Source organism: Ambystoma mexicanum, chromosome 8, assembly GCF_040938575.1.
Source record: "Ambystoma mexicanum isolate Mex_15411 chromosome 8, UKY_AmexF1_1, whole genome shotgun sequence".
Lineage (NCBI taxonomy): Eukaryota > Metazoa > Chordata > Amphibia > Caudata > Ambystomatidae > Ambystoma > Ambystoma mexicanum.
The window spans coordinates 1,687,126,717-1,687,270,895 of record NC_090929.1 but is presented as its reverse complement, the minus strand read 5'-3'; the positions used below and the strand labels follow the sequence as shown (position 1 = coordinate 1,687,270,895).

At 47.1% G+C, this 144,179-nt stretch overlaps 1 protein-coding gene across 1 annotated transcript; it reads right to left on the bottom strand.

Annotated features, from left to right (window-relative positions):
* Window positions 1-48,727: 48,727 nt before the first annotated feature.
* LOC138473454 (deleted in malignant brain tumors 1 protein-like) lies at window positions 48,728-130,795 on the bottom strand. The gene is made up of 4 exons (XM_069612105.1): window positions 130,792-130,795; window positions 127,704-127,835; window positions 115,210-115,527; window positions 48,728-49,089 (listed from the first exon to the last, which is right to left on the bottom strand). The coding sequence occupies exons 1-4, from the start codon at window positions 130,793-130,795 to the stop codon at window positions 48,728-48,730; spliced, it is 816 nt and encodes a 271-aa protein (XP_069468206.1).
* Between the last annotated feature and the right edge of the window lie 13,384 nt (window positions 130,796-144,179).

Here is a 144,179-nt window from a genome sequence, read left to right as displayed (position 1 = left end):
TACCCCTCCCTGAAAGTCTTTGAAGGATGGCAACAATCTCCATATTGCCACTCTAAATTGATGCTCAGCTGTCAAGCACTCCTCTGACATCTGCCACCTCCTGGAGGAACTTGACCTTGATGTCCTCGGTCTCACCGAGACATGGTTCACGGCCAGCTCTGTCACAAGCTTTGACACTCTCCTCCCTGATGACTACAAGATCCTCTCTGTGCCCATATCCAACCGTTCTGGAGGGGGTGTAGCCCTGATCTTCCCCAAGTGGATTCCTGTCTCTCATTCCGACACAGGCCTACTCATCTTTCGAATGCCTCCTCTGCAGTCTCTCTCCCTCTCTATTCTCCCCTATGGCCTGACTCTGGATGTTCTAATCTCTTCAGACCTTCCCCTTTAGATCCCTCTCACCACTCCTCTCCTCTGTAGTGATCACTTTCTCCTTTCCTCCCAGCTCACCCTCTTTAAGCATCATGCCAAGCCAATTGCAGCACTGCCACCTAACTTCTCGGTTATCTGACCCATGAAGTGTGTGTCAGTTGAGGCTTTCACTGCCACTTTCTCCCCCTTGGCTGACTCACACCCTGACAAAGCCCTTTCCATGCTCCACTCTGCTATATCTGATACTCTCGATGTTCTTGCCCCTGTCATGAGGATCCGCCTGAAGCCCAAAGCCAAGTGCAACTCATGGTATGACTCAGACCTCGTTACCCTTAAACACAAGTGCGGTGGCTGAGAGGAAATGGCGTGCTTCAAGGAACATCGTCTGACAAATTGGCCTACCGCCTACACCAAAGGCAATACCGGCTCTCTGTCCGCACCAAGAAGAGAGCCCACATCCAAGCCTGCGTCTCTGCGGCATCTAACAACTCGGCCAAACTCTTTAAAATCTGCAAGGAGCTGGCCAATCCTGCTGCAGTCTCTACATCTCCTGTCCCATCCCATGCCCTCTGCACGGCCCTGGATTCCCCTGGCCCTTCTTTGGCCACCTCTCCTCCCTCCTTCTCTGTCTTTCCCCTGTTCTGCCCAGACGAGGTTTCTAGACAAGTCTGATGTATGAAAGTCTTGATCAAAACAGGTTTACCCCTGTTCCTCTAAAACCATCAATGACCGCATTGATCGCCTGGCTCTTGCTGTGGCTGACTTCTGCAACCACTCCTTCGCCACTGAAGTCTTCCCTTCCCCCCCTGAAGCACTCCCAAGTGCACCCTCTTCTTAAGATACCCACTGCCGACCCTTCCTGCCCAGCTAACTAACACCCAATCTCCATCACTCCTTCCCTGGGTAAACTTCTGGAAAAGCTGGCCACCTCCCAGCTGAATCTTCAAACTGAATCTGTTGGATGTCTCCATGACCATCAGTCTGGCTTCAGAGATGCCAGAAGAATGGACACTGCACTCCTGAACAACCATGAAGACCTGCTCTCCAAACTTGATTAAAACACCCCCTGTGTCCTCATCTTACTTGATCTCTCTTCTGCCTTTGACACGGTCAACCATGCCATCCTACTCAACCGTCTCTGTGATAACCTGGGTATCACCAATCAGGCCCTGGCTTGGATGACTTCTTTCCTCTCTGTTCGACCCTCCCAGGTCCGAATTGGGTCCTTCCTCTCCTCTATCTCTATCTCAACCTGTGGTGTTCCCCAGGGGTCTATCCCTTGCTTTTCAACCAATACGTGGCACTTCTTGCCCACTGCATTGCTGCTCTCTGCCCCAACTTTCAGTGCTATGCGGATGACACTGAACTCATTTTCAGGCTCCCCTCAGCCGCCTCTTCGCCTTCTCTCATCTCTGACTGTCTGTCTGCTATCCAGGAGTGGTGTGCCGCCAATGATCTCTGCCTTAATGCCAGTAAGACCGAGATTCTTCTCATCAGCACACCTGCTCCCTTCTTTCTGTCACTCTCTGGCCGGCCGCTCTTGGCCCCCTTCCTGCTCCCACCTGTGAGGCTAAAAACCTTGTGGTCCTCTTCGACTCCACACTTTCCTTCTCTCCTCACATTTCTGACGTCTCTAAGAAGTCACACTACCAGCTGCACCTCCTCAGAAGTATTCTTCCTTTCCACTCCTTCCCCCAGAAGCTCACTGTCTGCAGAGCTCTGGTTCTCTCTAGGCTGGAGTACTGCAACAGCCTCTTTCTAAACCTGCCTGCCTCTACTCTCCGCCTTCTGCAAGTCATCCAAAACAGGACTGCGAGACTTGTCCTTGGCCTCAACCTCAGGGACCGCATCTCTCCAGGACTGAAATTGCTGCACTGGCTCCCAGTGGTGGCGAGGATTAAGTTCAAAATCCTCTTCATTGTCCACAAGGCCTTCTGGGGCATGGGGCCTCAAAACCTTCAACCCTCTCTTCCTAAATATCTTCCTTCAAAAGCTCTTTACTCATCCGCCTCCAACTCCCTCAGGGTCACTCGCTTCTCCAAGCAACAAGTTGGTGGTAGATTGCTTTGTACTGCTGGGGCCTCCCTCTGGAACAGCCTCCCTGCCTCTCTGAAAGTTGAGGAGAACCATCTCTGGTTGTGGAAGCACCTCAAGACCTTCCTCTTTGCTTCTGCTTTCTCTCCTCATCTCCCCTGCTGATCTCCTGCCTGAAAATGAAACTGCACTGGTTACCCTCTGATCTCGGGCCCAGGTCCCCTCCCCACCAGTTACCCACCTGCACTGCCCACCTGGCAACCCTTGCACTCGGGGACTGTTTCTGTATCCCTACAGCCCCCTAAAAGCACTTGACATCTGATGTCTGCACTTACCCTTGCACTTGTCACCAGCTGGACGCTCTTTTATTTATTGTCTTTATTTATTTGACTATTATCCTATGTACTGCACTGCCCCCTCCCCTTTCCTCCCGTACTTTTCCCTTCCCCTCTCCCCTCTCCCCTGCACTTGCGCAATCTCAATGTCACCTGGTTTAGTAGGATTGCTGTCTCTGTCTTCCCTCTGTCCCCCCTCCCTTGCCTCATCGCGCCTTGAAATACTTGTGTATAGGCGTGTTATAAATGCCAAATCATATCATATCGTTTCACCACACTTGATATTTATCGGGCTAGGCCTATTGCATTGTGTGTGTATGGGGTCGGGCTGTGGGTTCCCGGGATGATTTAGTCCTGGTTCGACGCAAATGTTTGGTCCGTGGATGCCGTCCGTACATGCAAGTCTAGAGTCCAAGAAACAGTCCGTCATTAAGTACAATGATTATGGCTGTAAGGGGCTTAATGCAGCCTCTCTACATTGGTTCATCGGAAAACCTGAGGAGTGTTTTGTTCCTCTTAAGGGCAGGTCGTTTATTGTCACTAATCATTACGCACGATGTCAGGAATTTTGCTGACCCGAAATCAAGCTTCAGGTGCCCGTGCAATCTTATTCCAACAGGCGATCTAATGCATATTTTGTCCATTATTTTATTACTCAAGGTTGAGGTTTTTAATACCAATTCTAAGAAAGTCTAACTGTAGAGGTTGCTGGGGCTGGATGTTTTTAGAAGCAATAATGCGGCTAATTTAGAGAAACTGTCTACGATCATAAGGCACTCATTGTTGGTTATTTATGTAGGGTGTTAGTACATGAATTCTACAAATGTTTTTACATAGTTTTAATACCGTATTTTGTATATACCTTGTGTTGCATGTTTTTCATATGCCTTTTATGTCTTTTAAGAAGTTTTAACATGGTTTAAAATAATGATTAAAACATGAATATAGACAAATGGCGCACATAATGGACAATCCCAAACAAAATGTCCTGCAACTGATCCAAAAGGTGTCAGATACTTCTGCAGAAGAATTACAAAACTGGATCAGAAAGACTCTGGATACATGTCCCTGCAACTGTTCATCCCGTCACAGGAAAGAAGCCGCAACATGTTTCCGCTCACAACTCTGAGCACTCAAGAATAACAACCGGAAATTAGTGCAAGCCTTGAGAAAATACTGTAACCATGACAACAAAGCAAATAGCAGCAGCAAATGTGCCTGTACAAAGCGGATGCAATACCCCAAAAGAATCAGGACACGTTAAACGCATGAATCGAAAAGTTTAAAATCCAAAATATCGTGGCCATAATATCGTGGGACATATTGAACTCTGTAAGAATGGTATAGTCCTCTGTGTTTTATATGGACTTGATTCCCTTCCACATAATATGGTGTTATGGTGTCTTGGCTGGACAGAATTCAGGGTAGATTGTTGATGTCTATCTTGGGCGTCCCCTCTGCTGTCCCTGAAGAAGCATTACGCTGCACATTAGGCTTGCTATCGTTGTATGCTAGCTGGACGATGCGCAGATCTAAGTTGTATGTCAAGCTTTCTGGGACGGCAACTTTTAAACATATTCACTGGTCCTTCCAATCAGCAAACTCTTACCACTCTATATAAGGTCTTGGAGAACTCGGTTACAACGTTTTTGGATTCTATCCACTTCGCCCTCCGTAACGACAGTACCTACCCGCTATTTAGCAGCGAAATGAGAGAGAAAACGTTAGTATGGGATTAGGCCTGTATTTTGAGAATATTCGAATCCAAGGGGAGATACAGAGAATATTCCACACTGGGATACTTGCCCGGAGCACCTTGTGCCTATTTAGCCAAGCCCTGCACTGATAAGGAAAGATGGTTTATTAGCTGTATACACTTCAATATTCTTCCAACTTTGGATTACTCTGGTAGCTGGAAGGGCATGAAAAAAGAAGAGAGACTCTGGCGGATCTGTGGAAACGCCATAGAAACCAGCCGACACATCCTCACTCAATGTAGCCACCTATTGGAGAATTATAGACAAAGTTAAAGCAGATTTATACACAACCCCAGGGACATTGACTCAAACCAGTTTTTAACCACTGTCCCGGGACCAGAGTCGATAGCCTTGCATATTTGGAGTGAGTCCACGAAAATCATAGCGACACTGGAGGCTGGGAAATAGATACGTTCTGAATAGGCATCGTAGGATTGCATTGTAACATATTGAATTAACATTTTTGATGGAAAATAAATATTTCATTTTAAAATATTAATGTTATGGTTTTGCACCATGGTAAGGTATGCATGTTTTTATCTTTTGAAATGTATTGTGTGATTAGTTTATCAATTATGAATTCTTCTTTTATGTAATATAGTGGTAAAGGTTGGAACATTTGCTAACCAATAAAACACTTTAGTAAAAAAAATAAAAAAATACAAATCATCAACGAGATGAGAAGACCTGTCTCATGCAACACCTTCACAGAAGCTGTGCAATGACATCTCGGCCCGTTCCACGAACAAAGTCAACAACATTGAGCACGTTATCGACGAAGCTACCTCGGATACAATCAACAATCCCCCAAACTGAAAACCTGACAACACCAACAGAGCTCAACCATTTCAGACTCATCATTACAGAAGCCTTCTCCAAAGTTATTATAAGACCCCTGTTCGGCAGACATCTTCAGAAGCGTACTCAGCTAAGACATCCCAGCTAGTACTGAAAATTGTTGAACGATCACTGTAACCTGGAATTGTACCAAAGGTTTTTAAAGTCTCCTTAAACCTCTTCTGAAGAATACTGCAGGTACAGCGGATGGACCAAAAGCAACAGGCCCATATCCGACTTACCCCACCTAGTCAACATTCTCGAAAAATACATTTACAAAGACATTCTTGGAAACCTGAAATCAAATGGAGTAATGGACGAATTTCAGGGAGGATTTAGAGGATGAGACAAACTCTCTCCATCTGAGAGGACGTAAAAATGATCTCTTTCTACTGGACATATCAACAGCTTTTGATGCCATTAACCACACAACCTTACACAAGTGACTTCAAGAGTCTGGGATTCACAGAGGTGCACTGTGGTGGATAAAATCCTTCCTCATGGACAGAACCAAAACAACGTGTCCACAACCTTTCACCTTTAGCATCCAAAACATCAAATGCAACGTCCTACAGGGATCAATTCTCTCACTGCTTCTTTTCAATATACACATGGCCCTTCTCATGAAACTAATTTGCAAAAACTAAAACAGGCCCACATGTTATAACAACGTGGATGTCAGCCATTTAATGTTTTAGATTACCAGGGATATAGACTCAAAAATCTCCCTCTCTAACTGCCTCAGAGAGATAAACATCTGAATGACCAATAACAACGTGAAACCAAAACCAAAGAAAATGGAAATCATGGTGTCGCCACCCAACAACAGTGGACTGCAGACAATGCTTCCCTGTGCTTCAGAAATGGGAATGAGACCGGAAATCTCAATTTCCTTGGAGAGTGAAGTTAGAGTAGAAGCACAAGTCAATGCTGTAGAAAGATAATGCTTCTACCAACTACAGTTAACCAGACGTATCATGTAGTACCTCTGCATCCAACACAGGACACGCAAGACCATCACACTGAAACGTTCAAATCTACCACACGAGCAGCCTATACTTAGGCATGCAAGATGACCTCACTAAGAAATTACAACATATCCCAAACACTGTGGCAAGACTGCCGCTGAGATTAGACAGGGGGAATCTAGCACTGAGAAGCCTCCAATAGATAGCTTTCAAGAAAAGGATCCATTTGAGGTAACTTTGCATCAATTCAAAATCTCTTTCTGGCAACCCTGAAGGACCGACCATTAGCTCTAGCAGTGAGATGCTAAGCGAAACCAAGGACTACGAGAAGAGCTGAGTGAAAGAAACAAGACCCCAAAGTGGGGTGAGAAAAATAAGACCACAAGCTGGGTGAGAGAAACCGGACTCCAAGGCGGGGTCAGAGAAACAAGATCCTAAGTCAGGGTGAGAGAAACAAGAACCCGAGGCAGCGAGAGAGACAAGAGACCCCTGGTGAGGTGTGAGCAACTAGTCCCTAAGGTGGGGGGAGAAGAAAGAACCCCCATGGGGGTAAACACCAGAAAATGCCCAGGTGGGATGGTGCCAGGAGTTTTCTTGGATAGGAACACGAGGAGAACACAACCTGAATGAGGGGTCCGCAAGTGAGAAAGAGGACAAGAGACATGTAGTATACTTGCTGGAAATGTGGCAAGGAGAGAAAGATTGAAGATACATTTAGTATACTTGCTGGAACTGTGGCAAGGAGAGAAAGATTGAAAAGACATTTAGTGTATACTTGCGGGAAATGTGGCAAGGAGAGAAAGATTGAAGATACATTTAGTATACTTGCTGGAAATGTGGCAAGGAGAGAAAGATTGAAGAGATATGTAGTATACTTGCTGGAAATGTGGCAAGGAGAGAAATATTGAAGATACATTTAGTATACTTGCTGGAACTGTGGCAAGGAGAGAAAGATTGAAGAGACATGTAGTGTATACTTGCTGGAAATGTGGCAAGGAGAGAAAGATTGAAGATACATTTAGTATACTTGCTGGAAATGTGGCAAGGAGAGAAAGATTGAAGATACAGTTAGTATACTTTCTGGAAATGTGGGAAGGAGAGAAAGATTGAAGATACATTTAGTATACTTTCTGGAAATGTGGCAAGGAGAGAAAGATTGAAGATACATTTAGTATACTTGCTGGAACTGTGGCAAGGAGAGAAAGATTGAAGAGACATGTAGTGTGTACTTGCTGGAAATGTGGCAAGGAGAGAAAGATTGAAGAGATATGTAGTATACTTGCTGGAAATGTGGCAAGGAGAGAAAGATTGAAGATACATTTAGTATACTTTCTGGAAATGTGGAAAGGAGAGAAAGATTGAAGATAGATTTAGTATACTTGCTGGAACTGTGGCAAGGAGAGAAAGATTGAAGAGACATATAGTGTATACTTGCTGGAAATGTGGCAAGGAGAGAAAGATTGAAGATACATTTAGTATACTTGCTGGAAATGTGGCAAGGAGAGAAAGATTGAAGATACATTTAGTATACTTGCTGGAAATGTGGCAAGGAGAGAAAGATTAAAGATACTTTTAGTATACTTGCTGGAAATGTGGCAAGGAGAGAAAGATTGAAGATACATTTAGTATACTTTCTGGAAATGTGGCACAGAGAGAAAGATTGAAGATACAGTTAGTATACTTTCTGGAAATGTGGCAAGGAGAGAAAGATTGAAGAGACATTTAGTATACTTTCTGGAAATGTGGCAAGGAGAGAAATATTGAAGATACATTTAGTATACTTGCTGGAAATGTGGCAAGGAGAGAAAGATTGAAGATACAGTTAGTATACTTTTAATAAAGAATCAGACAAAATGGACCCCTGTCCGCCTCCTGATTCTGATCTACCGCACAGGTCACCCATGAACATGGGTCTTACTGTCGTGTTGGCCTGAGGAGCCCCTGGGAATCCATGGTTGGCACATGGCCACAACTGGATCACACTCACTTCATACAGTGAGTACACAAACTGAGCAAGGTCTAGGCCACACTGTGACCTTATGCAGGGTTACTCTCATTGGGGAAACAGGATAAATAGTTTACATCTGTGTCTGAAGAACTTACGCGCCTTCACATTACACATTGGTGGTCACATCCTGGATGGCCTGTAGAATTAATCATTGCCAATGAAAAAGTGAACCTAACAGCGACACTGTCTCAGATCTGCAGCATAGAACTTTCAGTCCCACACTGACACCTTATATTGGAATGGACAGGTATATTCTTAGCATATCTTATTCTAAGGAATGCACGGGTCATTCTATTCATGAGTGTGACCTGCACATTTCCCAGGGTCTCAGGCCAGCACTAAACATTCCTGTGTCACCCGCTTGCATGCATTGGTGTCAGTCCTAGGCTCCTAGAACCCAGGGACGTGCTGGGGGTGCTTTTCGCCAGGGCATGCCCTTCATTTTCATCAGAGTAGCCTTTGGGAATGTGACTCATTGCATTACCAGTGGGCACATTTTCTCACCCTGGGCACATACATGATAAGAAGGCATTCATCCAGGGGCCTGGCAATGGCAGGTCAGTGCTGCGACATCAGCAATAAAAAAGGAACTGGAGAAGCATAAAGGGAAAAGACAGAACATTGTGCTGTTACTCTTAAAATAAAAGGAGTATGTTAGTTACTTGTCGCTGGAGTCGGGGTTGTGACTGGAGTCGATGTTGTGACTGCGGTTGTTGCTGTGACTGGATTTGATGTTGTGACTGGAGTCGATGGTGCGGCTGGTGTTGTCGTAGGGGCTGAAACATTAACACAGTTAAGAAAGTAAGGACTTGGTTTACAAGATTTAATTGCCCACAATCACATTTTTGCACTGAGTAAATAGTATTTTTTTTATTAATAATTGTATATCTGTTCACTACCCATTCTGACTCCATTATCATTATAATTGTATTAACTATGATGGGTGTGCTTAACCCGCTGTATCACCAGCCTCTCTGGCAACAGGCTTCATAGGATCATTAGCACCCTGGAAGGGAGTTCAGCCAATCAGGTGGCTGGAACAGCGGGCGAGAATACACACTCCCCACCCACTGTCCCAGCCACCCGGTGGCGCCATCTTTTTTTTCATGTAGGGAAGCAACAGGCTGCCTCCCCACCACACCCACCCCACCAGCACAAAACATACTCCTCCCCACTCATGTGCTCCGGTACCAGCATTCCTCCCGCTTCCATCCGCCCTAGAAGGTACTTAGTCCCTTTTCCCTATGGCGACCGCCATCTTCTTCTTTTTCTCAGGAGATTGGTGTTGCGCAATAAGTCCAGCCAATCTCCTGAAAAAAAAAATAAACCACTTGCACCCCAGGTAAACTCTGGGGTGCGAATGGCTTTTACAGCCACGTCGGTGGGCGGACATCACCCCCATACCTCGCTGAGGCAGAGCGAACTACGCACCATTACCGGCCATGTCTGCCCGCCGACGCAGGGGTGAAATCCATAATCTATCTCCCCGCTGACCTACGCAACAGACGATTAGTGATTTAAGTTGTTCCTTGTCGTTCAGTAAAGACTACATTTGCACCAAGATTTGCTTGGACATTACTTTGATTTCCCTTCTTACCATATTCGTGCTGTGTACAAGCTGGCACTGTTGGCCTTGCTCTCTGGAGAGGGCACAGAAGCCTGCCCTGGGGCCACGTCACCAAACCCAGGCAAAGGAGGTACACTTTATGCCAACTACTGTCTGCTTAGCCTGTATGAATGAGCCATCTCTGAGCCACATTGTGGTATGTTAGGACACAGTGCATAATATACTTTGTTCCCTAATGTTTACTGAACCATGTATTATCATGTTTGGTCCTTTGATAATCATAGAGGCTAGAACTCCCATGGTTCCAATTCATTGTAAATAAGGACTGCTAACACAGTGGTGTTGAACTGATAAGGGGTACCACTGGGCCCACACATGTGCCTGAGAAGTCTTCCTGGATGATACATTGCTGGATTCTGAAGGACACTTCGGACCAGTCGCTCGGGTTATGATCTGTCGCGGAATTCCAGGCGATTCTAATGGACAGAAGCCTGTGGTTATGGTGCAAGTGTTGAGTTGGCACTGGAGTTTCCAGCTTGATGTATTTTTTGTGTATTTATTTGAGATACCATAGTACTTCAAACAGAAATATTTAGTAATGGTCACAGCAGAACGTAGTACAGTCCTAATGTTGTCCCAGTTCCCTAGTTGGGGAGGGTGGATAGCTCAGGAGCAACGTGTTTGTCTTGGAAGCAAGACAACGCAGTGCAACACAGGTTTGAATTCCGATCCCGTGCTTAGAAACCACCTGCAGGTATTAAGCGTGTTATAAACGAACAATAAAAGAAAGAAATAACATATTCTGGGTTTGTTACAAGAAGGTTGTATTGATGGTGTGCAGTGGGAGAAGCAGGCTGCTGTTATGGAGCAACCCGACGATGCAGTGATTCTGGAAACAGCTCAACGGTCAATCCAATTACTGGTTGACGACTGTAAACCCTATATATCTGCTAGCGGCCTACTTGTAAACCGCAGCAAATGCTTTGTGATGTGCATGTCTGCTAGGATATAAGGATTCACTCCAGTGGGTATGGGAGATCACAAGCTTTCAATATGCAATACAGTTCCATGTCATTTCATCGCTGGATGTTTTTTCGCTGGGTTTTTTACTGCAAATATTTAAAGGAAAAATCCATCAAAATGTTTAACAATTATTTTTGTGGGTGTTTACCCCTCAAACAGCCCATTCCCTTTAATTTTGTTTCTATTCCCAAACACCCACAACCCATATATATAATTTTCTAACACCTCTTAAAAAATTCAATGGGGTTTTTCGTGACAAAATTTGCGGTAAAAAAACATGCGAAAAAACACCCTCGATGAAAGGATGTTGTACAATGCAATAGGGGTCACATTCTGGGTTTTAGATTCATCTCGAGGCTAATGTGGGGTGACCACATATGAAAGCCATCCACTAAAAGGAGGCAGGTGGCAGGTGCGGGGGCGGGCGGAGGGATCTTTAGGTCTGTGAAAACTATTCAATTCATCAATCAATTAATAAAATTAGCTTTATTTCAGCACTAGACCATTACACAATACAGTTTCAAAAACATCATAAAATTGTTAAAACACATAATAATTATAATTGATTTTCAGTCAATAGACATTTAAACATGATTGGCAGTATGTGGCCGCTGCATTTTAAAGTGCAATTGTTACCATGTAGTTCAACCCATTGCATAATTTTTCCCTGCGGGCCTGTTATTACCCATAAATATATGTGAAATTATGTTTAAAAAGTAATAATTTACCAGAATACATGGGCACGTAACCACATTTCATGGGCAAACAGATCTTAGATGGGCGTGCAAGAGGAATTATGCTTTTTTTGGATTTCAAGGGCCCCCCCTTTCTTGCCTCCCCCGGCCTTCATAGCCCTTGACCTTGTACACCATGCTTGGAACAGACAGGTTGCCACGAAGTATAGTGTTAATATCTTGGCAACAAGAAATACCAGCAAAGCATCCCTTGTGCAACGTATGTCATAATTATTACACAGTGGGCCTCATTAGGAGTGTGGCAGCCACGGAATGAACGGTGCCGGTGAGGGACCAGCACCGTTCATTCTGGGCCGCCACATTACGAGTTCTGCAGTGGGTCCTGCTTTTCACGCCTGGTCAGATCAGACGTGCAGAGCGGGACCCGCGAGCAGGCCAGGATGCTAACAACGGCCCCGTCATTAACAGGCCCGTTGTTAGCATCCTCCCAATTCCCATTGAGCCCTATGAGGGCTCAAATGGGAATGGGGATGTACTGGGTCCGGGTCCCGCGAAAGGAATTTACCAGGCCCTCCACGGTCGGAATGGCCCGGTAAGTCCCCTTTTGCGGCACCGGACCCGGACCCAAGTTTGGGGGTAGCCATGCTGCTAAAAACGGCATGGCTACCTCCAAACTCGTAATGAGGCCCAGTATCTTTTGGTACTTGCTTCTCTGGGTGGCAAACCTCTGGCAGAAGAACAAGAAATGGGACTGGTCTCCTTGGCCAAGCCACAAACTTGACAATTGCCATTTCGCGCTATATCCCATTTGTATGTGTGATAATCCAGGTTTAATTGGCCTATCCTAAATTTCGTTTACAGATAGCGTGCATATGGGGGGATAACCACATCTAAATAGCTCTCAAACCCAGGCAGCAATTTACCTTCCAGGTAGAAATACCCCATGGCCAACCTGCTACTTGCATTGATCATATTTTGTTCCGTTTCGTAGTGCACCAGGCTTTTCTGTCTAGCAGCTACGCCTGATGGGATATCTGCAGGGTTATCCAAGCAGAACTCTAGGGGGTATTCCGTCAAGAAGGTTTTGATATGGGCAAACCAAGGCAAGGATTTGCCGCCCTCATGCTCTAACATATATCCTGAGCTCTGGGGTTGTCCATACCATGACCCAATGAGGCAACCCCGCCTGAGTAGATTATCTGGGCTGGGGATTTCAACACAGTGATGGATCCCGACCAGGACAGATCCAGTGAGATCCACCGACCAGTATCTAAGCTGATGAACAAGCTGCAAGACATGTGTTGGGATTGGGAGTTGGAAAATATTTGGAGACTAAGACACCCCGAGGGAGGAGGTTACACATTACCGTCATCGGTGTACAATTCGGCCTCCAGGCTGGACTATTTCCTGATCTCCCAAACACTTATAGGTGGGGCAGCTGGCATGACTACATTGGCATGCACACTATCAGATCACAAACCAGTACTTCTAAGCCTCACACTACCCAACAGACCAGTGGGAAAACAAACTGGGTGTTTGAGAGCGAAAACTTGAAATCCGGGAAGGGTTGTCCACTGCCATTGATAATTACTTCAGGGGAGGAAAGTATCTCTAGAGAAGCAGGACTACTAAAACAAATTAGGAGACAGCTAGTGGAGACCGAGATTCAAATACAACGGCTACAATCAGAAACAGCACGGACAAGCATAGCTGAACCCGCTGAGATTAAGAAACAACTCCAAGTGTTCAATGAGCTGGCTCAGAGAGAGGTGAAGTACCTCTGGGGTAAGACAGCAGGGCGCCAATATGGGGAAGGACAACGCCTGAGTAGGATACTGGTGAGGATGGTGAGATTGGAAACTCAGTGGGGGCGGGTCCTGTCCTTCAGGGACACTCAAGGGGAGGAGAAATACGGAGACGCAGACATTATCAAAGCATTTTGTGATTTCTACAGCCAACTATACTTCTCGCAGGTCAGAATATCGCAAGAGGAAATGTGGGATAATCCCGACCAGGTGGCATTATACTGGTGTACAGACCAGGAGAGAGAGTGCCTGCGCCATCCCCTGTCACTGGAGGAGGTCCAATCGGCAATAAGGTTGCTACCATCTGGGAAGGCCCCGGGCCCAGATGGCTACACAGCCAAATTCTACAAATGCTTTACCGCTCAGATAACTCCACGCCTCCTGGAGATTTATCGAGGACACAGAAGGGAGAGCCCAGAACAGGAGCAGGACAGTGGGCTAGCTAAGGCTGTAAACAAGAAAGGGTCCTGCCTGTGGGGATACTATTTGGTTGCACACTTATTCACAATGCAAATTTATTTACATGAACGGCACACTGGCAGCATATTATTTACTGACAAGTTGTGCAAGGCTGTGTCAAAAATGCAGTACAGGCACTCAGAGTGAGTTACAATTTGTTTTACTAGTAGTGGGCACATACATTATTGAGGACATACATCAAAATTAAATAAGGTTCTATGAGCAACCGTACATCAGAACCCAAGAGGGTTCCTATAGCAAGAAACAGGTTGTCTCATGATAAACAGAGAGGTACAAGTATCAATACGATTCCAACAAACTAAATTCTTTGCACATGTAAAGGTAAATCATCTAAGTACAAGAGTACCCAAACCAAGCATGTACCAGCATTGCTTCATGCTCAGTGTACATGTGGAAATGAAATCTCAACAGTGTTCATTATTTTCACACATAGTGGAAGAAAAAGAACAAACAAATGTCCAACTACAAATGCATTTCTTCATGCAGGGTTGTCATTTCATGCGGTACTTATTCTCTGAAAGCCAGACAAAGAGCCAGACGACTGCTCATCATACCGCTCAATATCCTTAATAAACATGATAATAAAATAAAAGATGGGCAAAAATCTTGGCGTCTAGGCTGGCCCGACTGATGAACAAATGTGTCAAAGCAGAACAGTCTGGGTTCATCCCCAGCAGATCCACCTCCTATGGCCTTTGCAGGATGTTTGGGCTACTCTCAGCTGTACAGCAGGACGATTCCATAGTAGCGGCACTGTTGGATGCAACAAAAGCATTCCACTCAGGGGAATAGCCCTTGCTGTTTTCGGACCACCGGAGTATGCGACTCGGTGAGGGATTTATTGCCATGGTTCAATTACTTTACACTTTGCCTAGGGCTGAAATTTCAGTAAATGGCCTACTAACTCCAGATATACGTTTGAGAAGAGGCATACGACAAGGGTGCCCACTCTCCCTGTTACTGTTTGCACTGGCAATCGAAATGCTGGCGGAGGGGATCAGGCACTGACACATCCACAGAGGCATACAACTATATCAACAAAAAGTGGTAATTTCTCTCTACGCAGACAGCATGGTGCTATATATCAAGGATCCGGAGCAGAATTTGGGCCGTCTTGTCAGACGTGGAGGCCTTTGGGGACCACTCTGGGTTAAAAATCAACACCACAAAGTCGGTACTGTCCCCACTCAGGATGGTTACCACACAGTGTGCTGATACGTCAGGATTCCAATGGCATGACACTCACACACGTACCTGGGAGTATATATAGCTAGATCCGAAGAAGAACTATATGAGCGGAACTATCGCAGGATACTGGAGCAAGCCATAACCTCAATGAACAGATGGATGGAAATGCCACTTAATCTATATGGGAGAATATCATTGGTTAAAATGGTATTGCTTCCACATTTCCTCAATGTGCTGATAGCACCCCCCCGGGGGTACTTCCGGGAGATACCATCCGAGATTACACAGTTTATTTGGGCAGGAAAACATGCACGTGTGTCCTGGGAGAAAGTGACAGCCCCCTTCAAGAAAGGGGGACTGGCACTGCCCAATTTTGAGGTATACTACGATGCAGCATAAGTGGGATTCCTGATGTGCTGGTTCGGGGGTCAGAAGGATAGAAGGTACATCGAGGTGGAAAGGGCGCTAGTTGCCCCATATTTACTAAGGGCGATTATACTGACATCCACTGATAGATCTCTGAGGTCACCGAATATGATAGAATTGACCTGCAGATCCTGGGCTCGCATAGAACACAAAGCAAAGGGGGAAGTCATCTACTCCCTACATCACCCGGCCATACACATACCAGGAGTGCCCCTGTCCTGCATGAGACGCCTCATGAGAATATATTTATATTCGGAGACCTGTTGATGTCATCGCCCTATGCGTTTGAGCAACCTGAGGTAGAGACGATTTAGTTGAAGGAGGGCCAGATGAAAGCATGAAAGCATCCAAGTGTCTAACGGGCCCTGCTACAGAGCCTGTCTGGTAGTTCCATCACATAAGTCATTGGAAAGGAGGTTTTGCCTAGATGACGTAATTGTCCTTTTATTGGCATTTTCATTTTTAGAAGCTCCAGTTGAAGAAGATTTCTTAAATTCTATTTGTTTGCTAGGAGGACTCGGTGAAGCAACTGGGAGGGATTTATTTCATCTCTTTATTGGTGCAGGAGCTTGGCTAGCAAGGAGCGATTGCTCAATGTTAATAGCTTCTAGGGCAGCGGTAACTTGTAGCAGATCACGCAGCACCGCCACCTGTTCTGGAGTAGAGGAGGGGAAGGAATCTATATTGCACAAGCCACCAGGAGCCGTCAAAGTGATCATGTTATTAAAAGGACATGAGAGATCACTTGGAGCATTGTGCATATGTGGAGAAGAAGCTGCAGATGACCCTAGAATAAATTCAGAATTAGTAGTGGTAGTGGAGCTGGAGACGATGATAATGTGAACAACTAGGGCCATAATGCGTTTCAACTCACACTGCTCCCTTGGCACTTTAGTACATAACAAGAGCAAAACGTCAAGTTTAGATGTTATCACATTGGACGTGGGAGAAGAACAGGAGGATTTACTGCACTGGGTCCAGTAAGAAACCTTGCTTGATGATACCACATTCACTTGTATGGAAGGATAGCCCTGGAGCGGAAACAAGCCCCTCTAAATCAGGACTTGCTGAAAGATTGGAACCAATGAATTTGTTGCAGATAGGACTGTTGGGAGCCAAAGAGTTGTGTTGCAAGCCTAGGCGCAGGTTATGGAGTGAGCCCTTATTGTCAATCGTCAGAGAGCAGAAAGAAGTGCTCCTTGTTTATTTATTGTTACCACTGTTATTAGTGTTTTACTCTAGGATCAAATGATCTGGCAGGTTTACCGCTTCAATAATTATCAGCTTTGTTGTTTTACAGGTATCCAGTAATTTTCGTTTGTGAGGTGAACGTTAAGTCTTTTTTGTCCTTCTTATCTTTTTTCATTTTGGGAAGCGCATCAGTGCCAGGCCGGGCTGTTGCCTCGCAGGCCATATCTTGACTGTTCGCTGCCTTTCATGTGCACAGTGCACCAAGTAGCAAAGTGAGTGCAGGCCAAGAGTGACAATGTTCAAGAAAGAAAACTAGAGGGAGGAGATCACAACTGCAGGCCCTAGACAACAAGCTCTGCAGCTGTAAATTCTGTGGAGACTCCCCCAATATAATGACAATATAATGGCAGTCACACTCACCTCACTATTGTTTAGCGTACAAAGATGGTGTCCCTCTTACAGCTTCCTGCGTTTCTGCAAGTCTGCACTCACTGAATGTGTGCAATGTCATTTTTCTAGCTCTTCCGGTAAAAGAGGTGGGACTTCAGATGACTCCCCAATCACAATGCAGAGGATTGCAGTGGACGTTGTTTGAAATTGAAAACCACAGCAGACCACAAAGAAAAAAGTTCTGTGGCTGTGAGTCTGCACTCGCTAAATGGCTCACCCTCAAATGCATTATTTACTAAATAACATCCAGTCATATATTAAATAAACTGTGGATAATCAAACAACCCACCAGATGAACCAGAACAACTTAGTTTGGAAAACAGACACAGAGTCAAAAAAGAAAACGACACCCAGCCAGCAAGCCGCCGCTACAAAATGTCTTGTACCTGTATTTACCTTGTACTGTACATGAAAACTGCATTATCTTGCTGTGCCCAGATACCCTGGGACGAGGAGCGCCTTACAATTAAATAAACAAACAAACTAACAGATGCACAAGAAGGGACTAAACAGGAACAAACCAGATGCAAGAAGACAAGTCACCTCAAATCACCCTGCCAGAGAACCAACTAACACCAAGAAACAACACACAAAACTTCTTCCAGAAGAAAGCCCCTTTTCTCAGAACAAGACCAAGAACACTATACATATCCCACTACCAATCAACCTACCACCCACTTCTACAACCAACCACGCACAAACACCTTAATATTCCAGGAAGGGTTGCTGAAACTAGAATGGCCAGACACAAAATGCACAGAACCTTAAAGAAACTGAGGTCCATACCCGGCTGATCACTAAAAACCTGTGAAACCTGGAGAATCATCAAGACGATCAGAAAGACAACCCTGAAGAAAACATGAATCCAAAATGCAAACGCCTAGACTTTCTCAAAGAAGAATCTGAAACAAACTCTGTTAGGTAGTAATTGGTGCAGTCACACTGTGTGAGACTACACAACACTTATCTGCTTGGTATTAGGTAACCCACCTTTTGGTATAGGACCGTACTAAACAAGTTGGTAGTATGACTGAGCAGCCAGGCCTATCTGAAGAGGGGTAAATGGAAATGCCCCTGAATCAGTGGAGAGATGTGTGTGTAACCCTACTGGATAATCTGGGCTTCTCCGTCAAATCTATGTGTGAAAATCCAAAGAAGGTGAAAGAGGCCCTCCTGTCGGCAGACTGGGCCGAGACTTCATTTAAAACGATCGGAATCGAAATGCCACACCTTGTCCGCTGTGCTGATTGGTCTGCCAACCATCACTGCCAAATACCTCCAAAGATGTCCCTGTCCAAAGTTCAAAACCTGATCTTAAGATTTCGGCTAAACATATTAAGGACAAATTAAGTGCTGTTCAAATATGGATTAATTAGCAAAGGATGACAAATGTTGCTTCTGTCAACGGAAAACAGAAACCCTGCGACACTTGATATTGTTCTGCCCTAAATTGAGGAAGGAGAGAACCACCATATTAGTGGAAAAGTTGAACAAAGTCCACAGCCTAAATGCCGATGCATGGTGGAAAGTTCTCTAAGGTGGACAAAGAAACGCAGCTAGAAGAGCGCTGGGATCATACCTGAATGGGATTTTCAGTCTTAAAGAAGTGTCTATGTGAAAACTATCGGCCTAAGCCAAGACAGAGGGCCTCATTACACGGAAGGCGGTAATGGTTAACGGCCACCGTTAATGGTAACGGTGACCGTTAACCATTACCGCCTTACTACGAGGTCCCTTAGCGGGTTGGTGCTTTAACGCCTGCTTTTTGCAGGCGTTAAAAACCAACCCGCTAAGGGACCTCGGAGCTAATTACGGCACCGCAAAATTGCGGTGCCGTAATTAGCGCCTTCCCCATTCCCATAGAGCCCTATGGGGCAGAAATGGGAATGGGGAAGGGCAATGGCGGAAGGGGGATTTACCGCCCCACCAACCTTGGAATGGGGCGGTAAATCCCCTTTCCGCCAAGGCGGTGCCGGTAATTTACCGGCATGGTCCAGGGTGCTAATAGCACCCTGGATCACCGCCTTCCGTGTAATGAGGCCCAGAGTGTTGTAAGGTTGTGAACAAACTATCTAAAGAAGTCCATCCTATGGCTAGCTGGGAAGGTCAATGAGTATAAGCCAAGAGAGGATTCTAATGAAGTAAGAACGAGTGAGAATGACGGTCCGAAGGAGAAAGGACCATGATAAGCATGTAGACTGTGAAAGTGTTCTGACACTGGCTCTGAAAAGAACTGGGAAGGGATTATTGAGAATCTAATTTTATCTCTTGGCTTTGGAAGGCTAGGATTTTATGAAAAGCAAAAGCTTGTGTTCTTAATAAAAAATAAAAAAAATAAATGTGAGCTGTAGAGCTGTACAATTGAAATCCGTAAATACAAGTAGCCAAGTAACATTTACTTTCAAAGTTTTAGTTAGTTATAAATAGTTATTTATTTATTTAAGGTCAGTTTTAAATAAGCATTCTTTAAAAGGGCAATTAGTTGTAACAATTCAAATATAGCTTAAATTATTTTTTCAGAGTCACATAATGCCAGTGGATAATCTTTGGATATGCTTCATATACTACTCCTACACCCTGAGGTGACTTAAATCATAAGGATATATATCAGACCAATTCACTTTTGTAGACTCTGAGTTGCAGAAAGGAAAGGGTTAGGGAAGTAAAAGGTTAGAACAATTTCTCAGCAATGTGAGGACAGCTGAATCCTCCAAGGAAGTTCCCAGCAGTACCAGTATGCAACAAGCTACCACCTATGAAGGACAAACAGTATCAAAGTCAATGGATTTAGAAGAGTTATTTTTGGGAGCCAGGACAGCCAAAGTCAGTTGGACACAGTGGGCGGATCTGATGCACTTCTTGGACAAAAGTCTTGCACAAAGTCAGAGAGTTCAGAAAAATCACTTGTAGGGTCACAAGCTGTTAAACTTGTGAGAAGGGAGTTGACATCAACTCAAAAAAGGTAGCCACTGCAATTCCCCACTGAGAAAGGCACGGCTAAAGGCAATAAGGTAAGTACCACAAGCCTAAACATTACCTCTGGTTAGAAAAAGAGTGGTCCAGCTGGATTCTGTCTTGCTACAGCCAAGCAGACCCTGGTTCCTGAGCCTCAGTCGCGGGGAAAAGGGGGAGGACATCCGGGGGGCTCCTGAGGCAGTACTCAGTAAATTCGTTGGTAGCTACAGGCTCTTTTCGCTTCAGTGGCACTTCGCCGTTTCAGTGCTTGGTAAACAGCACCGATTCAGAACGCTGGACAGCGTTGGACTTTCCGTGCACCCTCAGTCCTGCACCCTGGTGTGGGGATTCTGGATCAGGTGGTCCTGCTTCTGGAGGGTTCGTAGGAGACTCCTGGAGCTTCTAGTCAGATTTGTTCCGCTGCACATGTTGCACTGAACTAAGGACACTCGACCCCTGGCATTGTGCACTTGCAGCAACGGAGAAGCACAGCAAGTCGGCAATGGTGGTCCAGTGGAGTTCGTTTTGGGGTTAGTTGGTCCCTTTAACCCAAGGGGAGAAGTCGTTCCGTCTGGAGCTTCTCTGTCGAGGTGAAAAAGGAGGTCAGCACAGCACCAGGGCTTCACCGGGCAATTCAAAGGTCCAGGAGGTTGCAACAAGCTTCATTCATGGATTCTTCATCAGGTGTTTCTCCCAGTGGGGGCATCTCTGCCTGTGGTCCCAAAACCTTCGCCTTTTAAGCAGGTTTCTCCCATTCATGCACAGCCTAGGCTATCAATCACACAGCAGAGTGGCTGTCCTAAAAGGCGAGCCAGCCAGCCACTCAGGACTAGTTGCATACAGGCATTCCTCGAGGCAAAGGAAAGGGGAGTTTCAGGACCCTCCCTCACATCCTGTCCTTCCAGACACTCTGGAGCCAGGGCCTGACATCAGGGCTGAAGCCTGCAACAGGCAAGGCAATCAAAGGGCTCAAACATGTCTCAACACACAGAGTAAAACCAAAGAAAGACCATACAAATGGAAAATGGTGAAAAAAGAAGACAGGGGCCATTTTGACAAAATGGTCACCCATGGGTGCTGTACTGCAGCTGAGGGTTCAGTCTGCTGTAGAAAAGCGCAATGGTACGAAAAAGTAATCCACTGCCACCAGCCATTTAAAGTAGTGAGGGTAACAGAAATTGTGCATGAGAAAGTAGGATAAGGGGCTGCTAAGTAACCCCCCAGCACTCCACATATGATGGGGTGTGCTGGACCTACAATGAGAAAAGGTAAGTCAAGCCAATTTCACCTTACCATTCTTGGGAACTGTACTTCACCCAAGAAAAGGTATTTGAACCTGAAGAGAAATCTAAAGGATTTCTCAGTGACACTGCACTGAAGGTGCTGTGTGCCGTCATACTAAAAGCAGATGCCTATGGAGTTTGTCAGAGTCCAAAAACAGTGAAAACTCAGGTAAAATGACACGAGAGAGTGAGAAAAAAAGTCTCACTCACTCCAGGGTTAAAAGGAAAAAGTCCAGCAAAAGAGCCGGGGGTTTCTAAGGTGAGAGGATTTTAGCACAGAAATGGAAATTCGCCCTAATAAACCCCAACACAGAACTTAAAAGAAAAATAGACCTACACCAAAAGAAATTACAAACACCACCCTCAAAGGACAAACAAAACAATAGGATCAATTGCAACATACTCAACACTGGATCAATGCCAAAACAAAACATAGAAATATACAAACTACAAGTGAGGGAGGTACAGACTCATATTCCTCACTAAAACATGGATAACACAAAACTTCAAGCTGAAACAAGCCAACAGAGAAGGGAAAAGAGGAGGTGGCCTCTCTGTGGCATACAAAGACCACCTAAAGATGACAACAGCATCAACACTAAATATCGCACACTGTGAATCTCTCCAACTCCACCTAAGGTTGGACCACCAAACTAACCTTTAATTTCAACAGAACACTGACATACAACCATACTTCCACTGACACGTTTATGAGGCCATCAAAAACATCGCCATACAATATGAGCACCTGATCATACTTGGAGACTTCAACATTTGGTTTGAGTAAGAAAACAACAAACTCTTCTAAATCACTAACAAATCAACTCTTAACAATACACCTACAACAACTGGTGAAGAGAGCAATGCGCATGGCAGGACACACCGTTGATGCATATTCTGCAATTAAAATCTGGTTACAACTGCTCCTCCAATGCAGATCCTATGGAGTGATCACCTCTTAATACCCTTTGTGACAACTCACCAATGTGAAAACAACCAAACCCACCAGAAATCCTCCAATTTAGAAGAAAAACTGGAAACCCATAAACACGGTTGACCTAGACACCAGACTGGAATCCACAAAGCAATCTATCACCATCTGGCAAATCCAAAAATGGATCACTAAAACACCAGACGATGTTAGTCCAGAAATACCATGCACCCCTTCACCAAAGGAAACAATGGTGAGATGGTTCACACCTCACATCAGAGCACTGAAAAAAAGTAACTGAAAACTGGAACAATTGCATACCAAAAACAGATACGACTATACAAAGACGAAATCCACCAAGAAAAAAAAGTATACTGCACCAAACTTATCAACACCCAGAAAGAGATGCTCAACATCATCAACGAGCTAAGAAATCCAACCGGCTACAACAACACACGCACGCCTTCACAACACTATGACGACCTGACAAACCCCTTTAAAAACAAAATCGCAGACATTGTGCAAATCCTCAAGACTAGACCCAAAAACACCCAACAGCACCCTTAAAAATCTGACACCTGAACCAACCCTAAGACTAACTTTCTTCCCACCTATCTTGACAGAAATATTCATGAGCCTAGTGAAAAAAAGCAACAAAGCAGGCTCACCAGCATACCCCTACCCGCCATACATCCTTCACAATCCCCATTTGTGAACGGAGGATAGCACCGGGGCAACGCTCTGGTCTTGGAAGCAAGACCACGCAGAGCAACAGAGATTGGAATCCTAGATCCGCGCTTAGAAACCGAACTCAGGTACAGTATTAGGGGCATTAGGAAAAAAGAAGAAATATATGTAGAAAGCTATCCTCCACAAATAAACACTGGCAGAATATGTCTGCAACCTCTTTAGCCACTCGCTGACAGCAGAAAACATACCACAGAGCTTCAAATATGCATACATCAAACCACTACTTAAAGACCCCCTGGTAAACACAGAACAACAAGCCAACTACAGACCGATATCAAGCATCCCATACCCGACAAAACTCCTAGAAAGGTACGTCTAGGAACAAATCCTGGAACATGTCAAAAACAACCAGCTAATCGACCAAGCGTAAACCTGATTCAGATCAATTTGAGAAACAGAAACATCATTACTTTTAATACAGTATGATCTCAAAACCAACACTGACATCAATGTCACCTGAGCAGGAATAGTAGTGGACTTATTAGCAGCCTTAAACACAGTCCAACACTAAACTTCATCAAACAACTCAGTGACAAAGGAATCAGCGGCAAGTCTTTACTTTAGTTAAAATCCTTCCTAATAGAAAGGACAGAAGCATTGTGTCTAAGCCCCTACAACTCAGCCCCATATACTACAACATGCAGAGTCCCACAAGCATCACCACTCTCGCCACTGCAGCAGCAATTCTACTCCTCAGACTCAACAAGTGGGAAGACATCACACCAGCACTAAGGACCCTTCATTGGCTGGCAGTCAAAAAAATAATCTTCTTTAAGTCACTCTGCATAGACCACAGAGTAATCCATGGCCAAGGAGCAGAATCAATACGAGAAACAGATCTCCATTTACAAACCAAATAGAACACTAAGATCGAGCAACATCTGCCTCGAGTCAAAACAGTACTCCAAGCTGTAATTTGGGGGATCAGCATTCTCCTGCATATCGGCAAAACGTTGGAACTCACTCCCCAAGGGAAATACGAAAAACAGAAGAACACCAAGCATTCAAAAAACAATTAAAATCATGGCTCTTTTACTCACTGAACTAAACAGAAAACTTTGCAGAAGAGAAACAGCCATCACAACACTACACATGAGAAACACCAAAACAACCTAAACATAATGAACCAAAACCCGATGCCCAACAGAAAAAAGCATCTCAATATATACTGGCATAAAAGAACCGGTACCATGCCAAACCAACAGAACACAAGGAAAAGGCCACATACCACCCTCGTCACTTACCCTACCAATACAATGTACAGTTACTATGAATACCCACCCTCAAGCTCCAAAATAAAATTCACACATTCCACTATCTCAACAGAAACCACCACAAACCGCACACATGCTGCAGTGCGACACCCACTACCCCAAATGCACCACAGAAAAACAAACCACAAACATGGCAACCACCCATGAACACATACAAAAACACGGCTTGATTACTACTGGCCAAGACACATCCAGCAGACAGTGACCATTTTTTTACGAACTGAAGCTACCAACAGCACATCAGAGCTCTCTTGTGCTCTCCCTCTCGATCCCACTAACCAACCCCTAAACCCTGATTCCTTTTTAGATCCGCCAGAGCCTGGAGACCATGAAAATTGCAGCGGTGCGGGGTGTAAATCATAACATAACATATCACTCATCCATGGCTATCTATATGTAGGAAAATGTACTGTCAAAGATGGAAACAATCCCCTGACAGGCATCTTAGAATCAGCAAAGCTGGGTCCTGCCGGAAAGGCTTGACTCAGCCCTTGTCTCCGTATGACCAATGATGTTGATATGCAGGGAGAAGCCACCTCAAGGCTGATGCTTTATTTAGAAGACTGCATTCCCCTGAGAACAAGCTCTGACAAGACTACAGCAACTTGCCAGCACCCAGTGCCAAAACAATATGTAAAACCAGCAGTTTATAGCCTCATGAAGGATCGTAAAACCATCTTAAAACCACAAAATGTCTGAGAGTGCAGTCATAACCCAGACCAATGGTTTATTGCCATGCAAACCCTTGGCTAGAGACGATATCTGAGGCGGCTCAGCTGAATCCAGTCTGATCAACTGATGGAAAGTGTTCAGACCCTGATGCCCACATCCACCTCTGAAACTGGAAGAAGCTGGTAGCAGAAGGAGATATAGGCCCTGATTCATGGAATTATATGTGTGTTAACTGGGGATTTGTGTGCCATTGTGCCCGGAATTCCCTGTTTGAGGAATGGGGATTTTTGGGCAGAATGGCATGCAGCTCCCAGTTTTACACGTAAATAAGTCCATGAATCAGGGCCATAATCTACAAATGGAGCTTAGATCATGAATATACAACAACCACCAGGTTGGTGTACCCCAGAAAAATTACAAATATGTACTGTACTCTCTTCATGACCAGAATGGACACACAAGTATTAGAACAAGATTAGAGCAAATGAGAAGGTGATTTTATTGGCACTGTGCAACAAGAAATGATAATGCCTGCTGCTAAAACCATTGTAGCTGCATGGCCAAAATGAATCCAACAAGTGCTGCAGCCTACTTGTGTCCCATTGAAAGTGCATGACCCCTAGAGCAGGTCGGCATCACCTTTGTATGCCTACAAACTGGCAGACAATATACAGGGGGCCTCTTCACCAGATATGTACAAACTTTACCCATGAAAGAACATAAACGTTTTACAATCAGCAAAGTACAATTGGAAAAATACTTTTTACCCATTGGATTCTCAGCTCATATTCATTCTTACCAAGAATGAGACTTTGAATCCAAATTGGTCAAATAGATGTAGAAGCTAGTGATAACAAAGAAATGCAGAATATTACTATACCATCCTCAGGGAGATGCACATACCGAAAGGATCAACAGGACCCCCTTGCACCTGCTTGCCACTCTATAACAAGAACAGGAGATTACTTGGAGTGAGGATGTGGCAACGTAGATGCAAGTATATAATTAGGGGCCTTTAGTCCATAAAGGGAAACCTGTGAGGTGTCTTGCAGTCAAACCAGTGAAATCTGAGTGCAGTGAGCAGTTTAGGGAACCATCTTGGCAAAGTGTTAACTTTGACCGTTATTACATTCAGTGACCCAGCCGGCGCATGGCCAATGGGCCATGCAAGGCCAGGGTACTGAAGGGTTACATTTCCTGTTTCGGGGATAGAAATGCAAGTGTGACAGAGGCTGTCTAAATTGCAGCTGTCACACTTCAAAATAGTGACAGAGTGAATGCCAAGCATTTTTGAACTTTTAAAAAGTGCATCTGTTCGTGAATTGGAGATGAACTTTTAAATGTGCAGAAATGCCCCCTTATTTTCACTATTGCAAAAAGGCGGGGGAAAAGGGCATCTGAATGAGCGCATCCCTTTGTGAATTTGGCTTCTCCTTGTTTTTGCGCAAGTGATGAGATGCGCTCATTAATGTGTGCCGTGATACCAGGGTGAATTAAAGAGACTAGGCAGAAGGGTATCTATTTTTATTTGACCTCTCCTCTTTAAGTTTTGTTCCAGTTCGGCTAAGGGCATAAAGTATTTACATATCTACATATCTTCTGGAGGTAGAAGTGGGTGGGAGATGGTCTAGCGAATGCCACCAAGACAATCTGGCCCAACACTCCTCATAATAAGGCCCTTATATCAGCCCTCCCCAAACTAGAGGGTAACAAGCGCAAAAAGATTTAGGCAGATCAAGGACTATGCCTTCATGCTAGGTGTTTTTTTTACCAACTACGCCGAGGACAGCCAACTGGTGCTCGAGCTCACTGGTGACAACGATCTTGACACTAATAAATTGCAAATCTGCTATAACCACATAGAATCCTGGATGAACACAAACTGGATGTGTCTCAAAGGGAATCCGACAGAGTTACTGATCTTTGGTTCTGGGAAAAATAGATATAAACTCAACACCAGATGTCACGCTTTCGGCAACCACAATTTCAGCATCCAAGCCTCTAATAAGACCAAAACCCTAGGGTTTCATATTGATTCACTTGTAAGCTCTGAGGCTCATGTCAACAAAACAGTGCAGAACTGTTGATGCTGCCTGAAACTACTTAGAAATCTTCAACCTTTTCTTTCAGAAGCCAACTCTCGCTATTATCTTGCCCAGACTGGACTACGACAATTCACTTTTGATTGGTGCCCCTAAGAAAAACCTACACGACCTGCAAGTCGTTCAAAACGATGCAGTAGCATCGTCAAAAAGAAGCCCAGAAAGCAACACATTACCCAATGCCGATAGGACCTCCACTGGCTCCCGATCACAGCCTGCCTACAGTTTAAGGCAGCAACATCGGTCCTTAAAACATTATGGGGGTAATTCATAGAATTCAGCGCACAAGTGGCGCATGTGGCTGGCGCACAGTGTGCGCGTGCGAATCCCTGCGCCAGCCGCGTGTGCCAAAACCCATTTCCGCGCACAGCGTATTCATGGATACCAGCTACCAAAACCAGCCGTGGCGCACAGTGGCGCAGCGACCCTGCAGCAGTGCCAGTTACGCCCCCAAGAACGCCTCTGACGCAGGGAAAAGCCATCAAAATCCCCAATCCAGCGCAAAGGGCTGCGCTAACCCTGTACCAGCACGGCAAGCGGGCTACGTGTATCACTGGGGTGTGCGGGAAGTACCTCACGTCATTTCAGCTGGGTACGTGTATTTCAGGGGTGCGCGGGAAGTTTCACACGCGAATGTCCTGGCTACGTGTATTTCGAGGTGCGCGGGAAGTTTCACACGCGATATCAGCAGGGTACGTGTACTCCAGGGGTGCGCGGGAAGTTCCACACGCGAATGTCCAGGCCACGTGTATTTCGGGGTGCGCGGGAAGTTTCACACGCGATATCAGCAGGGTACGTGTATTCCAGGGGTGCGCGGGAAGTTCCACACGCGAATGTCCAGGCCACGTGTATTTCGGGGTGCGCGGGAAGTTTCACACGCGATATCAGCAGGGTACGTGTATTCCAGGGGTGCGCGGGAAGTTCCACACGTGATTTCAGCAGGGTATGTGTATTACAGGGGTGCGCTTGAAGTTCCACACGCGATTTCATCAGGGTACGTGTACATCAGGGGTGCGCGGGAATTTTCACACGTGAATTCAGCAGGGTACGTGTATATCAGGGGTGCGCGGGAAGGTCCACACGCGATATCAGCAGGGTACGTGTATTCCAGGGGTGCGCGGGAAGTTCCACACGTGAATGTCCTTGCTACGTGTATTTCGGGGTGCGCGGGAAGTTTCACACGCGATATCAGCAGGGTACGTGTATTCCAGGGGTGCGCGGGAAGTTCCACACGCAAATGTCCAGGCCACGTGTATTTCGGGGTGCGCGGGAAGTTTCACACGCGATATCAGCAGGGTACGTGTATTCCAGGGGTGCGCGGGAAGTTCCACACGCGATTGTCCAGTCCACGTGTATTTCGGGGTGCGCATGAAGTTTCACACGCGATATCAGCAGGGTACGTGTATTCCAGGGGTGCGCGGGAAGTTCCACACGCGATTTCAGCAGGGTACGTGTATTACAGGGGTGCGCTTGAAGTTCCACACGCGATTCCATCAGGGTACGTGTACATCAGGGGTGTGCGGGAATTTTCACACGTGAATTCAGTAAGGGGACGTGTATATCAGGGGTGCGCGGGAAGTTCCACACGCGAATGTCCTGGCTACATGTATTTCGGGGTGCACGGGAAGTTTCACACGTGATATCAGCAGGGTACGTGCATATCAGGGGTGCGCAGGAAGTTCCACACGCGAATGTCCTGGCTATGTGTATTTCGGGGTGCGCGGGAAGTTTAACACGCGATATCAGCAGGGTACGTGTATTCCAGGGGTGCGTGGGAAGTCACACACGCAAAGTCAGCAGGGTACGTGTATTCCAGGGGTGCGCGGGAAGTTCCACACGCGATTTCAGCAGGGTACGTGTATCACAGGGGTGCGCTTGAAGTTCCACACGCGATTCCATCAGGGTACGTGTATTACAGGGGTGCGCGGGGAGCACCACACGTGAATTGCACGTGTGGGTCCTCCCAGGTGTTCCCTCTACACCCCCCACGGCCCCTGCAGGTGGCTCACACCACAGGGGCCTACCCTGCACATGTCCTGCAGGCACCCCATCCACCATGGCCATGCCCCCCAGCCAACCCACATGTCAACTTGCACTACTGCCCACCAACGCATGTCCCCCTGCACCCCCAGCCACCAGGGGCACCCTCCACCAGGCCCCCAACCATGTCTCCCACCACCCCCACCCCCCAGCAGTGCAGGGGCACCCTCCACCAGGCCCCCACCCATGTCTCCCACCACCCCCACCCCTCAGCAGTGCAGGGGCACCCTCCACCAGGCCCCCACCCATGTCTCCCACCACCCCCACCCCCCAGCAGTGCAGGGGCACCCTCCACCAGGCCCCCACCCATGTCTCCCACCACCCCACCCCCCAGCAGTGCAGGGGCACCCTCCGCCAGGCCCCCACCCATGTCTCCCACCACCCCCATCCCCCAGCAGTGCAGGGGCACCCTCCACCAGGCCCCCACCCATGTCTCCCACCACCCCCATCCCCCAGCAGTGCAGGGGCACCTGCCAGCAAGCCCCCACCCATGTCCAACTCATGTTCCCCACCACCCCCACCCCCCAGCACTGTGGGGCACCTGCCAGCAGGCCCCCACCCATGTCCAACTCATGTTCCCCACCACCCCCACCCCCCAGCACTGTGGGGCACCTGCCAGCAGGCCCCCACTAATGTCCAACTCATGTTCCCCACCACCCCCACCCCCCAGCACTGTGGGGCACCTGCCAGCAGGCCCCCACCCATGTCCAACTCATGTTCCCCACCACCCCCACCCCCCAGCACTGTGGGGCACCTGCCAGCAGGCCCCCCACCCATGTCCAACTCATGTTCCCCACCACCCCCTCCCCCCAGCACTGTGGGGCACCTGCCAGCAGGCCCCCACCCATGTCCAATTCATGTTCCCCACCACCCCCACCCCCGAGCACTGTGGGGCACCTGCCAGCAGGCCCCCACCCATGTCCAACTCATGTTCCCCACCACCCCCACCCCCCAGCAGTGCAGGGGCACCCTCCACCAGGCCCCCACTCATGTCTCCCACCACCCCCACTCCCCAGCAGTGCAGGGGCACCCTCCACCAGGCCCCCACCCATGTCTCCCACCACCCCCACCCCCCAGCACTGTGGGGCACCTGCCAGCAGGCCCCCACCCATGTCCCCACCACCCCCACCCCCCAGCAGTGCAGGGGCACCTTCCACCAGGCCCCCACCCATGTCTCCCACCACCCCCACCCTCCAGTAGTGCAGGGGCACCCTCCACCAGGCCCCCACCCATGTCTCCCACCACCCCCATCCCCCAGCACTGTGGGCACCTGCCAGCAGGCCCCCACCCATGTCCAACTCATGTTCCCCACCACCCCCACCCCCCAGCACTGTGGGGCACCTGCCAGCAGGCCCCCACCCATGTCCAACTCATGTTCCCCACCACCCCCACCCCCCAGCACTGTGGGGCACCTGCCAGGAGGCCCCCACCCATGTCCAACTCATGTTCCCCACCCTCCCACCCCCCAGCACTGTGGGGCACCTGCCAGCAGACCCCCACCCATGTCCAACTCATGTTCCCCACCACCCCCACCCCCCAGCACTGTGGGGCACCTGCCAGCAGGCCCCCACCCATGTCCAACTCATGTTCCCCACCACCCCCACCCCCAGCACTGTGGGCACCTGCCAGCAGGCCCTAACTCATGTTCCCCAGCCAACATGTCATCACAATCTAGATCCCTGGTCCCTATGGTCAGCCTCCAAATGCAAAACACCCACCCGAGTATTGCATCCACCCACTCATAATTGGCAATTACATCACAGAACACCAATTGCAAGTTTCAAAACAAACACATGTCCCTCACATACACCCAATGGGTGTCAGTGAATCTCAAAACCCATATCATGAAATGCATGAAACCAATGAGATAATACTACACATTGAAGTTCGATAAAAAAATATGTATTAAAGGAAACATAAATAGAATAAAAAATAAAGAAACAGAAATGGGAATGTACAAAAATGAAAAGAAGCATGTCTGTGAAAAAAAGCAAAACCAAAAATCATAATCCAAAGTAATGGTGTCCAAAGTCATTGTCCACAAAAGAAAATCCAATGGGAAATAATAATTGAAAGCCATTGCTCCATGGGTAAATTGTGAAAGAAAAATACAATCCAACAGTGAACTATGTACATACGAACAAGCCAGGGTCCATTATCCCAACAAAAGAAATTAAACCTATCTAACTACACTAACTAATAACATAAACTATATACAAAAATGTGGCCAATGTCCAAAAGGTCCAAAATAAATAAAAAAACAAAGGAAACCTAACACTACCTACATAACTATGTACAAGGGCAGCGGGCTAGTCTGACGGCTCACTTTTGGATGTCCCGGGCCAGGGCATCATCGAAATCCTGCTCAATGTCCCGGAGGCGGTCCTCCTCCATGGCCCCGAGGGTCCGCAGGGCCGTCGATGTGTCCACCTCCAACCCCCTGCGGATTGCCTCAAGGCACTTGGCCCGCCTCAGGGCCCTCCGCATGGAGTTCTCCGCCCTGACCATTGTGAGCCGTACCTCTTCCGCCCGCTGCCGCTCCGCATCTATGGCGTGGCCCAACCGCTGCCACACGGAAGACACTCTCTGTCCTGTGTCCTCCTGCCCTCCGGCCGATGCCTGCCCCTCCGATGTTGAAGGCCCGAGCCTTCATGGCTCCCACCATGTTGCTGCTGCTGCTGTGCCTCTGCCCGTGCACTGCCTCCTCCTGCCTGCACATCCTCCGCCGGCTGGGGTGCAGTCGTTGATGTGGCCACCCCTGCTGGACGTCCGACTCCCGACTGTGGCAGGGATGCCTCCTCCACCAGCCTGGCCGCACCGTCAGAGGCAGCTCCACAGGGCACCCAGGTGACTGATGGGTGGGAAGATGGCACGGAGGACGACTGGCGCGTAGGGGGTTCAGTTGAGGAAGGGGTCGTAACAAGCCCCATCAAAGGGAGGAATCCGGCCTGGGTGACCTGTCCCAGCAGGCTGACGTGGTCAACGAGCCATTCGAGATGACGTGCAGTCTCCTCATGAAAAGACTGCAGGTCACCTCGCATGGCCCGTTGACGCAACGCCACACCAGTCAGGACAGGCTCAACCCGGACCTGGATAGACACGTCCGGAGGCAGAGGAAGGCCAGTTGTCGTTTGCTCATCCCCTGCCTGAAAACGGGTCTGGACGTAGGCATCCCTGCTGGTGCAAGATGATGCAGGGACAGGATCAGGGACAGGATTGCACACAGGCACCTCCGCGGCAGCCTGTGGTGCCTCCTGTCCCTGGTCCTGCACTGCACCACTAGCACCAGTGGGATCCCCACCTCCAGACCCCGTCTCTGTTGCTTGCACGGCCTCCTCCTCCACCAAACCCCCCACCAACCTGGATGACTCTGTGCCATCTTCCCCCGTTGGGCCCTGTGGGGTCCCAGCTGCCCCTTCTGCTGCCAAGGAGTCCAACTCCAACCTCCGCCTCTTGGACCTCCCCCCGGCAGCTGCGGCCTGGGACGCGGCACTGGACTCCTCACTCCCCGACGAGATGACAACATGGGAGGGGAGCCGGGCCTTGCGTCTCCGGCTGGCGGTGGGATCCCCGCCGCGGTGCTCCACAGCACCTTCTCCGCCCTCTTCATCAGTTGACGCTGCAGACAGGGAGAAATAAAACACAGGCATCAGGGCACTGTACAATGGACACATACACACATGACAGTTGTACATGAGTGGCATTGGCAAACCTCGGACATGCCATCACAATCCCCAACACACATGCCATTTCAACTCGCACACATGAGCCATACCACAGCCATATCGCAACTGCCAGCACCATCCATACCCATACAACAGCATGAGCAGGCAAAGCTGAGCCAGACATCACATGCAACACAGGAAGTGCACCACACATGTACACACACCACCACACTTGCATGCATGTGTACACCTCTGCCAAGTGTTGCAGTGTTCAGATGGGCATCCATGTCACATCTGCCAATCAGGCTTCCACATCCGGCTGTCACATGCATCCATGTTGCATCACTGTTGCACCCTTGTCAAATACCCACAAATGCACATGTACACAGTGCTGATACATGCAGCTGAAAACAACATACATGCGTGACATCACGGACATGTCTACTTACATACACATTCATCCAAACATGTGTGCCCACACAAATGCATTTGGCATGCAAGCCTACACACACAAGCACCATCCATGTCTCACACATTACAGCCCTCGCATGTGTTAGCCCCACGGCCCTGTACACCCCCACCCATACTCGACCCCATACAAACAGATGTGCAACCTGCACACTACTGAAACATCACCACACGCACAGCTCACAATCAGGATGCATGTACACTTACCGCTCAACTCCAGACGGGTCTGCCTCTTAAGGACCTGGACGTGGAGCGCTGGGGATATGCGTTCCAGGACCCTCATCTGATCTTCCGACAAGATGCCCCGGCGCCCCTTGGCATCCGCTGCCTTCAAGAGGCGCCGGGCCTTGTTCAGGGTCCTGGACCTGAAGTCCTCCCAGCGCTTCTTGACATGTTGGAAGTCGCGGACTGCCACCCCCTCCGCGTTGATGGCAGTCACGATGTCAGTCCAGATCCGAGTCCGTCCTTCCTTGTCAGCGTGAGAACTTCCGAAGAGGGCATCATACTGCCCCAGGACTTGCTCCACCAGGACACCAACTTCGGTGGCACTGAAGCTGGTGCCCCTTTGCCTCTCTGGCCGGGGGTTGTCAGTGGTGCCAGATGTTGCAGTGCCCGACATGACAACCCCAGAGGCAGGAGTGGGTGGGCAACTGGGTCCTGGGGCTGGGCTGTGGAGCGATGGAATCCCAGTCGGGAGTCTTCGGTTCCAGCAGGGGTGGTCACAGCAACAGCACCCCTGGCTGATGTGCAGGCAGCAAATGGCAGGGCACGTGGGCAGCAGGCAGTCAGGCAGCAGCAGATGGCAGGTGGGAGCGTGCTCGGGGCTCTGGGGGGCAGTAGTTCAGCCTTCTGGGCAGGAGCGTGGTCTTCCGTGTGCTTACGCGTGGCCAGCTTGATACGGAGTGATTTGGCACGTGAAAATTCGGCACGTCAGCGTGTAATTCGAGGAAAGACCCTTAGCGCGTAAGCGCGTCTGCACGCATACGCAATTTCATTGGACAGAAGGCCCCTGAAGCGCAAGCACCCCTGTGACGTGACGCGCACAGGCGTGCATGGGCATTTCAGCGCGCATGAAAAACTGCACGTCCGCGTGTAATACAAGGAAAGGGCCCATGCGCGTAAGTGACGTGATGCGCGCGTGCGTTTCCCTCAGCACGGGTTAAAGGTGAGCGGGCCAAGCAGTTTGCTGTACGTGCCTTTCGTGGAGACCGACGTGTGTTGCTGCTTCCTGTTGTTTCGCGCGCCATCACGACTTCACAGCTATCAAGGAGGAATCTCTTCTTTTGGCGGGGGTATTGGCTACGCGTGTTTTTCTGAGTCGCACACGCTCTTTTTCCCACTGCGGGTGCCCCTGTGTATTGCACCCATTTTCGATGTCATAGTAGCCTGCGTGTCCCACGTGTACGCGTTATTCGTGTTACTGGGTGCCACCGCGTACTGCGGGAGGTTGAATCCACGCACGTAGGCTGCAGGGTTGCGTGCACGGTTTTACTGCAGTTTTGGGGTGCCTGAGCGTTGTGTGACCCGTCACCACATCACCGGGGTCACATACAGCCTTGCAGGTGCAAGGGGGCTTTTAACATCTTGCTTCCCACCCCCTTCACCCCAATTGCCCAGGTCAATTGTGGTGTACACCTCCCATTGGCACCACTCCATCTGTGCCAGCACTACTACATCTGTGCCAAGGTGGGAGGCAACCAAAGGTGAGGGGCGCCTCAGCTGGGCGTCCTCCTCGTGGCGGGCATGGTCGGGGACTTGGCCGTGGTGACCAGGGAGTAGGGGGACTCCAGGGTGTCCAGGGCGGCCACAGAGGGGGAAGAGGCAGGGGTGCGCCACTTGAGCACAATGTTGTGTCATGTGTCGGTGCAGTCATGCCACCACCCCCTGTGGTTCCGGGGGATGCAGCTCCTGCATCTGGCACTGGCACCCATTTGACCCGGCAGTCCGTTCCATCGACTGCCACGGGCACAAGGGTAGTGGTAGCCGCAGGTGCAGCTGTGGATCCTGCCACCCAGGCTCGGGGTCTGCCAGCGCAGGCTGCGTTGGCACTTGAAGAGCCCTTGGTAGATCTCCAACAGGCCAGGGGGGAAACCATAGGGGCAGGCCGGGCTGCTCAGACCAAGACACGTGTCCCTGGGGCAGTCATGTCATCTGCTGCCCCGAACAGCCAGGTGTTGGCAAGTGCAGGGGCAGATGCACCCAACAGCACCCCGGTTGTGAGTCTGCCAACCAGGACCGTTGCGGTCAATGACCCTGCCACAGCTGATGTTGCTGCGCAGGGTCCATTAGTGGGCACCCAGCTGCCACTGACACAAGTCAGGCCTTTGGTCATCCCTCCACCTGCCACTCCCTTGGCTCAATCCACCGAACCCACTGGCCATACTGGTCAGGGCGGCATTAGCCAGCCAGGGTCTGCGCCACAGTCCAAGAGGAGGAAGGTTGCACCTGCAGCACAGGCTGGGACACCACACACAGCCACGACCTCCTGCACGTCGAGGAAGAAGCCTTTCTGTAAGCAGGAACTGGACTTCCTCGTGGACTACGTGCGGGGCCACAGCCGTGACATGCTAGTGGGTGCCAATAGTCAGACTACGGCTGCCCAACGTGACACCCACTGGAAGCATGTTGCGGAACATGTCAATTCATTCGGCCATGAGGTGCGCACGGCGCAAGAGTGCAAAAAGCGTTGGAATGACATCAAACGCAGCACTAAGGCTAAGCGTGCCTCTAATTACAACTTGACTCTGGTGACTGGCGGTGGGCCTGCACCAGAGGAGGAAGAGCTCACTCCGCATGAGGCTCTCGTTGCGGAGTTCATACCACCTGAATTGGTCGAAGGAGTGGGAGAGATGCTGGACTTTGATGTGCAGTCCAGTGAGTGTTGATGCGTGTTTGTTGAGGATGTGTGTGTTTCACTTGTGGGATGTGTTGTGCATGATTGCCGCTACATGTGACGTGTACATGGTTCTGATGTGTAAGTAATGCAATGCTTCCGTCATGCATGTCTCCTCTGCCTGCATGCGGGGACTCCATGTAGGCATGCTCCCTTGCCCCTCCTCCACCACTCTGCACCCCAGTTCCACCTTTGCACTGGTCTGCTTCAATCTTGCCAATGTATACTTTCTTGTTCATGTGTCCTGTGTAGATGCTAACTTCCAGCATAGAATCTGCCAGACATATGCCGTGTGGTACAGCCTTAATACTTGTTAGGGAGAATTCTCTGTTTAGGCTGAATTTCCTAACCTAGTGAGTCCTACAGCAGCTTTGCTGGATTTCTGGAGTTTGTTTTTTTCCATCCTGCCAAGAGTGAGACTCTTTTGCTCCCACTCTTGGACATGAATGTGTGTAATTCCTTTGAATGTCAATGTGTTCTATGGGCTATGGGGTCTTTTACTCGATAGGGTCTCATATGTTTTTATATGTGTGTTACACCGCATCCTAGGTGCCTTAGCACTGGGGCGTCCTAGCGGACACCCACCATAGACTCCATACCCGGGGACTGACTACTGTCTCCCCGGGCATGTAAAGTCACCATTGGCTTTACTAGACCTCCATTTACTAACAGAACTAGTACAAACCATTTTATTGTGGACGTACTAGTAGGGGTAATTCGATTACTCCTGGATCTGTTACTCGAGGGGGCACTGTCCCGTCCCCCCTCGTCGAGTTTTGGCTGGTGGCAGTGGAAACTACTTGTTATGTTCGACCCCAAACATAACCCTATGGGATTCGTCCCATTGTTGGAGATTGATACTTTTCCTCATTAATCTCTAACGTACCACCGGTCTACTTATCGTAAATAAGTTTATCGGATGGTATTTTCTGCCAGAACTCGGTTTTTAAAATGGCGTCTGTGTTCGTTTCTGTGACTCCTAACCCAAAGGTTGAACCCTTTGTTCCACTTTTGGCGGGCTCTGTACAGAGACCCTCCAAAGTGGTGCCATTCTGTCTGGGTTACCACAGGGGTGTGGGAGGGGGTTTAGGCACCCTGGACCGAGTTGCCTTGCCAACTCCAGTCGCACTATGGAGTGATTGGCCCAAGTGGTGAGCCTCCCCGCTCACCACTTAGCATGTGTTGATTGACAGCTAGGCTGAATGAATGGGGGTTTTCTGCATAAAAGCAGGGCTTTTGGGACTGGATCTTCAGAAGTCGCCACAGGACCTAAGAATCCGACGAGGGTAACGCTGAGCCGACCTGCACGACGACACCTCCGGTGGAGCCCTACGGAACCGACTCACCACTTCCCGACGACAGAGGAGATCTCCCTGCTGGAGAGTCTCTTCCCCTGACTGGTGGGAACAACCAGTCCCCTTTACTTTTTATTCGCCTCAGGACGCAGTGGTCGAATTGCCCATGCAGAGCAGCTCGGCAACCGGATAGCCACTACCCCTGTACCGCGACCAAAAGGTGGTGCCTTGTGACGGAGCACTCCGCAGCTGGTCCCTTCCCTGGTGGTGCACCGGACTTCACTTTTCTTCGACGACGAGAACATCTCTACTCTTGGCAAAGACCCGACGTGCATCCACCACCAGGAACAACTGCCCCCACCGGAGCTGCCCTCCACAACAAGGTACCGTGTCCGCCTGGCTTCCCTTTCGATTGGTTCGAGTGAGATGTCTTAATCCTCTCCTTTCCGTTGGGTCGCCTCCAAGCTTTCTCACGTATTGTTCTGAACTGGTTCAATCTGCTGATAACAATTTGCCACAAAGACTCGAACGCATTTCCACTAGAGACTTTTGGGACATATCACCTTGCCTCTCTCCGAGTGGGCCTGGCCTCCGAACTTTATGATCTATTGTGATTCTTGCCTTCTTGCCTTGCATTTTTCCCGTGAAGTATTGAACTGTGTTGCTTTCATAGCCTGCCTATTTTTCTCTCCCGTCCTAACTAATATTAGAGTGCCATCTAGGTTGAGGCATACACCTCTGTCTGTAAATAAGTGGTGCCGGTAAAACCTAGACTTGTCGAAATATTGCTAGGGGGATTGATCGTTTCCTCTTCGTAGAGTAATTGCGTTTGATTTGTTTGCCGTGATAGTGCCATAGTGTTTTTGATAGATGTTTTGTTATAAATAAATACCTTAATATCTTTACACTGAAGCCTTGTTGCGTGTTTGCTTGTCTTACTGTGAAGAATTGCCCTATCTTGTATACTCCACATACTGCTTAACTCTTCTTGAGGGAAGTCTGACTGTTCAGCCACAGCTACCAACAGTGAATCTGTGTGGTACAGACTGCTACCAAGTGGGTTTACTGCCAAACACCTGTAGTCCTAAATCTTTTGCAGTGGTCCCAGAGGGAACTGCACAGGTTTCCGCCTAACAGTACTCGATGCAGGGTATCTCACTTGTACTGTGCATAGGTCAGATGTCCCGCAGGGACATGAGTGCCCATTCATGCTCCATGTGCATTGCACGCATGCCCCTATGTGTCCTTGACTGGATGATCACTGTAATACAAGTCCTTGGTTACATACATTGCCTGGCATCTCATTAGCCTTCCCATGTCAACTGTGGCTCAGTCCTGCGTTGCACACATGTTTAGGGTCTGACAATCTGTGTGGCTCACAGGCCTCAGCCTGTTCAATGGCCAATGACTCTGTCCAACTGTTGTGTCTTCGTCACACATGGGCGGAATCCAGAGTTTTCATCATGTGTCCTGCTTACTGTCCCAGCATCATTTGCAGTGTTGTCACTTGAATCACATTAAGCTGTTGATGCCAGTCAACACTGCCTGTCAATACACAGGTGTATGGTCAGCCTTTTGATACCATGCTAGGCATCCCTACTTTGGTACTGGGGTGGAGGGGTGCTTGGCTTCTAGATATGGTACACATTGAATGCACAATGCACGTGATGTCTGAATTTGACATTGCACTGCCTTCACATTTCCTGGCACACACCATGGAGTCCTTGTACATGTAGGTAGTGAGTGGCGTACACATTTTCTGCACTGCATAGATCCACTTCCATGGAAACTGCCACCTTTCAACAGGTCTGATCACAGAAGCTATTCAAAGTTGATCCAGCATGCATGCCAGGTTATATGTTGTGTGTCACATGTCTGCCGGATGCGTTTGCTGTCAGTGTGTGTGTGTGTTGTGTGCTTCTGACATGTGTAGTGACCTTTTTTCTCTCTATTTTTCAGGTGATGACGCAATGGAGGCGGAGGATAGTGTTGTCATGCCAGACACAGGGTTGTTACCACCACATCAACCCGGCACTAGTGGGGGTCGTGGGGTGGTAGGCCACGAAAACCCCCAAATGCTGCAGTCCATCTTGTCTCTGGCTGTCTATGAGTCCAGCCTTGATGACGACTCTGACGTCCATGTTGAGTTGGATGAGCATCAAGTCCATGTGTCAGGGGTGAGTGATTCTGATGTGGACACTCCTCTGTCTGCGACCCCTGCACTGAAGGATCAGACAGTCTTGGTTCCTCCGCCCGTGGTGGATCGGGACGCAGGGTCACCCTCCACACCAGTCACTGATGTGCCTGGGAAATCACTTCGACGGGGGCATGTAGTCGTGCAGCCGCGGGCGGTGCCAACACAGCGAGGACCCCCGGTCCTTGGGTCCTGCAGGGGTCAAGCCCGGCAACGCGGTCGCCACGCGCAACCGCAGTATACTGAGTGGGAGCAAGACATGACTGCCAATTCCGAACGGCAGGGGGCAGCAATGGAGAACATCGCTGAGAGCATGGAGCGTGTGGCCCGATCTGTGCTCCCCCCTGCTAGGCAGGTGCTTCTCCAGCAGCAGGTGGCACGATCCACGGCCCGCTCGCTGAGGCTGGGCATGGCGGCCTCAGACAGGGCACACCAGGCTGAAATGTCGTCTCTGCGTCAAGCAATTGCTGCTCACGCAGAGGCGCACATGGATGCCCTGAGGGAGGAGTATGCTTCCCTAGATCCACTCTGGGTGTCCTTATGATGTCCCAGAGGCAGCAGGCAGAGGAGAGGTTTGCACAGCTTGAGCGTACCATCTCGGCTGAGCTACAGGCTTGCCGGGAGGTGCAGTGGTTGTCCAGCCAGGCCTTGCAGGAGGAACTCCGTGTTACACGTGCTACCTTGCAAGAGGAAGCACGTGTATCACGTAGGGGTGTCACGGTATTAGTTTTATGACGATACGATAACCTTCTTGCCAAATGACGATATATCATGGTTATCGCGGTACAGCAGGTGGAGTTGACTAATCTTAAAAAATATGTTCTAAAAGGTCATAAATTGTCAGATTTATCATCACAAACAAAACCAGACACCCAGGGCCAGAATTGGGGTTTTCAACATACTTTCCACTGAAATGTCACCCCTTGCTTCCACCAAACAAACACATGTGTGGAGAGGAGGAGGGGGGGGGAGCCCTGCGGAGACTGGCAAAGCAAACTGAATAGCTTTTCTTAAGTGGTCATTTAGGCTCGTGCCAAAAGGTGTTAAGTAATCACGAACATGTTACCCTTTGGTATGGCAGCAGGGAATACCCACAGAGATTAGTGAATTTCGCAGTGTGACTTATTATATGTAAATTCAATGATAGAACCAGGGAAATTCCCCATTGTCATATGTTTAGAGAACATTATCCATTATAAATATATAAACCCCAAAGCCGCCAACCCAAAGTAAACCTTTTTGCTTCTTGACACTGTATCTATTTTTCCTATTGCTAACATATTGATTTTGTGTCAGGCACGTGTGGTTGATGGAATGGCACTAAAAACTGCTCCAACTGAAACTACTTGGCAAACTGCACATCCAACAGTGCAAGACCAAGACTGCGCAGCACTTGCTTACTGCAGCCTTTCCAAATCAGATTCAAAAGCACACTTAACGGTATAAACGGTATAACGGTATAAACAATGTGACGGTTATTATTGTTCAATTAAGTGGTTCACGGTATCTTTAACGGTATACCGTTATACCGTTACATCCCTAGTATCACGTGAGGTTCTGCATGCAGACCTACGTCACATCGCCACACATAACCAGGCTCACCCGTCCGGCAGACTTGCTGCCGATGAGGGGCAAGCTGCGGCTAGGCGTGGCCAGGCTACTGTGCCACGTCCTCCTTTCCAGGATGATCCAGACACCGACGACCATTTACCTCCCACATAGGTCGGGCTGTGCAGGCGTTGAGCCCATGGAGGTTGTTTTTTTTGGCTCAGCATCATCGCATGTGGATGTTGTGCAGCACCCTGTACCTCCTCCCTCCTGGGTGCCTCCCCTCCCCCCCGGGTCGTATGTGGCCATTTTTGATTTTTCTTTTAGTTTAGTTAGTTAAGTTTCTGTTTGATAGTTAGTTTAATTAGGTAATGTAGTTTTTCCATTGTTAGTGTAATTAGTTAATAGTTGATTTAGTTTAAAATTGCTTGTCTATTGTGCTTTCATGTGGCGTGCAGTGCTTTGTGGCTTTTGAAGGCATCCACTGTCTGTTCCAGCTGGGCCCTTCAGGCTTGTCTTGTGTATGTGTTTGCTGCTTGGGGTCCTTGACTCACATATGCCACTCCTGCCTCCCTTATCCATGCGCTCGCAAGGATCGTTCGGTGTCACAGACTTTTACACAAGGGCTTTTTTGGACTGTCATATCTGTGGCATGTCTGGTGCTGTGTGACTTGTGTTTACACCCCTAGTGGGGATGATTTTGGTGTTATTGTCCACTGTTCAGCTTTTGCTAGATGGGGTGTGTCATGATTAATGTGGACATTGATTGCTATGCATTGTGTAGTATGTTTCTTATCTTTATTGCACACATGCTTGTTGCAATTCATGCTGTAGATAGTGTTCCACACTTTGGATGTGAAAGATGGACTGATGGTGTGATTTATGATGTGACTCTCTGACATGGTCAAGTAATGAGATGCCTGATGAGACACACACAGATGACTTTGAAGCATTAATCACGTGTTTCATGCCCTTTCTGCAGGGGGATGAGCCTCCAGAGCACCTTTGCCAGCAGACATGGCCCATTGGACGACAGAATTCTGGGCACGTTTCTTGGTGCCCACATGCACATGTGTGCACAAGCAGAGGCACAGGGATTGCAGACCTACATCCTAGAACTGCTGACGTGTTCCAAGGAACTCCAGGCAAGGTGAGCAGCACAGGGGGGCCACAACACAGCAAAGCTTGCACCAGGCGAGTTGCACATGCAGGCTTAGTCACAGCACTGAGGGTGAGCTTAGACGAATATTGGTGTTGAAGCACACAATGCAGCTCACATGTGTTGGTGGACTGATGGCTGTTGATTGTAAGGTTGTCTGTGACACGTGCAGGGGCAGTGGCACATACCCTCCGGTACACCAAGGTCCATTGTATCAATCATGTAGTCTTCCGAGACATGGAAAGGGGCAGCTCACAGGGACATACAGCAAGGGACATACTCGGGTGCAGTGCATATCATTTCCAGGTACTTTATGATAAATGCACTGCCAACTTTGTTTCGGTCATGGTGGTACGCAACTTGCTCAGAAGTCATGGCTTGCTATATGGGTCTGTCTGCTTACCCAGGGAACATTGCATGTTGTGTGAATTGTGACACATTGGTGTTCCATTTGCCACGCACCCACCGGCGGCTGACTTACTGCATTGACTGTGTATGACCCGTCACAGGGGTAATGTTATATATGGGTACGAAGCATCTACACCATATTGTCTGTTTGGAGAGTAGTTTGTTGCTATGGGGCATGTTTGGTGTTGTGTTTTTGTGTAATTGGCACGTACAGGTTGTTGACTGTGGCTCTCTTTGCAGCATTGCAGTGCTCCTGTAACCGGACCTGAGAGTGCGCAGGCAGGAGGCCAGCACTCAAAACCAGAGCTAAGTGTCTTGTTGTTTTTCTTTTAAACTGCTCTGCATAGGCTTGCTGGGGAGTGTACTAATGCATGGATGTATGTGTGGTTCAATTTGGTATGTTTTTTCCCCCTAATCACCCAGAATCCTATGCAATTTTGAACCCTGTACCCTCTACCCGGTGTTCCTGCTTCCAGTACCTATCCAAGCAACGTTCCCTAACCCTCTTTCCCCGCTGGGGTTGCGGATGCCTGTGTAAGCCCCGAACTTGCAGGCGCCAAAACCCTAGAGGGGGAGAACTGTAGGAGCCACGGAAAGAGATGAGAGTAAGGAGTCGGAAAACTGCCTACCTCGACAAACATAGAGGTCAGTTTGTCGAGTGAGAAGAATGAGCCACCAACCTTACATTTTGCAGTACCAGTGATCCTAATCAAGCACCAACAACCTTCTAGGATGCACGCCATTGAGGCTTACATAGACAGCGGAGCAGTTGGGAACTATATTGAACAAGAACTGGCAGCAGAGATGGGGCTTCCCCTATGTTTCAAGCCGAACACAGAAAAGGTAACCATTGTGGATGGGACAGAAATTGCTTCCGGGCCAGTAACCCAATGTACAGTAGGAGTAACCCAGCTGTGCCAGGATGATCACCGGAAATCCATTTCCTTTGATCTCATCAAGGCACCTCAGTTTCGGCTAATATTAGGGATGCCATGGTTAGTTGCTCATAATTAGATTGGCGTGCAAGAAAGTTGACCTTGCCCGATGACTGCGCTCCAACCTGTTATTACCAGGAAGAAAAACCCAGTTTCAACACCCGTAGGAATCACAGAACAGTCACATCCACACTTTGCGCAACTAGGAATCTCCCGGCAGAATACCAAGGTTTCCAGGACGTGTTCCAGAAGGAGCAAGCTAACACACTGCCACCGCACAGGCTCTATGACTGTCAGATTGACCTCATAATTGGTGCGCAAATCCTTTGTGGTAGAATCTGTGAACCAGAAAACCAGCATCTAAAATCCTATCTGGACCAGTAATTGGCAAATGGGTTTATCTGCCCATCTAAATCACGGGTAGCCAGTCCCCTATTCTTCATACAGAAGAAGGAAGGGGACTTGATTCTCGCGCATTAAACCGAATCACCGTGAACAATCGTTACCCCCTGCCACTCATTCCCGAAATGCTGGACCAAGTCAAAGATGCCCAGATTTATACCAAGTTAGACCTCAGAGGAGCGTACCACCTAGTCCGAGTTAAAAAAAGCAGATGAATGGAAAACTGCTTTTCGTACCAAATATGGGTTGTTTGAGTACCAGGTAATGCCTTTCGGACTCTGCAAGGCCCCTGCAGCATTCCAATACTTCATGAACAATGTTCTGAGGGAATTGATCGATGTTTGTGCCCTGGTCTACATAGACGACATCCTAGTGTACTCAGCCTCGAGATAAGACCATGTCAAGCACGTCCGCTCCGTTCTCGCCAAACTTCGCCAACATTGACTATGTGCAAAACTGGAAAAATTCTTTTTTCACGTAACCGAAGTATAATTCCTTGGTTTCATCCTCACCCCGAAAGGCATCAGAATGGATGTACACAAAGTGGATGCCATTCTCAAGTGGCCTTCTCCAACTTCATTAAAAGGGGTCCAGAGCATCCTGGGCTTTGCGAACTTCTACCGTCGGTTCATTCCAGACTTCTCCCAGATTGTACATCTGATCACGTTACTCCTACGAAAGAACAATACAAAATTCATGTGGACAGAAGATGCCGAAAGGGCCTTCCAAGAACTTAAGAGAAGGTTCACTTCCGCCCCAGTCTTACAACACCCTTGCCCAGACCTTCCTTACATCGTGGAAACCAATGCCTCCAGCATGGCTATGGGAGCTGTTCTTTCTCAAAAGGATCCTGAAACCGGCCAGTTGCACCCCATGGCCTTCTGGTTGTGAAAATTCTCACCCCCTGAACTCAATTATGCCATCACCGACAAGGAGCGTCTAGCTATTAAATCCACCTTTAAGGCATGGCAGCATTATCTCTTGGGGGCCAAACATACGGTCACAGTAATCACGGACCATCGGCACCTACAATATCTGAAAACAGCCAAGGCACAATCCTCACGCCAACTACGATGGGCCCTTTTCTTTGCCGAATATGACTATAATCACTTATCGACCAGGCGTAAGGAATAGGAAAGCTGACGCATTATCTCGCATGGGCATTGACGAGAAGTTGTATGCAACTCCAGATCCGGTGGCCATCATTCCTGAAGACAAGCTCTTAGGCCTCACCATGGCTTTAACACAAACTGAGCTCAGAAATGAGATTTGACATGAAATAACTCCTGATACCCTACTGGAATGGCTTACTAGAGGAAAGTAATATACCATTAAGGACCAGCTGCCATATTTTGGTGAACGCCTGTATGTGCCTAAAGCGGAGCTACAACAGCAAATCGTTTCAGATTATCACGATTCCCTAATGTAGGGTCACCCAGGGATTGCCAAAACCTTAGCCAAAGTGAAACGCAACTATTTGTGGCCTACTTGGCATCACAACATCATCCAATATGTCCAGTCGTGTGGGGTGTGTGCACAAAACTAGTCGCTAAAACAGAAACCAGCTGGCCATCTGCAGCCATTGGAGATTCCTCCTGCACCATGGCACAAACTTTCTCTCGACTTTACCACAGACTTGCCTCCCAGCCAAGGATTCAATACTATTTTAGTAGTAGTAGACTTATTCTAAAAGATGGCACACTTCATCCCTTTCAAGTCTCCTGGATGCATCCCGCTTGCCAAAAGTGTTCCTGGAAAATATTATTAAACTACATGGTTTCCCATCAGTCCTGGTCTCTGACCAAGGTAGCCAGTTTGTGTCCAACATTTGGAAGAAATGCTGTTCTATGGCTCAAATCAACATCCACTTATCCACCAGCCATCACCCCCAAACGGATGGTCAAACAGAGAGAACCAACCAGACTCTTGAGCAATATTTGCGGTGTATGCTGCACCAAGTGGAAGGGACTTGAAGAGATTTATTATGGATAGCAGAATATGCTTACAACAATTCATTGCATTCCAGTACTGGACAAACCCCATTCTATACCCTCTATGGCAGACATCCACGTACTTCCAAACTAGACAGTCCTCCCTGTTTAGAAATGCCAGCAGTGAAAACTCTTCACGGAACCATCTCTCAGGCCTTTAAAAAGGCAACAGAGCATTTAATCCAAGCCAAGCACAAGCAAAAGAAATTTGCTGACCAACATCGGAAGAAGGCCCCTGACTACCAAGTAGGAGACAAGGTTTGGCTAGCAGCAAAATACATACCCATAAAAGGAACCCGGACCTTTCGTCCTCGCTATTTGGAGCCTTATTCCGTTAATGCCATCATCAACCCGGCAGCTGTTAAACTAGCACTACCCGCCAATATGCGAATTCACCCACTATTCCATGTCTCACTTCTAAAACCGGTACAACCCGGTACAAGAGTTATGCCACCACCAGAACCCGTAATGGTTGATGGGGAACCAGAGTTCGAAGTAAAAGAAATCTTGGATTCTAAATACATCATGTCCAAGCTATACTACTTAATCGATTGGAAGGGTTATGGCCCTCAGGACAGATCCTGGGAACCCAGCGAGAACATTCATGCACCACGTTTGATTAGGACATTTCATCGGAACTTTCCAGCCAAACCCGGACCAGGCAGAAGAACCACCTTAGGAGGGGCCTTGGAGGGGAGTGCTGTCACGACCCCTGACCCACAACCCCACTGGCATGCCCACATGCCAGGTAGGGCCAGGACTCGATGTTCAATTGGGGCCTCAAGGGCCTTGCACTATCTTTCTGGACTCTCCTGGAGTCAGTCCTGGTGCCTTTGGCGCCAGGCTCATGTGCAGAATAAAGAACCTCCTTGAAGGGACTACTTTTTCTGTGGGGGCCTGCAGCCAACATGGAGGCACCCACACAGTCTAGTTCCTAAGAACCAGACTGTGCGGTGCAGTGTTTTCGGGTGTGGTAGCCCGGACTACTTTACATGGACTACTTTACAGAGGGCTATATAAACCACACCCAAGTTACAGAACGTGCTTCGCGTTATTCTGCAGCCAGCAGCGTAACGCTCATCGTGTCCAGTGACCTGATACCGGCGATCCTTGAACAACAGACTTGCAGAGGAGACAAAGAACATCATTATTAGTCTCTACGTACATGCAAATTCCATCCCTCTTCTGTTCGTCGTTCTTCCATCCTTCTGCTGCTCGCGATCACCCATCCAGTCATCAGCAGCTTCGGGGCACCACAAATGCACCAGAACGAAGCAACCTAGAGAAAGAGAGAGAGAGAAAGACAAGTCAAGTTTGGCGCTAGCCGCATTCATCACGAGAACCTCACCTGGTTGGGCATTTCTAGGCCGGTATCATTCCGGAACACATCGCTCGCCAGGAAACACAACCGTGACCTGAAAAGGAAGAAAGAGTACAGGTTAGCAAATAAAGGCCGCAATAGCGCCGCACTTCGCGCATTACCTACCAAAATTGCAGAACGCTCTTGCGTCCTCCATTCCGGCAAGAGTCCGATCCCAGCTGCGCAATCCTGAACCTACGCTCATCTACGGGGGAAGAACAAAAGATATTAATCACAAGAAAGAAAGGCAAGGACATATAAAGACTGCGGCAATCAGACTTACCTGCCTTAAAAGACTTAAATGGGCTCGCACCACTGAAGTTAACCTGGTCGCTCAAGCCAGCCGAAAATTACGCACCTCGGCAGAGAAGGCAGGACGGAGGGCACACTACACATTACTACAAGGTGAGGAGAGGGCCATCAGGTCAAACCCAGGGCAGGTGCGAGGAGACTGAATCTGATCCTGATTCCAGTGCTCCTGTGCTTTCAGGCCCAACTTCCATCGGAGGCACCATCCGGGATCGGGAAGGGGTCCAGACCGAACCCAGCAACCAGGGCCGAGTAGCATCCCCGTGGATACCAGGTGAGCATAACACAAGGAAATACATAATTGAAGCAACAATATACAGCCAACATTAACCCCACTGCATGCACATTACATACATACACTAAACCTATAAAATACACATTCCGACATACACCCAAGCAACGATATACATACACTAAAGCACAAGGAAATACATAACAATGTATTAGCAATAATCAAGGTGCGGTATGCACAAACAAGAGACACAAAATCATCTTTCACCTAAAGTGACATACGTCCTTCTTGATGCCACAGTGCTAGGACATGGCTGCTGGACACAGCATGGGATATACAGGTGGGAAGGATATGGGGCTGTGGGTGGGGCATTGATAGCCATTATGGAAATGCCAGAGGGACATAAGGTGGGGCACCTGGACTCACACATGCGTAAACTGAACTCAAGAAGGAGTCGAAAGGATCTTAGTTGTTGCATTACCCATACATTCAGATATGCCCCTTAGTTAAACATATTTATACGTTTCAATCAAGTCTTCCTGAATTGATGCGTCTAACTTTTTGCAGGAAGATGAGGTGTGATTCTAAGTCATTGAGAATCTGATACTATAATTTACCCAATACTGTGGTATTATGTAAATACAAATGATGTACTGTAGAAAAGGGAACAATATTCAATTAATATGACATCATAAATTGCAACTGCACATTAGGTCTTTGTAATCTCAGTGTGGGTGGCAGCTTGCGTAGGAGACCACACGCTTACCTATGCAGATGACGCTTGCGTCGTTGTAGTGACCACACGTATTGTTGTAGAACCCTATGTGACGGCAGTGCAGTAAGCTGGGCTCGTCCCCGTGACAGTTCACGTAGTCCAGGAGAATCCGTCCATCGCCCTGTCCAAAATAGGCATTCTTAGGAGCGGAGTGCACCATTCCACACCCAAGCTGTCTGCACACCACCTCTGCGTTGAAATGGTTCCAGTAGGTGTCACACACCGACTCCCAGGAGTTATTGTAGAAGACCTCAACACGACCCTCACATTCGTTCCCACCATCCACGAGGCGGACGGGACTAACCTCTGGAAAAGCAGAAAATTCAGTGCGTTAGCGTCAGCAGCAAATTACATTAAGTGGGAAGAGCAAGCTAGTATTGCAATCCAACCAGTTACATGTTTTCTGACATTTCTGAAGGTGTAAGGCTGGGGACACAATCTTGAGTGAATACTAATCCCTGCAGGAAGCTATGTAGAAACCCTTCTGCTTTGGCCCTTCTAGTGTGAGATCCATTGCATGTTACTCCAGTACAGATGTTCCTTGTAGCCAAACGCAAAGGGTCAGATAGGTAAACTGGAACTACAGGGTGTTCTCCGGAATCCATTGCTTTACAGTCCCTTCCTGGTACCACATCAAAAAAGCATCCACCAGCCTCTTTTAGAGAATCCCTCAAGGAGTTTGAGTACTAAGAGGGAACAGGGTCATGCACTAGTTTGACTGCCATGACCCCATAGTTAAGGTGAAACCTCATTGCATCTACATTTGTCAAAATTCTATTGCTTGTAGCTTGTTAAACGTTTGATAACACTATATGAAACTTTCCAGAAATGTTTGACAGGATAGTGGCAAGTATCTGGAAAGCTTGTTGCAAAGCCACCTACTGATTCCAAAATTATGATATGCCAAAGAAAAGTGAGTTTTTTTTTGGCATTGTGCTTTAGTTGCTCAGTTATTGCTCAGGCACACAGACCGAACTGTCAAAGTCTATTTTAGTTTTGGCATAAAATTGGCAAAGCCAACTTTGCCAAAGTATTCCTGTGCAGGGCTTTCGGATTGGTGAAAGGACACATTGTAACTCACCTCGTGTGTCCTTCCTGGTGCGCGTGCATCCACGCTATCTTGTTGTTTTTGGTTTTGCACATAGTAGCACCAAATCAATGCTACAGAAAGAAAAGAGGAGAGATTATGTTGCGAAACAATCATTTTTCTTCATCACAGCCCTTCCTTCTCAGCCATCAGAGTCCACCTCCTTTGCTAAGGTCTTTGTCACAGTCCTTCTCCTTTGTCTCACAGTCTCTCTACTTCAGAAGACCTTTGGCATAGTTGTTCTACTTCGTCACAGTCCTTCTCCTTTGTCACAGTCTTTCTACTTCAGAAGACCTTTGGCATAGTTGATCTACTTTGTCACAGTCCTTCTCGTTTGTCACAGTCTTTCTACTTCAGAAGACCTTTGGCATAGTTGTTCTCCTTTGTCACAGTCGTTCTACTTCAGAAGACCTTTGGCATAGTTGTTCTCCTTTGTCACAGTCTTTCTACTTCAGAAGACCTTTGGCATAGTTGTACTCCTTTGTCACAGTCTTTCTACTTCAGAAGACCTTTGGCATAGTTGTTCTACTTTGTCACAGTCCTTCTCCTTTGTCACAGTCTACTTCAGAAGACCTTTGGCATAGTTGTTCTACTTTGTTGCAGTCCTTTCCCTTCCTCAGCCCTTCGTTACTGTCCTCATCCTGTACGCGAACATTGTGATATGGCTCTCGTCTTTCCTTCTTGGGTGAATGCTGTGATGAAATGGCTTCTACCTGCAGGCATATAAGGATGGGTCATTGCAAAACCACCTGCTCAGCCCCGATATTTCTACAAACCAGCAATGTATCCAATCCTAAAAATAACACAGGGACAACCAAGAGATATACCTCCTTCACCCTTTGTGGTAACACGGGCCGAGGGATGGGTATATTCTCAGAAGGGGTGTGCATGTGAGCCAGTAGCAACCCAAACAGACCAGTGCAACAGTTCCAAAGTATAAGAATATCCAATCGAGTTTCTTAAAAATACATACTTTTCAGTACACACTCAATTATCAAAAGCAAAATAAACACCCAAACCTGTAAGGAAATGACAGAGAAAGTTACACTGTTATGATTCAGTACTCTCTGTACTGAGCAGGGAGAAAGAACCATCAGACAGGAAATACAACAAGGCGTTCAAAAAGGAAAGGTGCCAAAGGGACTTAGCCAGTTTCTAGGGCCCGAAAGGAGGACCAGGGAGGCAGTGTCAGTTGAAGGTGCCTTATACCAATCTTAGGCAGTTCGACGACATCGATCCAGATTTGAGCGGTGATGTTTGAAGGTCAGATCGGATTCAAAGGTGCAGAGTAATGTTGATCCAGGCAGGTTTCCATGTGGTTTGTAGGTGATATCGAGCAATGCAGGTCGATTGGGTCACTTGCTGTGGGTCAACGATCGCAAGTCTTTAGAAAATGATCGAAAACGCTTGTTCGGGTGAGTGATTGATGCAGGGATCCAACAGTTCAAGTCGAGCTGTGAAGCGAAGTTCAGGACATTCGATGCTTGGTTCACTGCAATGAATCTAAGTCGAGTGTACAGAGTGTTGGTGCATGAGCTGGACAGGTGACGAGGCTCTGATGGGGCAATGCAGTGTCAAGCTGGTTCAACCAAGCAAGCACATTGGTTTGAAGACAGCACCAGCAGGTCATGTTGATTCATAGGTCTTGAATGTGGTTCAAATGTGGTTTGAAGAAGTTCGGCATCAAAAACAGGGATCCTGGCTGAGGCACCACGGCAAAGGGAGAGTCATTTCAGGTTCTGCTCTACCTGCCTAACGAGATCGGCAGCAGAGTTGAAGGCCTTGGTCCTCAGCAAGAGTTGCTCCAATGTGTCCTGGGAGTGGGTAGGGAGCAAGACTTGCCTCTGCCTTAGATCTCTCATTCTTCACCTCAGTGGCCGAGAGATTTGGAAAGTCTGCTCTCCCAAAAGTGGCACAAATAAATTATTTCTTAAGTCCTAGATGGTGCAAATTTGAATCAAAGAAAGGGTGGGAGACCTTCCCTTGTATGGGCAAATGTGCCCAGGGAGTTGGACTAAAGCAAGCCTGCTTTAAGTAGACCAATCCATGTCCTTGTGACAAGTGTCCTTTGCTTGGTTGATTCATACCCAAGTGCTTTGTGCTGAAAGACATGTAGTGGATGTAGGGGACAGAGAGGAAAGAGGCACCGAAGAAACAAGAAGGTATAACCATTCCCCAACTGTGCTGTGCTCCCTCTGACTACACTAACCCTGTCCCCTTTCCAGATCCACAGCATTAAATGGCCCTTTTGTATGCAACACTCTGGTTTGTGTTTTTTTGTTTAGGGTGTGCCCTTTGATTCATGTTTCCCTGGACAGCTCCTGCTGAGGGGCTGTCCTACTGAAGAGAGGATTAACACAAAGGCGGCTCCCACTGGCTTCTTTCATGCCGGTGGCGGGAGAGACAGCCAGTATAGGGAGAATACACACAGCCTGTCAATGCTGCCTGCCTGATCATTACCCTGTATACCGTATTACGCTCTCTATTTCTCTTCAGTTTGTTTGCAAGTAACTGGTCTGTGACAGCGCCTCAGTGCTTCCGGGCTGTTTGCGTGCTCTAGAAATGAAATAAATGGATATATAAATAATTAATTAAATGGATGTCTTGCCCTCACAGTGTTTAAATGTGATTGATATGGACCAGATGTGGCTTTAATAATTGTGTTAATTACCCATCACCAATAAGGGTATGGTGACTGGTAATAAGTATGTAGTTTTAGAACAGAGGTGCAGATTTAAATGTATTGTCTGCACTCTAATGACTTGGACAACATAGCAGCTGTCAACAGGGGGACCTGTGACCTCTTAGCCTGCTCTGTGCCACTAGAGAGCAGTGGCCACGCATCAGGAGACTGATGCAGCAGGTCACAGGTATACACTATGACTTTGGCATGGAGCTTCATGAAAGAGGGGTCTGGATAGCAGACCACCCCTTCTGAGATGGAGTTACCTGCATCATTTTATTTGTTCATAGAAATAAAGACTCTGGGGCACCCACGCCCTTGCCAGGGGGCAATCCTTCCCAGATGCATCCAAGCTCAGTGCTTTCATCCTATTTTGCTGTTTTTGCCTCTAGCACATGTAAGTGCCAGCTTGAGTCCAAAACAATGCTACAGAGAAGTGAGAGAAGAGTAGCTCTGCTTCCCCTTCATCACTGTCCTTTGCCACAATCTTTGTATTTCATCACCTTCCTTCTCCTTTGTTGCTTTCCTTCATCGCAGTCCATCTTTCATAACAATCCTTCATAACAGCCCTTCCTTCTCCTTCATCACAGTCCTGCTTCATCATAGTCCACCTTTGTCGCAGTCCTCCCTTGACACCATAATCACATAATCAATGTACGTTACCAACCTGGGGAGCACATTAACCGCTGCTCCAGACAACTCGGCTCTCTTCTTCCAGTGGGTTCTTCTTTCTTCCCCTTATCTTGTCTTCTTTCTTCTTGGGATGTGGGTTTCAGCCTCTTCTTTTCTTCTTGCCGTGGTCTTCCACCAGAGCAATACTAAGGGTGGTCGGATTCGTTACAGGCAGGCTTGCTGGAGCATCTGTGTAACGCTCACCTGGTATCCACTGGGACGTCACTCAGCCTGTTCTGACCTCTTACGACCTTGAACCCTTCCCTGGAGTCTACTCGACTGGTGACTGGGCCTTGTTTTCTTTTAAAGTGTGCTATCCACCCTGCTTTCAGCGCAGGGGCGCGTCGATTGATGCGGGCTCGTTGCTACCTAGTTACTTCACTGGCAAGAGTCCGACAGGTAAGTATAATGAGGCTTTTGAACAGTTCTCTAACTTTGTTACTTTCCTTCCTTAGATGATGGCCGGTGTCGGGGATGGCGACATGCTGTTGAGATGAGAAGTGCTGAAGGTGTGTGAGAGGTCGATGCGCGATGCGACCCTTTCGTATTTGTATTGAACTAAGTTCTTTTTCTGTGCCTTTTAGGTGCCGTGACGTTTTCAGCGTGGATGCCGGTTATGAAGAAGATATGCGGTGAGTAAGCGTGGTATGCAGCGCTTCTAGATGTTTCCACGCTAATCTGGAGTGTCTTTTCCCTCTTGCAGATGGATGAGAAGTTCCGGAGACAGAGTTCCCCCAGAGCGGCTGGAATTCAGGTAAGCATTTGAAGCTCGTACAGTCTTTAAAAAATAAGCAAAGATTTGATGAATGCTTACTAATGCCTTTTTTCTGTTCTTTTCCCTTTTCCTTAGGAAGCGGCGTGCCGGGATGGGAATGACACCGCCGAAGATGCCCGCAGAACAGAAGGAGCGATGAATGATGGGCAGAAGCGCCACAAGGTAAGACTGTTCCTAACGGTGTTCTTGCAGGAGCTGAGCGCAGAAGAAAGATGCAGGCCTACTGGAGACCGATCCGAACACGGTGAGTGTCACGCTGCAGGTGCAGAAAACAAAAAGCAGGTTTCTCAGCCTGGGGTGGCTTAAATAGTCTCTGGGTGTCCCAGGTGTCTCTGGGCTGAACCACACCCAAAAGACTAGACCGCAAATGCAGTTCTGGGAACCGAAATATGTGGGGCATCCATCTTGTCCCCATCAATGCACTACAAGTCCAATCCCCAATGTTATCCTATGGGAGTGAGTGAGTCTGGTGCCCAAGCGCCAAGTCTGACTCCAAGTGGGTCTTTGGAGGGATTGAGAGGCCCTTGAGGGCCATGTAGGTGATCGTGGCCTGGCTCCAGCCTGACATCTTGGAGGCCTGGGGACATGAGGGGCAGGAATCATGACAATCTGGTCAACGTTGCCAGTGAGTGGGGCTGTGAATAGCCTTGCGCGCATGATCTGGAGAGATTGTGAAGTCTCGCGGAATTTCGCTCAGAATCTCGTGGCTGGGGAACAGAACATTTCCTGGCCTCTTTCATGCTGGGGATCCCTTGGAACACCCTGACCTTCTCTTATTCCTCTGATGTGGAACCTGACTTCCCAGGGGTCCCTGCCCTTCACTGGCCCTGTCTGAGTTACTGCTGACCCATGAGTACACCCATGTCAGGATGCAGCGGTAATGAGTGACTGTGATGAGGATTGGGGATTTGGGGTAAGGAGGGACTGTGATGAAGATGAGGGACACAGGATAATGAGGGACTTTGACAAGGAGGAAGGATGTGGGCTAAATGAAGGACGTGCCCATAGCAGTCTGGTGTAGCCATGACAATACTGTGCAATACACAGGTACACATGGGCAAAGGTCCATTGGGAGTCAGACCAGTAGATATTAAGCTGCAACAAAGTAACTTCACAGAACTTCTGAAAGGGCAGAGTAGCCATCTCCACACCAGATAGACTGTCATCAAGTTTGCATGACAACCCAGAGAACGCCTAGGCTTTTGATGCGAAAGGGCTTAACACGTTAAATGAGACACATGTTTCACAAGTACAAGCTTACACTTTGCAGAGCATGTTATTAAAACTGGGAAGAAGCCAGCTGCCTGCTGGGCCTCTCTCAGCCCCCTACTTTAAAAATAAGGAAAGCTTTTTCCCCCTGGATTGTGCTTTTCAAAACAAAATCATCACAACTTTTTGAAAGTCGGCATTTTGCTCTTTAAAACCTTCTCCCTTAGTAACAACCAATGCACCGTGTGAGATATCTGAGATGCTGGTACATGGACACACCACTCCCCGCCTAATGTTTAATCCACTTCTGGCCGGATTTCTGCCAAACTAACACAGGAACTCATCCCAGTGCCTTCTGTCGCCGCCAGAGCAAGTCTGCCAACAATCTGTCCAGTGGTTTAGGCTGAGCCCCCGTTCAAAACTAGGGATGTTCCTTGTGGGGAAACCAGTGGAAAAAGTCAATAGAGCAGATTTTTCGACAGTTTAAGATTTTTGAGTCATTAGCTAGATTTGCATCAGAAATTCAGGTTTTAGGGCTCATTGGCCAAAACAATTATTAGGAAGGTCGAATGGGTAAAAGATCATTAGCCACAGAAAGTTGTGCAATTTGTATTTTAATCCCACCAACGCTTTGCTGGAGTTTGCTACACATACCCAAATGCTACAACCACAAGGCTGTCAGACAATACTGCAATGATGACCCCCCCAATACGGGTGACACAGGTGTGTGGTTGTCTACAACCTTGAGAAATGTCCATCTTGGTTTGAAAAAGCTATGTTTACATTACACTGCCATGTAAGACGGAGGCAATATTCTGGACCGGAGGGCTTCTATTTATATTAATGTGCATGCCCACAACCCTGTTTTCATGTGGCTCTCAGTTGAAGGTGAACTTCCAGTGATGGCCACCTGGCGGTGCTGTGGCATGTCTGACTTTGTTGAAAGGGTTAACTTTCCTAATGCATTTGAGGTGTAAGGGTATTTTCAAGCCTTTTTAAAGACACTAGTCTGCACAGAAGACATCACTCATGACATCATGTATTACATTGTCGATGACAACATAGAAACGACAGCACCCTGGTGACAGCCATGCCCTGTTGCCACAACATGTCCTGCCAAGCCACAAAATGTAGCAAGCGTGCCTGGTCACTAAAACCACAAGTGGGTCCAAGCAGGGGCGTAGGAGACACATAAAATCTGGGGGGGACAGGGGACACACGTGCTCGCCTTGGAAGCAAGACGACACGGAGCAACACAGGTTTGATTACCTCTTCCGCGCTTAGAAACTTCTGGGTAATAAGCCATTATAAATAACCTATCATATCCGGCTACCCCTACATCACAATATATGCACTCAGATCTGTCCACTTTTGCCATTGTAATCAATCTGCTAAAGTGGACATTCTGAGATCCCCTGTGCATGACTGTGAGGTGGGCTGTTTCCCTGTGCAGACCAGACACGGCCTGAACACAGTGTGCACGTTTGGGACACTCCAGTGGTACTGCCACCCACACGCGATCTGTACAGGGTGGGTGCCAGTACTTTGGAGGGCCCAGCCCGCTGCAATTAGCCTGATAATTGATAGAGTGGTTGTGATATAAAATCAAACCTGCGTGAGCAGTGCCCGCTGGAGAGGGCCGCAAGATCACCTGAAGCAGACGTGGGGTTTTCAGAACCACGGGACGGTGACAGTGATGGTAATATTGCGGAGCGATCCATTAACCTCCACGAGCGAAAATAAATGCAAAGCGGGGGCTCGTGCAGAGAACCAGGCCACCAAAGTGGTAGCCTGTGAGCAGGAGCTGCAGCTTGGCAGTGGGCACGCTGTGGTCCCCTGCAGTCACGAGCCCCGCAGGGAGCGATCAGCGATGTGCACCTTCTTTGGAGAGACTAAACCTGGGCCAGCTGTGGACAGCTACTACGTGGGTTCTGCCCCCAGGGCAGAACTGTAGGTCGCAAAGACATCTTTCCAGCACTCAGGCCTTCTGACAGGCCAGTGAGATAATCATAGACTGCACTTGCAGGCAGCAAACAGAAAGCAAGCAACGTCTGCGAAATAACGTTAACCTGTTGGGTGAACGCGCCAAACTATGCAGGAGCCTCCTTGATGAGTCCTGGAAAGCAATGTCCCCATATCCTTGTCTGCTCTCTAGGACATCACTTCTAATATTAGGAAAAGCACCTGGCCACCTTAGCATTCCCTGTCAGCTCAGACCCCCACGGGTTAATGCATTTTGCATTCTTGTTGTTTACTTCTCATTATTAGGCTAAATGTTTTATGCAAATCGGCTGACATGAAGCCAGGCGACCAATCTAGGAAGGCTGTAATTCCATCTGAGTTCATTCAAGTGAAACCTGTATTTAATGTCCATAATTATACCGCCCTATTCTGATAATGGGAACTGATTGCTCCGAAAACACAAACTGAAGAAAATCCATTTGATTTTAAAATATGAAAATTACACATCCCTTCTGGGGACAGGGTTTTGTTTTACAATTATTTCTCTATCCTCTGCAGTTGGCGGCTCTGTACTCAAGACTTTTCTCAGTATACTGGTGAAAAGACATTTCACTTGCCATTATAAAATAACTTTTATAACATATTTTTGTCAGGACGAGAAAATAAATCACGTCCCCTGTATATTAGCAATTATTTGAATGTCTTAACAATTATCCTGCTGAAACTTACATCTAACCTGTTTGTGCTGTGACTGTTTAGAAAACGTTCTTTTCATGAGAAAATCAAATAGAAAACTTATCGAACAGTCCACAAGTGTGTACACATTTTATCTATACAGTTAGATGTTTTAAGTTCATAAACAATCGGAGACAAACATACCTTGTTCTTCAACAGTATTGCTTACAGTACACGCTTCACGAGTTCAAAAGGATGAAAGGCGGAGTTGCCCTGAAATGCTGTGAACTTGGGAACCAACTGTGATCTGAACATTGTACATGTTTTAAGGCAGTGGGGTGGGCTCACCACCCTTGTTTCCCGTGAAATCCAGGAGTAAAGAGCACCCACAGACCATGGGAAGATGTCTTCTAACCTTGAGGCTGCCTCCCTAAGGGGGCACGTCGAAAGAGGTACCCTGGGAACTGGCCATGTTTTTTTTTTTTTATTAACCCAATTTAGTTTTTTACAAAAGAAATCCTTGTCAAACTATTTTTCTGCCTTGTGGAGGCTCCTCAGGACATTACTCTGGATCAACGAGACGTATCCTTTTTCGAAAGTTTACAAGAAGTCAGATAGTCGGGAAGGCTGTTTACCACGTGCCGTATGGGAAGAGATGCCTGGAGCGGTGGCTTTTTTAAGGGCCAGTTCCAAGAATTTTGCTGCCAATCTCGACCATCTGATGGAGTCACCTGCAATCAGCCGGAACCATATGTTTTCTTCGTCTAGGACTGACGGCTGTGTAATGAGTGGTTCCAAGTAAGCCTGCCTTTCCAGCGCTAATGCTGTGCACGATGTAAGGAGGTGGCGGACTGTCTCCACTTGATCCACAATTCCGCATAGGCGGCAGTTCGAAGTTGAGTCTGGTTGCCAAAAATTCCCTGGTGTGAAGTAAGTTCAAACGAGCATGCATATATACTTTCCGCAGCTCCTTGTCAGGGAATTTTTAGCAGTACCTGAGGGGGGCCTTTAGTGGTTGTGGCTTGGCGGGAGATGTTTTAGGGATTCGTACTGGAGAATTTTTTTCATTTGTGCTGATCCAATCTTGTTGGAAGAGTTTGGTCTTAACTCTTCCAGGATTGGAGATAAGCAGGTCCTCGTCGCAGTTGACTTCTTCCAGCTTTGTTTGTATTTTGTTAACCCACTCTACTAGTGGTTTGCAGGATCCTTTACTGATTTCGGCAGCCACGACCAAGTAAATCGGGAGAGCACTTGGCGTCCGGATTTTGTCTGTAGAGCAGTATGGCACTTTGCATCACCACTGAAGCCAGGTATGGTAGACCAAGATCGCGTCGGATGGCTGGCATTGGGGCTGATTTTGGAAGGCCTAGCACCGATTTCCACAGGAATCCCTCTAGCTTAGTCCAAAACTCCACAGTGAGGTTTAGGTTGGCCGCCATTCCATATGTAATCGCAGGGACTACTTTTGATTTGTTGAGCTTCAGCGCCAGCGTACATGAGAACTTTCTGAATTTGCGGTCCACTGCGCGGGTTTGTGCTGTCAAATTTCTCATCTTAGACCACAACGAATTTTGAGGGGAACTTTCGCTAAGTGTGTTATCTAGCTGAACTCCGAGGTATTTGAATTCTGTAACTGCGTCGATTTTAGTTTTGTCCAAGAACCAGGATGGCCAGGCCTGACTCTTCTTGGATGTTTTGGAGAATGACAGACTTTTTGTCTTGGTTTTGTTGATTTGCAGATTATTGCTTTCCATGTATGCGGACAGGTTTGTGAGTTGCCTTTGCAGGCCAATCGCCGTATGGTCCATGAGGATCAGGTCATCTGAGTACCATAGTCTGGACACTTTTGAGGTTCCAACTTTTGGTGGGAAGGATCTTACCATTTTTTCAGATTCTTGAAAATCACCAAAAAGGCAATAAACAGGGCTGGAGCCAAAGGGCAGCCCTGTTTTACGCCACGCTCTGTGCTTATCTGGTCTGAGAGAAGCCCTTGCTGATTTAGGCGCACTCGGAGCGAGGTTGATGAGTGGAGTACCATTATTGGGTCAAGAATCGGTCCCGGGCATTTCCAAGAAGTTAGTTTAGACCATAGTTTTTGACGGTCTACAGTGTCAAAGGCCTGAGAAAGGTCCACCATCGCCATGTGGACCGTAGGCGCTCCACTCTTCACCTTTGCTTTAATGATGTTCAAAATGAACAAGTTTATCGCTGTACCGGCACCCTTTTGAAAGCCAGTTTGAAAGACGTCGGCTTCCGGGGAAGTACAGGCCCAGCCTTTAAAGTGTTGTAGCAACAGGGATGCGAAGATCTTACCAATGATGTCGAGTAGAACTATAGGTCTGTAGTTTCTTGGGCTTTCTCTTTCCCCTTTTTGAAAATTGGTACCAAAACTGCCTCTGTCCAACTTTTCGGAATTTGTTTTGTTTTCCGGCAGTGGATGAATAGCTCGTCGATCGCTTGAGCCCAGGCTTGTGGGAATTTCTTGAGATCTAGGTTAGTCAACCCGTCAGGTCCCGGGGCCCTGGATGATTTTAAGTTTGTGATAACTTCCAGGATGTGCGACAGGTGGATCCATGGGGCATTTATCGACGAGAATTGCGATGAAAATGAGTTAAGAGGTGGTCGATAAAGCTTGGTGAAATGCAAGATCCATTTTTGTTCAGGAACAGAGTTTTAGAGTGAATTTGCCTTCTGTCCATTTATACTATTTAGCAATGACCAGAAGTCTCTCGTGTTTCTTGAGGCCCAGGTGTGTAGCATAGCTTCGGCATCGTTTTGATACATCTTCTGCCTCTGTTGCTTGAGCCATGATTTGTAAAGCTTGTGTTCGGAGTGGTACGTGGTCCACGGTTCGGTTGATTCTACTCTTGATGCCAATTTTATTAGCTTGTTCACTTTCTGTTGTTTTTCCGCCACCTCCAAGTTGAACATGTGGTTGTGAGTTTGCTGATTATGGTTTTTGCCTGTGAAACTCACTTTGTGAGGGGCCAGCAGAGTTAGATATTCAGGTCGATCTTCTGTCATGTAGTTGCTTGCTTGGGCAAATTTCGTGATTAAATTGGCCTTGAAAGATTTAACATTGTCCAGTGTTAAACGTAGTCGATTTTGATTTAGGTTTGACTCAATGGCCGGAGTGTAGAGGAGTCTTATCGGGGCAGCCCCCCCCACGACATATTCAGTAGATTATGATCACTCTCAATTGTCTTTGTGAATACAAAGTCAATGAAGTAAGAAATCAAACCCTGCGTAATGAAGATGTAGTCGAGGGTGGCGGCCGAGCCTGGTCTTTCCCACGTTGGAATTTGGATTTTCTTCTCTTGGAGGGACGACACATTGTGGAACTTTCTCGTCTTCATTAGGTCGTAACAAGCTCGCCCTCTTTCATCCATCCGCTGTTGGAATCGAAATGATATTATGCCTCCTATCGCAGTAATTGAATGTGTATTGGCCTACGCCACGTTGTCTAAAAAAACATGCGAATAGACTCCGCGGCAAGGTCTTGACCTTAAAGAAAGTAATGTAAGTCGCCATCTTGGATTTAGCCGACATTTTAGGTTCTCCTATAAATGTGGAAGTCACCCTGAACATCAAAATGGAGGCTGAATGACATTCTGAGTGAGATCCTGGCCGTTGTGACCTCCGCACACACGAATAATTAATATGCCTGCAGGCCACTTGTCGGGGTCGTGAACTGAGACCTTGTCCTATTGCTGACCTATGTGTAAATGTACAACTATATCAGCGGAACTGATCAAAAAGCATAAATTATAGGATTGACCTGGCAAGGAACCATAGGCCTGATCCCAAGAATGGTTTACTTACAAGAGGGTTGGCCAAGGGCTGGACAAACCATATAAAAGACCCAAGTATTCCAATGTACGGTCTCTCTACTAATGATTCGAACCCTCGTTGAAGTTTGTTACGTTACTCTGCGAGCCGAATAGCTATCCGTTTGTCAATTGACTTTGGTAACTGTTGTAGCTTTTAAATAAAGCACTTGTATGTCCTTTGTAACCTGTGTTGGTGTGTTTCTTTGGGCTTCCCAGCCTCATATCAATTTTATGTTTTCACAGTTGGCGCCCGAACAGGGACCCTCAAGATTGATGCCGGATCATTGAAGGTTGACGCAGACTATCGAACCGGGATCGGACGGTGTGATACTGCGGGCCCGACCGCACGAGACGCGATACCTCGGCAGCGCTGCATGATCCGATCCTTGGACGATAGTCGTGTGGTCTGACACGGCATCTTGACGAGGGTCCATTTTTGAGGCGGGCAGATTTGTCGAAACCACCAAACACAAGGTAAAATTCGTTAGGTAAGTTCTTTGGTAAACCGTACGATCCTCCTTAGGTTTGGTCAGGTGCAGTCGTGACCCGGCTCTTAATTAACCCTGACAATTTGAATTTGGCGTATTGTATCTGCAGACACAATTATTGACCAGGTAACACCAATTTTTTGTGAAATGCCTGGGAAATTGTCTAGCTGCTTTAGGGCTCTGTTCCGCAACGATTGACAATCTTTGGAATTTAGCCGCCCGGCACCACAGGAGGGATCACCGGCATGTACTATGTACTGTAAGTATGGCATTGGTAGTATAGTATTTAATGATATTTGGCACAGACAGACCAGACATGACTCCGAATTTCAGTGGCCAATCAATGGCAGTTTTGAGATCCCCTGTATTGAATACCTAGAATCGGTCTTGCTAAAAAAAGAAGGCTAGACCTGCAGCCTTTGATGTTTTGCAGAATTGGAAAAAAGAAGCATTACAGCAGCTTAAAAGTAGGGATAAACATGCACGCCGTCATAAAACAAATGCCGAAAAAGCATTGTTATATGATAAGGAGAAACATTCAGAGTCAGTTAAAAATATGGATAGGGCTTTTTCACTCGGAATCCAGAAAATGTATCCCTCTAAAGATTTCCATGTTTCTGAAGAATTTATTGAAAAATTGTTAAACGAACGCAGGCCTGGTGCCTCTGCGCCACCTCCGTATGATCCTCTCTTGGGCGCTCTGCCCATTCCTGCTGTTGTCCCTGCTGTTATTCCTGTTCCCCCTGCACAATCTATTGTTCCTATTCCTCCAGTTGTTGTTCCTCCACCTATCGCACCGCCCCTTCCTCTTGTGCCGATAGTTGCACCCTTATTAAATTTACCTGCACCTCCGCTTCCGAGTGGTCCCGTATTGACTGAAGTTGATCAAGGTGCAGGGTCAAAGATTGTCACTCGTAATACTGTTTCCGCAGATAAGAAACGGGAATTGTTTGCATGGGCTAAGCACTGTATGGAGAAAGGTGATCAGGTTGATGTTTTTTCCATGTTATCTAATTTGAACAGTTTTCCCGAGAAAAAATTTTTTATCGAAGGTTTGGGGACTCATTTATGTGTGATGTGGGGTAGATTACAAAATTCGGATCTTCCACAAGGGATAAGAGATCTAAATGCTTTGGCACTTTCGAGGGACACAGAGCAGAAAGTATATGATCATGTTGAAAGATTGTTTGAGTATAGGAAGGACTTCGAAAAGTCACGAGATGAGGATGATGAAGATGATAGTATGTATGTACAGAAGCGGTTCCTTCCGTGTCGTAGATCGGCACCTGAGGAAGTACGAATTTGTACCAAAGATACGATTCGATGGATATCGGATTCATCAATCCCGCCAGATGAAGTATATGATACGTATAGTCAGTATAAAGTAGAAATGCAAAGGAAGGTAATTCAGGTAATGGTACAGTACCTGCAAGAAGAATGTGTAAGAAAGAAGGTTAGTTGCCCCATAGAGTTGTTGGGAATTTGTAAAAGGGCTTTTTCGCCCGACACTTCTTCGGCTGCCTTAGCGCTCGACCTGGCTCTGTTGCTTAGTAAGCGGCCGGAGGTACCTATATCTCAGTTGCCTATGAGAGAGGTTCCTCCGACCTTCGTCCCAAAGGTTGAGATTCCCGTTAACGCTGGGACTGGTGCACCCGCTGTGGATATCCCTGCGCATTATGTATCACAATTCGTTCACGTCCCGTTTTCACGACAGGAAGTGAACACTATTAAACAATCAGTTCCCGATATCAGGAAAAACCCGACAGGGTTTTACAAAGAGATAGAGTCCGTCTTGCAGTCCTCTGTGTTCACCTTAAGTGATATTGACTTGCTATTCCCTGTACTCCTACCCGTGGATGTATGGAAGCAGGTTCGGACAATAGACGATGTGCCAGGGTTGGGAGATACGTGGGCTAATATGATTAGGGTTGATGGGGAAAGACCAGCTGGTGAGAAACCACCTCAGCTAATACTTACTTTACCTGATAGAATTGTCGCAAAATTAAAAACTATAATTCCAGAGAAAAGATTTATTTGGGATAAGCTTACGGCCTGTGTTCAAGGGAAAACTGAAGGCGCCACCGAATTCTTTAATAGATTCGAGCAGGTATTTTCTGACTTCAGTGGGCAGGACTTGGGTACAGAGTCTGGAAAAAGGTTGTTTGTGGACAAATTTGTACGCGGATTGTTGCCCGACATCCAGTCACAGATTATGTCCTCTGAGAGCGCTTGGCAGGCAAAATCTCAATCTGAAGTTTTGCACATGGCTCAGTATTATGAGAACCGTGTTAATAATGAAAAGGAGAAAATAGAGAAGAGGAAAGGAGATTTGAAAACTAAAGTATTAACAAATTGTTAGAAACCCCAGAGGAGGAACGACACAGACCAGAGGTCAGTATGTCCCAAAAGGAAATGCTCCTTTGGGTTCTGTGAATATCAATCAATGTGCTTATTGCTGCCAGGAAGGTCATTGGCGAGCACAGTGCCCCGTCCTTCGACAAAGGTCAAACAGTGCGTTTGGGAGTATGAGTAGACGACCTAGGGGGCGCCCTGGAGCATGGGGCCCTGAAAGAGGTCAGTCTTTGCAAGATCCTCAGCAACCTTTTTCACGGGAAAATCAGACCTCGAGTATGGACTCGAGGAACATATTTGATCACCCTTCTGCTGCCTACCTTTCTGAAGAGCTTCCTTCCGACGATACTCTATTTCATTAGGACTACCTGAAGCAGGGTTTGGAACCTTCACCTATTCCCGTTAATCAGAGAGGCCCCTCCGTTGAATTATTAGTGGGGAATAGGAAACACCAGTTTTTGATAGACACTGGAGCACAGAAGTGCTCCATTGATCATTCTCGGGTTCCAAACATTCCACTGTCAGGGCAAACAAATGTTTCTGTAGGGTTTTCTGGTATACCAATTGTCTGTCCGGTTTCTTCGCCGGTGTCTGTTTCTTTGGGTCCCTTTACGGACCATTGCCCTTTTCTTTTGACTTCGAACTGTGGAGAGAATTTGCTGGGGTTACATTTGTTAAAGAAATTGAATGCAGTAATTCATTGTTCCTCTGATGGAGTACGGCTGACGGTTTCACCACAGCAACTTCCTAATTCTCAGTTTCTGATTCGACCTTTGCCTCCTGAGTTTAGCATTGTCCCGGAATGTTTATGGGCGGTTGATGACAATGATGTCGGGGTACTACAGATTGAGCCCGTTAAAATAGTTTTGAAACATGGAGTTAAACTACCACGCATTCCGCAGTATAAAATATCAGTTGAGGGCGAGCGTGCTTTGAAATGTATTGTCTCCGATTTTGTGCATCGTGGGGTGATCGAGGAGATTGCAGGTAGTTTATGCAACAGTCCGATTTTGCCTGTATATAAGAAAGGCGACAATGCAATCCCATACCGGTTCATAATTGATCTTCGTGCTATTAACAGAGTCGTCGCCCCACAATTTCCGATTGTGCCTGATGTAACAACGATATTGACAATGATCCCTGCTACGGCTACGCACTTCAGCGTTGTGGATTTAAAAAATGCTTTCTTTAGCATCCCTATACATAAGGAAAGTAGATATTTGTTTGCGTTCACCTTGGGGGGACGTTCATTTACATTTACTCGGGCACCTCAAGGGTATACTGAAAGTCCAAGCATTTATAGTAGAGCTTTGAAAGAGCAGCTCGACACCCTTGAATTGCCACCTACTTGTACACTACTTCAGTATATCGATGATTTGCTTTTGGCTGCAGATTCTGAAAGTGCTTGTAAAGAAGGCACTGTACTGTTGCTTGTTCATCTAGCTAAAAATGGTCATAAAGCGTCGCTCAAAAAATGTCAATATTGTTGTCAGGAGGTCGCCTGTTTAGGCTACCTCCTGTCAAAGGAGGGGAGAAGATTGACACCTGAAAGAAGAAAACACCTTTCTGGCATGTCTGTTCCAAATACACAGAAGGAAGTCAGAGCCTTAATAGGTATGGCTTCTTACTGTAGGTTGTGGATCCCTAACTTTTCACTAGTGATAAAACCGATGTTGGCTTTGACGAAGAAGGTCATTTCTCTGCCACTGCCATGGAAATCGGAACATCAACGATCAGTTGAGCTTCTCAAAACTGCGTTATGCTCTGCACCGGTTCTGGGTACTCCAAATTATGACAAGGCCTTTGTATTGTTTGTGCATGAATGTGATGGATGTGCTTTGGCTGTGTTAACACAGGAACACGGAGGGAAGAATAGGCCGTGCGGCTACTACTCCTCCGCCCTTGATCCTGTCGCATGCGCTTTGCCAAGATGTTTGCGAGCGGTCGCTGCTGCTGCCGCGTCTGTAAAACAGAGTGAGGGAATGGTCCTAGGCCATGATTTGATTTTGATGGTACCTCACTCTGTAGATATCCTATTGAACAAAAACCAAACGCAACACCTCACCTCTGCACGGCTAACACGCTATGAATTAATTCTGTTTGCCCCTCACATTCAAATTAAGAGGTGTTGTGTTCTTAATCCGGCTGAACACTTACCTTTCCCGCAAAACACTGTTTGCGGTGACGAAGAATTACATGACTGCCTGTATACCACTGAACAAGAAACGAAGGGCAGGATAGATCTTATAGATACTCCTTTGGACAATGCAGAAGGGGAGCTGTTTTGTGATGGCTCCTGCTTCAAACTTTCAGATGGTACATCTACAGCTGCTTATGCAATTACCACGTTGAGTACAGTTGTTGAAACTAAGAGAATTTTGTATAACTCTGCGCAGGCCGCAGAGATTATAGCATTGACCCGAGCTTGTGAACTCTCCGAAGGGCGTATAGTAAATATATATACTGATAGCCAGTACGCCTTTGGGGTGGCCCACAACTTTGGGAGGCTCTGGTCGGAAAGAGGGTTCCTGACCTCACATGGGACCAAGATTCAGCATGGCCCCTTGATAGTGCAATTGCTCTCGGCACTCTCGCTCCCTAGGCAGTTATCGATCATGAAATGTGCAGCACATCGTAAGGTCATAGATGATGTGGGAAAAGGGAACGCTTTCGCGGACCTGATAGCCAGGCAAACAGCCACAGACCTTAGCACGGACATGTATGCGCTAAGGGAAACAAAAGATGCCTATGTAATGGATGAAGGTATTGGGTCTGTGCGAGATATTCAAACTGATGCCACAATAGAAGAGTCTAAAAGGTGGGCCGAAGGAATTGGGAAACTAGATGATGATGGGTGTTGGGTGGATACATCTGAAGGAAAATGGTTGCTCCCTGATTCATATGTACAGGCAATGGTTACGATGGCACACGGTCCTACACATGTGTGTGCTCAGCAGATCACGAAAATGTTAGAACAAGTTTGGGTGAATAACAAAATTCGGGAGACTACACGACGTTATGTCCAAAACTGTATGATTTGCTTACAGCACAATGTGGGGAAGGGGACAGTAGCTCCAAGGGGAAGCTTTGGGCCCCCTTCTGTTCCCTTCGTGGTCATTCACTTTGATTTTATTGAGATGGAACGGTGTAACAATCTAAAATATGTTCTTGTAATTATTTGTGCTTTTAGTAAATGGGTCGAGGCTTTCCCCGTTAAAGATGCTACTGCCATGACCACTGCAAAGACTATGGTAAAAGAATTCTTTCCTCGATTTGGGCTCCCAAGGGTAATTTGGTCGGACAATGGCCCCCATTTTGTTGCCGCAGTAATTTTGCAGATATGCACAGCGTTACATATTGAGAAACGATTTCACTCAGCCAGACACCCTCAAAGTGCTGGGTTGGTGGAAAGACATAATGGTATCTTAAAGAATAAGCTTGTGAAAACATGTGCCGATACCAAACTGAAATGGCCAGATGCCTTACCTATTGTATTATTAGCTATGCGTACCACACCTCAAACTAAGACTGGGCTTTCTCCATTTGAGGTAGTGATGGGGAGACCTGCTAACATTTGGGGTCTCCCAAAGCCTAAAGCCCTGAGGGAGGTGGAAAATGTATTGCTTGTAGACTACTGCAATCAGTTAACTAAAAACCTGTATTTCATTTATCACCAGGTTTTTTCAGCTTTACCTGTACGGTTCACGGGCCCAGGACACGATATACAGCCTGGAAGTTGGGTCCTGGTGAAGGCCTACGAAAGGTCTTCCTGTCTCGCTCCTCGCTGGAAGGGACCCTACCAGGTGCTGTTGGTCACCCAGACAGCAGTGCGGGTGGCTGGGAAGAAACATTGGATCAACGCGACGCATGTCAAGAAACTTCCTCACCCGACGCCACACGTTACAGAAGAAGCAGAACCCCTCGCTGATGCTACAATCTCTGATCCTGGAGCAGCAAACAGCACTGTGAGTGTGTCGGAGAATTTCTCTGAGCCCGTGGAGCTTGGGGAACAGTCCATTTCGTCTCTGCACTCTTCTGAAAAATCACTTCCGGAAAACACTGTTTCAAGTTCTGCGACTTCCGTCGCCTCCGATACGCCGCTTCCCTCAGGAAGTGACGACACCTTATTTCCGGATCAAACGGTCTTGGGTACCATCAGGTACAACCTTCAACGAAGAAAATAGAACTACGGCACGGGTTTTTCCGTGCATTTGGAAAAGAGAAGTGATTGAATGTTTCCTTTTGTATAAGAAGGTTTCTGTTGAACAAAAGGAACAGAAAGGGGATTCTGCTGGCTAGGGTTGGGAAGGACTAAGAAGTCGCGCGACCGTAGTGTCGCCAGCAACGAACATTGGGGTCGTCGATTGAGGAACTGCAATGCCTGCCACCTCCATCGCTGCTCCCCACACTGGACTTGTGAATAGGGGGGTGACCAACTTGGACAATGAACAACGTGCCTGGGCCCCAAAAACGTATTGCTGTGTTTTATTAATGATAATTGGTATTTGTGCAATTACTGCCGTAGGACTTTGGTACTTTGAAGAAATTTACCCTCTAAAACCTCTACTGCCAATCGAGATTGTACCTACTGCTTTGACTCCCTCTGTACACCTTCACACTCTGTCCCCCAGAGACTCCCAACATAGACGAAAGTATCATAATAACACTTTGATGATAGTAATGAATGCAACGCATGCTATTTTTAACAAGAGTAATTGTTGGATCTGCACTCATTTACCGCAACATGGGAACAAGGGGCTAGGATGGTATATTCACCCTTTACCTTTAACGACTGCTTGCTATGCCTCTCTTAGAGCACTATTCTTTGGCCGTTGGAATGATAGCATTTCAGGGAACTTTGATGGAACTAATTTGAATGATTTTGAGAAACGTGAATTAACTCTCCTGGGATGCTCGCTTTTTGCAAATAGAAGTAAACCTAATGTTGCTTCTATTAGGCCGTCTGATAAACTATCTCTTCCCTTTCAAAGTCTAATTTCCTTTAAAATGGCTCCGATAGGCAATAAGGACGCCGTGCCTCCTTCCTACTCTATAAATCGTAGCCCTGATTCAGTCCCCTTTTATATACAAAGAATTGGCACTCACTCGGCCAATGGGAGATTTTGAAGGTTGTATGAACATTGTAAATTTGACTGGAGAAAACAGGCCTCTGTATGTAGGGGGGCCTGTTTATTTTGTTTGTGGTAGTTTAGCTTTTCCCTGGTTGCCCAAGGATTGGCAAGGAACCTGTTATTTAGGAATTCTGTTACCTGGGGGATTTGTAGCTAGTACATTGGAGGTTTCTAAGGCTCGCCCACGGCGAGACGAGAACGGAGATACCGCTGGGCAAGTATTGGGAGATATAGCAAAATCAGCTGTGCCCTTTTGGGGACAGATAACAAACACTGAGAACATTAGGGGATTAGCAAGGGTATTGGAGAGAACGATCAACCGGACCACGGACATACTCTACAATATGACGCTAGAACAAAAAGCAATAAGATTGGTAGCACTCCCAAATCGGATGGCATTAGATGTAATTCTGGCAGAACGAGGTGGAGTATGCAAATTGGTGGGGTCCGTTTGCTAGGTTTTCGTACCAGATTCCTCGCCGACAATTTTTAAAGCAATACAGAACTTGCATATCCTTAGTTCTGAAGTGCATATCCCTGTAGGAGATTAGAATCTTAGCACTTGGTTTTGGGATGCTTTACGATCTTGGGGCTGGAAGGTGCTTTCTGTCATTTTGGTTATTTTGGGGATCTTGCTATTCCTTTGTTGCTGTTTTCAATGTCTTCCAAGTATATGTGTAATGCTAGGGGGATGTTGTGCTCAAGCAGTGAGCACAGTAGGGCACAGAATGCATGCCCCAGATACAGCATCTAAAGAGTTTGTGTTACAAGAGGTTTTGATGATCGATCTAATGACTATAGACATTACAGACAATGATTCGGGATGTATGGATGACAATGCATGGCGTTATTTGCAAAAGTATTAGAAATTATATTAGCACTTGGCATAGGCCAAAAGGAGGGTCTGTCGGAATCTAAATTATATTATGCCTCCTATCGCAGTAATTGAATGTGTATTGGCCTACGCCAAGTTGTCTAAAATATCATGCGAATAGACTCCGCGGCAAGGTCTTGACCTTAAAGAAAGTAATGTAAGTGCCATCTTGGATTTAGCCGCCATTTTAGGTTCTCTTATAAATGTGGAAGTCACCCTGAACATCAAAATGGAGGCTGAATGACATTCTGAGTGAGATCCTGGCCGTTGTGACCTCCGCACACACGAATAATTAATATGCCTGCAGGCCACTTGTCGGGGTCGCGAACTGAGACCTTGTCCTATTGCTGACCTATGTGTAAATGTACAACTATATCAGCGGAACTGATCAAAATGCATAAATTATAGGATTGACCTGGCAAGGAACCCTAGGCCTGATCCCAAGAATGGTTAACCCACGAGAGGGTTGGCCAAGGGTTGGACAAACCATATAAAAGATCCAAGTATTCCAATGTACGGTCTCTCTACTAATGCATCGAACCCTCGTTGAAGTTTGTTACGTTACTCTGAGAGCCGAATAGCTATCCGTTTGTCAATTGACTTTGGTAACTGTTGTAGCTTTTAAATAAAGCACTTGTATGTCCTTTGTAACCTGTGTTGGTGTGTTTCTTTGGGCTTCCCAGCCTCATATCAATTTTATGTTTTCACACCGCGAGGTGGTCATAAGGCCTTTGTCGTCGGCCGAATTTTCTCAGCATTTAGCATTCAGGTCCCCACATATTATGATGTTTGGCACTTCTCTGTCGACAGTTAGGTCGTCGATTGTGTTGGCGACCAGAATACAGAATTCTCTGATGGTTGTTTTGTCCGGGTTCCAGTACAAATTAATTATACCCAATTCGGAGTTTATCCAAGAGTCACAGGCTCGGTCTTGATGCAACCATGAGGTCAGTGTAGTTAGCATGCCGTACTCCTCTGCGATTTTCCCCTTTGGTGTAATCCCCGAACCTAGGCGAATTGCTGTCAGTAGGCCTGCTGATGGATGGCCCAAAATACACTTGGAAGCCGGCGGGACTTCGATTGCAAATCCGTCCATGGATGGTTTTCCCAGGAGCCATGTTTCTGGAGGCATATCAGCTCAAATGAGCTCAAATTTACATTGCTCGGTGTAGTTAAGTGGGGGTGGCCTTTAGTGTTCCATGTTGCCATATGGAAGATGCTCTTGTTTAGATGGGTCTGAGGTCCGGTTGGGTAAGTCTTCGTAGGTGCGGGGCCTTGCAATCGTTGCTAATTCCTACGGGTGCAAGAAAAAGTGTCGGCTATCCATCTCCATGGTTTGGACACAGCTGATTCGTTCGGTTCCCGCCTCGACGAGGACCCCTTTATTTCCATGTGCGCTTCCTTCCGGGTACTTTCAGCGTGTCTTTTTTGGATTTTTGGTGTTTCATGGTTGTTGTCTGTCCAATTCATTGCGTGGCGGCGTGGTGGGACTTCCACTCCGGGTCCTTTCTGTTTGGAAGGGAAGGCCTTCTGGGTTCCTTTAGCGTGTCCATTTCTCTGCACTGGTCTCTACGCTGACTCGAGGATTGCATTGTGTCTCTACCCCGATGTGATGAGGCAAGGTCGGGCTTCTGCAGCAGGTGTAATGTTAAGCTCCAGCGATGCAGATCTTTTATGAACTCAGTGGAGAGTTTGCTTAAGGCATTGCTTCTTATGTGTAGGTACGCCTTAGCTCTGTGCTTGCGGTGGTAGGGTTCGACAAGTATCAAGTCGTCCGTCCTTAGATGGCGAAGCTTGTCGACTTTCCCCAGTATGTTTAGGACTGTTCTTCGATTCAGAACTAGGTAACTGTTCTTTGCCGAGGTTTGTTCCAGTTTGAAGAGCGACGTTCCTGCCAGCTTTATTTCTTTCTTTGGGCAGTCTGACGTAGGTCTTTTAGCCTCGTTTCGAGATGGAAGTCGTGGTCTGCCATGTCTGTTATTTCGATCTAGTCTCGGATCACTAGTTCATGGAGAATCCTGAGTAGATGTTTTTTGTGGTTTCTTTAGGTTTCTTAATGCCTCTAGTGCTACGCTTGGGGATTTCGAGCGAGGCCGCTGGGTGTGGTCTACGAAATCCTAGGCCTTGCGTTTATTTTCCACTTGGGGGAGATGCTCCACTTCTGTGATGAGAGTTTTTTCCGTTGGCTTTGGTGGTGCTCCTGACTTTGGCGAAGGTGGCAAATTTGGTCCTACAGCAGCTAAGTGCTGTGATATATTCAGCAATTCTGAGGAGGAGTCCGGATCCTCGTTAGTTATCAATATGATTGCATTAGCTTCAGCGGATGACGTTTGTGTTTTATTTTTAGACCGTTGGATCGCCGGGGAGTCCATCCCTTGTTTGAGGCCTGGTGAAAGCAAAGGTTCTTATAGATTTTCTTGGGTGCGTAAGAGCGCAGTAGGTAAATTACACTTTTTGCGCTGCTTGGTACTCCCTGTAGATGTAGAACCAGAAGTCAGGGGAACAAGTTTTGAAGCTGGCTTTGAAGGCATTTTTGCAAATATTGAGCCAAGTCTTTGATCTGCTCGCTCTGAGTGATCAGCGAGTCTTTGCTTATGGTCAATGCACTAGTATGCTGTAAGTTGGTTCTTCTCTTAAAATCTTCAGACAGCTTTTCTATTTTTTCTTCCAGTTTTGAATATGCATTGTGCGAGTTCTTTTCAGTGGCAGTTAGGTACCCTTCAATGAAAGTCATTTTGTCCTTCAATTCAGTGATCATTGTTGTATTGTCTTTCAGGGCCTCGTGGATTGATTCATATAGCTTTCCGAAAAGGTTTAAAGCTATCGTGAATGCTGACATAATAGACAATAGGTCTGTTTTTTTTTCGAGGGGGTGTCCTTTTCCGACTTAGTCGGTGTTTCACTTGGCCGCCTGTTTTTGAGGGGCGTATTTGGGCCTCTATCGCTTTGGAATGGCATGAATCTCTCTGAGAGCCTCCTTTGTGAGATAGAGGTGGAATCTTGACTGCTGTGTGGCCTTTCTTCCAACGTTCTACTCAAGTTCCCTTGAATATGTAGTCGGGTCCATGCATAGTGGTCTGCCTTGTGGGTGAGACGGTGGTCTTGGTTGGACTTGTCTATTCCTGCGCTAGCAGGAGAGTTTGGAAGTACTATGGTAGGTCTCTGGTCCAAGCTCGACCATCTTTTGAGATTTCTCTTGTAATGGAACCGGCTCACGTTTCCGTGTTATGAGATTGTCCTACTTCATCACGCGGGACTATTGGCAGTGGCGGACTCTCTGTTTCTGGTCTCAGAGTCGGGGCTGGGTCTGGTTTAGGAGGCGATTTGGAGCTTGAGGGATGCCCACGATGGTTTGAGTCAGTTTCGCGTGCTTTGGTCAGGGGGGAGTGGTCTTGTATAGCCTCTAGGATTTCTGCATCCGACAGTCAAGCTCCTGGCCTAATTTTCTTTTGTGCTGTTTGATAAAATATTCTTTCAGGGAAGATGAGATCTGCGGAGCTAGGCAGCCCTTTTGGACCCTCTGCGGTTTGAGGGTAGCTTTCTTCTGTTTCTTCAAGGGCCGCTTTTCCAGCATTATTTTTGGGTTGAGAGTTCCATTGGTAAACAGGATCTTAGGTGCCAAGATTGTCTTCTTGGCGGGTACGCCAAGAGTCTCTGAATTTCTCTGATGGACTTTGCTTAGTTCTAAGAGGCTACCTGCGGTCAGATTTGAGTTTACAGTGTGAAGAGCCAAGCCCCGGTGAGGGTCTGCTCCCCCACCCGGCCTTTTAGATCCCTGCCACGACCGTCCTCTGACAGTCTCCGGCGATGAATCGCTCTTCGAAACGGCAATCGGGCCGGGCGCTGGTAGGCGCAAGGATCTTGACGGTGAGTTGGTTGGATCTTTATTTATTTTATTTTATTTATTTATTTGCATTTATAAAGCGCACAGAACTGCCCTGGGGCATCGTGGCGCTGTTACAGCAGACTTAGTCATGAACACAAGCATAGGAATGTGTTTACAGATGTAACCGAGTTACATAGTACATTTCACATTGGTAATAAACATTGAGCTTAAAGGTTATGCTATGCTGTGGATACAATGCAAGCATGAGAGTGAATGTGGCAGACTTTAGCGGAATAGGAGGGTTTTGAGGTTTTTACGGAAGGTATGGTATGATTTTTCGTTCCTTAGTGAGGTAGGTAGGGAGTTCCAGTTTTTTGGTGCGAGGTGTTGGAAGCTGGTTCCTCCCGCCCTGGATCTTTGAAACGTGGGGACATCAATCATGTTGGTGCGGTGAGCTCTGGTGGGTCTGATGGAGGCTTTCGGTGTGATTCTTTCTGCGAGATAGGGTGGGGCATCCAGGGATAGGCATCTGTGTGTGATGGTCATGGCTTTGAACAGTATGCGTTCCTTCACAGGTAGCCAGTGGGCATCTCTCCTTGCTTGCGAGATGTGTTCTCTTTTTGGAATGGACAGTGCTGCCCGGAGCGCATTGTTTTGCGTGATTTGGAGTTTTTTTAGGTTGTGGGCGGAGGTGCCTAGGAACAGTGCATTGCAGTAGTCTAGTTTTGTACCTATAGTGGCTCTGGCGATGGACAGGCAGTTTTTGGCGGAGAGAAACGGCTTGACAGCATTTATCATCTTGGTGGTAAGTGCTGAGGAAGAGGCAATGGCGTTGACTTGGCGAGACATAGATAGTGAGGCATCTAGGTGAACGCCTAAGGTTTTAACAGACTTGGAGACTGAGATGGTGGAGTTGTCAATGTTGAAGGATTTGTATTGGGGGGGGAGTTTGTTGAGAATTTCATTGGTCCCTACTATGAGGATTTCGGTTTTGTCTCCGTTTAGGCAGAGGCCGTTGGCCGCCATCCAGGTTTGGATGGCTGTGTAGATTTTGGTTAATGCAGTAGCATCTTCTTCGTAGGTCCCAGTTAGAGGGAGTAGTACCTGCGTATCGTCTGCGTAGTTGGTGTACGCTATGTTACGACAGTCGAGGTCCTTGAAGAGAGGAAGGGTGAATATATTGTAGAGAGTGGGGGCGGTGCAGGAGCCTTGTGGGACGCCGCAGTGGATGGTGGTAGGGGTTGCCGAGGCAGTGTCTGAGAAGACTTTCATGAGTCTGCCATTTAGGAATGAGGCAACCCATGCAATGGCTTCCGGGGAGAAGTGTGCTTCATTTTTTAGGTGCATGCCTAGGATATCGTGGTTGACAAGGTCAAAGGCGGCAGATAGATCCAGTAGGAGAAGGAGTGCCGGTTTGCCTTTATCCATAGTGTCTGCAAGCTGTATTTTCAGATCAAGTAGGGCTGACTCTGTTCCGTGACCTGGTCGGAAGCCTGACTGTCTTTTTCCTAGGATATGGTTGGTTTCGAGATAATCCTGGATTTGTGTGTAGGCCATTTTATCCAGAATCTTGAGCAGGAAAGGCACAGTGGTGATGGGCCTGTAGTTGGTAGCTACTTCAGGGTCGAGGGTGGTTTTTTTTAGAAGCGGGCGCACCCAGGCTTCTTTTAGACTGTCAGGGACAGTGTTGGCTTTGAAAGAGGCATTGATGAATGATTTAAGGAAAGGGGCGAGTGTTTCAGTGCAGTCTTTGATCAGGCTGGCGGGGCAGGGGTCTCCTTTACAATTGGATGGTTTGATCTTGTTCATTATCTCAATAACTTCGTGTTCTGTGACTTCCCTGAATTTGAACGGGGTAGTGGGGGCTTTGGTGGATGTGGTTCCCGAGCTAGGGGTGGGCATGTGGCTCGTGGTGGTGTGAGATTTGAGGTGCAGTGATAGGTTTTTGTGGTGCTCCTTAATTTTTGTTTGTAGGAGTTCAATTTTATTTAACAAGGCAGATTGTATGGAATTGCACCAGATTTGGTCTTTAACAATGTCTTGTGATTTGGTGGCCGGTGTGGTGAGTTCGTTGAAAATGGCGAAGAGTTCTTTGGATTCGGAGCTTGCATTAGCAATTCTATCATTATAAGAGACTGATTTAGCTGTGATTATGGCTTTTTTGTATTGGGCAGTGATTTTTTTGTAGGAGGATAGGGTGGCTGGGGAAGGCGATTTCTGCCAGGAGTTTAGAGCTTTTCTTTTCTGTGAGCGGAGTTCTTTGAGTTCAGTGGAGAACCAGGTGTTTGAGTGTTTGATAGCTTTGGCTTTTTTGGTCTGCAAGGGGGCAATGGCGTCAATGGCGGTGCTTATGGTGCTCTTGTAGATATCTGCTAATTCTGACGGGTCAGATGACTTGAGGTCTGTGGAGAGGATGTGAAGGTGGGGAGTAATTTTATCTTTAGTGAGATTTTTTACACATCTTGCCAGTGCTGGGGGAATGGGGTTAGGTTTGTTTGTGTTAGATACAGCGGGAATAAAGAAGTGAATGAGGTGGTGATCTGACCAAGGAGTCGGGGTGATGGAGCTAATGTCGACGTGACAGTTGTGGTCAGCTATCCAGTCCAGGATACGGCCTTTGTTGTGTGTGGGTGAGGTTATTTTTTGGTCGAAGCCTAGTTCTTTTAGGGCTAGTGCAAGAGATTTAGCAGGCTTGTCCTTTTTGTCGTTATACCCCAGGTTAAGGTCACCTAGAAAGATGCTTTTGGAGGTGGGTTTTAGGTTTTCTGTTAGGCGGTGTACAAGGTTCTCATGGAACTCTGTTAGTGGGCCGGGCGGGCGGTAGACTAGGTTGAAAGTGATGGTGGAGTTAGGGGAGAGGGCAATTTTTATAGCTAGAGAGTCTATGTTGTCACCTAGATTGGAGGTGATTTGTCTGGCCTCGAGGTGATCTTTCAGGATGAATGCTACCCCACCACCTACTGAGGAGAGGCGGTCTTGCCGGATAATGGCGTACCCCTGTGGGATAGTAAGGTTGAGGGCTGGCCCTGCAGCGCTGTGCAGCCATGTCTCGGTGATGGCTAGGATGTCGAGGTCCAAGCTAGTTAGGAGTTCGTGAATTTCAATGGCATGGGCAGGGATGGATCTGGCGTTTATGAGGGCACACTGTAGGTTGTGTGTGCGTTGGGCCGAGGTAGGGGTGGTGTTGAGTGGTGTTGCCGGGATGGGGTGCGGCATGGTGGGTTTAGGTAAGGGTGTTTTGACTGTAGGGGGTGGCGTGTTAGTCGTGTTAAGAGTGGTGGGAGGTGCTTGGTGGGTGAGTCTAGGGTATCTAGAACGGAGACCTAGGAGTTGGTTCCTGGTGTGGATGGGTCTAGTGTAGGAAGTTATGCTGGGTGGAGGATGACGTGCTGTGGGGATGCTTTCAGTGAAGAATGATGGTAGGAAGTAGGTGGGAGGAATGTTGGAGAGGAATGCCAGTGGGGCAGCTGGTGAGCTGGTGGATTGTTGAGGCATGGCGATGGTATCGTTCAACATGGCACAACTAGAATCAGAATGCAATGTGGGCAGCAAAATTAGGGCACAGTATGCGACCATAGGGCACAACACAGTAGTGTGGTCTAGATACGACCATAAGGCACAACACAATAGCGTGGTCACTATGCGACCATAAGGCACAACACAATAGCGTGGTCACTATGCGACCATAAGGCACAACACAGTAGTGTGGTCACTATGCGACCATAAGGCACAACACAGTAGTGTGGTCACTATGCGACCATAAGGCACAACACAATAGCGTGGTCACTATGCGACCATAAGGCACAACACAATAGCGTGGTCACTATGCGACCATAAGGCACAACACAATAGCGTGGTCACTATGCGACCATAAGGCACAACACAGTAGTGTGGTCACTATGCGACCATAAGGCACAACACAGTAGTGTGGTCACTATGCGACCATAAGGCACAACACAATAGCGTGGTCACTATGCGACCATAAGGCACAACACAGTAGTGTGGTCACTATGCGACCATAAGGCACAACACAGTAGTGTGGTCACTATGCGACCATAAGGCACAACACAGTATCACAGTGGTCTCTGGGCGACCGTGGTAACGGTACTATTGTCATATGGCAGCATATTACAGAGTAAGGCAAGAGCATGGTTGGTTGGCTATGGATTGTGCGTTAAATATTTTGTTGCAGTTCAGAAGCACAACGGTGCATGTGGGACCTTGGGCGTAGCAATGTTAGAAGGTGCTAGGTCAGGGCTCTAGCTCGAGGGTCGGGAGTGGATAGTGGAGGAGGGGGCAGTATGCTTACCCTGTAGGTGGATTGCAAGGGGTCCTGGCTCTAGGCTCGATGGTGCACTCCACCTGGAGCAGCACGGGCAGAGTTTGTGGCCCCTGGCTCCTGATGCTCCTAACAGGCTCTCAACAGGCCTTAGAGTGGCCTTGTAGCTGGCCGCCGGCGTGATCCGCCTGCCGGCGGATACAGCTGATTTCAACGAGGCTCAGCCTCGGTTTCATCCCGCGCTGCGCCCGGCATACGTGGGTCAGGCGGCGTGTGGGGACAGGGTCAGGCAGGCCCTGTCCGTGTTGATCCTCGTGGTCTCGCTCGTGGTTCCTCTGCTGGGGTGCTGGGGGGGCTCCTGCCCTCGCCCCACGGTGAAGAAAAGTGAATGGGGGTGAACAGGCTCTCAACAGGCCTTAGAGTGGCCTTGTAGCTGGCCGCCGGCGTGATCTCCTTTGCAGCAGGTAAGGCAGCACCCTCCACCTCCACCTCCTTTGGCCTTTGAGGGTGCTGCTTTAAGTCCTTCAGGTCCTTTGGTGCACCTAGGCCCGCTTGCTGGGTCCGTGATTTTGGAGACCGTTGAGGTGCCGGAGGGAGGGTGCTAGCATTTGTAGGGCTTTCAAAGGCAGTAGTTATGAATGGACCTTTTCCAGTCTTGTGAACTTTTTCGTTCGCTACGGGAAGGTCCTACTGGTCCAGCAGTAGTTTGCTGCTCCGTAGTCGCCGACTGATGTCGTCCTCACAGGGAGAAAGTGGTGCCATGTATACCGGCGGAGTGGAAGCGGGATACGATGAAAGATGAAAGATGAGAAGATGAAAATGCTCTCAGTTTCGCGGGGACAGAGCCTTGCCGCTCCCAACTCCCGGCACCCGCCACCAGACACAAGACACACTGCTTCGCACACCGCGCAGTGTTTTTGTAGAAAAGTTCTGTGGAGATCAAAAGCGGACTGCAGGTCCGTGTAGAAAACTGAAGGTGGGTCCAACAGCGGTCTGCCTTCACTCCTTCACAAGACACACTGCTTCGCACACTGCCATGTTTTTTAAAGTGGCCCCATATTACAGTGTTAGCAAGCCCGACCCCTTTTCCATAAGAACATTTGGAAACAAAAGAGGCAACCACACGAAAGAGGCCAATGAAGCAGAGGCCCACCAGGACATACCCAGTATTCCGTGTAGGCCAGCCCAGCCCTAATCAAAGGATGTCCGTGGGGGGCGCTAGTCTCTTCCAAAGAGAGCAAGGTGGCTGCTTTAGCAATTCTAGCATTTTGTAGGGCCCGCCAACATTATTTTTACTCAAGGGGGGTCAGCATAAGCACGTTTGGGACCCTCATGAGCCGGCTATCGACGTTTAGTGTTTTATTCTAGTGTGACGTGGAAGGAATAGGCATGGTTTTCAGAGGGGTCTTTTTTACGACTGGGCTATCGGGTCTCAAATGCGGCATTATTGGGCATCTCTTCAATAGGATTTAGGGAAGGGCAACTGGCAATGTCTAAACCATAGGATAATTGGTCAAATCCTCCATCCAAACAATGCAAAACATATGCTGTGTGCAAACTTCTGGGCACGTGAATGTCTACAAGTCGTTCATAAACAAGAGGACATTTTCTAACAGTAACTACGAGCAACCGTAAAAAGGGAGCGCGTCGCTGCATGCGTGAGCACGTCACCTTATGTACCTATATGGTCAATATGGTGCAGGGGGGAGGTACATTAATGCACACGAGCAGCGGTTCTCGGAAGTCAGGAAGGAAACCATTTACTTTCATTGTTGCAACACAGGGCACACTACCTTGCAATGCTAGAGCGACAACACTGCACGTGTAACCCGCATGACCTAAATAAATGCCAGGTGTTGGGTGATAACAACACCCAGGAATAACTGAGGTTCAGGGTCCAGGTCACCCTTTGAAAGTTGCAGGCCAGCAAAATGCACCTGGTGTACATTGCTGGGCAGGTGTCTGCTCTAGGGGGATGAAGGAGCAGAAGGGCTGAGAGCAGCAAACACAGGCAGGGTGAGAGACAGACCAATGGTAAGATAGCTCTGTGGGTTGAGCCCTCGCTGCTGTGATCTGTGCGTGATCTGCAGGTCGCAGGTTCGAATCCCGGCAAGGCCAACTCCCGAGGTCGATGAATGAGTACCAACTTTGGTTGGGCGATATTGTTTGTAAATATGTGCTCTGTAATTAAGCGCTTTGGAGAAAGAGCTCTATAAATAACACATGATTATCATCACACTCCTTGTCTACAGTCCCAAGCCATCAGTGGCGAATATGAAAAGAGCATTCCTTTAAACACATGGGAAAAGTACCTCTGGTGACATGTCTTGATGGCTTTGGTGCTGCCCACTACCAGGCATGTAAATACTAAGCATAACACGTGCCACATGCCAGTCTGGAGACACACAAAACCCCTGGAACGAGGCACAGGCACAAAAGGGCTCAGGGTACCAGCAAAATACTTGCATAGCAGACCTCCTCACACACACGAGAACCCCTACCTGGCTTGTACGCCAACTCCATGACAAATCAGCAATGCCTGAAAACGTAGCCTATTACCAATTCTCGGAAAGGGCTACTCCAACATCTTGCAAATTGTACCACTTCAGCAACACCAAAATATCCACACCCTGATTAATGCACCCACTTGACAGGGTCACAATGTGCCGCCTTTTGGGCGCAGTATAAATGACCGATAGCATAACATGCCACAAGACACAGTCATAAGGCAAGGCTTGTATGTGCACGTGCTTCCACAGTAACACACACACAGTGGAAGGTCAACCCCGGCTCACGAGAACGGATGGCAGGGAAGCAGCAGCAGCCCGTGTTGTTCCCACATCTGCTACTGCTCTGCAAGATGGCTTACTTTAATTTCGGCGGCCTCCGTCAGGGACAGAATAATAAAGGATCAATTTCGGAAGATTGAAGAATATATATGTACCAACCTGAGACAGAGAGAGCTGAGCAGCAGAAAGCAGACAAGCAGTCTCGTCTAGTCTCTCACCGTCCTTCGTCACCGTCTCTCACGAGCCTCGGAAGCCACAGCACGCGTTGCTGCCTGCTGGCTTGGCTTCTGAAGATGAGGGAGGCTGGCAAGCTGCGCAGAAGTGCACTGCGCACTCCAACCCAGCCTGCACTGGCACGTGCAGTATTCCCTGGGGGTGGGGGAGGAGAGGAACGCACAAGCAAGAGTTGTTGTCAACAACTCTTGCTCGTGGTCCTGCGTTGTTCTCCTCCCCCTGCCCCACTGTTGTTGTTGTACAGTGAATCAATCATGCCATGGCAATCGAATCCTCCATGGCGGCCCGCGCCTGCTGCGTGCAAACTTCAGACAGAGTCTGCACGCATCAGTGCACAGACATGATGGACACAGGACACACAAACTGGGGGGTATAAAGGGCATTGTATCTCCCCCACTTAAGATTGTGGGGGGATTTGTCCACCTATCCCCCCCATGTCCTATGCCCATGGGTCCAAGCCTGGCCATTGAAAGGGCTTGTGAACCATTCACCATAGCCTGTGCCATGACCAATGGCGATACTGGCTGGGGCACCTCTAGTAGCCACTGAGCCTTGCCTGTGGCTAGACCCAGTGGCCACTTTACCCCAGACTGTGTTTATAGAATATAAGATTCTCTTAGCTTAACATACACATACGTCTATACAATATGTTTGCACTGGCGTAGCACGGGACCCTGCTACACCATGCCCTGGTGGAACCGACCAGCTTCAGAAACAGTTACTTGCTTTCTGAAGTCAAAGTGCGTGCACTCTGACTTCGAAAGAAAAGAATAATTTCTAAAGTCAGATCATTTCGTTCTGAAGTTGGATTGCATGAGATCGGACTTCAGAAAGAAATTAAATTATTTATTTTTGAGGTCAAAGTCCATGCACTCCAACTTCACAAAGAAAAATGATTTCTTGCCTCACTCTGACTTAAAAAAGAAACGTTTGCCTTGCAGTGCCTGAGTGCCCACTGTGCATGACAGTAACCAGTGTGTGTTAGGGAGAATTCTCTGTTTAGGCTGAATTTCCTAACCTAGTGAGTCCCCGAGCAGCTTTGCTGGATTTCTGGAGTTTGTTTTTTTCCATCCTGCCAAGAGTGAGACTCTTTTTCTCCCACTCTTGGACATGAATGTGGGTAATTCCTTTGAATGTCAATGTGTTCTATGGGCTATGGGGTCTTTTACTCCATAGGGTCTCATATGTTTTGCTATGTGTGTTACAACGCACCCTCCGTGCCGTAACACTGGGGCGTCCTAGAGGATCCCCACCATAGACTCTATACCCTGGGACTGACTACTGTCTCCCCGGGCATGTAAAGTCACCATTGGCTTTACTAGACCTAAATTTACTAACAGAACTAGTACAAACCATCCTATTGTGCACGTACTAGTAGGGGTACTTCGATTACTCCTGGGTCTGTTAGTCGAGGGGGCACTGTCCCGCCCCCCCTCGTCGAGTTTTGGCTGGTGGCAGTGGAAACTACTTGTTATATTCGACCCCGAATATAACTCTATGGGATTCTTCCCATTGTTGGAGGTTAATACTCTTTCTCGTTAATCTCTAACATACCACCGGTTGGTATTTTCTGCCAGAACTCGGTTTTTAAAATGGCGTCTGTGTTCGTCTCTGTGACTCCTAAACCAAAGGTTGAGCCCTTTGTTTCACGTTTGGCGGGCTTCTGTACAGAGGCCCTTCAAAGTGGTGCCATTCTATCTGGGTACGACAGGGGGTGTGGGAGGGGGTTTTAGGCACCCTGGACTGAGTTGCCTTGCCAACTCAAGTCGCACTCTGGTGTGATTGGCCCAAGTGGTGAGCCACCCCGCTCACCACTTAGCGTGTTTTGATTGACAGCTAGGCTGAATGAATGGGGGTTTTCTGCATAAAAGCAGGGCTTTTGGGACTGGATCTTCAGAAGTCGCCACAGGACCTAAGAATCCGACGAGGGTAAAGCTGAGCCGACCTGCAACGACGACACCTCCGGTGGAGCCCTGCCGAACCGACTCACCTCTTCCCGACGACAGAGGAGATCTCCCCGCCGGAGAGTCTCTTCCCCTGACTGGTGGGAACAACCAGTCCCCTTTGCTTTTTCTTCGTTCCAGGACGTAGTGGTCGAATTGCCCTTGCAGAGCACCCCGGCAACTGGATAGCCACTACCCCTGTACCGCGACCAAAAGGTGGTGGCTTGTGACGGAGCACTCCGCGGCTGGTCTCTTCCCTGGTGGTGCAACGATCTTCAACTTTCCTTCGACAACGAGATCATCTCTTCTCTTGGCAAAGCCCCGACCTGCATCCACCACCAGGAACAACTGCCCCCGCCGGAGCTGTCTCTCCACAAACAAGGTACCGTGTCCGCCTGGCTTCCCTTATGTCGGTTAGCGTGAGGTGTCTTAATCCTCGCCTCTCCATTGGGTCGCCTCCAAGTTTTCTTAACTTACTGTTCTGAACTGATCCAATCTTTCTATAACAATTTGCGTCAAAGACTCGAAGTGCATTTCCACTGTAATACTTTTTGGGACATATCGCCTTGCCTCTCTCCAAGTGGGCCTGGCCTCTGAACTTTGTGATCTACAGTAGACCCTGCCTTACTTGCCTTGCATTTGTTCGTAAAAGTGTTGGTACCGAGTTGATTTCATACCCTGCCTTTTCTCTCCCGTCCTAACGAATACTAGAGTGTCATCTAGGTTAAAGCATTCACCTCTGTCTGCAAATAAGTGGTGCCGTTGAACCTAGACTTGTCGAACTATTCTTAGGGGGATTGTTTTACTTATAGTAATTGTGATTGAAGTGTTTACCCTATTAGTGCCAGAGTGTTTTCCTAGATGTGTTTTTTTATAAATAAATAACTGTATATCTTTACACCGAAGCCTTGTTCCGTGTTTGCTTGTTCTACTGTGTGTATTGCCCTATTTTGTATACTTCACATACTGCCTAACTCTTCTTGAGGGAAGTCTGACTGCTCAGCCACAGCTACCAAGTGAATCTGTGTGGTACAGACTGCTACCAAGTGGGTTTACTGCCAAACACCTGTAGTCCAAAATCCTTTGCAGTGGTCCCAGAGGGAACTGCACAGGTTTCCGCCTAACACTGGTGTACAGCGGTGGGATTTATATCGAGTATACAGTTTAGAGTGCTTTTCAACACTTTAGGATAACTAACCACAAAGCTTAGCACTAAAAAGCAACTTTCAAAAACATGTCTACTATGGAAGTTTACAGTCAAGAATCCTAGTCAGGTGAAAATACTGAGAGTTTACAAGCCCTCTGTAGACAAGAGAATCTTTCTGTAAAAGGCAAGAAAGTAGAACTAATAGCGAGATTGCTGGAAAACCAAAGTCTGGGTACTGGTTCAGAGTTCTCCAGTGAATGTAGAAAACAGTAATGGTATTGATCTGAATCAAAGTCTTGATAATGAGTCAGAAGAGGAAAGTGAACCTAATGAAGTTAGTCACTCTGAGCCTCTGTCTGCCTTACCTACTGTACCTATGGGGCCCATACTAGGTCCCACATGTAACCCTGCTTATTTTGAACTTGAAAAAATGAAGCTCGAATTAGAATACAAACGGTTCTTGGCTCAATCTGAAAGAAACCAAGAGCTCGAGTTCAGACGGATGAATGCCCAGGCTGAGCAGAAGCAAGCTGAGTTAAGACTCAGAGAAATAGAACTTAATCACGAGTTAGAGATGAAAAAGTTGGCTGTGGAAAATGCTTCTCTCTCCTCTGGTTCCTCTAGAAGCTCCAGTCCCAAAAGACCCCGGATGCCAAAGGAATTAGTGGGTATGTATGAACCGAGATTGGATGTTTTGGATTGGTTAAAACTGTTTGAGTACAATCATGGGCTCCAGGACCTCACCGGGAATGATTTACTTCCCTGATTGTTCTCTAGGATCCCCCCTGTTGCGACTGATGTGGTAATGGAGTTGGGGGAGGCGGATAAGAAGGATTACGAAAGTGTGAAACTAGCTTTAATAGCTAGATTCAGGAAGACCCCTTCCCAGTATCTTAAGAGGTTTAGAACCCTCAAAAAGCATGATGGTACCCCTTGGGCTTCCTGGGTGAGTGAAGGGTTGAAAAACTTAGAGGGATGGATTAAGGGTTACAAAGTGAACACTTATGAGGGTATGAAGAATCTTTTTATGTTGGAGTCTATTTATGATGCCTGTTCTCCTGAGCTCAGACAGCACTTGGCTGATTCGAAGGAATTGGATTCCAGGAAGCTAGCTAAGGCTGCTGACTTGTGGGTTGCCAACAGGGCTACTCATAAGGATTCTGGGGCAACTCAGAAAAAGGATGAGGGAAAACAGCCTAAAAAAGCCTCAAAAGAGAATTCGATTAACTCAAATTCCAAAGAGGGCCCCAAACAAAACCAGAAGGGTAAGCCACAAGGAAAACCACAGCAGAATAGTGTGTCTTCTGGTGCCAAACCGGAAGGAGGCCAGAACAAGCCACCATTCCAGAAAGCATTCGGTAAATGCTTTGTTTGTGGCTCGACTGACCACGTGAAAGGAGATCCCAGGTGTAAGGGTAAACCTTCAGGGGTCCAACTTGTCTCCTTAGCCTTCGCTCCAGAGGAGGAAGTCCAAATGGCAAGTGGAAACTTTCTATTGCTGGCTGATGAACCAATTGGAGTCTCAGCCAGCGTTTCTTTAGTATCTCTGGGGTTGTGGGAACAACAGAATTTAGACGTCTATAATTCTATCCCCGATAATACTAAAGAGTATTATAAGGACAGTGTCCAGGTGAATGGTCAGGAGACTCCTGCCATTAGGGACACTGGGGCCAGCATAACTGTGGTGGATAAATCGTTTTTTCAGGCCGAGGATGTTGCTAAGGCACCCAAACGCCTCACCAAGTTAGCTGGTGGGCCTGTGCAGATGCTTCCCCATTTACCAGTTCTCATCCAGTGTAACAACATGACTGTGATGATACCTGTCAGTATACAAAGTGAGGTACCAGGACGCGTTCTGTTGGGCAATGATTTGAAAACTCTCGGAGTTGTATCGCATACCCCCAGACCTCCTAGTAAACGTTTACAGGAGCTAACCAGACCTGCAAGGGAGAGAACCATGCGAGGTACTCTCCAGGAGATGATGAAGAAAGAAATCACTCCTGCTCCACTGGAATTGTCAGCTGCTGTCTCCAAGAAATCAGAAGCAAAAGGGAAACCTAAGACTTCTCTACCGAAACCAGCAGCCAGCATTTCAGTGCAGCCAACAAGGACTTCCCCGCGGTTGTCCAAAGTTACACCCGTAACTCCACCTCCAGCTGAGGCTGAGAGGGAGGTACAACCCTGTGTGGTAGAATTAGACTCTGAAGAGGAGCTAATGGAAGGCCAGGAACTCATTGGAGATCTGGATCCTGTTGACCATCCTGAGCTGCAGTCTTTACTGGCAGAAGGTGGACCCAGCAGGGCGGACTTCAGTAAGGGACAGAGAGAATGTCCAACTCTGGAAGGTCTTCGCCACCAGGCAGAAGCTCAGGCTGAAGGGCAAGAGCCTGGGAAATACAGGTTGCACTGGGAAGATGGCCTCTTCTACAGTGAACCGACCGAGTCTGCACCTGGAGACTACAAACAACTTGTAGTACCTCAAGAGAACAGACCACAGTTCTTGCAGTTAGCCCACGAGATTCCTTTGGCTGGTCACTTGAGTTTCAAGAAGACTAAGGAAAGGCTCCCTCTCTACTTTTATTGGCCGGAGATGGGGGCCGAAGTATAAAAACACTGCAGTAGCTGCCACACCTGCCAGGCCTCTGTTAAGGTTGGCTCCAAGAATGTGGCACCGTTAGTGCCTCTCCCGGTTGTGGGAGTCCCATTTGAGAGAGTGGGGATTGACATTGTTGGTCCCCTTGATCCTCCAACTTCCTCAGGCAACAGGTTTATACTTGTTGTAGTAGACCATGCTACTAGGTATCCTGAGGCAATTCCTATGAGGACTGTTACAGCTCCGGCTGTGGCTAAGGCCCTCCTTGGTATCTTTACCAGGGTCGGGTTTCCTAAGCAAGTAATCTCTGTCAGGGGGTCAAACTTTATGTCCCACTACATGAAAGCCATGTGGAAAACCTGTGGAGTTACTTACAAGTTCTCGACAGCTTACCACCTACAAACCAATGGGTTGGTAGAACGGTTCAACCGAACCATGAAGAGCATGATAGGCGCTTTAGAAGAACCCCTTAAACGAAAGTGGGACCTTCTACTGCCATGCCTTCTCTTTGCTTATAGAGAAGTCCCTCAGGAGGGAGTAGGTTATTCTCCCTTTGAGCTTCTCTATGGTCATCCCGTCAGAGGTCCCTTGGCCCTGATTAAGGAGGGGTTGGAGAGTGCTCCTTCCCCCAAGCCAGTTAGAGTGACTGACTATGTGATAGGTCTCCGGAGGAGAATGTCGCACATGATGACAGAAGCAAGCGATAACTTGAAAGCTGGACAAGCATTGGTCAAGCACTGGCATGATCAAAAGGCTAACATGGTTGAGTTCGCTCAAGACCAGCTCGTTCTCGTTATGATCCCAACAAGACAGAGGGCCTTGCAAGACAAATGGATGGGACCCTTCAGAGTTGTGGGTAAACTCGGAGAGGTCAACTATCTGGTGGACTTGGGCAGTCCCAAGGAGGCTCCGACAGTCTTCCACACCAACCGACTCATGTCTCAAGACCTGATGTAGGTGCGTTGCTTCTAGCATCATCCGAGGAAGAAGAAGAGAGTGAAGCTCTTCTGGATCTCCTCAGAGGCTTACCTTTAGACGAAAACATTGAAGGAGTAAATCTCTCTTTCTTCAAATCTGACACCCGAGCAACAAGAAGAGTGCAAATCTATGTTGAATCAGTTTGCCTCTCTGTTCTCGCTTTCACCAGGCTTGACCCCTTGGGGCCAGCATGACATACTCACTGGTGACTGTCTGCCAGTCAAAAGCAGAGGATACCGAATGTCAGAAAATGTACGAACCCACATCAAAGGTGAGGTCAGCAAGATGCTTGATCTCTGGGTAATAGAGCCCTCTACTAGTCCATGGTCTAGCCCAGTTGTGTTAGTACCAAAGGCCGGATCTAAAGAACTTAGATTCTGCGTGGATTATAGAGCTCTTAATGCAGTCACCAAGACTGATGCCCACCCTTTGCCAAGAACAGATGAGTTGGTGGATAAACTTGGCGCAGCCAAGTTCCTCAGCACATTTGACTTGACGTCAGGCTATTGGCAAATAGCCCTGACAGACCATGCCAAGGAGAAAACTGCATTTTCTACCCCCGTTGGCTTATAAGAGTTTAAGGTAATGCCTTTTGGATTGAAAAATGCACCTGCTACATTTCAACGGATGGTAAACCAGGTTCGGAATGGGATGGAGGACTTCTGCATGGCATACTTGGATGACATAGCAGTGTTCAGCAATTCCTGGGAAGAACATGTAACCCACCTGAGAGATGTTTTGCAGGCTCTTGGACGAGCCAATCTGACCATAAAGGCGAGTAAATGCCAAATTGGACAGAGTAAGGTAGTCTATCTTGGACATGAGGTAGGAGGTGGAGAAATAAGGCCTTTGCTCAGTAAGATTGAAGCTGTGCAAAATTGGACAACACCTACTACTCAGACCCAAGTGAGAGCCTTCCTAGGCCTCACTGGGTATTACAGGAATTTCATAGAGAACTATGGGACCATAGCTTCTCCACTGAATGTCATCTCCTCGCCCAAATTTCCTAAAAAGGTTAGATGGAACGAGGAGTGCAATCAAGCTTTTTAAAACCTTAAAAAGGCTCTTTGCCAAGCCCCAGTACTCAGAGCTCCTGATTACCACCAAACTTTCATTGTGCAGACAGACGCTTCAAATGTAGGAATAGGTGCCGTACTCAGTCAACTGGATGGGAAAGGTAGGGTGCACCCCGTTTGCTTCATCAGCAGCAAGCTGAAGGATCCTGAAACAAGGTGGGCAACAATCGAAAGAGAATGCTTTGCTATCGTGTGGGCTCTGAAGAAGTTTAGGCCATTCTTGTATGGTTCTACTTTTGTCATTCAGACTGACCACCAACCCTTGAGATGGTTAATGCAAATGAAAGGGGAAAACCCGCCTTGCCTCTCTCCGAGTGGGCCTGGCCTCTGAACTTTGTGATCTACAGTAGACACTGCCTTACTTGCCTTGCATTTGTTCGTAAAAGTGTTGGTACCGAGTTGATTTCATACCCTGCCTTTTCTCTCCCGTCCTAACGAATACTAGAGTGTCATCTAGGTTAAAGCATTCACCTCTGTCTGCAAATAAGTGGTGCCGTTGAACCTAGACTTGTCGAACTATTCTTAGGGGGATTGTTTTACTTATAGTAATTGTGATTGAAGTGTTTACCCTATTAGTGCCAGAGTGTTTTCCTAGATGTGTTTTTTTATAAATAAATAACTATATATCTTTACACCGAAGCCTTGTTCCGTGTTTGCTTGTTCTACTGTGTGAATTGCCCTATTTTGTATACTCCACATACTGCCTAACTCTTCTTGAGGGAAGCCTGACTGCTCAGCCACAGCTACCAAGTGAATCTGTGTGGTACAGACTGCTACCAAGTGGGTTTACTGCCAAACACCTGTAGTCCTAAATCTTTTGCAGTGGTCCCAGAGGGAACTGCACAGGTTTCCGCCTAACAGTGAGCTCTCCCTGCTTCCTAGTTCCTGTCTGCATGGTGGAGGCTAGAGCGTTACAGCCGTGTGAGGGTGTGAGCGAGTACCAATGATGAGGATGCAAGCGAGAGACTGTGACGAGGCTGTACGTGAGACACTCTGACGAGGGTCTGAGTGAGGGACTGTGATGGGGATGTGCATTAGAGTACTGAAGGGGTACTGGGATGAGGATGCAGGTGGCAGTGGTGATATCATACATTACTAATGGTGTATTAGTGGGAGGAAGACAGAGGCAGGGGTATATTAATGTATACATAATGGGGTAACAGGATGAGAAAGAGGGAGGTGGGTGTAATATAATGGAATAATTATAGGGTACCAGAACGCGGAGGAGGGTGGTGGGAGCAAAGCATTTGATTACTATGTGGGTACAGAAGGTAGGATAACTTGTCGATTACTAAAGTAATAGCAGGATGAAAAAGACAGAGTCAGGATGGTAGTGAGTCGAGGAAGATGGAGTTGGGGGCAATGTAATAAATGAAATATATGGTACTAGACCAAAGAAGAGGGCAGCGTGGATAATGTAGTGGATTTCTGATGGCGTATTAGGGAGAGGAAGAGTGAGGGAGGGTAATGGATTACTAAGGGGACGCTGAAATAAGGATAAGGAGTAGTAAAGGTTTATTTGGTCTTAGTCACTAAAAAAAAAATATATATATATATATATATAATATAATAATATCACTTTCAAAACGTACACCTTAATTTAAAAATCCCCCCAAAAATCCCAAAAATGAACAAGTATTAACAGGGTTGAATCCCTTCTGCTGCAGTTCAGTTGCTCTGTTGTTCTTCTCCTCCTAGCGCTTTCTTGTCACAAACAATCATCAGGGAGGCTGTATTTCTTTTCAGGTGTTACTAATTAGTTGCTCTTTCAGTCTCAAAGGATCCTGGTAGCTGTAGTGATCACATTTTTACAATTCAGGTGCCCAGGAACCAACACCCCTCCAAGAGCACACATTTTTCCCAGAATTGGGGGAGGGGAGAAAACCATCATTATGGCTCTCTCAAGTGGGGCACAGTAGCCCTGGTTACAGAATCCCTAGGGACTAAAAGAGCTGCTAATTGGAATCACTTGAATATCAGCAGAGCCTCTCTGATGATTGTGACAGGAAAGCGCTAGGAGGAGAAGAAAAACAGAGCAACTGAACAGCAGATGGGATCCAACCATGTTAATACTTTAAATTTTTTGGGATTCAACCCTGTTAATACTTGTTAAATTGTTTTTTGGGATCTAACCAAATTACTTTTGCATCAGGTCTAATTTGACTGGGAACTGGCGTGCGCGCCTCGCCATCCCCCGTTTCTCTTAATTTAAAAATGGTCTGTTGTATATTTTGAGCCCTTCCTTAACAAAAGTACATACATCAGATATAAAATTGAAATTGTTCCAATTCATAAAAAGAGACATTGGCCCTCATTAGGACCCTGGCGTTAAGGGGTTAACGGCGCTGTAAAAGGTTGCGGCGCCGTTAACCCCTTAACGCCTTACTACGAGGTCCCTTTGCGGCTCCCGACCTTAACGGCTGGTCTGGACCAGCCGTTAAAGTAGGGACCCGCAAAGGGACTTTGAAGGTAATTATGGTACCACAATTTGCGGTACCGTAATTACCGCCTTCCCCATTCCCATTGAGCCCTATGGGGCAAAAAAGGGAATGGGGTAGGGCCAATGGTAAATGGGGAATTACCGCCCCGCCAACCTTTGAATGGGGTAGTAATTCCCCATTTAACCATGGCGGAGTCGGTAAGTTTCCGGCGTTAACCATGGCGCTAACAGCACCATTGGTTAACGCCGGGGTCCTAATGAGGGCCATTGCTTTCGAAAATATCCCGAATACCAAAATAAAGAAAATAAAGCATTGTCTTCTAAGGGTAATCAAGAGGGGGCATATCCCGTCCTACAGGAACATTCTTGACGGCCGCCAAGCCAAGGTATTCTGGCTGTAAATGGTAGAATGTTTAGTCGGACCATTAGCATCATTTTTCTGTGCTCTGGGGATTTCAGGGAGATGTCATGGACATTCTCGCACAAGGGAACATACAGTGACATCGATGGGAGACAGGATATACGAATCAGCATTCTAAAATCTTCGAGTCTGAGACCCTTTTCCCTAAGGACGATTTTTAATATGGCTGGGGAGTTAATTTGGTTAAGATTGATGCCCCACTTGTTTATCAATCTGTTGCCATATTTGTACCATGTATATTTTTCTTTGGCTGGCGACAAGAGCATTTCCTGAGCTACATTTCACCAAATACGGTTTGGGGTTTCAAATATATTGGTTTTAAGATAAAATTCCAATACGGTATGCTCTGCTGGAACTGCTATGCTATTAACACCAAGTTCTGCTCGAAGGGCGTTCCTAATAAATTCCTTAGAAAATCTTTCTGCATCATGCCCAGCCATGTGCAGTCGGCGTGTGCCCATATTTCAGACCGTGCAATACGGATGTGTGAATTTTAATTTCCATGACCCTTCAGCATTTGTCAAGTCTCTGCCCCCATAACTATAATAAAAACTTGTCAACCCTCTGGGGCCCGTTTGTGCTCATTTTGTCATCCTTTTGATATGGTCGGACCAGGAGGCACTCTGATGAAACAGAATCCCTAAGCAATTGTAGGTATTGACCACTGCGATGTTTACATTGATCATTGCCCATTCAAGCTTCTTATTGGGGTTACCAAATTGAACTATTTTTGTTTTTTCCAGGTTCAATTTGAGATTATGCTCCTTAAAAAACTTGGTTGCCGGAAGAAGTAATTACTAATGGGACGAGGAAGGAGGTGGCAGGATTAATGGGGTACTGGGACGGAGAAGAATGATATAGCACTGGAATTGTGCTACTGAAAAAACACTGCTTCAACTTCAAGCTACATTATTTGTGATGTATAAAAAATGTTTGGTGAAATGGCGGAAATCCTTTTACATCAAGTACTGGATGTATCTAGAGCAAACCACCAAAAGGCACATACACCTTTCGGCTTCTGTGGTTAGGGATGGGGTGTGTGTAACCTCTACTTTTGGGTCTGACATAACAATCAGCCCACTAACGGGAAGATGAGCTACCCAAGCCAAATGGAGTCCCCTTCCCTGCCATTAGCAGATATATTGAAGGTCTTATAGGATATGCAGGTGGAACTTGTGAATTCAAGACAAGAGACTAAGGGCCTCATCATGAGTTGTGTGATATCCCGGCGGTATTACCGCCGGGATATCGCAGGAGCTAATATCGTTACCGCCAACCCCCTGGAGCTATTAGCACCAGATCATGGGTTTGGTGGAACAGTAATTCACCATTCCCCATTGGGCCCATTCAGAAATTCCCCATTCCCCATTGGGCCCAATGGGGAATATTTGGTGCAACTACCGTTGGCGGTATTACCGTGCGGTAATAGCACCAAAAGTTGGCAAATTCCTGGCGTATTTACCCCTTGCTCAGAGCCAGGGGTAAATGCAGCCAAACCCATGATTTGGCAGACCCTTAATGCGGCGGTAATAGTGTTACTGCCACATTTAAGGGTTACCGCCAAATTCGTGATGAAGCTGTAAAGCTTTAAAGGAGCAGGTGAATGGGTTGGTAGCCCAGAATATACTATTGCAGGGAGCTTCATCCTCCATGACAGGCAGGCGGACAACAGTGGTAGTTAACCAACCTTTGAATTTACCGCTAGTGGCACCAGAATGCTTCTCTGGGGATCTGAGGAAATATTTTACATTTCTTAACCAATGCCAACTTCATTTTTTTTGCAAACCCATGGCCTTCGACACCACACAGGCCAGGACAGATTGTGTCATTTTATATTGTCTGGGGATGCGGCTGCATGGGCTAACCCGTTGGTTCAGAAGGATGATCCTCTATTGTACAACTGGGATCTCTTCAACACTGAGTTTGGGGGGTTGTTTGACTGCAAGAATGTCTCGCTATCCCAGGACAAAGAAGGACTTGCACTAAGACAGGGAACGAGAGATTTGGTGACCTACATCACACAGTTTAACAGGCTCATTATAGAGACAGATAAGCCAGAGGCAAACCAACTGTTTTACCAGGAATTAAAAGAAGAATGAAAAGATGCCATAGCACAAGTGGAGCTTCAGTCCACCACTTGTGCATATTCATTTATTTATTTATTTATTTATTGTTTGCTTGTTAGGTGCTTATAAAGGAAGGGAATACTGTTTCAAAGTGCCCAAAGGACATCAGGGAGGGGGCATGGGGAAGTAACAGCGATCGAAATACATAAACATATTAAATACAGTAATATGCCTTGTGAGTGTTCAGAATGTGCAAGTGCAGAAGGGAGGGGGAATGGGATAGGTGAGTGCAAGTCTCCAGGGAGGAGGGTGAGCTGAGGCAAGTGCTGGGGATAGACAGAAGCTGGGGGCCAATTCGGTTTGGGAGGTCAGGGCACCGAGGATGCATAGAGGCCCTGAACACCAAACAAGCAACTGTGAGATTAGCAGCGGAGAGTAGGGGGGAAGGAGAAGGTAAAGAGGAAAGTCTTGAGGAGCTTCCCGAATTTAAGAAAGTCCTGCTCAAGATGAAGATGGTAAGGGAGGCTATTCCGAAGAAGGGAGCCAGCCAGGGGCGTTGCTAGGGGGGCTATGGGGGCTAGAGCCCCTGATCTTTTGGTTGTAGCCCTGGATAGAATCTCAGGAGCTACAGCGAAAAGACTAGCTAGCCCCCAGTCCCAACAGTTCTGACATCAGCTTAGCCCCGGGTCTTTTCCAGACCTAGCAACTCCCCTGGATCCAGCTGAGGAAAGAGATCGACCTCCTGCCCTCTGTTTAGCAAAAAGCTTTACACACAAGAGTTAGTGCCAAAGGAGCGCAGTTGTCTAGAGGGAGCATATTTAGTAAGAGAGAGTTGCAGATAGTGTGGTCCCCAGCCCCAGAAAGCATTGTGGATGATACAGAGGGATATGAATTTAATCTGTGAAGCAACCGGGAGCCAGTAAAGACTTTTTAGGGCAGGAGAGATTCGGCCCCTGGGCACGAGGCCAAGGATAAGTCTCACTGCACTATTCTGAATTAGCTGGAGAGGACACAGAGTGGAGGAAGGAAGATTCAGGAGGAGGCTATTTCAATAGTCAAGCCTAGAGAGTACCAGATCTTGGGTAACATTAAGCTTCTGTGGGAAGGTGAGAAAAGGTTGAATTTAATCGACTTGGATCACCGAATCGGTGAACGAAAGGGATAAAAGAAGAGAAGTGTGGTTCCATTTCTGTGATTGGATAAGCATACAGAGATGAGTATACAACAGATGGAGAGTGAACCTATGGATATAGGAAGCATGCAAGGCACCCTGACAGAGATGAAGTGTAGAAGAGGCAGAAGGACAATCTCTGTCTATATTGTGGCAAAAGGGGACATTTAATTTGCAATTGTCCTATTACACCTCAACAGAGGGGGGGTTTGAAGCAACAGCCAGAGGTGAGAAACGAGAAGGCTCGTCAACAGGGGGAACTGAATTGACGAGTCCACAGAGTGAAGGGTTCCCAAATTGCATTGCTAACATATGGTTGACTCTGTTTTTCGTTACGACAAAGTTGACTGTCTCGGCCATGATTGATTCTGGGGTGACAGGTAACTTCGTAGATATCCTATTAGCTGATAAATTGAAGTTGCCCACACAAGTCAAGGAAGTGACAGGGCCAGTTTGATCTGTAGATGGTACCATGCTGACTTCAGGCCCAATCACTACTCAAACTCAGCCATTATGAATGATATTATTGCCAGGGCATGAAGAGGTAGTAATGTTTGATCTAATTGCTGCCCCTCAGTTTGGAGTAATTTTGGGAATGCCTTGGTTAGTGACCCATAATTCGACCATAGACTGGGTAGAGCGCACATTGTCATTCAATGCTGAACAATGCAAGGGACATGTACAAGATTTGGCAGGGCCAGCAACTTTCATGGTTTAGGGAGCTGCGTGTCAAAAAAGCATTGGTACAGTGGAGATGGTACTCCCTGAAGTTTATGCAGAATATGCTGAAGTATTTGACAGAGGAAAGGCGGAATCTTTACCACCCCATAGATTTACGATTGTGTGATTGACTTAGAAGACAATGCTAAACTACCCTGTAGTAATATATATGCTCTAAACGAACAGGAGAATCAACAGTTATGCAAATATAATGACAATATGGTAGCACATGGATTTATAAGGGTGTCCAAATCTCTGGTGTCACCCCCTTGGTTTTTGTCTCCAAAAAGGAGGATACTTTGAGGAGCTGCATAGATAATGGAGCATTGAACAAAGTAACTATTAAAAACCTGTTTCTTTTGCCACTGATATCTGTTTTCTTAGACCAGGTTAAAACAGCAGTGGTTTATACCATGCTGGATTTAAGGACGGCCTATCATTTGATCAGAGTTAAGGCCGGGGATGAGTGGAAGACAGCATTCCGGACCAAATTCAGTCTGTATGAGCATTTGGTGTTGCCGTTTGTATTATGTAATGCTCCACCAACATTCCAGCACTTCATGCAGAACGTACTGAGGAACTACATCGACCTCTTTGTAATTGTATGCATCAATGACATTCTGATTTGTTCAGAATCAAAGGAACACAATGTGCAACCTGTTCAAGCAGTTTTGAGATGCCTCAAGGAACATTGACTGTATGCCAAACTGGAATAATTTGTCTTCCAGGGTGGAGTTTCTGGGGTTTGTCCTCAACACCTAAGGAGATTGAGATGGATCAGGAAAAAGTACAGGCAGTTACCGATTGACCATCCCTACAGATTGTGAAGGATGTGCAATCCTTCTTGGGTTTTGCAAATTTCTATCTGCGATTTATCATTAACTTTTCACAGATCATTACCACAGTTACTCGGTTGCTCAAAAAATCAAGTCAGTTCAAGTGGGATGAGGAGACTGAACAGGCGTTTCAGGATTTGAAGGGGGCTTTCACTAAGGCACCTATTTTGCAACATCCAAACAAGGACTAACCTTTTCAGGTGGACACTGATGCTTCAAATCTGGCAGTGGGGTTGGTTCTTTCACAGAAGGATCAGGCAGGAGTCAAGCACCCCTTAGCATTTCTTTCATGCAAATTGACGAGTTCTGAGCAGAATTACTACATCACAGTTTACGAGCTATTGGCACAATACTTTCGGAGAATTTGATTTCATCATCACCTACAGACCAGTTAGAAAGAATGGCAAGGCAGATGCACAAGCTAGGCAGCAGGCTTCAGAGAGAATTCCGGCCTACAACACCAGTTGACAGGATTGTAGGAGCAGTCACCCAAGATCTATTGGAAGACTACAGGAAGAATACTTCCAAAAAAGAGTTACTGGCATGGAACTCCTGGGACACACTTAGAACTGTACGGGAAGGGTTGCCTTATTATGCCAACAACTTGTTTCTCCATACTTGACAATTGAGAGATAAAACGTTAATGGGGTGCCACAAGTCTCCCTTAGTAGGGGACATGTGGGGGAGTGAAAAACTGGACAGTTGTTGGAAAGATATATCTGGTGGCCACGATTGCAAAAACAAGTACATGCTTACATACAACAACATGATACGTGAAGGATGAAACAAGGGTGACCATTTAAACAAAAAGGGGTTGCTGCATCCACCGCCCACACTAGAGGGATATTGGTCCCATATTGCCATGGAATTTTGTTATGGAATTACCTGAGGATAACATACATGATACCGTTATGGTTGATTATTTCTCCAAGCACACCCATGTTGTCCCATGTATTGGTATTCCGAGAGCAGGAAAGCTTGCTGAATTATTTCTTCAGCACATTGTACGGTTACACTGGTTACCTCGCACCATTGCGTCTGAACGGGGTTCGCAGTTCATATCCCGGTTTTGCTGTGCTTTTTGTGGATTGATAGGAATGTACTATGTGCTATCTACCAGTTACCACCCACAAACTGATGGTTAAATGGAACAGGTGAATAAAACCATGTAGCAATACCTGCACTGTCTTTTGGCTGATGGTATGAACTCATGGGTGAGAGTTTTCTGGCCAACAGAGTTTATGTATAACAACAATGAACAGGCATCACTGGGTATGTCACTAAATATGTGTGTGTATGGACAAGAGCAAAAAATGCTCCCAGAACACATTCCAACATCAGTCAACTTATCAGTTCTTGCAGAGCGGAAACAGGTGATTGTGGCAATCAGACATAAGGCATGCCAAAACCTACAGAGACCTACAAGAGCTATGTAGATAAACGGCGACAGGAAACCCCCAAATACATGGTGGGGACAAGGTGTGGTTGTCTACACATAACATCAAGATGGTGGATGAAGGTAAACACATGTAACTATTCATTGGACCGTATGTGGTTATTACATGTATATCAGATACAGCTGAGAAGTTGAAGTTGCCTGGAAGGTTAAACATACATCCTGTATTTCATGTATCTCTTTATTAAACCTGCAGCGCTTGTTGCACAAACTCAGAAGCCGCGGGTCTTCATGGAAGATGGGGGAGAGGAATATGAAGTGCAGAGAATCTTGGATTCAAGAAAACATCGACGGCATTTGTGGTACCTGGTGGAGGGAATAGGTCATGGACCAGAAGATCACTCCTGGGAACCGGCAGAGCCAGTGCCGGCGCCCAGACTGATTACACAGTTTCAAAAGATCCTGAAAAACCTGGTCCTTTGAAGGGCCCTGGGAGAGGGGGTACTGTAAGGGTTTGTGTGTTAGTGAGCACCATTGTCTAATGTGTACCATTGTCACAAGGTTTTGTCCCTGACATAATTTATGTGTTTCCATGCCATGATGTATATGTGTCATTTTGTACATCATGTTATATCATGTTCCAATGCATTGCACACAGTGATGCATCTGGCATGACAGTACTTGTAGAAAGTGGGTATTAAGGCCCCCATAGGGTGAAGGATGTATGGGTAGGAGAGCAGGAGAAAGACCAGAGTGTATGTATTGTGTTGCATAGACACTAATTAAGGCATGTTTGAGTCGCACCAGGTAGGACATTGTGTAATGAAGATTGTATGATATTCCCTAAACTCCCTCTACCCATCCACTATGCTACCCTAACCCTCTTTCCCACTACCTATCTACAACCTCTCCCTAACCCTCTTCCCTCCATTGGCTGACTTGTGGTGACCTGTAAGTACGAAATCACTAACCCATGCCAACCAAGGTGGTAGGGTAATACTCCATTTGGCTTCCGTGGTTAGGGGGGGATGTTGATACCCTCCCTTTTGTGTCTGACAAACAGCCCCATTGGTCTCAGGGTGGTAACGAGCAGTCCTGTGGTGCGTCACACCAATGCTGTGCACACATTACAACCTTTAACAAGGTCCTCTATTTCTACATCTAATCCAGACCACCAATAGATCACCTTCAACTTTCCGTTGCTCTAGGTCATTCCGAGATACCCCTCATGTCCCACCTCCAATAATGTCCTTCTTACCCTTACCGGGGGCACACCATACTCCCCTTCAGAACTTCACTCCTCTATGATCCAGTGAAATGTTCCTAGCACTTGTCCGGCCTTCCCAACTGGTTCTCACAAAATGATTTATTCTGGACAATTCACCACCCTCTGTACCAGCAGCTGTTCAATGTTGTTCTGTGACGGTGCCCTCACACACCTGAAAAACCACATCAGGATCATCTTCTAACTCTTACAATGGGCGTTGGCCTCCCATCCCGTTGGAGAGAGAATCTGCTTCTGATTCTCTTTACATGGTACACGTGCAACTACTTATTGATGCCCGTGCATCGACGTAACCCATCCCACAATGTGGCGGGTAAACTCCTTCCAGCCCCTTAGACATAAATATTTCCACCAAGGGCTTCTGGTCAGTGCATACCTTGTATGCTGAACCCCAAAGAAAGGCTTTGAGCTTATTGACACCTCCATGATACTAAGGGTCTTCCTTTTTATTGCTGAGTAGCTCTTCTCACGTCCTTCCAGAACTCAGGAGCCAAATGCAATTACTCTCTCGATGCCCCTCTGCTTTTGCATTGGGTCAGCACCCAAACCTGCATCACTAGCACCTGTCATGGTGCACGTTTCACATCTTGTGTCAAAGTGACCTGAGGCCGGCGCTTTTACTATCACTGCCCTTACATCATCAATCTATTTCTGGCAATCAACTATCCATTTAAGCACAGCACCGTTCTTGCCCAATTCTCTAGTGTTCTTACAGCGATCTGCAAAATGCGCGGCACTTTTTGAGTAGGACTCTACCATACCCACCAGTAACATGATTCCCTGCCTGTCTTTTGGCGATTCTAACCTCATGATGGCGGCATCCAACTCCCTCATTGCATTTACCTGTGGACAAATTCCCTCTTCTTGGGCACATACATGATAAAAAAGCACTCACCAGGGGAGCCTGGCAATGGCAGGTCAGTGCCGCGCCATCAGGAATAACAAGGAATTGGGGGAGCATATGAAAGGAAAAGACAGAACATTGTATTGTTAGACTTTAAATAAAAGCCGAATGCTAGTTACTTGTCACTGGAGTCGATGATTTGAGTGAAGTCGATGTTGTGACTGGAGTCGATGTTGAGACTGGAGTCGAGGCTGCAGCTGGAGTTGTCGTAGGGGCTGAAACATGAACACAGTTAACACCTTAAGGACATGGAACTACAAAAATTAATTACGCACAATCAGAATTTTGCTCTGAGTAAAGTCATATATTTAATAATATTATATATATTGTTTCCCTCTTCAGGACCCATTCTTATAGCATTATCACTATCGTGTTATTAACTACGATGCGTGTGGCGATCCCACTGTGTCACCAGACTCTCTGGCAAGAGGCGTGATAGCGTCACTCTATCTCCCCACTGAGCCGCGCAGCAGACGATTGTTAGTGAGTGAAGTTGCTCCTAGTTTTTCACCAAGATTCGCTTGGACATTACTTTGATTCCCCTTCTTACCAGATTCCTGCTGTTAGAAGCTTTCGCGTTTGGCCTTGCTCTCTGGAGAGGACACAGAATCCTGCCCTGGGGCCACATCACCAAACCCCGGGGAAGGAGGCACGCTATCCGCCATCTCCTGTCTGCTCAGACTTTATGATTGGATCATCTCTGAGCCACACTGTGGCATGTTAGGACCTTTACTAAACCATGTATTGGCTGAGTCTAGTCGTTTGGTGCTCGTAGAGGTTAGAACCCCTATAGTTCTTTCTAGTTCATTCTAAATAAGGGTTTGTATTCTGTCCATTGGTTGGGACTGATCCAGGGTGCTCTGGGTCCACACTTGTGCTTCTGGGTGAGTCACTCTTTATGCCAGGGGTTGGTCATCTAGGTTATTGTGTGTGCTGAGGCTGAGAGTGACTCTCCTGGCATAGGCATGTGACCATGGTACCATTTCTGAGGGAGCATTGGGGTTTCCAGCTTTTTCGAGCTTTTCATTTTTATTATTTCATTTGAAATAGTGCTTCAAACAGAAACATTTAGTAAAGGTCACAGAGAAAAGTACTGCAGTCACAAATGTTGGTGCTTAACAATATGATGTTGTTGAAATGTGGATACGACTTGAACCGGATGGTGGGGCGAGAACATTGGGAACAGGAAAGTCACCAATGGATCATTGATGAAGGTCAATTTACAGTAATTTGCAATTTACAGGAGGGACTGGAGTAGTGGATTATGGTGGAATGACCCAATGTATGTCCCGGCTTCTGTTTCTGATGGCGTAAGGTGGTTCCTAATTGCACCTCTCACACCCTCTGCATTGGCACTTTTCTTGATTGCTGTGGTTATGGACTCCCAGCAATACCATGTAAGGGGGTTATAAAGCAGCCTCAATAGGACAGAGGGCAGCAACGGGGGGGGGGAGGGGGATTGAAGAGGTACTTCAGAGCATGAGAATTTAACCTCCTGCCGTGGTGATCTCCAAGTTGGATTGGAACGAGAAGAAACTTATGCTGCAAAATGCTTGGATGGCAACCCATTAGATGTTGGTGATGCTTCATTGAATGTTATATAAAAGAAGGTGACGAATCTCATAGTGTCATCACTCCTTTCCCGGTGGTAACCTCCTCCCATGTGGCCTGGGGACGGAGGCCACGACCTGGGTGCGGATATATGAGGGAGGATCACATGGGCGGAGACAACCTCCGGGGGATCGTCTGATGAGACATGGTAGCCCCCTTCCCTTTCTGAAAATATATCTCCAACTCCCCATGCCCTAATACCCTTTTGTAATACCTCCCCCATTCCACCCATGGAGGGTAGCGTGAATCTGTCATTAAACTACAAAGGCCAACTCTTAGAATCCAACTGGCTTTGTAAAATTGTGAAAGACACTATCCCAGTCCTACATACTATTCCTCCAAACCTAGTTTGCCTGTAAAACCCATTGTAAACACGCATACACTGTTTTCAGAAAGGGACTACTATTCCCACAATCCCCACAACAAGGGACAAAGAAGAGTAGGGGAGGAATGCAGAGCACAGGAATCCACAAGCATAGTCAGTGCTCTAGTAGCAGCGAGCGCACACCTGTACCCGGGACCTTTAAGTCACTGAAGCAAGAATCCTGGCAGGAGTGTGTTGTTCCTCTCTGTGCGAGAAGAAGTTTGCAGAGCCAACCAGCTCGGAATCCTGAGGTGAGACGGCTGCTGGAAGCAGGTCACATGCAGTGGGAATGCAACAGGCAAAAAGAGAGCTCCGTGGTGTTTCCCGGTGTCGTAGAACAGCACTTCCCTTGCCAGAATCCCATGCGAGTCAGACGAGTGCAGCAGAAGCCCCCAGAAGCAGAGAACCAGTGGAAGAACAGTTGCCATGCAGAAGGCAGCAGGAGACCGTCACCAGTAGACCATAGAAACAATGGCAAATGCCATCAAGAACCAGTGAGTCCACAGAGGGACAGAGGGAACACTGGGGCGTGTTGGCAACTAAGCCAAACTGAAATAAATGTAACTTTTGAAACCACAAGGAAAAAGGAACGGTTTGTAAAACCAGATATAGAAAGAGGGAAAGCAGAGTTACCGAAAAGGAGAGACTTTCAAGTTTGACCATGTATGTTATGGGTATCTAAAAGAGAGAGTGAAAAGTCAACATATAAGAAACCAAGTATTTTAGCCAAGAAAGCTGCAAGACAGGCCCATCAAAGGTGGGAGAGTGAGCAGGAGCTCACACCTGAAAAGCACTGACAGGAGGATATACCAACCAACTATATGTTTGTGCATTCAAGAGAAACCCTGGCAGGAGAGTATACCAGCCAGTTCCAAGTGCAAGATTACAGAAAGCCCCGGAAGGAAAGAACTTTAGGCATTTACAAGTGTGAATTTTCAAGAGGTCTTGGAAGGAGAGTGGACTAGGCATTTGTAAGAGTGTGAATCCAGCAAGCCTGGAAAGAGAGTATACCAGGCAGTTGCAAGGGTGCCAAGGAAGTCGTTTTAGGGGAGTATAGCCGGCAGGTGGAAAGTAAGCAGAATACAAGAAATAGCCAATAGAACAATAGGCTGTGGTGGTCTTAGAGACTGGGAAACCAAAAACCCTGGCAGGAGAATACACCAGGTAATCTGAACACACATAAAAGAAAGACAATCAGCTTAAAGATTACTTTTGCTGTTGACCCACAGGAATGTCAAGAACTGTTATTTATAACACAAGAGAATGACACAGAATCCAGGGGAAAGGAAGAACCTTCTGGAGCAAGGAAATCTATCCAGGAGAAACTTATTTTTGTGAAAATTATACATCTTTCATTTCTTTTGAACATTTACCAGACACTGAAGGGCAACGCTATTATCCTTTTCACTTTATACTTCCTTTGTTTAGCATGTGTGGGTCAGAATACAACTGGACACGGGACAGTCTTTCTTTTGGACATTCTGACCCTGACAGATCCTTAGTTTTGAGTTTAGGTAGGGAAACGTCACTAATGCAGTGACAGCAGGGTCTTTTCCAAATCACTCTGTGTTCTAATGAAAGTCTCTAGCCAAAATCATGTCCAACTTGTGTCCGTGTATCCTTCCTGAGTCATCACAGGGAGTTGAATGAAGCACACAGTAATTCTACTTGTTGATTGTTGAAAGCCTCATTTAATTCAAGCTTTTGGCAATTGCAGTGAGAAGGCCATCGGTTGTGTGCTTGTCACCCAATGTACCTTTAGGATATCCCAGCCATTCCCTACTCTGAAGATAGTTGGAGGTAGGTCATCATCCCTCCTTTGGTCGCAGTGTTCCCCCACTCTTGTGAAATAACCATTTGGGGATATGCTCCTTTTCTCTAGTCCGAGCATAGATGCATACCCACATTATACCACACCCAGCCAAACCCTACGCAAAATGTCTTCCCCACAAGAGAGCTGTGAGATATGCAGTTGTTTGTGGTAAACCCAGTTGCTAAAGTCTCAGCACCTACCATGACCCACATGACTGACCTTCACAGTAAAGGTCTCCGGAAGAGGTGTTATACAGGCACCCTCTAGGCCATTGTCCTGGAACTGGCAGGTTTGTTTTACCCAGCGAAGAAAGGAAGTTAAAGGACCCAGAATAAAGTGCCATGAATAGAGTGTTGGCTCTACCTGACCCCAGAACCTTGGCCATTTTATGGGGCCACGATTACTGCCATATCGATGGCGTGGGATAGAGGTCATTGCCACGTCCAGTGAAGTTAAGTGCATTTCAGGTTAGTTCCCATTTCAAGGGATTTGCCAGTCGAGGAGGAGTGTCAAGTGTTGAATGATCAAGCCACACAAGTGCTTTTTGATGGAAAGTGTAAGTTGCTGGGAAGAAATGTTGCTTGTAAAGCACTAATTTGCACCTGCCCTTAAGATAATTGAGTCTTTTCAGTGTGTGGCCCAGAGGTGGGGCTATTGCTGAAACTATCTTTATGGAGCCAAGTTTACTGCCAGAATCAGAAAGTCAGAATATACTGACCGGCGTTATAAAGTCAGCAAAGCTGGGTGTGCCGGGACATGGTTGAATTATTGCCCTGCCCGTGTATCACCTACACCAGTGAGAGCTAGAGGGGAGCCACCTGGATGCTGAGGCTTTATCTAGAAGACCCCATTCCCCTGACAACAAGCCCTGACAATAGTGAACTGAATTGCCCTCACCCAATGCCAAAGCACTATATGGAACAGAGGTCTATAGCCTGATAAAGGATTGTAAAACCATCTGAGACTCACAGAATGTCAGAGAGGGCAGCCGTAACCCATATCAATGGATCAATACAATAGGAAGGGTCTGGAAACATTGGACTAGAGAAGATGTCTGTGGGGCTCTGCTGAATCCAGCCTGCCGACTGATGTAAAGTGTTCAGACCCTGATGCCCCACATCCTCCTCTGAAACTGGAAGAAGCTGGCGGCAGAAGGAGAGATTATCTAGAGAGAGAGCAGGATCCGGATGCGCTGCTGGTCGCGTCACCTTCATAGGAGGCATCTAAGGAAGACATGCTGCTGGTTACCCAAGCCTACAGCATTCAGCCAAATCCCTTTTAGGGGTAAGCTGGATCTTCAGACGATGGAAAATGACTTATGCAATTATGGTAAGTTCAATGGAAGATATCACACATATACACTCTGGCAAAAGAACCATCTGGCTCAGAGTGGGGCAAGAAAAGTGTAGCCACAAATATATAGTTTCTACGAAAGAAGCACCAATGATTAGGCAATGTGGGTGGCCACCACCGGTACAGGCGAATAATCTGACCACTTATTGTTGAACCCATCTTTATTTGAAGTGGGCTCTTCAGGGGCTCACTGATGGAAGGAAGTGTGTCAGTGGTAAAGGAAGCAGTGATGGGGGAGGCAATCTTCAAGGGTGAGATGATTTGTCGAATGCGACTGCCAGTATTAGTCAGAGACTGTAAGTACTCAAGGCTAGTGTGAGCCACAGGAAAGCAGGTGTGTCATGTTCCCTGATGAGATACACACAGCAATTTCAAGTGATTGACACTTCATGGATGATGGCGTCTTTTGTTTAGACACAATGCCTGCGTCTGGAGCTGTTTGCACCCTTATCCAGTGTCTAATTTATCATTCCCAAGGAAAAAATTGATAAAGGAATTGATCATGAGAAGCCCCATATGGGTTGGTATACAATATTGGGCAACAGAATACAACCAGAGATATAGACAATTCTGAACACTAGGCTGTGCCCTATGCCATTTTTCGGACTGATTCTGAACTTTCAAGTGACATTTCATGTTTCCAAATTGTTCTCTACTGCGGCGGCGGCGGCGGCGGTGCGACTGGTGCAGCAGAAGGACAAGTTCATGATCAGAGGCAAAGTGCAGAGGGATCTGGAAGGCCATATATGGCAGGGTCTACACTTTGTAGCTTCCGCTTGGAATATTTACAAAAGAACAATGAATGAGGAGAGATGAGGCCAACTATAAAAGCTACAGGGCTGTTAATCGGCTCACTGCTGATGAACACAGGTGTAAGCAATGGGGAACTCCATGTGATAGAAGATTTAAGAAGTATCCCACAAACTGCACCAATGAGGCTCATATCCAATATCACATTTGCAAGCCCGAGAATTGAACAGGACATTGCTTCAGGAGATGTGATCATTACCTGAGCAACCAGCTGGGATCCATGAAGACAGAAACAAGCACTCGTCTTGGCAAGAGGCTCCTGGTAAGGATTCGGGGGTAGAATCAACATTATGGCCCTGGAGGAATGCAAGGAATTTATTCAGCTCGCAGTGCCACTTCAAGATAGCGAGATACCCCTTCACGGCCCACAGGCAGGTTTGGGGAATATGGGCTCCAACGTACAAAACAAAAGCTGATATTTTAGTAAGTTACAAATGGGACTGGGTGGTCCCCTGAGAATGCCGGGAGATACCAGTCCTGAGAGAACCTGGTCACTACATTCCGTAGGTGTGATGAGACACTTTGATAGCAATCGGGCATGACTGGACTTATGATCGAGAGCGCCATGGTCCTGCACTGACTGCTGCCGGTCGGTGTGGCCGAGAAGGGGGGTCTAAAGGCCTGATGCTGAACGGAACATGGATGTTTACCACAGATGACAGTTCCCTTCACTGGAAAGAGCAGCTACAGACTGATGGGAATTGTGTGTTGATTAGAAACACAGAAAAACAGAAAAACAAGATGTTTAGTGGCCTGCAGAGCTCACTGTGAAATACGAGGTCAGTTTTTGATTGGTCCACTATCAATCTGACAATCTTTTAGAACTGCTCCTGAAGCATGGAGAATGTGAGACTTGAAGAATGAGCAACATGTTTTGCAAGTATCCAGGAACATGCCTGTAAACTGGGCCTGCTGGAAGGGAACCCGCGGCACTATAAGTGAGTTACATCCTAACAGCGTCCAATTCCTCAAATTACTTGATTCTTCTATGTGGACAACATTGATTGCCACCGTTTTCATTTATTTATTCCTCCTGGTACCGCTCTCAAGGAAGCTGCAAGAGTACAGTTCATTGGATTTAGTTATTTATTTATTGTGCATTTGTTAAGTGCCTATGCAGTAAGTCAATTCTGTTTCGAAACGCCGACAGGGCAGCGGGGAGGGAACATGGGATTGAAAATAATGACTACAGTGGAAGACAAAAGACAGCCCTTCTAAGCCTTTTTTGCCACTGCGTTGCCGAGGGCCTGGGACAGAAGAGGGGAGGAGGGGATTGCAGAAGGGGTGGCTAGTTCCCTGCAGATTTTAAAGAGTTCGGCCGTGTTGTTGGATGCACCCGATACCCGTGCCTGGCAAGGGTGGAGAGTCTGTGTTGCCTTTGGAGCGGGCGGCAGGCCATTTTGTCAGAGGGTGATCCTGAGGTTTGCCACTTCCGTTCCGCAGCTCTGCACTTGCGTTTCAGGGCTGCAGGTTCAGAGTCGTGCCAGGTGCTACATTTGGAGGCGGGTTTAAGGCAAATCTGCATGACTGGGGCAAGAATGTCTAGGGTGTTGGTAATGGCCAAGTGGAGGTTGCTGAGGGCAGGGTCAGAGGTAGAGTCTGGTGGTGGAGGAGAGGGGGGCATGCTAAGTGGATGCCAAGACAACAGCTGAACTCGATTCATCGGACGGATGCTCGTGAACGGGGATGGCGGGGCTTTAAGGGAGGCAGTTAGGGAGCCGAGGGGACCTAGGTGCGAGGAAAGGAGAGGATGGTCTGACCAAGAGAGTGGAGTGACCAGAAGGGGCGAGAGAGAGAGGTCAGAATGGGTGATGGCATCCAGAGTGTGTCTAGCCGAGTGGATTGGGCCAGATGGAAGAATGGAGAGGAAGAGAGTGGATGCTGTGACAGGGGTGTCCAATTGGATGTTGAAACTGGCCATGAGGAAATTAGAGGTGGTTGAAAGTAGGGAGGAGCAGAAATCACCCCATTCAGAGAAGGAACAGGGTGGTGGTGCTCAGAGGCTGTAGATTGTAGCAATGGTCAGAGAGGAGGAGGGAGAGATGACCAGCTTGCAGACCAGGCACTCAAAGGAAGAGTCGAGCTGGGCGGGTATGACGGAAGAAGGAACCCACTCAGGGAAGATTAGGGCAACCCCACCGCCAGTATGACGAGGTCGTGGCTTTGAGATGATCTTGAAGCCATCAGGGAGAAGCAAGTCAAAATCAGTGACTAAGCCGGCACGGAACCATGTCTCTGTTAGAGTGAGAATGTTATGGTCAGTGTCTTCAAGAAGGAGGCAGATGTAAGTGTAGTGTCTGTTGGCTGAGCAGGCGTTAAGAGTAGCCAGGTGAAGGAGGTCTCCACCTTTGAAGGTTTTCTCAGGTGGAGTAAAGGGACTTGGTACAGCAGTGAGAAGGGCAGGGACAGAGAGAGCGGTAGCGGGAGAACCAGGTGAAGGAAGGAAGTTAATGAGGGATGGAGGTGCCGGTCAAAGAGGAAGAGGTTGGGTTGAGGACCCTGAACCAAGATTGTGCCTGTGTGGTAGACTTCATGCACACATAACGAGGATGCTCTCAATACTTGCCGATGGTATAGAAATTGAGTTAGTAGATGGGTGAGATGAAGATGAAATATTACAATATGAAAAGCAGAAAACAATGTTGATTGTATACAAATGAAAAATGACTGATGTGCTTACACTAGTAGGAAAAATATGAGTCACAAAACAGACTAACCTCATAGGTAGGAGAAGGTAATAAAGGTCCACGAGACCCAGGTTGTTGAGAAGAAAGGTGGACAAATGACAGATAAAGAAAATTAAAATATGGCAATGTGTTTTTCTCAGTGCACAGTAGGGTGACTGTGGTAACCAATAGTATGTCATATTTTGTCGTGGGCCCCTGGACGTGCTTGAGTCACAAGCCATAATCAGGGGAATTATGCAGTGGAAGTTATGGCAAATTGTGGTTGGCAGCATTCATAAGCCTATCTGGCTATGGCATTAGTCCCTGCCCAAGGACCTAGCATGCCCAGTGATGGATAAGAAACCACCAATGAAGGTAAGGCATTCTGGCCTGGGACCTGGAACCAGATTAACGTGGGTGCTGGTCACCATATCGGGTCCGTACTGTGTGTTGGAAAGATACGCTATAGCCAGAGATCGTGTCACGTGGGTGCTGGTCACCATATCGGGTCCCGCGATGTGCGATGGAAAGATACGCTACAGCCAGAGATCGTGTCACGTGGGTGCTGGTCACCAGATCGAGTCCCGCACTGTGCGATGGAAAGATACGCTACAGCCAGAGATCGTGTGACGTGGGTGCTGGTCACCATATCGGGTCCCGCACTGTGCGATGGAAAGATACGCTATAGCCAGAGATCGTGTCACGTGGGTGCAGGTCACCATACCGGGTCCCGCACTGTGCGATGGAAAGATACGCTATAGCCAGAGATAGTGTCACGTGGGTGCCGGTCACCATATCGGGTCCCGCACTGTGCGATGGAAAGATACGCTGTAGCCAGAGATCGTGTCACGTGGGTGCTGGTTACCATATCGGGTCCCGCACTGTGCGATGGAAAGATACGCTACAGCCAGAGATTGTGTCATGTGGGTGTTGGTCACCAGATGGAACCCCGTACTGGGTCATGGAAAGATACGCTACAGCCAGAGATTGTGTCACGTGGGTGTTGGTCACCAGATGGAACCCCATACTGGGTGATGGAAAGACACACTACAGCCAGAGAGTGTGTCACGTGGGTGCTGGTCACAAGATGGAGCCCCGTACTGGGTGATGGAAAGACACACTACAGCCAGAGAGTGTGTCACGTGGGTGCTGGTCACCAGATGGAGCCCCGTACTGGGTGATGGAAAGACACACTACAGCCAGAGAGTGTGTCACGTGGGTGCTGGTCACCAGATGGAGCCCCGTACTGGGTGATGGAAAGACACACTACAGCTAGAGATTGTGTCACGTGGGCAGCTGAAGCAGGATTAGACAGGTTTAAAATAATGCCCCTCAAGACCAGAAGGTGTTTTGCAAGACAGTGTATTCTTAATGTAAAGAAATGCGTCTTGTTGAATCCTGTATGGACCCCAGTGTCTAAACCCTATAACAACCTTGAGTATTATGTGCGCAGTGGCCTCATTTTCTGGATGGGGATCCCTTCCTTGGCGATTTCTGCACAGCTGTGTGACATAGACCTGGCTCGGCCTTTGCTGCCTGGGTTACTTACTGGATGTGTCGCCAGGGCTTCAGCAATCCTTTGCAATCCGCAGGTGTGTTCCATTTGTACAGATTGCACAATTTCATGGACACATCACACTATTATTTTTGCACCATGTTATCCCGCATAAAAGGCCGATATAGCCCTGTCTATCATTCCCCCGCCGGTGTCTCCTTGTCAGAAGAAGCCCAAGTGACTGCACATACATGCCCTGTTCAAAACACACGGTTGCCAGACAAATAAGCACCCTTTAGCCCATTGTAGCCAGAGCATTGTTGGTAAAAACACCTTAAGTGCCAGGGACGTGGCATCTCATCCTTTTTGCATAGACTAGCATAATAGCCTGTCAGTCACCCTGAGTAATGGCATATGCCTCTTGTGTTCTTTGTAATTGCGTACGTATGCACTAAAACATTCCAACCAATGGCGGATTTATCAAATGGTTCCATCAGCAGTTGTAAGTGCTGTAATCAGCATGATTACATTACACCTGCATTCTGTATTTCTTGTAGACATGGGGATGATATCAAAATGCTAGTGAACGTCCAGTCGAATTTATTGGAAATGTGGACAAATGACCTTTGATGTACAACAGATCTCTATGAATTCTGCTGAGTTTGAAATCCCTGAAGAATGTTGCATTGTGGCCAGAATGGCAGAAACATGTCGGATTTGGAACATGAGAGTTGACCATATATGTTCCTTTACGCATGTTTAGTAGTGTGGGCAGCTTTTTACAATTTTGTTCACTGAACAGAGGATAGAACAGGAGCCACGCGCTGTTCTTGGAAGCAAGAGCAACAGAGGTTCGAATCCCGGATCTGCGCTTCGAAACCAAACTCTGGTACAGTATTAGGTTTTTTATAAAACAGAAATTAAATCAAGGCATTATTTATTTAATGTTGTGTTTATGTGGTGGAGGTTTTTCTTCTTCACCTTTTCTTATGCGTCTGTCATTTATTACTCATTGTAAGTGACTGTGAATGTTTAGAGATGGCTTCTAAATAGTTAAATAATTTTTTCTAATGAAAGGGATGTAATAAAATAAAGCAAATATATGTTTCTTCAAATGAAAGATGGTGAGTGATTTTTCTTACCCATGTTGTTAATAAGTAATCAATCACGCCCCCACGCCCCACTAAAGTGCTGCCAGCCCCTGGCTCCTCTTTCCCCACCCTCAATCTGCATTTAAACTTGAGACAGGTGTTACTCAGCTGCCTTACTGGCTTCAGGAAAAGCCATGACAGAGAGGGACGGGTCTGGCCAGTCACTGCTTATCCCATCTTTAGAGAGGTCTGAGCTTTCATTTCACAACCTAATGCATTATGGGATTGGTGGTCCTGAGCCAATTCATTGAATACATAAACATAGTTCCTAAAAATGTGGGTCGCCACTGGGAGGGGAGGCATTTAATGAGAAATAAAGACCTCTCTATTAACATTACAATGAATGCTGACCGCCGGCCCCCCCACTCCCCCGCTCGAGTATAAACACCATGTAAGCGCTATGGGCCAGGTTCTTGAAACTTTTTGGGGTGCAATAAGGAGATGCCCTGGCGTATGTCCTCACTTGCGCCAGAAAAAGAAGCCCAACTCACAAAGGGCATCTGATGATGACTCGGGCGCCCCTTTCCCCCTTTGCACATTAGTGCAAATAAGGGGAACATATCGCAAATTCATAAATGGGATGTGCTTTTAAAAGCCCTGCAATTAGAGTCGTCCCTCTGCTCCTTTGTAAATAAGGGGCAGGGGAAGGCGCAAATCATGACTTTCTTTTGTAAGTGCGGCGGCCGTGGGTTAAATGCTGTCACACTTGCGTTTCCATCCCCGAAACAGCGATGAAAACGCGTTTTCTTGTTTAGCTTTTCACCAAGGCGGGCCCTTTAACGTCCCGTCTCGCTGAAATGCCTTCCCAGCAACGGTGTCCAGCCTTCACTAGTGCTGGGAGCGGGGTTCCCAACGCTAATCTATGCAAAGGGGGCTGGGCAGCGCATCTGTGCACCACTGTGCACCCCTCCTGAAACGCCCAGGCCCCCTTGGCGAATAATGTGGCCTGAGCATTTCTGATACTAGCACGGGAAATTAAACAGGCGCATTCTCCGCGCTCCTTTCATTTGCACTGCTTTTTAGAATGTGCCCCAAAGTATATAACTTCTTCACCTGTAAAATGATATTTTATACAGCTGTTCATATAATTATTGGTTTTATTAAGAGTAATCCATTTTAGGTGGTTAATAGTTCACCTAAAAAAAAGCACTGAAGGAAAGATTTGAACTCTGTTCCCAATTTTATTTTTTTATTCGAAGTTTCCAACTGCTAGACTAAGAATGCTGTGGTTATGAGGCCCGCACACGCGTCTACCGTCTCAGGCACAGAACAGAGCCTCACTGTGCACTGGGATGTACTCCTAATAGCTTCACCAGATCCTTGATGTCATGCTTGATGGTTGCTCTTAAGCAGCAACTAAACACGCTGCAGCCAGGGGGCCATGGGGAGTCAGCCAATAGTATGCTCATTTCTGGGGGAGCAGTGTCCCTTGAATTTGCAGCTCAAGTGGGGGCGCGTTTTTAAACAGCATATTTAAGTCTACATTAGAAAGAAAACAGCAGCAAAGCCTACTAGATTGTGTGCAGTTGGTGTATTTTGGTTATGCCAAGGAATACAACAGAGGCATTGCATGTCCCTGGGGTGTGGTATATGCCGGTTTTGGCAGCTGAGGAGATGTGATGCATGGATAGATGGAGATAGCCCTACCCTCGGGCCCCCTAGCCAATCCATGTTTTCCTTCATGTCTCTTTCTTGTTCTCAAATGTCTAGGGTAACCAAAGCAGCCAGAGGATGTCTGTTGCCATAGCAACAGATTGATACTGTGATTGTTCAGCACTGTAGCTACTTGACAGATGGTCCCTTATTTATCCTTTTACTTTTTAGTACCTTCCTATAATCAATATGTACTGAATAGCTTTGCTTTGTCTTGTTTTCACTCAATCTATTAAACACAATAGCACACATTTCAGTCAGTGTAGCACAGTCAATTTTACCAACCTGCAGACACCTTGCCCAAAGCAACCTGGCAGGTTTTAAATACCTACCTATGGCACTGGTTATTGTTATTCTGTGGTGATTGTGTGGCCTCTGGATGGCTGGTGTAATCTCCCCACACAAGCAAAACAACAGTGTCTGTGCAGACTGTCCTTGCTTTGCCAAATGTGTTATGTAGTGTCTAGTTCTAAATACACCACTTGACAGTAATCTAAAAATGTCGGTGCAGCTAAAGCTTGGTCCTCTGTAGATTGGCTCTATGTACAGTAATACACCTTTCACTCAGGCACAATGTTTTAATTGCAGACCGTTGTGGAGGGAAATGACAGCAATTAAACATGTGAACAGTGGAGCTTTCCTTTGTTTAAGAGGGAAAATATGAATTGGCTTAACTGTTCATATATTATTTTATTTTAACCGTGGGGCATTATGTGCCATTTCAGCCCCTAAAAATGTATCTAAAAAAAAACATTGAATGCGAGGTTCAAACCCAGCTCTCAAGGATGCCCCATTTTTTTAAGTTGAGTGTTCAAACCTCTACACTACCATTTCAGAGACTATTAAACGCAAATACAAGTATGCAGGTTTAAAACGCAAATAGGAATTGTGCTATGTCTTCAGTGCAACCTCTGCAGGACAGTGGACAGTGCAATATGTTGGTTATGGCTTAAACCTTGTGCTTACCCAACTAGGGCAATGCAGCTTGCATCTAGCACCACACCCTGGAGAGAGTGCAGAGATGCAGTTAGTTTGCCCTTGGCCCAGTAGGCAATGAGGGGGAAAAGAGAAAATATGTGCTTGTGGCTTCACCCCCAGACACAGGCCTCGTATTGGGCCAAGGTGTACAATGCGTGTCGGCCAATATCACACATTTCAATGACATGATGGATTAGCAACACAGGGAAGCAAGCGGTAGACCTGCATAAGCAACACATGTGGTGTAGAGGTGGGAAGGGTATGGAAGAAGAGTGTGGGGGTAAAGAGAGCCATCATGGAAATATCTGACGGACATAAAGTGAGTACCATGAACTCACACATACTGAACTCAACAAGGAATGGAAAAGGATCTTAGTTGTTACACTGGCAGTACCCAAACATTCAAAGAAGTTGCATTTTTAAACAGATTCATGAGTTTCAATCAAGTCTTTCTGCAAGTCTAGCAAGCTACATGCCGGAAGATGTGACTGGGCGAAACCTCATATGCAACATGACTGTAAATTATACACAACACAATGGCAATATGCGACGACGCGTGGTGTAGTGCAGAAAAGATCTGATTAAAAGGACACGACAAACTCGATCCGCAAAAAAATGCATTGATTTCAATTTCTGTCCGCATCAGGTCTTTGTAACCTCAGTATGGAGGCACCTGGTGTAGGAGACTGCACGCTTACCTAAGCAGATGACGCTCGCGTCATTGTAGTGACCACACGTATTCTTGTAGAACCCGATGTGACGGCAGTGCAGTAAGCTGGGCTCGTCCCCGTGGCAGTTCACATAGTCCAGGAGAATCCGTCCATCGCCCTGTCCAAAATAGGCATTTTTAGGGGCAGAGTGCACCATTCCACACCCAAGCTGTCTGCACACCACCTCTGCATTGAAATCGTTCCAGTAGGTATCACACACCGACTCCCAGGAGTTATTGTAGAAAACCTCAACGCGCCCCTCACATGCGTTGCCACCATCCACGAGGCGGACGGGACTAATCCCTGGAAAAACAGAACAATCAATGTGTTAGTGTCAGCAGCAAATTACATACAGTGGGAAGAGCAAGCTAGTATTGCTATCTTAGTATTCAACTGGTTCCACTTTTTGGGAAGGGTTTGAAGGTGTAATGGCCGGTAATGTTGAGCACTTGACCCATCAGAATGGATTTGGATGAAGGGCTTTTTGGAGCAATTGACATTGCTGAATCCAGTGATCCAGGGGGATCATGGAAAGCCCAACTGCACTGGTACTTCCAGTGTGCACTCTACTGCACGCGACTCCACTGCAGATATTCCTGGTAACCAATCACGAGGGGTCAGATAAGTAAAGCTGGAACTACAGGATGATCTACTGAATAAATTGCCTTACAATCCCTTCCTGGTCCAGCATGAAAAAGGAACCATTAACCTCTTTTAGAGGACCCCCCAGGGATTTCACTACTAGGGGAGGACAGGGCCATGCACTAGGGTGAGCGTCGCCTCGCTGTAGTTTAGGAGAAACCTCATAGCATCAACAGTTTGCAAAATGCTATTGCTTACAATATTTTAACCGTTTCACAAATCTGCATGAAACACTCCAGACAGGTCTGACAGGATAGTGGCTGATATCTGGAAGGTTAGGTGCAAATCCATCACACAGTTAAAAAGTCAAGACGTTCCAAAGAAAGCATCGATTTCTCCCAGAGAAATTACACAATGCAGGCTAACACACTCAGTCGAACAGCCAAAAGGATTTTCACAAACATTTTTAGTTTTGGCTGAATGTTGACCAGCTAAATTTGCCAAAGTATTTCTATGGCGAGCTTTCAGATTGGTGTGAGGATACTGTGTAATTTGCCTAATTTTCCCTTACCGGTTTGCATGCATCCAAGCTTAGTGTCAGCATCCTATCTTGCTGCTTGTAGTCTTAGTACATAAAAGCACCACATTGTGGCCAAAACAATGCTAAAGAGTAAAGCGAGAAGAGAAATGGTGCTGAATCCACATTTGTCACAGTGTTTCTGCTCTATCACAATGCTTCTCCTTACAGTCCTCTTTTGCCATAGTCCCTCTCTTCATCAGTCCCTCATTACATTCCTTTGCCTTCATCACAGTATCTCTCCTTTCCTGCGGCCCTTCGTAAAAGTCTGTGTCCTTAATCGCAGCCCATTATCTCAATACATCTTCAAAGTCCTTTGTCACAGTCCTCCTTCATCACAGACTTTCTCCTTCATCGCAGTCCTTCATCACAGTCCTTTAACTTAGTAAGATCTTTGTCATAGTAGTTCTCCTTTGTCAGATTCCTTGTCCTACATGAGTTCTTCTCCTTCATCACATTCCTTCTTCTTTGTCATGGTCCTTCATTGCAATTCGACTCCTTCATCACAGTCCTTTATCACAGTCATTTTTTATGATCAGTCCACCTCCTGTAAGGATGCATTGTAATGTGGCTCTCCTTTTCCTTTTTTCCTTGACAGAGTCCTTTGTTTCACACACTACTTTCCCTAAATCACAGTTTCTCGCTCACAGTCCCCCTTCACCACACTCCTTCTTCTTTGTCACAGTTATTCTTCGTCGTCAATTCATCTTCATCAGTCGCTCATCATTGTCCTTTTCCTTTATTATATTAAATCTTCTTCATCACAATTCTTCTCTTTCACCACATATGTTTTCCTTCATCACAGTACTTTTTAGTCATAGCCCACTTCTGACACAGTCCTATTCCGTCATCACAGTGCACCTCATTCATCACAGTCTCCTTCTTTGGCATAGACCTCCTTCACCACAGTCTTTCTATTTATTCACAGTACTTCTCCTTTGAGGCCATTCTTCATTGTCAATCCTTCTCCTTCTTCACAGTCTTTCATCATACTTCTTTTCATCTGATCTGTCACAATCCTTTGTCACATTCCTTCCCCTTTGTCACAGTTCTTGTCCTTCACAAAGTCCTTCTTTGTCACTGTCCACCTCCTTTGTCAATCCTTCGCCACATCCTTTCTCCTTCATCACAGTCCTTCTTCATTATCACAGTCTTCATTCTTCTTTCATGAAAGTCTTTCCCCTTTATCACAGTTGTTCTCCTTTGTCTCAGTCCTCCATCACAGTCCTTCCCCTTTTCCATATCCCTGCTCCTTCCTCATAGGGTTCTTCCTTCATCACAGTCCTTTGTCACAGTTCTTTATCACAAGTCTTCTTTCACAGTCATTCTCCTTCCCCACAGCCCTTCTTCTTCCTCATAGGATTCTTCCTTTATCACAGTCCTTTGCGACATTCCTTCTCCTTCACCCAAGTCTTCTTTCATAGTTATTCTCCTTCCCCACAGCCCTTCTTCTTCCTCAAAGGATTCTTCCTTTATCACAGTCCTTTGAGACAGTCCTTCTCCTTCACCCGTCTTCTTTCATAGTTATTCTCCTTCCCCACAGCCCTTCTCCTTCTTCACAGGCTTCCCCTTACATGACACTCCTTTTCATGGCCCGCCACTGTTTCACAGTCCTTCACCATATTCTTTCCCCTTTATTACAATGCTTCATCAGTCCATCCTCTTCATCACAGTCCTTCTACTTCATCAAAGTCCTGCTCCATTACAGTCCTTCATCTCAGACCTCCTTTGTAATAGTTCGTCTCCTTCATCCTCTTCTGACTGCCTCAACCTCAGCATCCTAGCTGTCTCTCTCTGTGTCTCACTTTCTCTTTTGCTGAATATCTTTGTCTCTCATCATCATCATAATCATCAATACTTTATTGTGTAACAAGCACCAATAAAAGATATTGCAATACAATATCATCACATACACTGAAAATATGATCAGTAGTTATCAATCGCTAACATTGCCGTCTCCCCCTGCCTACTAACTAACGAACTAGACTCCACGGGCCATCTCCTACATGACGTCATATTGTATGCTTTCATCATCCAGCCCCCTTATCAAGTCTCAAACCAGCCTTTAATTCGTTCATACCCTTCTCGCACAGCATTCGCATCCCAACCAATGTATTAGACTAGCATTGACTGTTGCCAAACGGCGAGGGCCACAGAGTTAGTTGCGACTGTGTCCCCTTACTTAAATGATTGGCTCTGAGGGTTGGTGGATTTAAATGAACTTGAAAAAGACTTTTGAACTATGACCAGTCCTGCTCGTTGGTCCGGAGTCGTTGTCAAGTGCACTATGTATTTTTTTGCACACACTCACTCCTTCACTCAAGCTCACTCTACCTGCTGAGCCAGTATGTTAGTGAAACTGTGCCAGAAATTCATGAAATGGCACAACAGAAATATGAGATTATCTCACAATCACCATGGAAAGTGCCAAATTACTGAGGATCTCAATCTCTCACTCCTCACTCCAAACAAACAGCGGATCCTTGAACATGTCTCCAAAGGGTTCATTAAGAGGCACATGGAAACTAGGTCACCATCATAACAAATGATCCAAAACAAGGAGAATGGCCAACAGTGTCTCATGAAACACTCTTGGTTTCACTAACGTGTGCACATTAGATGCCATTGGACACGCACCGAACACAGAAAGCTAAGATCACTAGTAAAGCAGCTCAGGGGGTAAATGAGCCTTCTGCAGTAATGGAATGCAACCTACAGGTTATGGGTCAAGGTTCTGACAAGGCAAATACCGCTCATCATCCTTCCTAGGTTGTACGAATGAGTACCAAGGAGGAGGCTAATAGTTGTTTAGCATAAAACAAATGCTAGTATTTATTAACAGCACTTTCAGACTCCTGAAAATGAGTGCTATGTAAAATACAATGGCCTCGTTCAGAGTTTGGTGGTGCAGGGGAAAAGGTGGCAGTAATTCCATGACTGCCATTTTTCCACCTCTGCCAAATTACAAGTTTAGTGGAATTATCACAGGTGGAATAACCTAGTGGTAAATCTGCTGAATTTTCTTTTATTGAATTTATAAAGCGCCTTTCGCCAAAAGCACTATTACAAAATATTAGAAAATGGAACAATTTACATGGTAATGCAAAAAACTACTAACAACAGAAGTGGGGGAGGAGAAACAGAAAGTCGCTAAGTAGACAGAAGGGAGCGAAGATGAGTGTTTAGGGGCAAAGAGGGCAAAAGATCAGAAATGGGAAGAAGCACCGGGGATTGGGGACAGCGTGAAGCCGATTATGGGCCTCATTACACGGTAGGTGGAGGACCAAGGTGCTAATAGCACCTTGGTCCATGCCGGTAAAATACCGGCACCGCCTTGGTGGAAAGGGGAATTACCGCCCTATTCCAAGGTTGGCGGGGTGGTAATTCCCCCTTCCACCATTGCCCTTCCCCATTCCCATTTTTGCCCCATAGGGCATAATGGGAATGGGGAAGGTGCTAATTACGGTACCGCAAATTTGCGGTGCCGTAATTAGCACCAAGGTCCCTTAGTGGGTTGGTTTTTAACGCCTGCTAAAAGCAGGCGTTAAAGTACCGAACCGCTAAGGGACCTCGTAGTAAGGTGGTAAGGGTTAACAGTCACCGGTTCCATTACCGGTGACCGTTAACCCTTACCGCCTTCCGTGTAATGAGGCCCTATGTCACCGGAGATGGAGAATAGAACAAGACTAGCGAAGAAAGATAAGGAGGAGTCAAGCCGTGAGTACATTAAAAAACAATAGAAAGGAAATGATAGAGATGACGTTATTCAAAGGGAAGCTGTGAAATAGACAGCAAAGAAGATGTGACAGAGGAGCGAAAAAGGTAAAGAGAAGAGACGATGAACCAGAGAATTATATACAGATCGGAGAGGAAGAAGAGGTGAGGCAGGAAGTCCAAGAAGAAGAGAAGAGCAGTAGTCGATACAAGAAAAGACAAGACAGAACAGAAGTTGTTTAATAGCATGAAATGAGAGATAGGGGCGAGTATGACGGATATTAAAAAGGACATAACGACAGGCAGGTGTAGACTGTGAACCAAAAGAGGCCATGGAAATAATGCTCAACGTGGGCCCATATCTCCAGAGTTCCCTATAGGCCAGTCCACCCCTGGCGACAGGAGGTAGCAATAGACGGGATATGCAGTTTAAATGAAAACGAGGGATCAAAGATAGCCCCCAAACTGTGTGCAGTAGAGAAAAAGGGCAGAGAGGAAGGAGGAAAAAGAGGGAGATAGAGGAGGAAGAGTAGACGGAATAGTTGAAGCCAGAAAAAAACAGAACCTCAGTCTTAGAAGGATTGAGGTGTAGAAAATGTGAAGACATCCAGTTTTGGACCGCAGAAAGGCAAGTTGATTCAGTGGAGGGAAGAATGGAGTCAAAGGAATAAAAAGAGAATGATTTGTGCATCATCTGCATACAGATGAAAGGAATGATGAAATGAAGAAATAAGAGTAGAGAGTGGGGCAGTGTAGAGAGAGAAAAAGAGAGGACCAAGTACAGAACCTTGAGGGACACCATAGAGAAGAGGAAGTGAGAAAGAGGTGTGTCCAGTCCAAGTTACAGAATAGGAGAACCGAGAAAGATAGGAGTGTAACTATTCAAAGACAGACCCAGTAATACCCAAAGAAGAAAGGGACGAAATAAGAAGAGTGTGATCAACAGTATCGAATGTCGCAGATAGAGCAAGAAGGGTAAGTGATAAGTACAGAGGAGAGTTTAAAATGATGAAAGAACAGTCTCCGTAGAATGAGAAGGACGGAATCCAGATTGGAGAGGTGGTAGAAGAGAATTTAGAATTGGGAAACTGGCACCCTGGGCAAATGCAGCCCACTCAGGAATTTTAGAGAGAAAAGGAAGGAGTGAAACGTGGTAAAAATGTCCAGGAGTGGAAGGGTCATGATTGGGAGAATAAGATCCTGCTTAAAGGTAGCAGGGAAACATGAGGTCAAACGAGAAGAAATAATGAGGGAAGAAAGATAAGGAAGGAGATGGGCATAGACAGAAGGAATAAGAGAAGAGGGAAGAGAATCAGACGGAGACGCCGTTGGATGAGCACGGGAAGGAAGCGCAGAAGTATCAGAATCGATAAGAGAATGAGGATAAAGAGTAGGAACGTAAACTAGAAGAAGAGGAAGGAGGAGGAGTGCGAGATGAAGCAAAAGCAGAACAAAGGTTGTCAACTTTAGATGCGAAGTAACCAGCAAAGTCAGAGGCAGAAGGAGATGAAAGAAGGGACGGGTCAGGAGATTTAGGAGACAGGATGTTGTGGAAAAGTTGGACAAGATGACGAGGGTGGCGAGAAAGAAAAACTGCATGATTTGAAAAGTACGATTTGTTTGCCGCAAGTAAGGCAGAGTCAAAAGAAGGGTGCAAAGATGCAAGAGCAGCAAGATCAGGTGGTGATCTAGATTTTTTCCAGTGCCGCACAGCTTTGCCCAGACGGGGAGCAGAAGGAGATCATTTCAGAAGTAAGCCAAGGCTGAGGATTTTTATGAGTGGGAGTAAAAGAACAAAGAGGAGAGACAGAATCAGGTACAGGCAGCAAAGTATATACGGAAGGGAAGAGTGTAGAGAAGAGACATAAGACACAGAGTTACCTGCAGGTTGTTGCTCGAGGTACATTCTCCATGTTTTCCACTATTTGGAGGAAAAGTGGAGGATTAATCTCCTCCACGTTTCCTCCAAAAACCAGTGGAATTAGCACTTGCTAATTCTGCCAGTGGTAATTTCACCCAAAATCCCCATGGACTCCTATGGACCCCCTAAACAGGGACACAGAGTGCCCTACCCCCACTTGTAATCCTGTGATAAACCCACGGGACCAAGTGATGGTAACAGTGACATATTTTGTGGTGTTTCAGTGGATTTACCACCAAAAAACCACCAAACTTGGAATGATGCCCAATTTATTTCTCAATCATCAATTCAATCCTTGGACTAAAAGTTTCTGTTTAAAACAAGTTTACAATGTCCTTCTCTCCCTCTGTACTTCTCTTAAATTGTCCAGTGTGTTTTGTCCTGTTCACAACTCTCCACCTTCCTGGGGCCCTGAGCAACTTCACATGCTGTCCACGCCCCGCACCGGCCCTGGGTGACTGTGGGCACACCTATCCACACCTCGAGAGACTGCAAAAGTACTTGCTCTAGTTTATTTGGCTTTGCTGCCGCGAGACTGAGGAGAGTTTCCACCGCTGTGGTCTATGTTGTCTAGGAGCTTTCTGTGTGAAAGAAACTAGCGCTCCAACTTCCCATGCGGTACCATCATAGTGTACGTGAAGAAGTGAGGCGTGTACTGCTGCTACCAACTGATTTAGATTTCTTTTATGAAGCAGCTTCTCTAATTGCCACCTGTCATGAGACTTTAGATGTAGATGTTTGACTCCACCAACCCTTATGGTTATGGTCCATTGCAGGTTCACAGATGGTTGTATGAGATACCAGGGCGGTGTTCTGTCACCACATGAGGGATGGCACAGCATGGAGATGCCAGGCAACTCTCCGCTCCACGGCGGCTCAAGCCTGTGCTGCAACGCAAGCTAGCAGACCAGCATGAGTTGGCCTGCATGCTGAAGAGGTACCATGCAGGTGGCTATGCTGTCAGAGTCATCAGAGAATTAACAACCAGCCCTACAGATAAAGGGTGTACAAATATGCAAATACCCCGCGCCCCCAAAATATGGAGTAAAAATACTCCAAGCAGAAAATGGGAACCTGACACGCAGCACCTTGCGCCCCTGCATACACCCTCACAGCTCCATGGATACTTTTAGGCCAGTAGTGCACATCGTACCACAGGAAGAAACTGCCATTATCACTGCCTGATCGGAAGAAGTAAACATGTATCTTTTAATCTGCATGAATAACTATGTGCAAAGGAATAATTATTACAAAAACATTTTTTATTTTCCAGTTAAAACATATTTTTACTCACTTATAAAATATACCCATTGGGAATAGGATTTACATTTTTAATCCCTAAAAAAATCATTGTACTCCCAACTTTAAAACATAGGGAGTAAAATAATCCCACTTCATAATCTCATCTGGAGCACTGGGAACAACTATTGCATGCTTCATCTCTCTGCTTCGATTTCTCCCAGTATTGTAGTCATCATTTATAAAGCACCATTTCCCTATTTCTCCCAGTCCCCTGTGCTGAAGTTCAGGGTCTGTCAGGAGACTGATGGTCTTGCTCTTCTAAGGGTCCGTGCAGAAGGACTCCTGTTCAGGTTCCTTGTAATCAGGATCCTGTGATGCTTCTGGCCAAAGCTATGAAACTCACTCATCCAACTAGAGTCAGGGGCTGCAGGGCCTCGTGCAATGGGTTCCAGACTTCCAGTGTCATCACATTCAGCTGGAGGTGATACCTTCTCCGATGGCCGCTGTTGAATTGTTTTAATTAGAGGGGCATAAATATTTTCCAAAAATATGCACAAGTTCAGTGAGGGAGTCTGTTCTAAGCAAGCAGAGTTTGGTGGGGGGTTTCTCCCGATCTAAATGATTTTGAAGAAAGGCTGAACATGGTGCTTTTTACAGCCCTCATTCTGTGAAAAACTGGGTAAAAAGCCAGACAGCTTGCAATTGGGTTTTGTAAGGTAAGTCCCGAAATATTCAAATAGATGCAAGTCACCAACAGTGCACAGGAGCATTTGCCAACACATGTTTATGATGATGACTTTGCCCACAATATTTGCCAGTATACAAACATGTTCACCCTGGCTGTGCCCATACATTTCTGTGCTGGCTTCACAAATATATGCCAGACCATCCATGTAAGAACATACTCCTGTTGGTTTTGCCATTAGAAATACCACGCCACATTATGATTTATCATGCTTGCCTAATTGCATTGTATTGTAGTCATCATTTATAAAGCACCATTTCCGCATTTGTATGCCATCAATGCACATTGTGGTTGGAACGCCCTCAGGGACCGCCAGGTGCGTATTTAGGAGGGCTGGCTGGGCCCCAGTAAGCAACCCAGCACTCAGGCACGTGGGCGGGTGCTGTTGACAGTTTAAGATAGAGTCCTAGTGCAAGAGACACGTGTGCCCAGCTTGACGGACTTTTCATGTGGGTTGTTGCTGTATGCTACTGGCAGAGGTGTTGAGGCACATCAGCGGTTTCAGTGTGGATGGCTATGCGAGCTGCTAGACCAGATGAGCATAGCCATATCTGTATTCTAGAGTGCATGGATGTTGAGCCGTGCCTGCGGCTTCTGTCCACAGGCATGGTGCGATTCATACATGCCTTAGATTCGGACAGATATTTTCGTTTTCTTTTTTGTTGTTGTCGTTTTCCTGGGTTTCTCAAGACGATAGACTGGTTGTTCGAGTGCATCTTCTGGTGGGGTTATTATACTACCTTTGGGGCAGACCTGGCTGATGGAATTCTTTGTGTGCAATAAGAAATACATTAAATAGACCATACCACTTATGGCCTGAAACCAATGGTATTGTTGCCGTCCCCAACGGAAAGAACCATCTAAGTGCATCTTAGTGCATCTCTAGTCCTTCTCCCAAAAGCCATTAAAGTGCGTTCCAGTTGAACTGGCGTATTTTCTCATTACCAGTGAGACCTAATGTTTGAGAGCTCTGAGCTCGTGGGAAAACCCCTTGATGATTGGGTAGGGATATCCAGCTGAGTGCGCACCACAGCTGTCCTTAAGTCAAACTGGACATAGATGCCCCATAAAAATGTCATGCCATTCCACAGTAAGAAATAGAAAGACTCAGTGCATGAGAATGCCAATCCAGCCACATAATAACACTTATCAGCTTGCTTAATCATAGATGCACAATAAAAATGCATTGCCATTGTAAAAAATCATAGATAGACTTGCCCCACAAACATTCCAGGCTAGCCACATAACAACACTTACCATACTTGCTTATTCAAAGATGCCCAATAAAAAATGGCATGCCAAAGAAATTGCTAGACTGTCTGCACCAAAATGCCAGTCTAGCCATGCAATAACACATATCATTCTTGCTTTATCACCGGTGCCCAGTAAAAAATGCCACACTGAAGTAAGACATAGCTAGACTGGCTGCACCAAAATGCAGTCTAACCATGAAATAACATATATCATACTTTCTTTGTCATAGATGCCCCTTATGGAATTTCATGCTAAAGGACTGGCTGCAACAAAATGTCAGTCTAGCCATGTCATAACACTTATCATGCTTGCTTTATCATAGATGGCAAGTACATAAATGCCATGCCAAAGTAAGAATTATATAGAATGGCTACTACGAATATCACTTACCATGCTTGCTTAATCATCGATGCCCTCTACAAATTACATGCCATGTAAGAAACAGCTAGACTTGCAGCGCATTAAGAAATAGCTATCTGGTTGCACCAAAATGCCACTATCACGTATCATGCTTGCTTTGTATGTAGCCAAGTAAAAAATGCCATGCCACAGTAAGAAACAGCTACTGCTGAGGCAAGTCTGGTGCTTGTAGTTATAGTGGTATAGTGATATGGATGACAGTGGCAGCATTGAAGAATGATGCGTAAAGAACAGGGAAGTGACAAACAGAACAGGCTATCTGATGCAGACTCTAGTGAAGCAGCAGTGGGCTTCTTGTGTGTCGGCACATCACAAGGCACATCGCACAGATTAGACAGAGCCCAAGGGCCACTTTTACAGCACTCGCAGACTATGTAGCAAATGGAGACCAGAGAATGGAGCATGCAGAGGGTGTGACAAACTGACTTGGTGGCATGTCAGGGGCTGGAGCAGCCGTGCAAGAGACAGTTTTGGAACTTCTCTGACAATGCTGGAGATGAGGGGTGCAGTCAACCCAGGGCAGAGGGACCCCTGTGGTCCGCGTGGTAGCATGCCTTGGTTGTTGATGATGCCGTTGGGGTCAGTCACAGCTTTTATACCCCCTGCGTGCTCCACACACACCATGAATGAATGGAAGCCTTGACGGGACTGAGGACGTCTTGTCGTCCAGGGCTATCTTTTCAACAACTGAACCTTGGCTCACTTTAATTCTGCGTTCCTTTGCAACAGAGAGTGGGTGAAGTGACCACCCCTTAAATGGGGGGTGGGGGAGTTCCTTTCCTTCCTAGAGGGCTTCCATCGTCCTGCCCCATCATGGGGTTTTCTTCTGAAGGAGATCTTAAACGTTCGAAGAGCTGCCGTTGCACACAATGGGTCCCCTCTCCCCTGCTCTGCTGCCATGGTCCCTTTGGGCAATTGTTGTCTTCTATTGTTTTTTTACTCCTTTTACTGTTTGATATTAGAAACCTTTTCCTAGTGCCAAGATGCCTCTTCCGAGGCAACAAGCGCTATACCTAATAAATAAAACAACATCACAGGGATGCATTAATTGAAAGATTTCAGTGCCCTCCCGCCTGCCCCCCACCCCCGCCCATCAGTGCAGGGACTGGCACTTTCAGGTCTTGCAGTGCCCTTTCCAGATGCACATTCAACTCTGAAGCAGGTCACCGGTTAATAGGGGTCCTGATGTGGCCTTGACCTGAGCAGCCCCTGGGATCATGGCTGGCACATGGCCACATCTGTATCACACACACAGCACATAGTAATAAGACCTGTGTGCAGGACATGGCACTGCTATTTTAACATAGTAAGTGCAAACAATAATCTGATTGCAGCTCCCACTGTGACCCATGCAAGATAACTCTCTTTGGGAAACATGTTACATGGAGTCTGGTGCAGCCCTTCTCATGACACATCTGTATTGACATCGTTGATGGTGTATAGAACTATTATCGTCAAGGAAAGAAGTGAACCTGACAGCGACAGCTTAGCGCTCCCAGTCCCACCCTGACACCTTGTATGTAAAGGGATAGACATGCTCTTGCACACCTGATTCTGAGAAATGCACACGTCACTAAGATCGTTGATGTGTTCTCCCCTGTTCCCCTCCCTTGCCTCGTCGCGCTCTGAAACACGTGTGTATATCTTATCATATCATTCATGAGTGTGACCTGCGCATTTCCCAGGGTCTCAGGCCAGCACTAAACATTCCTGTGTCACCCGCATGCATGCATTAGTGTCAGTCCTAGGCTCCTGGAACCCAGGGACGTGCTGGGAGTGGTTTTCACTGGGGCACGCTCTTCATTTGCATCAGAACAGCCTTTGGGAATTTGACTCATTGCATTACCTGTGGGCACATTCTCTCTTCCTGGGCACATACATGATAACAAGGCGTTCATCAAGGGGCCAGGCGATGGCAGGTCACTGCTGCGACATCAGCAATAAAAAAGGAACTGGAGAAGCATTAAGGGAAAAGACAGAACATTGTGTTGTTACTCTTTAAATGCAAGGAGTATGATAGTTACCAGTCACTGGAGTGGGCTTAGTGACTGGAGTCGATGCTGTGACTGGAGTCGATGGTGTGGCTGGAGTCGATGCTGTGACTGGAGTTGATGGTGTGACTGTAGTCGATGGTGTGACTGGAGATGTTGTAGGTGCTGAAACATGAACACAGTTAAGAAAGTCAGGACTGGGATTTACAAGAACCCATAAAGCACAATCACACGTTTGCTCTGAGTAAAGTAACAATTTTATAACATTAGTTGTATTCCTATTCAAGACCAAAACCATTACCATTCTAATTATATTCTGTGAAAAAAAACTTTGTTAAAGGGACATTATGGTTAAGTTGCACTAATAAAAACATATCAACTTCAGTGAAAAAACTTTGTTAAAGGGATGTTATGGTTAGAAGTAGAATTGAAAAACCCTAGGAAATTTGCCAGTTATGGTAAGGTAAGCAACCATAACTCGCTCCACCACCATGCACTGCTAAGATTAAAATCCAGGCCATCAAAGATGACATCACAATTTTCATTAATGACATCACTGATGACATCATACATCTGGGCCACTTAGTTTTGTTCAATGACATATGAAAGCCGACCGGTTTTCTTCACTGACAGTAAGAATTTTTAAATGGAAAAGTGCCTATGTATGTAGAAAATGTTAACCTTGTATATTGTAGAATTACTTTCCTTAGGGTTTGGTGGCAGTTCATGGTGCACAGATACGGGCCAATAAGCAGGCCGTACACACACAATTCATTTGAGTACTTGATGATGAACTGTAATGTCATTGACATTTTGTACTGATGTTGTTTCTGTCTTCTATATTATTGTTTGCTGGTATGTGCTGCTAATTTGTATGTATTGTGAGTCTTTATATGTATTGTTTGTACTAACACACAAATCTAGTACGTCTTGACTTATAACCTATGTATTCCATGCCTGACATTACTGAAAACTCTCCAAGAATATCTTTCATTATTTTACAAAGCAAAATTACCAGAATAACAAATATTCTACTCCTCCGGTGTATGCCGCAGCCATTTCTTATGTGTATGAATGATCAGCTTCCTGTATTAACAACACTTTAATATAATGTTTTGTTTGCATAAGTACATTAGTTCACACATTAAGTAGTTTCTCATAAAGCTCCTGATCAACCCTAACACCTTGTTACCAAAATTATAAACAGAACCACTTGAAAGGACTTGAAAATTGTGATGTCATCTTTGATGTCCTGGGTGTTAGTCTTAGCAGTGCACGGTAGTGGTGCGAGTTACGGTTGCTTACTTTACCATAACTGGCGAATTTCTGGGTTTTTTCGATTTGACTTGTAACCATAATGTCCCTTTAAAAAGTTTTTCCACTGAATTTGATAGATTTGTATTAGTGTAACTGAACGATAACATCCCTTTAACAAAGTTTTTTCACTGAATGTCTGGGTTTTTACCAGGATACCCTTAATTTTCTACATGTCCCTTACATCATACTTATCCCTCAGTCCCAACATGGCAAGCCACAGAGTCTGCAGACTGTGCGAATGTCTCCGGACTTGGGACAGCATTCACACTGCCAAAAGCACAGGGGTTACCTTACATTGTTGTATCCTGCAACGGGCAAAGACATGTACATGAAACAATAAGAGATATATGCACCACATCCAAAAATTCATAGTTATAGGAATTCTGTACTTGAGAAACCAGAAGTATGTTTTCATAGGGTGCACAACATAATGGAATGCACCAAGCACAAAGCTTAACTGTGCACCTAACAGTATCACCTCAGTGGAACCTTGCTTACACACTGACAAGCACCTGACAGTTACTCCAGAAGAAACCCTTAGATAATAGTAAGTACACTGTAATTATTTCTATAACATTACAATGTATTATGTGTACATGACTTGTAACAAATAGCAGTATTGTTTTCTTTGAACAGAAATGGCAAGCACACTGGAATGGTTGGAGGAACATTTCCCCCATGACGAAATGGATGAAGAAAACAACTGTAATGGTACAGAATACATTTATTAAAGCAAAGAAAATGATGTGAATTGTTGAGATATCACTAAAACATGGTTTTCTTTTTAACAGTACATAGTGGGAATGAGGAAACCAGGCCTGAATTACATTTGAGTGAACCTGAAGATGGGCACAGACAGCCCCTAACTCCAAATGCACAGAATTAACTGATGAATTAATCAGCAAAAATTGATGAACTAAATAATAATGTATTCTGTTGATGATGTTTGTGAAAAATCATGTGAAGGAAAATGTACGATATCACTGCCCGACTTGGACCTGTGCACATTCTCCCTGTCCCAACCAATAATTCCCATCAAATTCCCTAAATGAAAGACGCTACAATGAAACCTCAATCCCTTGCTCCCCTCATGAACAGTGCATAGAAAACCCCAATTCTCCCATATATGTTTCCCATGCCGATTCCCCATCTCTTTCCTAAGTAAATGTATGTTTTTGTTTTCAATAAACATGTGTGTCTGTGTACTGCTGCTGTGTTTTCTTTTTTTTTAAAGCCCAATTTGGGCTCTGCGGACTGTGCGACTTTCTGGCATGTCCGTGACAGAAATGGAGGTGCCCCCGGCCTGTTTGAATATGTCCACTGTGTTGTGTTGCACTTTTAATTAGTTTTGGAACTGTGCCCCTGTCCTGCAGACACTGGTACGCATGCGCACCTGATTTCACTGTGCCCCCGACACTGCACGTGTCCGGACATACCCACTCACACGTGTTGCACTTTTAATTAGTTCGGGGACTCCACGCCTGTCCTGCAGACACTGCCACGCATGCGCACACTGTCTTTGACCAATAGGTGTCCGCAGAACAGGCGTCGTTTCCCCGGGGACATCATTATGTGACCGTACCCGTGCTGCGCATCTGAAGTATCCGCTGACAGTGTCCGTACCCCCGGACAGTTTAAAACAGCATTTTGGGCCTATCTAGGGTGTTTCAAGCTGAAACATTACCCTTGCAGAACTCCTAGACCCTATCTTAGTTGATCTGGCAACTTTGTATTACTTTTTAAGCCCTATATGTGGCCGCAAACAGACGCACCGTCCGCAGACAGCCCCTCTAAAGGGACTCACCCATTACTGATCCTCATTGTGAATCTGGCTGTCTAGGAGAGAGCACCTGCTGGTTTTTCTTTGGTTGTTGGAGACCACAATGGCTTCTACTATGGCCACTTTAGCTACCCCACCACCACCAACACCACCATCTGGAGGACGTGGAGAGGAAAACAAGCATGGTGATGCAGAAGTGAATCAAGTCAAAGATGAGGATGTGGTACTGGAAGTCCCTCTCTCCAGCTCCCGTGGTGAATCCTGGGTGAGGCAGATTTTACCACTGTTTGAGGTGTACCAAAGGCTCGGACAGACAAGGTTCGATGCACTGAGTGCACTCAGTCGTGGAAAACCAGGTCTGTACTCCTACGGGACCACCTTCATGCAGCGCCACCTCAGGTCCAATCACAAGGCAGCAGTTTGAAAGTTCGTACCTTTTGAAGGGATGAGTAGGCTGACGGCCACCACCTCGTCCTCATCATCCGCACCTGTCACCACAAGGGACACTCATGTGGGGCAGTGGATGCCAGTGGAAGTCTTGCAGACCATCCATAACACAGTCGACCCTTACCACAGTGAAAACTGACCAGAATTTGCCTGATCCCCCAATTTCTCTTGCAGATTTATTTCCACCCAAAATTTTGTTTTCCAAAATATCGTTTTTTGGGGTATTTTTCCAGCTTAAATTTCGAAGTTTCATTTTATATATGTTTAGGACCACAAAAATGAAATTTCAGGCATAAACAAAACATCTGCACTAAAAGAAAACCGCCAAAAGATGTGGCGGAAAAAGGTGCAAAACTAGCTGAAAAAAGAATTCCCACCATAATTTCGCCAACCCCTACTCCTTTGTAAACAACAAAGTCCAGATTTATCATCCCATTGTAACAGCCAGTAATCTACAGCATAAGGAATCTAGGAAAGACTCTAATTCCTGTGATTCTGACATTCGATTTAAACTGAGAGTTACAACTTTGCTGTGTTATAGATCACTTATAGAGTGCTCTTTTACCAAAAGAATGATCTCATGAGACTGGCAAGCTAAGCCGATATTGCAAGTGTGGGTAAAAACACAGAACATCACATTTTACAGAATAGCTAGTCCGAAATTAGAATATATATGGCCTTCATTACTGTTTTGCCGGTATCCCACCGTAATTCTGGCAGGATACCAGCAAAACTGCCTTACTGTTTCCCCCGCCCGTTAGCCCGGTATTACCAGGATATTACGGGCGGCAGAGATGCCAGTAAGTTCCCATCCCATTGAGTCTCAAAGGACTCCATGGGATTGACAGAATTACTGGCACCAGTAGTACCGGTGCCAGTGAATCCAGTATTTATTTGCCAGTAGGGGCTTAAACTCCTGGCAGGTCAGGCCTGCCGGTAGATCACGGCCCCCACCTGCAACCTTGTGTTTCTTCGGACTGGAAAGAATGCTGGTGATGGAATTAGGGGCATTTTTACAGGCATTTTTTTAGGCATTTATTCCAGACCGGGGAACTTATGATGAGCCCGATAGTCTCCAAAAGTAGTAGGAAACAAATTCCAGAGGAAAAACTGTGAGGAATTCAACCATCTGCACAGGGGGAGTGCACTCATCTGGGCTTTTTGATTTTTGTTTATTTAAAAAGAATGAATGATGGAAGATCAACCTCTGGAAAAAATGTGGGGCCATTCCTGCACATATTTTCCATGCTCACCGCACAGCAGAAAAATAGTCATGTACTCCAGGAGGACACAGCTTACCAGCGCCGCCCTCCCCTGTCATGTGTAGCTGACACCTGACAGCTGTGGGTACATCAAAAGCACTTGCGGTGGGCAGCCTGATTAGCATTTGAAGGCCCCATGGATTTGCATCTGTATTGTTACACCTTGCTGGTGGTGGTGAATACTGAAGAATGTTAATTAGCAGGCCTCAGGGAAGGCCTAGGTGCAGGAAGTGACAATGGAGACAAGAGACCAACACCTCCTTGTAATGCAATGTGTCAACTTGTTACTAACACCCCTCCTTGGTATGGAAGGGCAGTGAATGTCCTGTCTGGAACCACTCCTTTCAAAGCAGGGAAGTAGGTGAATTGTAGGTGACAAAGGTCTGCCTGCAACCCCCTACTTCAAAGGAGGCCCATGTTGGGACCGAGCGCCGCATAGGGCTCAGTTAATTAGGGAGACACTTTGATATACAGCAGACAGGAAGATGGGTGGGACTTAGAAGTATATGTTGTCATCCTTCCCGTCTGTTGCCAAACACTCTGATTCTGACCTGAGGTATCACTGAAGATTGTTGGTGGGGACCCAGGATTACTTTACAGGAATAACAAGAAGAACTCATTTGGAGCTGAGCTGAAGGTACATGGCATCATTAGAAGTTTGGAGGCAAAAGGGCATGGCTGCTTCAAAACTGGGGTCCAGGTCTGTGATCCCTGAATGGGAAAATACCGGGCCAATCCGACCTTGGACGGCCCAGTATTTTCCCATTCAGGGAACACGGACCCGGACCATCCCCATTCCCATTGAGCCCTTACAGGGCTCAATGGGAATGGGGAGCATGCTAACAACAGGCCCGTTAATGACGGGCCCGTTGTTAGCATGCTGATCCCCTCGCGGGACCCGCAAAGGACGTCTGGTCTGACCAGATGTCCTGAGCGGGTCCCACGAGGGGACCTCGTAATGAGGCATTATGGGGTTAACAGCGCCGACATCCTTTACCGGCGCCGTTAACCCCTTACCGCCTCACACCTAATGAGGCCCACAATCTACCTTACATTTTATACAGTGCAGAAACAATTGTACCCTTGCATGAATCCAGTGGGGCAATAAACACTTTGTCTCATCGATATGCGACCTAGTTATACACAACACAGGGCCTCATCACGACTTTGGCAGTAACCCTTAAATCCGGCGGTATTGCTATTACCGCCGGATTTAAGGGTCCATCGGATCACAAGTCCAAATACCGCTGGCGCCATTACAGCCGGCGCAAGTACTGCTGGCTGTACAAGCGTCGGCTGTAAAAGCGCCAGTAACTATTCGCGCTAAAACATCAGCAATCACGAGTCCGGTGTAGGCGCAATTAGTGCCAGAAAAGCGTCAGATAATCCGCCGAAAATACCTCCAGCAAAAAGCTGGAGGTAACAGAACACAGGCCACAGCAATAAGGGCCCAGCTGACACCAATGCAAATCAGAGGCCCACAAAGAACCCACCCATGCACAACACACCCTCCCCAACACCATTACACCAGCAGGGAGGAGACAGCAATAAGGACCCAACTGAAACCAATGCAAATCAGAGGCCTACAAAGGACCCACCCATGCACAACACACCCTCCCCAACACCATTACACCAGCAGGAGCAGGGAGGAGACAGTAATAAGGGCCCAGGTGGAACGAATGCAAATCAGAGGCCTACAAAGGACCCACCCATGCACAACACACCCTCCCCAACACCATTACACCAGCAGGAGCAGGGAGGAGACAGCAATAAGGGCCCAGGTGAAACCAATGCAAATCAGAGGCCTACAAAGGACCCACCCATGCACAACACACCCTCCCCAACACCATTACACCAGCAGGAGCAAGAAGGAGACAGCAATAAGGGCCCAGATGAAACCAATGCAATTCAGAGGCCTACAAAGGAGCCACCCATGCACAACACACCCTCCCCAACACCATTACACCAGCAGGAGCAGGGAGGAGACAGCAATAAGGGCCCAGGTGAAACCAGTGCAAATCAGGGGCCTACAAAGGACCCACCCATGCACAACACACCCTCCCCAACACCATTACACCAGCAGGAGCAGGGAGGAGACAGCAATAAGGGCCCAGTTGGAACCACTGCAAATCAGAGGCCTACAAAGGATCCACCCATGCACAACACACCCTACCCAACACCATTACACCAGCAGGAGCAGGGAGGAGACAGCAATAAGGGCCCAGGTGAAACCAATGCAAATCACACACCCTCCCCAACACCATAACACCAGCAGGAGCAGGGAGGAGACAGCAATAAGGGCCCAGGTGAAACCAGTGCAAATCAGAGGCCTACAAAGGACCCACCCATGCACAACACACCGTCCCCAACACCATTCCACCAGCAGGAGCAGGGAGGAGACTGCAATAAGGGCCCAGGTGAAACCCATTCAAATCAGAGGCCTACAAAGGACCCACCCATGCACAACACACCCTCCCCAACACCATTCCACCAGCAGGAGAAGGAAGGAGACTGAAATAAGGGCCCAGGTGGAACCACTGCACATCAGAGGCCTACAAAGGACCCACCCATGCACAACACACCCTCCCCAACACCATGCTGCCATTTGGAGCCGGGAGCCTTGATGTTGAGTTCTACCTGCTCTGCCTGGAGCTACAGAGGCCAGCCAACCAGGCCAGGGCCCTGGGAGTGCAGGGGGCAGTGGGGATGAGGAGAAGGAGGAGGAGAGCAGCACCAGCAAGGCGGCCAGCCATCCCCAGGGTCAGGCCAACACCCTGGGCCCTGACTGATGGCCAGTTGGTGATGGAATATCAGCTGGACAGGGCAACCATCACCCAGTTGCTGAACACAATCCAGGGTGACATCGGCAGCCGCATAGCCACCAGCACAGCAGTACCTCCCCTAGAGAAGCTCGTGTCTGTGCTACAATTCCTTGGGACTAGCAGCTACCAACATACCGTTGCCATGATGCATGGAATGGCCCAGTCCACATTCAGTGCCATGCTGGGACAGGTGCTGAATGCACTGTTGAATCATGTTAACGAGCACATCGCATTGCCAGCCAGACAGGCACAGGTGTACCAGCTGAAGGGTCAATTCTATGCCATTGCCCAAGTCCCGAATGTAATAGCAGCCCTGGACTGCACACATGTGGCACTCGTACCACCCCAGGCACATGAGGCAGCCTACAGAAACCGGAAACAGTACCATTCCCTCAATGTGCAGATAACATGTGGTCCTGACCTCACCTTCAGTCACTGCTGTGCCCGCTACCCAGGATCCACCCACGACTCCATGGTCCTATGCAACAGTACCCTGCCGGCGTACATGGAAAGGCACCGAGGCCAAAACACATGGCTACTGGGTGAGTACAAATGTATATCACAAAGCATGTCAATCTACAACTGATGGTGCCTGTCGCGGAATCCATTATTCCTAATAGACAGCAGCATTACTGCAGCATTCACATTCAAGCAGCTTGCACGACAAACCTTGGACATGTCCAACACAGCAGAACACACCCATGCAGGATGCAAAATACATGTGGCGGCACAGTGACATATGGAAGCCCCACCACCATAAAGCCTCCTGTGTGAGTAGAACCATGGCTCCCAACACTGACACAGTACAGTACTTTCAGCCCGAATACTGCCACATGAGAGTAAAATATAGAGGAGAACAAGGTGGAGAAAGGAGGTAGATATCAAGAAGGTACGAGGTGCCGCAAATTTAAACTGCAACGATGCATGTGCGGCCTCAGGAGCAGAGTAAGCTCCAGCTGCACGACGCATCCGCTGCCTCAGGAGCAGAGCACTCTCCAGCTGCACAACAGACACAATTTGTGCGGCATCAGGAGCAGAGCAAGCTCCAGATCCACAACACATGCGTGGCCTCAGGAGCAGAACAAGCTCCAGCTACACGACAGACGCATATGCGGCTTCAGGAGCAGAGCAAGCTCCAGCTGCATGACGCATGCGCGGCCTCAGGAGCAGAGCAAGCTCCAGCTGCACGACGCATGCGTGGCCTCAGGAGCAGAGCAATCTCCAGCTGCACAACAGATGCAATTTGTACAGCATCGGGAGCAGAGCAAGCTCCAGCTTCACGACACATGCGCGGCCTCAGGAGCAGACCAAGCTCCAGCTGCATGACGCATGCTTAGCCTCAGGAGCAGAGCAAGCTCCAGCTGCACAACAGACTCAGACCCAAAACCTGCTAAGAACGGGTAGGTAAATGCAGCAAAAGACCCAAGTAGTGCGCGTCCACGACGGGCAAGCATGTAGCACCTCTGTTCCCACCATTATAAGCCCTTCTCATACCACTGCAGGCACAATATGTAACATAAACACACAATTCTAATTCCCATTGAGACAGCTACCAGGAGTCGGGGCTGATGATCCCGGTAGTTTAAGTAAAGGTACCTGTCCCTTGGACACCTCGGGACTTTAGCAATATGTCTAAGAATTTTCCAAATGTTAAAGAAGAGCCTGGAATGCTTATTGATGAATTCAGAAAGTCATTCAATGTCACAGCCCCTCCTGAGCTGATAAGTATCAGCTCACAAGATTGGAAAGGTCTGCAGGGGTGCAGAGCCAAAGTTTAACTCAGAAGTGTGGTTTGACCACCGTGGACATGGGGCCTGAGGCAGACATGGTGCAGCTGGAGATCACTGGGTACAGAACATTCCAAAGACAACCCTACATTGCACTTCAGAAATGTCCCACCTTGGACCCATTCCAGTCACTGCCAACAAACAATGCCACTGGCTGAAACAATATTTATTTATTTATTTACTAATGTATTTACTTATTTAATGCATTTATTTATTTATTTGTATTTGTAGTGCGCACTAACAGCCCAAAGGCAGAGGCGCTATTACAGGAAATTCTACATAAGCTTGATTCAAGGGTTACATTGGAGTACGGTAGGGTCTCTTGGTTGCAGATACATTGGTAACAGAAGTGAAAAAAACAAGTTTAATTGTTAGCATATGATACATTAATGGGAGAGATCGTTCTTAAATGGTGCTAGCATCTGGCCACAATACAGCGAGTTGTGAGGGTGAGAGCCGGTACAGAATCATACAATCAGACAAATAACTGCGTTTTAATAACTTTGCGGAAGGCAATCATCCTAAGGTATGTGGGAAGAGCATTCTAGTGTGAAGCGGCCATAGCAGGGAAGCTGGTGCCGCCTTCATGGACTCTACGGGTCTTGGGAGTGGCGATCATGTTAGTGTAGACCTTTCTCATAGGCCTGGAGGAGGTATGCTTGGCTATTCTTTGGACCAGGGAGGGGGGTGGCAGATCATGGAGGCATTTGTGCGTGAGGGAGAGGGTTTTACAAGCAATTCACTCTTTAACGGGAAGCCAATGAACCTGCCTCCTCACCTCAGAAATGTGGTCCTTCCTCGGGATCCCTGTGGCGGCCCTAAGGCCATTGTTTTGAACCAGTTGGAGTTTTGCAAAGTTTTTACAGGAGGTCCCTACAAGGAGGGCATTGCAGTAGGCCAGTCTTGATACGATTATTGCCCTATTTGGTTGTAGGGTAGTGGGGTAGTGTTTTACTGTTAAGTTGGAAGCAAAGTGAGAGACTTTTTATTTTTATTTATTTATTTATTTAATATTTGTATTGCGCCGGTAGCTCGCGAGCCTCAGGGCGCAGAGACAAGAACACGATAGACAGACGGACAAGAACAAACAGCAGAGACGGGACAGAAACATGCAGAGATTACTCCAGCTGGAATTTGGACGTATGGTAATGTATTTGAAGATGTGGGTTTTTAGCGATTTGCGGAAGCGGATGTAATGTTAGGATCTCTGACAGCAGACATGGCTTATCATCCGAAAGGGGAAGAGAGGTGCTCAGGAAATTACTAACGAGGAAGTAAAAAAACTTAGCCTTGAAGGACACGAAGGACTGTCATGTTATTGTGGGACTGCACCGTGGAAGTGAGGCATGACCAATTAAATGGGGGGGGGGTGTCCCTAGGCCAGCGAGTGCAAATTTAGCCAAGTACCCAGAGCCTGTAGAATGCTAACAAACTGGGTCTGAACAACTAGAAAAAAGAGGATCTGGTGGAACCAGCACCGGGGCAAGAAAAGTGTAGCAAAGAAGTACCAATAATTAAGACAGCTGGGTGGCCTAGACTGACACAGAAAACTAACCTGACCTCTTGTGCAACTGATCGTTATGTTCTATAAGGTGGCATCTTTCACAAGTGGGCCCTTCAGTGGATGACTGATGGGAGTATGTCACAGGAAAAGGACGCAGTGATGGAGATGCATTCGCCAAGTCTGGCATTTATTGAACGCGACTGCCAATTACATTGAGGCTGGACCTGCTGCATGCCCTCCCGAGGCAGAGGAAGATGAGGAAGGGCCAGAAGGCAGGCGTTTCATGTTCACGCATGAGGTGCACACAGAAAGGTCACCTGAGTAACACTGCATGGGGGTGATGGTGGACGCTTTTGTCTACACAAAATGCATGGGTCTCAAACTGTGTTCACCCGTATCCAGTGTGTAACATATCACCTGTCAGAGACTTAATTGCTAATGAAATTGATCAAAATAAATTAGCAAATGGCTCGGTATGTGATGTTGGGCAACAGAACACGCATCGAAAAAGTGCCAATTCCTAGCACTTCGGTGTAAACTGTTGCTTGAGCCTGGAATATTTACAGGGAGAAGCAATTCATGGGGCGAGATGAGGGCAGCTAGGGAAAGCGACAGGACTGATAAGAGGGTCACAGCTGAGCATGGGCGAACCCCATGGCGTAGACAATGCAAGCAGCATCACACACACTGCACCGCACCGATGGGACTCGTATCCAATATCACATGTGCAGGTCGGAGAATAGGACGTTGCTCATGGAGGGTTGCGGCACTACCTGAACAGCCAGCTGAGATCGATCTAAGATGATATCAGTCACCAGTCCTGGCCTCTGGCATTGGGCCAGGATTCTGGAATTCCTTTAACATTGTGGCCCCGACACAATGCGAGGGTATCCAGTGAAAATGTGGCCAGCAAAAATGTAGTCAGTGAAAACGGGGTGGTGAAAATACCTCTGTAGTGAAAACGTTGCCCAGAAAAATGCAGTGGAAAGATGCAGCAGAAATGTAGGCAAAAATGTAGTGCTGCGAAGACATTGTGAGGATCAAGGAGGGTTTTGTGGGCTTGTGATTGCCTGGTTTGGGGCAAGGATAGGGTAGGGGTTAGAGTAAAGATGTTGGTTAGAGTTAGGGTGAGGGTGGTTGCTGGGTGGTTGCTGGTGTTGAGGTGTGGTTAGTCACTGGGTGGATCAAGTGTCTGGGTAAGTGTTAGGATAGGGGTGGTGGTAGGGCTAATAGAGTAATGGTTTGGGTAAGTGTTAAGAAAGGGATAGGGACATTGGGGAGGGCTGGGATGATGGCGTGGGATAGGGTTTAGGATAAACCTAGTGGTTAGAGCATTAGGTAAAGTGGCAGAGTTGCAGTTAGGTTAAGGCTAAGGTTTGGGTTAGAGCAATGATTTGGGTTAGGGCAATGGTTTGGGTTAGATCAATGGTTTGGGTTAGGGCAATGGTTTGGATCATGCCAATGGTTTGAGTTAGGGCAATGGTTTGGGTTAGGTCAATGGTTTGGGTTAGGGCAATGGTTTGGGTTAGGGCAATGGTTTGGGTTAGAGCAATGATTTGGGTTAGGGCAATGGTTTGGATCACGGCAATGGTTTGGGTTAGAGCAATGATTTGGGTTAGGGCAATGGTTTGGATCAGGGCAATGGTTTGGGTTAGGGCAATGGTTTGGGTTAGAGCAATGATTTGGGTTAGGGCAATGGTTTGGATCAGGGCAATGGTTTGGGTTAGGGCAATGGTTTGGGCAATGGCTATGTCATTTGTGGAGAGCTGGTGACAGGGTTGGAGTTAGGCTCACTGTTCATTTTCCATTACTTTGTATTGAGTGACATGCAAATAAAATGCGTGCTGAAGGGTTAGTGTTACATTAGTGTCCAGGGTAGAAATTAGCGTTAGTGGAAGGTTTTGGAACAGAGGTAGAGTGATTCTGGGTCATAGTTAAGGTTACAGCCTGGTACTTTTGCGTATTTAAAAATAGCCTTTTTGGCAACCTTATCACTACCAACATGTGTACATTTTGCATTGATTGTATTAAATGACTACATGTTTTAAAACAACCTTTTGCTGGCTAAATTTACGCTTCACTACATTTTCCTGGGGACATTTTCTCCTACAACCCATACGTGGATGTTTTCCAGCTGGCAGTGGGACTTTAAGACAAGGAGTTGCTCCTTCAAGCCCATAGGCAGGTCCAAGGAATATGGGGCCAATGTACCAACTAACACTGGATGTTGTGGCATGCTGCACATCCAGCCAGGTGGTCCCCCGAGATGTATTGGAGAAAGGGGTGCTGAGAGAACCCAGACCGTATGTGCAAAGTGTCCCCAAAGTAAGACAAACCCTGTGGAAATGATTTGGAAATGTCTGGACTTTGTGGCTGAGAGAACCACTGCAGCTTCAGTGTGTAGACAAAGTGTAACGTAGTCATTTGCTGACTTTAAAAGGTTGGTTCTGCTGGGAAGGGCTGGCTGAAGGTCTGATCCTGAACAGAACTCTATTGTTTACTGCAAATGCAAATGGCGGCTGTGTTCACCCACGAGAAAACCCTCTAAACCCCAATCCCTTTTTAGTTTCTGTATGAAGGGAAGTGTCAAGGTGCTCAGGCTGCTTATTTTCCCCTCTAGCTTCCTATAGGTGCTGCTAAGTTGTTTGTTGCCAATTCGGTTTGGTGAAGGTTTTGGTGCCTTTCCTGTTTCCCTGTAGTCTCTTCTCACTCTCAGTTTGTTTTCTATTGCCCCACCATTCACCCAGGCTACATCTGGGATTGGTAGGTGGGTGTTGGGTGTCTCATCTCTGTTTGGCAGGAGAAATGCTAGTTCATTCCTGCACTGTTCTAGATTCTATTCCTAGATTCCAATCTGGGTTTCCTTGATGGCACCCCAGTGCATTTTGGGAGATGTGTTTCTGAAAGAGAAAAGAGTGAACACTGCCCAGAAACAGCACTGGAAGGCATCGCGTGGCAGAGCGGGGCTCCGGCATTAGCATCCTTTCAATCAAGTAGTATGTTTTAACTGCAGGGCATTGCAGAGCAAACATACAGTTATTAAAACGCAAACTGCCAAATGTTCCCTTAAGATGTAAAATAATACCTTGCATAACTGATCATAATATTATTGTGTCTCACCGTAGTCCATTTTATGCTTTTTAGGCCATAAAGTTCTTCTAAAAAAGCGTTGAACAAGGCGTTCGAGCCCAGCCCTCAAAGCGGCTTCATTTTTCAAGTTGAGTTTTCAGGCCTCTCTGCTTCCACTTCCGTGTTCATGAAGCACAGGCAAGCGCATCTAAGTTTAAAACTCAGCATTGGATTTCACAACGTGGACGGTGCCATCTTTAGGATGGCACTGTGAGCCGACTCTGCTGGACAGTGGACAGTGCCATATGTTTACTACAGTTAAACCTTGTTCATGGCCAGTGACGTTTGCCTCTATTGCCACACCATGGAGAGAATGGAGAGGTGCAGTTAGTTTGTCTTTATCCTATCAGTAATGGGGGAAAAGGGGAAAAATAAACTCTGGGCTTCTCCCAGAGACAAAGGGCCTGATGTTGGGCCAAAGTATGTGTCACGTGTTGGCCAATACTTATTCATAACACGCTTAATACCATGAGGTTTCTAAGCGTGGACCCAGGGATCGAACCTGTGTTGCTCCACGTCGTCTTGCTTCCACGGCAAGCGCGTTGTCCTTGCGCTATCCTCCCAAGACATTTTACATGTCTATGCAAAGGACTTTGTGCAGGTACCTGGGTTCTGTGATACAAGTTATGTATAGCAGCACTGGGAAGAAGCCTGCATCATCAACAAAACATTTGTTGAAGGGACAAAAATCATCATTGACCACCCTGCTAGAGTTTTTTGGTCCTCTAGCTCCAACTCTCTGCAGATCAGACACTTCTCCAAGGAGAGGGGGCGGGGGTAGATCTCTCTCCTCTGCAGGTGCCTCCCTCTGGAATGGCCTCCCTGCCCTCCTCAAACTTGAGCTGGATCTCCTTAAATTCCAGAAGCTTCTCAAGATCTTCCTTTATCTCTTCTTCCTTCCCTCTCCCCCTCCCCTGCCAATGTCTCTGTCTGCCTCTTGACTTACAGGGCACCAGGCCCCCCTAGTCCAGTCTACCCCTGCACTTGCTCCACTGACACGCACCCCCTCCTGCACTTGCCTCCCTGTGCCCCTCCCCCACACTAGCCTGGCTCGGCCTGCACCCCTGTAGCCCCCAGCCCCTTATCTTGCCCTTATCTTGTGGACTTTCCTTTCCCTGCAATCTCGGCTTCCCCCTGGCTCTGTCCACATGGCCTCCTATGACACCCGTTTTTCCCATGGTCCCTTCCACACTAACCGGCACCCCCCCCCCCAACTTCTCGTTACTGCTCTTGCATGATCCACATATCACAAGGCCTAGTTGGACTGTTGTTTTGCCCGCACCCATTCTCTTGTTACGCCTTGAAACACATTGGGCCTCATTACAAGTTAGCCAGCCCTGAATCTGTTTTTTCCGTGAAGGCGTGACACCGTTTCCTGGTCCGCAAGCATGCAGAAGTAAGGCTTGATTACGGTTTGTCGGACGCGCGCACCACACCATCGTGGAAACGGTGTCACCGCCGCAGCGCAAACACCCACGGAGACGGATGCACCAGGTACAATGGCAGCGGTACATCTGTTTCTGCCACGTCCGTGCCGGAAAAGGAAATACTGGTGCCGGAAACACTTTGATCGCGGAAAGAGAGCGATGGCCATTACTTAATCCACAATCCACTGCAATCCTCAGCAACCACTGGGTCTACAGCTACTGTGACCTGCTACAGACAACCACCAAGATGACATCTCGCATACCAGCTACACGGCAGCGCAAACGCCGCTGCAGCAAAGCTGAATTGACAATGCTCGTTGAACACATCGTGAACAATTTGGCACTTCTGTTCAGTGCCGATCAAAGGCGCAGCACACAGCAGAGGCACAAGGAAATATGGGCAGCCACTGCACAGGAGTGCACAGCTGTCAGCGTCACAGTGCGCACCGTCAAAGACTGCCACAAGCGCTGGGACGATCTGCATCTGCGAGCTACAACCTCATGGCAGCACAACACCAGCACAGGAGGGGGACCACCTTCAGCCCTGAAGCTCCAGACCTGGGTGGAGAGGTGCAGCAATATCATTCTGGTGCTTGTATATTCCATTGAGCAGGGGTCATGCATTGGCAGTTGTACCCACCCAAATGCCTGGGACACTGTGGGCTTTCACTATCACCCCCCCATTAGATAGGGGTCATGCACTGGCAGTTGTACTCACCCAAAAGCCATGTGGTTTGTCCTGCATAGCGTTCCATGTAGCCTGCAATGGAGAATTCCGCAAGACCATCGAGTTGTGTGTGGACCCCGGGAAACGTACACAACTATGGGTGATCACTTGTCCGGCATCGCAGACCATCTGGACGTTCAGTGAGTGGAATTGCTTCCGATTGCTCTACAACGCCTTGATTGCATGTCCAACAGTCAAGTCCAAGTGCCTGCAGTCTAAAGCACCTATGTAATTGGGTATGCCTGCAATGGCATGGAAGGCCAATTTGGTGTCAATGACCTGGACAGGAGTACGGGGGAGGGAAATG

Coding starts and splice junctions, on each gene's coding strand:
- LOC138473454 (XM_069612105.1), bottom strand. Junction 115,528..127,703: donor TAAGCCCACTCCAGTGACTG/GTAACTATCATA, acceptor CTGTTTTTCCAG/GGATTAGTCCCGTCCGCCTC. Junction 49,090..115,209: donor GAGCGTCATCTGCTTAGGTA/AGCGTGCAGTCT, acceptor AATTTTCTGCTT/TTCCAGAGGTTAGTCCCGTC.